The sequence below is a fragment of the Columba livia genome, chromosome 1, assembly GCF_036013475.1.
Source record: "Columba livia isolate bColLiv1 breed racing homer chromosome 1, bColLiv1.pat.W.v2, whole genome shotgun sequence".
In the NCBI taxonomy this organism is placed as follows: domain Eukaryota; kingdom Metazoa; phylum Chordata; class Aves; order Columbiformes; family Columbidae; genus Columba; species Columba livia.
The window spans coordinates 93,765,846-93,882,751 of record NC_088602.1 but is presented as its reverse complement, the minus strand read 5'-3'; the positions used below and the strand labels follow the sequence as shown (position 1 = coordinate 93,882,751).

Genomic DNA, 116,906 nt, shown 5'->3' with positions numbered 1-116,906 from the left:
GGCTGAAGGGCGGGCCCTGGTTGCCTGGGCAACCGCTGTTCCCTCCCCCGCCCTCCGGCGTGTGACGATATCCGTGCGGCCGCGCCGCTGCGGGCCGGGATGGCCCCGGCGTGGGGGAGGGGGAGGCGCTGGGGCGGTGCCGGTAACGGTGCTTGGGGCGGGGGGAGAGGAGAGGAGGGGAGCGGAGCGGCTGCTGGTGCTTCTGCCGCCCGGTGGGCTCCCGGGAGGGGCGGCGACGGTGCTTCCCCGGCCCGCAGGGGGCGCCGGCAGCGCGGCGGCCGGGCCGGGCGGTGCTGGAGGCGGGCAGGGGGAGCGGTGCCTTCCGGCCGCCGGAGGCGAGGCCGAGTAGGCTGGGCTTCCCGCGCCGCCCGCGGTGGGAGGAGGTGCCGGCGGACTGCGGGGTGGTGGAAGGCTGCGGCCGGGGACTCGGGCGGGCGGCGGTCCTCCTCATCCCCCTCTAAAAATAAACACATTCCCCCCCAAAAGAGAAAAAAGCCCCAAACACTAAGAGGTTGCCTCGTTTGGCAGGCGCGGTGTGGGGAGAGCTCTGTGAAGGGAACCTCGGGTCGCTGAGGGAAGGCTCCTTTCCACTCGTAGCTGTGGAGCCGAGGTGCAGTGTCTGTGCAGCCAGCCTAAATCTGTGACAGGGATTTTTGTTTGTTTTTTTTGGGGTTTTTTTGTTTTTTTGAATGCCCACAAAGATCAAAAAGTAGAGTATGGCCTTTATCTAATACTTAATTCTAATGTGATACTTTAGTCATTTTAGTTCACAGCCAGCCTCCTTGAAGAAATTAGGACATATTACTAACACTTGTTCCATTTGCTTTTCTTCCTATTTTAATATTTTTAATCTCAGCTTAAAAGGAGGAAAGAAGCAGCCAAGGATAGGGAGACAGGTGTGGCAATAGCCAAAGTCATAGTCATAATCGGTCCATAGCTTTATAAATGTGGTATCACACACTAATTCAACCAAGCTAAAATTTTGTTGCAGCTGAAAATAGTGTCTGGAGACCCTCCACCTTTAGCCACACGCTCCCTCTGCCTCTTTTTTTACTGCATAACAATGGTGGCACAATAAAACTAACCAGGACACCCTGCCAAAAGACAATGTTCTCTCTATGCTAGGGGAAATACTGATGCACCAGAGACAGCTGGAACACATGGTGGGGGAACTTATGGGACCACCCCATTGCGTAACAGCACGGCGTTAGGTTAGATTAAGTCATCCATGAAATCACACCTTAAACCCATGGTAGGTGTCCTAGAGGACCGCAGTTTGGGAATTCATTTCTCATTCCCCTCATCCCCAGAAAGACTAAGAGGTCGCTTTGAGCCGCTGTTGACACTTCTCTCTTTTCCTTCGAGTATGACCAGAATGCAGCTCTCATCCCAGGATGCGAAAAGCCAACACACATGTTCTGCCGCATAACAAATGCACAAAGAGTCACCCACTTCTAGCCAAGGACTCCTAAGGTAGTATACTATCATCATACTTAGGCTTTGTGCACCTGCACACACAGTGTATTGTGCATCCAGAACACACTGAAAAGCATTGGCTGTCTCGCATGTGCTCTGCCCAGTTCACTTGCAAAGAAGGGCAGCTCTTGGGGACAGTGGGGCCCATCCCCGTGAGGATCTTGTAAACCTTGCTAAAATCTCTTTGTCATTCTGTGTGAATGGTGATGTGCAGTGGCAGAATAATTTCTCTGTTTCAATGTAGGTAACAGGAAAGCTCATACAAGCTTGTCACACTTTTTACTGTATTAGAGTACGTTACAGCATGTAACTTGTTGGTTTGAGGTTTCTTTGACTTCTTTTTTTTTTTGCTAACACTTAAAAATATTGTAGTTTTCATCAGTTTGTGCACTTGCTCGGTAGTCTTCTACTTTTATTTTGCTGGCTATACCCAAGCTTGCAGAGATGGTTATGTGGCAACCTGGGCTGAGCGAAAATGTCCTTTAAAAGGTGATGGCTGTTTTTGTTTATTTGTTTGTTTTCCAGCACAGAAAAAACTAAGTATTTTGGGTTTGTTCGTACTATCTTGATCATGAATAACCTGTATAGTTCTGCTCTTGTACAGCAGTGTTCTCTTGAATGTCCATTTCATTAAAAGCATGTATACCCACTACAGACAGTCTGCAACATTTTCTGTTCAGGTTCTCAACAGCTAATGTGTTGAAGCTGGTAATCATTAACATTAAAGAACAAGGCTGTTGCAAACAGCAGTCCTACCAGAATCCTGCTCCAGCCACAGAATCTGGAATTAGAGCTGGTGTCAGGATAGACTTGGTTGTCTATGCATTGGGAGGAGGACTTCTGTCTTTCTGCTGCCAGTAGGTTTAGGCCTAGGTTTAGGGATCTGAGCGTCTTCCAGGCTGGGACTCTACCAGAATCCTGCCTCTCATGGAAACCTGGCACACAGGGTAGGAGCACGAGACAGCCTTATCTTAGCACTGGGGGCTAGGAGTCCTCTTCTGTGCTGCAGATACATCCAGGGTAAAGTTTTGAGTCTAGCGTTCTGGAAGTGAGCGTCTTCCAAGCTGGGACTCAGCCAGAATCTTGCTCCATCCAGGGAAGTTTTGTCTTGGTTTTAAAACCAGATCAGCTTCCTGATCGATTGTGTAACACACTCCACAAATGATTGTACTAGAATAAGCAAGAAGTTGGTATTGCATAGAAGTGGGGTGGGAGTAAAGAGCCGAAGATGAGGGTACATCTTGACTGGTTTTGCTGGTGAACTCCATACAACAGGCCAAAAGAAAATATGACAGCAAGAGACATTACTTTCTCAGAGGTCAGATTTGGGGAGAAGTAGCTGAGATGAAATAATAATATAGAGAGTGGAGATGGAGTACTGAGAAATAGTTCGTAATCTGTAAGAAGAGGATCCAATACTTGCCTGTGTTTTTTTTTAAACTCTTCATCAAAAAACATCTGGTATAGGTTAGACAGTATTTGAGTGTCACACTTGAAAAATGGAGTTTGCATACATCCTTTATGAATTAGTAGACAGGCTTCTATAAAATACTTGGTTTTCTCTTCATAAGAAAAGCTTCCTCACAAAGCTGATTATTTTGGACCAAAAAGAACAACAATAAGCCGAAAACTTGAGAAAAAAATAAGACAAAATACATAAGAACAAAGAATTAGAAGTAAAAAATACAGTATCGAGAAATAAGACCTAAGGGAGAAAATAATATACCGCAGACCAGAGAAATAGAACTTATGTAAAAGAAACAACAAAACAGTATAAAACTTTTCTTAGTTCAGTAGGTACAAGGTGACGTGATACACAACATTCAAAACATTAAATTACAGTCTCCTAATGAAACAGAAATTTACCTTACAGTCCAACTTGGCTGACTATTCTGCCTCTCTGCTCTGTCTTTCAGTATGATTATGTTGGGAAATATAATCCTTCCTGTTTTCCTTTATTTTTTAGTGTGCAATTACATCTATGCTGTCAACAAAGTAGACTTAAGACCAATGCAGAAATGGTTGTAATTGGAATTTAAAGAATCCAAGAGTTCCCAAAGGTGCAGGACCACCACAGAAAGTATGCTGTAGAAACAAAGGGTTTCCCAGACTGATGGTTATTAAGGGAAAAAGAGACACACTTTATCGTCTAAGTGAAGAATAACAATATGGCATGGCAGATGAATATAAAGTACTAAAAATACCATTTGTATGTTCCTATTTACTTTTCTGTTTTACCAAAGAAATAGATTAAAGTGCTCCATAATCAGAGGGAAAAGATGAAAATAACATAGCATTACTTTCACCCTTTGAGTCTTCTACCCAGTAAAGATTTAAAAGAAATTACTCATCAGGTCTGCTTGGTCTATAATTGTTTTCTTTAAAATTTCTGGTAGTGAAAGTTACTGTGCAAGAGACAGTACTGAAATGGATGGACTATTAGTGTGCTAAACACGGCGCTTCTAATATCCACAGTGGCCAGTTCTGCTCATTTATTTGTTACTTCATTTGTTTGCCTCTGATTATGGGCATAGTTTACAAGTCTGCATAGGATGCCAGATTTACTTATGTGGGTTTCCAGATGTTGTAAGCAACAGATAATTTCAGAACCTTCCTTGCTTCTTGTCAAAGATTACCAGGACTTCATAACTCTTGAGTTGGGAATGTTTACGCACATAACTAGTATTTTCAAATAGCTTTTTAGTTATTCAACCCAGCGTTCTGCCAGTCATATGCTTAAGGCAGTATAGTTGTGTCAATTGTCATTTTTGTTGCCTTCTGAGCACGCATTATATCAGTAACACTATCTCTGCCATTTGGAGGATAAAGATGTTTTCCTAATTAAGGAGCTAAATACTTCCCAAGTCTATGGAAGCTGCTAAGTATCTTGTCAGCTTAGTTCCATCTCCTCCTGCTGCAAACTACAGATACTCATGTTGTTGTTTCAGGCACACTGTTGCCTGACAGTGGAGTGTGACCGTGGGTAATACATACCAGTTTTTCCCTTTTCAACCTTGCTACATTGAGTAGGGGGGTCCATACATTCCAGAAGTCTTCAATCTGTGATTCAAACCCTAAAAAGCCCTTGTAGCCAAGCAGTTTTTCCCTTGCAGTGTGTGCATTTCTGTCTGAACTCCAGACTTCTTTTGCACCAGTCACGGGCACTCTGACCTTTCCAGGGCTTAATGTTTGTACTTTGAATAGATGTTTCAGTCTAGAAGATGTGTTGTGCCTGTAGCAATTCAAACAATCCTGCGCATCCTCTGCAAGAGTGGCCTTCTTAGGCTGGCAGACCCAGCTTAGAAGATCTTCAGAAAGGATTTCTTCATAATATAGAAAAAAGATTATGATATCAACTGTTCTGTTAGCTTGTATTTCTCAGGTAAAGCCACCAGGTAGCTCATTTTCTTTGGTGCTAGGCCACAATCTGAAGTTAAGTCCCAGAAGAAGTTCTTCTCTCTGGGTTACATCATTAACACTTCAGGGGATGCCATGGCAGCTCTCAGACAGACTTAATTCTAAATCAAACCATCATCTGGAATGAGCAGCTTGTGTTTCGCCTGTCAAAAAGGTGCTGCTAAGTAACTAATGTGGTCCATCTCTTTTTAGGCCAGAGAGGTTGCCATGGTAACCTATTTGAATGTAGATAGATATGCTTTTGAGTCATCATCAGAGCCCGGCTTTGATAGCACAGGGTTTGGACTGACAGCCAGTACTGCATATTGTGTAGGTTGGCAACGCCTCTGGACCAGAAGGTCCTGGAATTGCTGCTGTTGCTGCCGGATGAGGCTTCCTATGGAAAAAAATGTGCGTCTCCCTGAGTTTCCTCTGATATTCTCTTGAATGGCAGTCACGTATTCCTTGGTGTTGTCACTCTATAGAGGCAGGCTGAAGATCAAACTTAAATGCATAACGAGTTCCTCACTCTGATTTAAAAGTCCTTCCCTTCCTTTTTGGGTTAGAAGCCTCTGGGAAAGAGGCTGCGTTACTTATTTTAGGGAAAAAATCCTTGAAATTGGGTCCATCTTTTTGAAATACCCTGTACTTTACAGTTGTATCACAGAAGGCCTCCTGAAATCACTTGCCATGATAAATACATTTGCAGGAGCGCAGAACAGTTTTCTGTTAAAATCGGGCATCCTGGAGAATTGTGATTCTTTAAAACTTTTGCAAATCAAGTGCTACAATGTCAAGTATTTCCCATCTATGAACTTCTCTAATCCTCACTTTCCACCTTCTAGTGGGATGTGGTTTCCCTGTGTTTGTAAAGATGAAATAGACATTATGTTAATTTAATCATAAAATGTCAGTCGCATCCAAAGGGGCCAGTACAACACCTACAACAGCTACACCTGTTCAGGGTAAAGCTTTTGTTTCCCTGAAGGAATTGTTGGTGGAGTCAAAAACTAGCCTCAATCCTGTTAAAATCAGGTCCTTCATTGGCAGCTTCTTTTGAAGCTTATCCAGTGATACATAATGCAATTTCCTTACTGTGTAGTTGTGCAACAGAAGGTATGTCCTTGCTGGCTAAAATGAAATCTTTGTTCTTGGTGTCAGGAGAAAGTTTCTTGTGCTCCCTCTGGAGAGATACTGTCTATGAAGTTCCAACACATGATATCTGCAGTATCCTCGCTTCCCAAATTTATTCAAGAAAGTTCTTAGAAGTATGTTCTGTCAGGTGCCCACTTGCCCATAAAATGTCCTGCTAGCAAAGAAAAATAAAATGTGACAGGTTTTAAATCACATTTCTCTAAACTTGCTATTTACAGCAGTTCACCATACTAAGAAATCATTGTTTGAGCAGTAGAAGCAATAATGCATGGTTGTCTGTCCTTTTTTTCCTCCCAGATCCTCTATCCTCTCCCAGTCAAATATGTTATTTCAGGTTTTCAGATTCCTTTTGTACCTCAGACACTGAACTACCCCTAAGCTCCAGCACGTGACCATGCACTATCTGTTGAGCAAAGGGGACTGTGAACTGTGTCTTATTTTGGGTCACACGTGTGCAGCTTGGCCAGTTAACCAAACAGAAGCGTTGACAGTTCAGCTTACAGTTCAGCTTTTCCCAAAGTGAGGAACAGTTACCTAATTAACCAGGATCAATCCTTGACTCAGCCACCAGTTTTTACAGAACTTCTTTGGACCGCTTTTATTCAAGATCTCTGCCCAAGACAGGTCTGTCAAACCGTGAGGTGGCCAGTCATTACTAGGAGTTAAACAACTATTATGAGGTGGACTAAGGGTCTAATCAAGAGCCTTGTGAAAACAGAATAAAAAGAGTTTGTTTCTTTCCAATATGCACCTAAAACATATCAGCTGTGTGTACATTACCTTCCTATAATGTCTATTTCAGACTCAGTTCCCTGGCTATCCACACCATTCTGGCCCTTGAGCATATTCTGTGGCATCACTAATGTAGGCTAATTGCTATGTGGGCCAGCACTCCTTTTTTGTAGGGCATGCTTTTTAGGGGCTTGCAGTTTCACCTTCGTGAGCTATTCCAGGGAACTGGCAGGGCAGGCAAGGTTGGTGCTGACCTTATGCTGAGAACGTCCCTGCCCACCTCCTCCTGATCACTACTGCATGCCAGCGGCACAGCCAACCAGGCCTGCGGTGTCAAGTCCCACAGGGGCAGTCCTGCCAGAACAGAGCTACTAAAATAGCATGTCGGCTGCTGGGCAGGGTTTTTCTGCTAGTGCAAGGATATCCCAGATGTATTCCCACTGTAGGTTCCCCAGGCTGTCTGTAACAGCTTGGGGAGGGCAGAATGCCACAAGCACCTGTGGGGGAAGCACATGTTGTGGACGCAAATCTGGAACTGGCCTGGGAAGAATAATGTCATACAAACAATTTGGTGCCAGCATGTCAGCCAGCCTGCTCTTCCTGCGGTTAAGTCAGGTCCCAGTTCCCCTAACAGGTATAATCGGGGGGATGAGTCCAGAAGATCCCTAGATGGTTTGCAATGAGTCGGGCTGGCTTGACTCTGCTAGGGCATACAGTTCTCCCTTCCCTTTCTTTTCAAAGAGGCTACAGGGCATCTCTTTCGTACTATCACTGACTTCCACCCCAAAGTCCCTTGTGCTTGGACTCTAATATTAAACTACCTACCTGCTGAGCTGCCAGGATGAGTTAAAAAATAAATTAAAATAAATAAATAAATAAAGGAATAGGCTAGGCTAGACTAGACTAGAATAGAATAAATAATAAATAAATAAATATTCAAATAAATATTGAAGAAGTGCTGACTTCCAGGTCTCAGGAAATCAGAAAACCTTCCAAGGGATCCAGAGCCCAGAAAAAGAATCTGGGGAAATGCATCCTTTTTCTTCCTCACCTGCAGTCAGGAGGTCTGAATGATCATTTATTCAGCACAGATACGTTTGCTAAAAGACCTTAGCAAAAATGGCTTGAACCATCTTCAAATCTGTTCAGGAAACCCTGAGCTGGGTCAGATGCTTGTCTTTTGGCAACACTTGCTGGGCAGCAACTGGCTTATAAGCATTACAGAATAGATAGTTGGATAGTTGTTCTTTATTAGTGGTTTTCCCTCTTGCCAAAGTGTGTGTTGTCACGTGTTGTTTTACTAAGGTCAGTTCCAGCCTTTGCACATCGAGTACATCTATGGCAACACAAGAGCCACAGCCAGTACCCTGGTGTGCTACAGCTGTCTGAAACTCCTGCAGTCACTTTGATTTGTCTAGGATATGCTTACACAACAACGAAGTTGTACCTACAGACTGCCTAACCTTCTGGTCAGGTGTTATCAGTGTCAATATGTTTGGAGTGCATTTCTGAATGACGTCTTGGATCTGGTTTAAATATCAATGGCTAAATGTGCATCTTGGCTCTCAAATAGTGGTAGTTTGTCTTTCAAGATGGTAAAGCATGTTTAACTATGTTTGACTTTATCAGCCACTACTGGCAATCGCATTACTTCTGTTATGTGTGTGTAAATAGTACAGACCTCCTTCAGCTCATTTTTATCTGCACCAGTACTAATTGTGGAAGGTGGATAGAGTTATATGACGTATGGAAAAAGGTTTTATGTTGTGGATGATGGAATACAGGCAAGCATTTGTAACGTAATGGAAGATGAGGTGTGTTGTTTGTGTAAGTGCTAGGAAACTTGATTGTGAGTGGAGGAGGAAAAGGACTTGTGTTGCTGTTTCATTTGTTGCTGAGTTTTGTGCATTTGCATTGATGGTATTTCATATAGAGTACTCATAACTGTTTCACAATAAATCTGTCATTCACAAGAAATCTGTCATTTTTTAAACTGTAGAATGGACTGGGTGAAGGTGGCAAGTCTGTGTGAAAGATTTCATTCAGCAGCAGCTGCACGTTAAACTCACTGTGCTGGTGGCTGCAAAAAACCACTTCTCCGTTAAGTGCATTGCCCATAAATTCTTTCCCTTCTGGAGAACAAAATTAACATAACTCCAGATAGCTAATATTTTTATGGGTAGGGCCCATCAAGTTTATGAATGCACAGACTATCATGCTTATGAGTGCACACATCATCGAGTTTATAAGCAGAGCACATAACAGTTATGCTCACAGCACATAAAGTTTATCTCTTGGTATATAAAACTCAGTTATGAAAAACAAAAGCTGAAAAATTGCTTCAAACACTTTTTTTTCCACCCTTCCAACCTACATGTCATAGCAGGTCTTTTCACAATAAGCCTTAACTGAATTTTGTATGTATTGACAGAGGAATTTTTTAGAGGTATTACCTCTCGTATGTACAAATGGACTACTGTGGCCCAGTTTCACACAGAACATAATTTTGAAGACTACCAGTTAAAAAAATCTAAGAAAGCGAAATGAAAAGCATATAGAAAATTCAAAATGCCTAAAAACTTATGTCAAAATCTCACTAACTTCAGAGAAAATCTAATGTTAATTTTTACGCTGTTTTTTTAGCACAACCCTATCTTTGCTGTAGCCAAGATGCATCAGTAGTAGTATAAGTATATAAAAAACCTAAAGTAACCTACCTACTCTGACTTTTAAAGTTTATTCTAGGTGCACCAGTATCAAATATAAATCCCATATTTGACACCTAGAAGTTTGAATTAATACATTTTCTAAAGAACTAGATTATATTTGTGTCATAAAGTATTAATTACACAGTGCAAATTATATACATAGAAGACTAATGAAAAAACAGTGCTCAAATTTGCACAGGTACTTCATGTCTGGAACGGACAGAGTGTACGGTTTTCTTTCCTAGGCGAAACAGAGTACAGAACACTGTGTTACTTAGCACTTCTCTTTTATTATTACTAACTCTCCCTTCCTGGTACTTCACTACTCTAAATACTAGTTGTAATTGCTAAGTTAATGCCAGTGGCTGTTGAACCTCCCCAGTACATTGAAAAGCGAGCTACCCTGATCAAATGCTCAACTAGATGAAATAAGATGTCATATTTGAGCTGTGCTACAGGAACTCAGTAACTTCTTATTAAATTAGGCAGAGTCCTAATGCTACTAAACATAATTAATAGGATGTATCTAAGATGTAAAGCGAGGACTGCTAACCCAAGAAAACACAGCAAAAGCAAGAAGGCTGAGGTCCAAGGTCAGTCTTACAGACACTTCTTTCACTGAGGCTGAAACTCCTGTCAGTACCATCTCATGTCCTATACCCCAAAGATCTTTTTTTTCCCCCCATTTAAACCTATCCTCCCACCCACAGTAACCCTGCTCCTTGTCCTCTCACATTCCATGAGATCTCTGTCTCTCCTGGATCTCAGCAGCAGCAATACTGAAGAGACAGAAGAGACATTCTCCCTGCTGGAGGTGCAGGTGCCCAGAACTCAGCTGCCACCACTTGCTGGAGCAAGTAACTTCAGTTAGCCCGCTGCTGTATTAGTTGGAGAAGCAGAACCTTAGGGAAATTTAGCAAAGTTTCTACTGTTTATGGGAAACTGTGGTTCTTTAGACATCCATAATTTTGCTTGGGAAGGATAATAAGTATTGTCTTCTTAAGCCCTGCTGCAAGAACCAAGTCCCAGATCCCAAAGCCAGTGTTCAATAAGCCTGGCACTGAATATAATCAATTTATGTACATGGTATGTAGTCACTGAGACCAGACTCTCTTGTATGTGCGATGCAGACCCATATTCTACACATGTGGAATACATCGGGTGTCTTGGACACGCCGTACTTGCGTGCATGCTGGTCAGAGCCTCGAGCACTCATGAGATTTGGGGCAAACCTGAACAGAACAGAAAAGCTCTCTCTGATACCAGGGCAGCAGCTATATTGATTATTAAAAACTGGTTCCAGAGGACTGAGTTTTCAGTTAAAAGTCTAAGGGGTTTACAGAAATTTAAAAGTACCTATTTTCTCCGAACTTCATTCTGAGCAACAGCTGAAATCTTTCTGGCCTTGTTTTTTGGGGTTTTGGGGGTGGTTTGTTTTGTGTGTGTGTGTGTCCAGAACATTCAGGCTGAGGCAAACATCCAACTAATCCTTGTTTGTTTGTTTGTTTTCCATTGTTTATAGGCCTGCCAAGCTTCAACTTTTTGGAAGAAGTTTTCTGTCCTGGGTGTTGCTTCAGGCAGGGAGCGGGGGGAAGGAATAAGGAGAATTTGGGGTTTTTTTTGAAAGGGTAATATTTTGGTTTGAGAAATTTATAAGCAACTACAAATGAAATGCAAGTTTACAAGGCTGAAACATTCCTAGCTTAGATTTTCACAAGAAAGAGCTTTTCGTTGTCGTTTTCATGTTGCTTTTCGGGGCAGTGAAATCAGTGTATAATAAATTATGGTAAATATCCCAACTCAGTGTCATTAATATTTTACCCAAACCTCAGATAGCCCTAAGCATCATCTGCTTCTTAGCCAAAGAGACAACAATATACAATTTTTTTTACAGAGAACAGACAAGTGTCGCTGTATGTGTTCCACAGAAGAAAAAACAAAAAATTGCTTAAAAGTTACTTCTGAATTAGGGAAGTTTTCCAAACATTTGTTGTTCTTTTTCCCAAAAGGGTACATCAACTATGAAAGCAGGGATTTCTGTGACAGCTTCCAGTTTTATTGTGAAATTCGGTCAGTAACTTTGCTGCAGTCAGATCTGATCGAAAAGGTGTTAAGTCACTGCTGCTTCAAAGACAACAGAAATACCTTTGAGTTTTGATATGACTACCAAAGTGCATCTTCTTTTACATGTTTCATTTTATGGTTACTAGAAGAAAAAATATATTTATTTAAACAAAATTAATCTATTAATAAATTAATCGTATTCCTAGTCAAGTGTCAAGGTTTGTTGTCTGACAAAGATTTTACATACCTGTGGTACACAGATCACAACTAAGTTCTAGAGTTTACATATGACTGATGGAGCCATCAGTCCTTCCTAGCTGCCTAATCTTTTAAACACTGTCACCTTTCCAGTCCCCTGCTTGTGTAGGAGTGACATGGGGACATAGACCTACCACCTCCAAAATGGCACAGTGTTTGCAACAGAAATGCCAATGGCAGAAGACTGGGTTATTCATAGTTAGAAACAAATAATCCTTTAAGGCCATTTCTAAGGGTGTAAGGTAACTTTGTGATGAAAATAATCACTACTACAGCCGCTTGATATTCATATAGAACTATAAACAATTTTAGCTATGTATCACCTAGAATGTGTAGTGTTTTTTTCTGCATCAATGTAGATATTTCAGTTTTAAGTATCTGCAGCATCAAAATAATGATTTTATTTTCTTTAGACTCAGATTGTTTTCCTTTCATTAATGGCCCCACAAGCCAAATTTCATCTTTTGCATTATGATTGTGTGACATTTCAACTGGCGACTGATGGAAGATGTCTTTTCCTTCATGCTATGTAAGTAAAAAATCACTGATTTTGCTTAAGTTTCCCAATAACTCTTGAGTTGAAACAAAGCTCTGGTGCAAAGGGATTTTTTTTTTAGTATAAAAAAGGGAGATTAGAAAGGATACTCAAACACAAACTTAGCTAATACAGTTCAATGCAGCAAGCATTAGAATCTAGTGAAGACGCAAACAGCTGAGGTAAGATGAGCATCTTTGATACAGTCTGTTTTCAGGTTACGTTTAAGCAAATGAATATAAAGGTTTTAATTCAGGCTGCAGTTAAGTATTATGCCGTGTTCTATCATACATCTAAAAGGAGGGAAGTTCTGAGTGTAGGAACACACAGGGAGGAAATTACATTTTCTTCTTCTCATCTGACAGTCATGCTCCCTCTTGCATTACTACCTCCCACATTTGCACTCTTGTCTTTTCTGTTTCTCACAATGGCAGCAGCTACCTGGAAAAAAAAAAAAAAAAAAAAAGAAGTTTTGGACAATTCATGGAGATTTTCCTTTACTTTTTGGAGAAGGATTTTGAGGTGGCCTCTTCTCCTACAAGGAGGCAGCCTGTCTTCCACCATGTGCTCTTTTCTTTTCTTGCTTTCCAAGTTCATTCCGTCCCTCTGCTCAGTGATACGCTTTTGTAGCTAGCAGCTGTCCCAGTCATCACCAGCAGAACCCTCAGACACCAGCGTGCCTTCCCTGCAGAGGGCTGGTGTTAGGTATTTACACACGGGTGACCTACTTCATTGCCTAAGTGGTTTTGACACTATTTTCCAGCTATATGGATTAAGATTTTTTTTTCCTGAAGTCATCGGTCTTTCTCCTAACCTTTCATGACTCTGAATCATGTCCTAATGGTAAACGTCACGGCCTCTTAATCCTCTCTTTTCTATAGTGTTTGCATGAAGAACTGCAGCCAATAGGGGATGCCCAAGGAAGAGCCTATGAACAAGGTAAGCACCTTGTCCTCTGGTTCTCCCAGTGTCCTGTAATCTGTGGTTTGGAGGCTTCTGCAGTGTGGATGGTGGGTGATGTTTTCTTATTTAACAGACTTCATATTTAACAGACTTTTCTTCTGTTAATTTGTTTGCTTTGGTTTACCTTCCAAACTGTTAGCATCTTGCAGCATCTTACAGTACCTTGCAGCAAAGATTTCCACAGCTTAAAATCATGCAGAGAACCCACCATTTGTTTGGAACACGCTTCCTACCAGATCCATTAATATTCTTAGTACTCATATTGGAAAAAGACATAAACAGTGTCTCCATCCTCATCTTGTCTCTGCCACTGGTGATTTTGTAGACCTCTGTCGTATCTCCCCTTGGTCATCTGTTTTTCAAAGTTAAGAGCCCGTAGGCATACTTTATACAGAACCATTTTGTTTCTTTGGTGATCCTTGTCAAACGTTTTCTGAATCATTTCCAGTTCTATCATGCCCTTTCTGAGATATGAAGAAAAGAACTGTACCTACTACTCAATATGCAGAGAACTATGGATTGATACTGAGGCAGATGTGTTACAATGTTCTCTGTTCTGTGCTCCGTTCCATTCCTAATAATTCAATTTTTTATTTTTTTTCTGAATAAAAGGGAACATTGTGTTGCCATTTTCATAGACATATTCATCACGACCCAAAGATCTCATTTGTGAGTGGACACCCAGCTTACAGCCCATCCTTGCATATGTAATTTTTTCCCGTGTGCACTACTTTACACAACTACATCAAATGTTATCTGATGTTTTATTACCCAGTCACTCAGCCTTGTAAGGTCTTTTTTCAGTTCTTCACAGTGAGCCCTTTAACTGCATCACAATTTGTCCTCTAACTTTCCTTTACCTGAATAGCTTAATATCATTAGCAACCTGTGATATCTCACAGCTCACTCTCTTTTTCCAGATCATTTATGAATACATTAAGCAGCACAAGTCACAGCACAGGTCCCTGCAGACTCCTCTTGTGATCTCCTTCTTCTATGAAAACTGACCTTTTACTTCTGTTTTATTTCTGTTTCCTGTCATTTAGTCATTTTTTGATCCACTCCTCTTGATTCTTGTTGCATAAAGGTGCCTTTTTTACTTTTTTTTAATGAAGCTTTGTGCAGGAACCTCATTGCCCCTGGAAATCCCAGTAACCCTTAAACATGAGATCTCTCTTGTCCACATACAGGGTGACATCACCAAAGAATTATAGATTTGCAATACTTGATATAATGCAACAAAAGCTGTGTCATCTTCCTCAATATGCCATACTTATATATGTGTCCAGCGATTCTGCTCTGTAGGACTTCTTACAACTAGCAGAAAGAAACATCAGTGTATAAAAACTAATCCATAAATTTTAATTTTAGACTTAAAGTTTTAAAAGCTATTTATATTACATTAAAATGTAAATAGCTGAGGGTATTGATATCAGTTACTGATATCTTTTTTTCCAGTCCCAAATCAATATTTTTAACAGTTAAATTTAAAAAGTTCTGTTACATTCAAGTCTCCTTTGAGGACACTACAAAACTTATCTTTGCAAAGCTTGTTGATTATAAAAGCTGATGTAAAATATGAGGTTTATATTGCATTATCCATAAGCACATATGCTTGCTTCCTGGGAAAACATGGCCATTTCTCCTCCTTTAAGTGGCTGCTCTGGCCTAAGTAATGGGCTTAATGACCGAAGGAATGAAAAAAACATCAAGTGAGGTCAAATTAGTGAGTTGATTGATCCAAAATTTTGCTATCTACAAAAGACTTGTCATAAAAAACATCATGGAGAGGTACAGATTATCCAGCTCCTAGACAAATTTTGAGCAACAATTTTTTTTTGTTTAAAAAGACTGCGGATGTTTTCCATATCTGTATAAATATCAAATTATTTTTCAAGTGCTATCCACACTCGAAGAATTAGTCAATTTTACGCATAATTATGTATTATTTTAACATTCTTTAAAAAAAAACACTTTTTTTTTTTTAAAAAAACACTGCCTACTTCAATTTATTGCTGCTGGCAGAATATGCAAATTGCAGTAGGAGTGCGCAACTTACTTTCTACCAGTTTTATTCTACATATTTCTATTATGCCATAGGCTGTCTATCTGGCAACTTACAAACATTTCCTTTATATCAGTCTGCAAATGTTACTACTTTGTTAAGAATGTCTTTTTCCACCATGTATTTTAAGAAATCAACTTGCAAATCATCATACAGACTCTCACAAGACGTGGTGTCAAACTTTTGCAGTAGGAAAAAATACTGTTTATTTCTATAGTTGGGGTTTTTTTCTGATTTTAAAGTACATCTTATTCAGTATAATGCCTTGGCCTGTCACTATTTTCTTTTGCTGCCAGACTCTTTCAGTAATTTTTTTGAATGTCTAAATAACTTGTTTTGTTTTAACCACTGGTGATTGTCACCCTGTACATGTTTCATATTTTCCATATTTGCTAATTCTTTTGAGAAGGAAGTAAAATCTCAGTGCAATTTTCAGTCAGTTTGTGACCTTTTTCAGCTAATGACATATACTCTGAGGTAATTAAAATTGTGCACTTTTGCTGGAAAAATAGTTAGTTCATTCTTAAATACCTTCAAAATTCCTATTATCTAGTTTATGGGATTGTCTGTGTTTAGTTTCTTGCCTTCCTATCCCTGTTCCCTTCTTTTTCAACACCTCAGCACCCAGTACTGCTTTGTCATCTGGTACAAATAACATTAGGTACCTCTACATTTCCTGTGACGCATCAGTTTGCAGTGCTTTTACCCTCTTTAGAGAGGTTCTTATCATGCTGCCCCTGAAGTTAACACTAAAAGCTCTGTAGGATTCAACAGCACAGAATCTAGCTCTTTTTCTTTTTACTTTCTAGTGGCTGAATATGGTCTTCTAATTACAATGGACAAAGAATGTACATATGCTTTCTCCTACTCTATTTATATCCCATTTCCAAGTCTTTGAGCATTTACTTTTGTCGTACCTCTCTTAATTTTGACATGACATACTGTCTGGTTTTCTTTAGACCTTCCGTATGGGCTTTTCCTCAGCCTAGTTTCATCTTGACTAGCTTTTTCCACCTTGAGATTTGAACAAATACATCTTTTTCATCTTCTGTAGCCATTTCTTATTTATATATATGCGTAGTTCTTTTAAGTCAGATACACCTTAAAGGATTAGTTTTAATGAAAAAGAAATTCCTGTGCAATGGGAAATGCTTTAGAAAACATTTATAAGATTTAATGTGTATGTAGCCCCTGTATGTGGTACGCAGATTTTTTTTACTTTTTTTTTTTTTTTTTCATTTCTGATACGCTTATGTGTGACAGTGCTGGGATTTGGTACAATTTCTCCACCGAATATAATGAATTTCAATATGCTTCCTGTTGTTTAGTGTATTGGTTACAGTCACTTCATCAGCTAACTCTTTTGTGTTACTTAGGAGTAAAGAATAGCCTTTCCACTCAGGAGCTCTCAAAAGCAATTTTCAGTTTATCAAACATTTGCTTATATAAACCATGTAGTGCTCTAAAAATTGTCCAATAAATGAACAACATTTCAAATTACTGTTTTATCAGACTCAATAATCTCTTATCTCTTTCAGTAGTATGTGCTCCATATTCCTCTGATGGCAAGTGGTGAACCTGCAAGTACATTTCTTTTGTTGTGACTTTGTATTACCTGTACATCTTCTCCCATTGAATCCCTTAAGTGTACTGCTGTTCTCCAAGCAACATTTCAAAACTATTAAAAAGGCAGAAAAAAATTTGTTGCAGCTTTCCTAGGGATGTTTACCAAATTTGCATAGACTAAATTTTGCTTATGCCAAGTTATTAATGCTATAATTCTATAGCAGTTAATGCATACATTTAAGTTCTGGGTTGAGGCAAATACAGAAGTCTGATTATTCTAAACAATTTAAACATATTTGTTAAAATAATGTCCCAAAGGAGATAAGTTACATTCATAAACCAAATGTATGTATCATTCCACTGAAGTTAATATGATTTTCCATTTGGTTTCAGTTTAGGTTCATCTGTTACCAGAGTTCTTCAGTTCAGTTCTGGCTGAGACTCAGCAAAACCTGAAAACAAATGACTGCAGTTCAAAGTCAAGATTGGTTTGGCTAACTCCACAAGCAGAATCACATCCAAGGTGAATTCAAGCAAATATGTACCCTTTTAGTCTAGTTCTTTGTGATAAATTCAGGAGTAAAAAGAATATATTTATTTAATCTTATTCTTGCAGCTGACTGCAGCACTGCATGAACCAATGACAGTAACAATTATATAACTTAAGTAATAAAATCTGTTGTATCAATGTAGCTACTATGTTTCTAAGTGAATTCAGATTGTCTAAATAAAATTGTTAAAAAAAACCCAAACAAAAACAAACAACAAAAACAACAACAACAAAAGAGGGGGAGGGAGAATAAAAGAACTGCTTAAAGAGAGAAATAGTCAGTCTGATTTTGTCATTAAAATGTATATACAGCAAGAGCACCTGAGGACTGTAGAGTAACCCTGACACTATAATTACCTACCCTGTGATTCTTTAACTCTGGAACCTAACTAGCACCTCCAAATTCCTGGAAGCTGAATAAATAGAAATACTTCCCAAATTCTGCTATATGGCACAGTAGTGATTCACACACGTATCATCCGTAGGGAATATCTTAACACCCATCACAGACCACTGCTACATAAACTGTATCAGAGCGATACCTGCTGTCACCATGTGCCTGCACCTGCCCTGGAGGGAGCAAGCCCCGTGTTTTGCCCCACGCACTGCAGTGGTGGCTGTCTGCCCAGGTGTGGTGACAGGCGAGCTGCCTTCCCACCTCCTCTTGGTGAGCACCAGTATTCCCCTGAGAAGTCCCTTACCCGCTTTTCCCTGTTCATTTATTCTGCGCTTCCAGCCTGCAGTGCGGCTGGGGCAAAAAAAAACAGAGTAGTGATTTTCTGATGGATTTCCCGTTGGTCAAACAAAGCCTAAAATTTTCAGTCTCACTATTTGCCCAAATTTGGAGTGGATTTTTCAAGTGGACAGAAGCAGCTCCTGACAATGAAAGAACTTGGTGCCAAAATTCAAGCCTTTGCTCTGAAGCTTGAACTGTTTAACTGATTTTGCTCAAATCTTCCAAAATAGTTCTGTAAGAGGTGGGTACTCAGTAAATAAAATGTGTGACTTGGATTAATCAAAAGAAATAACTTCCTATTAATGGTTCTAGTTATGCTGGTAACCAGTAACATGACAGAAACAAATAATACAAGAGATGATCACTTGGTGACTCATGATCTTCCCCTCAGTGTTGAATTTGACTCTAATAAACCTTTACAGATATATCTTCAGAAAAAAGTGGTTAAAAGGAAGACAATCACAAGAAAGTAACAGTAAAAGTCAGTGTCAGATTTTGGCAAGCTGCACTGAATTGTTGGTATATGGCTGTAGCATCGCTAATCATTATATCTAGTACCAGCTCAGCCCAGACATTTAGAAACACTGATGGCCACAGCTGCGAATCTCTATTTTAGCCAACAGCCTCACTAGTCCACTAGAACATCCCTTGCATCAAAGTTCATGATAATGAACGAGACATCCAGTGCTGGCAAAAAGAACAGCACTAAGAGTGTTGAACTGTCAATACAGAGACCATATTTGGACACCGCAGTCATTGGGAGCCAGGGTGCTCCCGAGCCGTTTGTTTGTGATGATCAGTGTTGCTAGGCAGACGGGCAGCTACAGCCTGTACCAACGGGAGCTTTTTCTGGACATGAGACTTCAGTTCCTAGAAATGAGTAACTGAAGTACCTTTAAAAAAGTTTCCTAAGAGTGATAAACCCTTCATTTTAAGTGTGATGACATAAAAATCTACATACTCAGAAAGCAATTATACTGTCTGGGCTTTTTTTTTTTTTTTTTTGAGTTCTCTTTTGTTGGGGTAAAAAATAAAGATTAAAAAAATTACCTCTTTACCTGCCTTACAGTAGCTAATAACAGTAGCCAGCTACATGATGCATGGTACTAATATTCAGTAATCAAAGTTAAATTCTCCTTTAATTCTCTCTTCTCTGGAACACACACTCTGCGGAATGTGCAATGACCTAGACATCTTACTTCTTTTCCCAAAACAAAAGATGCTCCTAATTACAAGGGCGTGCACCCTTTTTTTCCAAACTTTCCACAAGCACTTGGGCAGGACAGGGGAACAGTGCTGAAGTGCCCTTCAGTACTGAAGTGTGTGTAGGGGTGAGGAGGAAGAGCACAGAACGATCTTCCAGGAAGACTGAATGCAGATTTGGAGCCTGGAGACTTCTTCACGTGAGCTGTGCCTGCTTCCTCCTGTCACTTCCAGAGCCCCTGTGTGCTCAGGAATGGTCTCTCTGCATGCTGTTGCTAGGGCATGGTACTCCCAACGCTGACAGGGGCTGTATTTTTTTTTAACCATGTGAAACTTAGAAAAAGATATCTTTAGATTGCTACTTTTAAATACTGATCTTTAAAAAACACAGTTATTTATACTAGGCAATAAAATTAAAATACAGAGAACACTAGCGTCCTTGAAAGGTGTATTCATCCTCTAAATTTATTTTAGACATATTTGCATTACCCGTTTTCACTGAGAACAGTAATAAACATGCTAGACTAGTCTTCAAGCTCTGGTCAAGAGAACCATCTCTAGCAATCAGGCTTCAAAAATTCATAATGCCACCAACAAATAGCTCCCTGTGTCTATCTTGGGCCATCTGAAGACTTGCTGGGAGACAACATTCCATGGACAAATATGTGTTTACTCTTCAGCTGTGCAATTTATACACATTTGTTACAGTAGAGCCAGCTTACAGTAGCTGCGTAGTCCACTTCCAGATGTTTCTGTTCAGGCTCTCCCTGTTTCTGTTACTTTGATTGCTAGTACTCAAACACCACAAATCTACCACAATCCCTTGCTCTGCCACCAACCTATAGTTTTAGAGTAAATTAAAGAACTTCCATCTTTTAAAATGAGGTAAGAATGGTGTTGCTAGACTAAGCTGGCTTGTGCTTTTAACATCTCAATGAAATGGCTGTCCTCACTTTTTAACACAGTTATGAATAATGACTTTAGGAAAGCATTAAAATTCATAACTGGACTCATGCTTTATAGATTTCCTTTAGGACTTAAGATACTGCTGATAAACAATTACTGGTCCCACTGAAATCACAGAACTATGTATCTGTGGTCCACATCTGTGACAAAGTGAAGTATTTCTCTCAGTACTAAAACACGACCATGTACATCAGCTGTTCACTGGCAACATTTTCCAGACCAGGTATTTGCTTCAGGTTTTTAAGACAGATTTTCTGTGTATTTTACAAGGCATTGTCTTCTTAAAACTATCAAACGAGTTGCAGAGAACTTTGAGAAGAGGCTGGAATGTATTCTGAAATACAATATGCTTGGTCATATGTGTAATTATAACAGAGACAAATGCAGCCCTCATATATTTAGGTTACTCTGACCGTAAGGCGTATGTAAGTCTAACCCCTTCAGTCTAGTCAGAAGTACAACTTTCAAGCCTGCGAAGCCTTTTCTTGTCTCCCATTGTCACGGCACTAGTTCGAACACGGTTCCCGGGCGCTACCACAGCAGAGGAGCGCAGAGGCCGCGCCCGCCCGCCCCGTCGCGACCACCGCTTGCAGGGCTCCCAGGCCAGGCGGGGCGGCCCGCAGCGAATACCAGGAGTATTAGACCAGGGAGTCTCCCCGACAGCGGCGACAGGCGACTGCCTACCCGCTGGTGGCGAGAGGCACCAGGGCGGCACCGCTAGGTTCAGCCGCCGCGCCCGCCAACGGACAGCGCGCGCCGCTCCGCGACAACGGCTGCGCACGCGCCAGACCCCGCCCGCCGAGCCCGGCCGTTACTGCTTGAGCCGCCCTGCGCATGCTCCACTTTCCGGCGACCGCCGCCTACATGTCCCGTCAGACCATGCGGCGCCCCCGCGCCCACAGGGGGCCCTGCCTGCGCTCCAAGCACGCCAGGAGCTGTAGTTCCACAGGGAGTGTCTCGTCACCAGCTCCTCGGCTTCCCCCTCCTCCGCCCCCGCGGCGGCGGAAAGGCGCCGACATGCCTGGGCAGGAAGCGCCCCCCAGCCCCCGCTCGTTGTTATGACTACCAGGAAGCAGGCGGAGCCGGCCGGGAAGCGGAGTCACCGGCTGAGAAATGACGCCAACTGGAGCCCCGGATGTCTATGGAACGGACTTCCCGCCCCACCGGCAGCGGAAGCGAGTAGCTGGAGAACGGCTCCCTCCCGGGCGCGGGCCGCGCCACGTGACAGCGCGCGGCGTCACGTGACCGCGCGCGGCGGCCGCGATGGGCACCGCACTGGACATCAAGATCAAGCGGGCCAACAAGGTGTACCGCTGCGGGGTGAGTGCCGCCCCGACCGACGCCCGGCCGCGGCCCCGCCGAGAAACCGGCGCCGTTGCCGCGGGTGCCCGCCCCGGCTTGATGCCGTCGCCGCAGGGCCGGTCTGCCAGCCCGGTGCCGTGTCCGGGCTCCTGGCTTTCCGCTGGGAGGTGCCGGCAGCGCGGAGGCAGCGGGGCTCTTCCTCGCAAAGTGGAACAGTTCGCCTCTTTTCCGTGTCTCCCCTTGCGGTGGCGTTCTTTGCCGCGGTGGTGGGGCTGCGGCTGCGGGAAGCTTCGCCTCCGCCCCTGCTCAGACCTTTCACTCTTCGCCGCCGCTCCCCTCCCCGTGGCAGCCCCGTAGTTCCCTACGGCGGACGCCGGGGTTTCCCGCTGGCCTGTAGCAGAGCGGTGCTCAGCTCCGGCACGTCTTTGGCATTAGGGGCTGCTTTTTGTCCCCCTTCCCCTCGGTACCGGAGCGATGCGGTAGGAGTACCGCTGACCTGTCTCTGGGGAAGGCGGCACGGCTTCAGAAGGGAAGGAAGGAGCGAGGCCTCTTGAGACATGACAGTTTGGAGTTCACCTACAGGACAGTGTCGCTTCCATTGTTTATGGTGGTGTATTAGAGCAGAACAGGTGCCTTGGTACGCCGCTATGCAGGTGCGGCCAGCTGCTGTTGCAGAGTCTTGTTCCGTTTCTGTGCTCTGCAAGGTACCTGAAGGTGTCTTAAGCTGCCGTTTGGTGCCGGTAGTAGATCTCCTCTTAGGTAAAGTACTCAGGCAAGAACGGATGAACAGATCCTTTTTTTTTTAATTCGTTTTTTCCTCTCCTATTGGGCAGGAGTCTGATTTCTTGACTCTTTTCACTGATGTAGTTGTTGAGAGTGATAAAGTGATTGTGTATACTTCAGCTTTTGCAGCTACTTGAAAAAATCCTGTGCCTTTTTTTCATTGCTGAAGACTTCAAGCTCAGTTTAGAAAAAAACAAAATACAAATCACCTGGCACATGTTTTTAAGATTTGTTTTTATCACTGTTTTTCTAGAAATATGGTATTGTTTAAGCAGAAGTTTTCAGTTTGGTTTATTTCTTTTTTTCTATCCAGACACATGCTTGTACTATTAATTCCTTTTCACACACAGCTTTCCTATACATTAGTAGTTTGGCTGTTACAGTGTATAAAGCGTGTTTCTATTTATTGCATGGTTTTAATCCTGGAAAACTGCTTTAAATGGATTTGAATGGAAGGATATGCAGCATCTCTTGTGCAGTTGTCAAATAATTTGGAGAATAGCTTTCATAAATCTAAATTATATTTTTGTGAACAACACATCCCTTTAAGTGTGGCACCATACTGGTAAAGACTACTTTCTGTATCTCACTTTCACACTGTTTTGCTGATGCACATTATTAGAAGGATCTTAGTTATTTCATTATCATAATGCTATGCCTATTTTCTCTTTCTTCACTTGGCTTGCTTTATATCAGTCAAAATGGGACTTGAAACAGGAAAGGGGTATTTCTTCTTTCTTTAAGCTGATATTAAATGATTATGGATAGTAAATCTGTCAGTATTGTTTGTTTGCTTCCACTTTAATTCCATGTGAAAAGGTTTATAACTTTAGTTCATTAACTAGGTCTGAAATTTGGAGGTCTGACTGATGGGAAAACACGATGATGAAAGAGCTGTACACTAGAAGTACAACATGAATTTTTAATAGAAGTTTCCTAGGCACAGAAAGGAATTACAAATCTCTCTTTAATTAGGTATGAAATATATGCAGGTTTGTGGTGGGCGTTTTTAGAAGTTTACTGGTTGTTATATACTTTAGTGACAGTAGCTGTGCTAATAATACCTGCGGTCTATGACAACTTTCATCCCAAAATATGCTTGCATCAATGCTACTTGAAAATGAAGGAGTTCCCTTAGTAAAGACACTACTTCATCCCAACGTGTATGTCTAGCTAGTCATTTGGAAGGCAACAGGTGTGCTTTGGCTTTTTTTTTTTCTTAACTTATTTAAAGCTGCATTTGGATATGGAAAAAGGTGATGTCTAAATTATGCACTGGCATAATGGTCTTTTTGTTATGCTAGTACATTACAATAGCACAAAAGATTGCCAAAACATTACTGAGTTTTTAAGTCATAATTTGCCCAAGACCATGAATGATCTGGCATAACTGCACAATGCCACTTACCTCTCTAGCCATTTAATTTCTGCCACCTTTCTTGTGCTGATAGTATTAGCTACGCAGTAAACCAGATCAGGGAAATGGGTAGTGTTTGATTGGCACGACACCCAGGAAAAATAAACAACTAAAAATAAAGTTGGTGAATCATGCACATCCTTTTTTTGTTTTTCTTACAAATGTCGTCTTGAGTAGAACACAGAATATTGAACAATCAGTGTCAGAATGGTCTTGTGCTGGATGGCCTATAGAAAAGAGATGAGGCATAGTGAAGTGGCTCCAATGGAACAGGAAAATTGACAAACATAATAAAATGGAATGGATAAAGAACAGTCTAAAGGATCTCAGCCTGTGATTTTAGGTGATAATAGAGAGAAGAACTGATAACGGCAACAGCTACTGATTCTTCCATTCAGGCTCTAGTTTTGTACCTCTTGGGAGTGCATAGACTGGGTGAAATATGCAGGGATTTTTAGCAATCAGTATCTCTGATCTGTTATGTGTATGTCAACCAGTGTCTTTACAGCTGTTGAGTGTATTTGCTATGGCATCTTTATTCCCTCTAAGAGGAGAGAGGGGAAACAGATATAGGGGAGACCCATATTTAACAAGGAACTGTGCCGAGGATCTCTTAATGGTAAATTCCATACTGAATAAGGCTCTGAAGGTGTGGGAGTTTTTAATATAAACTTATAGGGAAGAACTCTGAAAGTTAACAAACTTTAATTTTATTGCAGAACTGAATTTGAGTCTCATTAGGGGAAAATGTTGATGAAAGTACATATGGGAAGGCTGGTGAGGGGAGAAGATAAGGATGTGTCTAAAGTAAATAGCTGACCAGGAAAACTACTTCTTTTTTGCTTCTTGTAAGGTCAGAGTGATGCATAGGTTTCATTATAGGCATTCTCCGTCAGGGCAAGATGATTAAAATTTCTCTTTGGTGCTAGAATATCATACAGCAGAACCTTCAGATATTGTTCCTGGTTGTCTTGTGTTGGGTCAGACTATTTCTCATCCTGGTACGGTGATTGTGGTTATGCTAAATCCAGCTGAATACAAGCATTTTTCATTGTTACAAAGCAATCTCTTACACCAAGGGGAGGTCACTTCCTAAAACTTTCTTCAGTTCTAGGTAGTTGAATAGGCAATGTTTTTGTTCATTTTAGTTGTTCTTTGCTCCTGTGTGGACTGTTCATTTTTAATTGGGAGAAATTAGACACAAAATTTGTAAAATAGTCATGCAACATGCTAGCCTGAGATTGTGTTCCTGGTTTTAAAAAGGAAGTTGGTTAAAATAACATGCTGTAATAAACAGTAAGCATTTTCGGTAGTCATTAGTTACAATCATCAGAAGCTGGAGGAACCAAATAAAGACCTTTATTTTGTTCAGACTTCAATTTGAGAAAAACTGGCTTAAATAAAATACTTCAAATTGTGAGTAAAAGAACCCAAGTTTGCCACTTCTTGGACCAAAAGAGTAATAGCTTTTTTTTTTTTTTTTTCAAAAAAAAAAAAAAGGCAATAGAGGGTTTAAGAACAAAAAGTCGATAAAATGGATCCTAATAACACAGTCCTATAATAGCAAAATAAGGCTTATTGCAGCAAAACTGTGTTTAAGTTCCTTGAAACAGAAGATGTGTGTTTATGAGACGTATTATTTTCTTTAATTGAATGGAGAATTCTTGAGTCATTGAGGCTGATTTAATAAACTCTGGAATGATAGAAGAATGAGGGGACAGGTGCAACTAACGATGCATTTTATTTAGAAAACCTAAACAGATGACTGGAGTAACTGTGACAGTCTGAGATTGATAATTAAAAGAATTCCAGGCTGAAAGACCTGAAAAATGCATTGTACAAAGACAGGTGCCAGAGTTAATGTCAGCCAAGACTTTTAACGACAAGTGAGTCCAAGTCAGAATTTGCCCATAAGGAAGCCTTTTACTTTTTCTAAAAAAACAAACTAATTAGTAAATCTGAGCACTGAGGTTTTAAAGCTTCTAATGACTAGTTAGTTGGGTCTAGCAGACTTTTTCTATTGAACGTGGACATTTTCTTCCTAAATAGTCAGAAGACTATGCAGTTAAGATTTGCAGGTGGCTTGTGTAGAGGAATAGATGTGGAAGGGAATGATCAGGCATATTTAGTAAATGTGACTTACGTGAACTTAATGGGAATTTTTAAATTGCCAAGTGTTTGTCCTAAAAGTGAATGCCTGTGACATAGAAAGTGGAATCTAAAAGGAACCTAAGACATCTTGTTGGTAACCAACTGACCATGCACAGTGTAAACAGGTTGGAATTAGTATATATTTTAACACTAAAAGTAATTTTCCCAGTAATGCATGGGACAGTATAGTGTTTACTTTGATCCTTCTGGTCTTTACATAAAGTTTATAGATACTGAATAGCTGTCTAGTTCAGTCAGAAGTCTAGATGTGACTTGGCGCTCTCAAGCTGAGATTCTGTGATCCATCTTTTGCACCATTTAATGTAACTGATTGAAGAACATTCCAAATTGTCTTCAACCAGACCTGGGTAACTCTGCTCAACAACCAGAGAAACAAGAAGTTGTGCTGGGTCAGATGAAGCCGATGTTCATCTTAGTTGCGACCTTGAAAGTGACTGAAACTTTAAAAGTGTCGGTCTTCCTGGCAGTTTCATGTGCATATCCGAATGGTAAGGAACTGACCACAGAAAGCAAAAAAGCTTGTTTGGAATCATTAACCTGAGACAGTCTTCTCACAAAAGTGCTTTGTTTGCCGTAGCATATGTACCTGGCTTCTCTGTCTGCATCACATAATACACTGACCTCATGAGTGGATACTCTGTTTAGATGAATAATTTTGTGTACAACTCTGTTAGCTTTGTTCTGTCTTGCAAAGTTTTGCTATCACATGCTGAAGCCATGAGGAGTCCCTAGTAATGGAGAAGGTAATGAGTGAGTGAGAACAACTGGTTGTAAGTTACTACATTGTAGTAAGTGGGGATTAATTCCAGTGGTGACTTTCTCTATGCCTTTAGTTTTGTGGTGTTAAAGGTAAATTAACCCCTTTTGATATGGACTGAACACAGTACTTGTTTAGTATTACGTGATGCCACATAACTTTTACAATAACAAAATAATATTTTCTCACAAATTGTTTGCTAAGTGTAAGTATTTGAACATCTTGGTAAGCTTATATTCTTTGAGTTGTACTTCTCAGAAGAACACGCGTACTGACAGCTTTGTGTTTAGAGGGGACCCTGGTTTTACACAAAGAAGGATAAAATGGCTCTTCTCCAGAAAAGACATAGCTGACTTCCCCCTGTATAAAACAGAAACACAATCTAATTGCATATAAACTGTTTAAGTGAATATTATAGGTTTTTTTCATGATACTTCTCTCTCCCCCATACTAGTGACCTTTAAAAGATTTTGTTAGAAAGTGGTTTGGAGGTGGTTTTTGTTTTTATTTCTTAAGAAACATTGAATGTTATAAGAAAAATTCATATGTAACTTTAAGTCATTCTTCTCCTTTCTGCCCCAAATACATACACCCTTATCATCTGAAAGTATGCAGGCAATAGCTCTGGAATAGGTTGTTCCTGTGTGATGGGAGAATGTTCTCATTTATTAAAGCAGTTCATATGTTCAGGATTGTCCTTGCTTCTTATAGTTCATCTGTACTCATTTTTCAAAGCAATAACCTAATTGCTTGTACTAATTAAAGCCTGTTAGAAAAGCAGTACAGTATTTAGGTCAGCTTTTCTTTACTGTCCTTTTGTGCTTGTGCCTCCTGTTCCTGGCATTTCCCAGTTGCTGCAGGTTCTCTTCTCAGACTTGCAGCCCGTCAGTTTTTGTTGTGATGCTGGATGTTCTGCTGCTGTCCTGTTCTGCTTTAAACTGCCTGACCCATTTTCTGTACTGCCATCCTGTACCACTAGTAAAGACAAAAGGCTGGCAAAATTCAAGTAGTGCCTGTCAGAGATGAATGTAACTAGACTGGTTTTAACTGGTCGAGCGTAGAGTGGGCAGTCTGAATTATCCTTTGATTGGAGTGATCTGTAGTTTGGTGTCTAGTTTGCGAGCCTGGTGAAAGTGCGGAGAGCGTAACTGCGGAGCAGAAGAGAGGGTTGGCCCCAAGAAACTTTCTTCAGGTTCTCAGATCACTCGCTGCTATTTCCAGATGTATATGAATGTTTGGCGTGGAACTCTGGCTTGGAGTAGGTTCTCTTTTGTAGGAGAGGGGAAGGATAAACTATGGGGTATGTAAAATGAACTGTGTGTTGCTCTGCAGTTAATCTTTTTTTCAGTATTAGAACTTCTAAGTCGATATTTCCAAGATGCAGTGTTCTTGGGCAAATACAGTTTTGCAGAGAAAACATTCTTAATGGGATACGTGATGCATCTCCTGAGTCATACAACTTGTGCCTTCAATTCGGATATGCTTTTAAACTATTTACCACACAGCATGGAATTTGCTTGTGTTGGCAGAAAAACTGTTTATCTGCCTATTTATTTATATAAAATCTATTCCAATCCATTCTTGAGGTGAGTCTTTATCCTCAACTTGGCTATCATTTTTACAGTTATGCCTTCTCTTCCATCTCCCATGGCTGACTGTCCCATATGAAAATTCTTCCTGGGATTTCATTCTAACGTGTGAAATGGAATTTGTCTGTTACCAACTGACCCAATAGTTGCTTGTGAGGATATTGTTATCCTCCTGAAGAGGAAGATCTTGAAACTTTGGAAAGAAATTAAAGCTCAGATTAGTACTTCTGCCAGGAGGAGAAGAATATTTTTATCAAAAATAAACTAGAAGCACAGAGGTCTCTTCCTCACATTGCTTTCAGTATCTTTTCCGACAAGGTTAGACTGTTCTCTGTGACCAGTTTTCTTGAGTTTGAAAATCAGCATGCTGAGTAAAAACTATAGAAGAAATGTATTTAAACAAATGCTTTCATGTTATCTTTTCTCCTATTAGGAAGTTCTTTCTGGAGTTGTGGTCATAACAAGTAAGGACACAGTCCAGCACCAAGGAATCTCTTTAACAATGGAAGGATCGGTAAATCTGCAGCTTAGTTCCAAAAGTGTGGGTGTGTTCGAAGCTTTCTATAATTCTGTCAAGGTAAGACCTGTGCCGGTTAATATTTTCAGCACAAAACTCTTGCCATTTTCTCAAATTAAATCTTTTCATAATGCATCTCTGGTAGTTACAGGACTTCATGGTATGTAAATGATAGAAAGCATAGAAATACTTACCATTACCTAGTGATATATGATGACATTTTGGGGGTGGAACTTGCACTGATTGGAGAGTTTTCTTTAGGGCTGAAATTCAGTAACATAAATAGTATGGTTACTGGATGATGCATTGAAGGACCATGATTTAAAGAAAAATAATAAGTCGCATTTGGTGGTTTTGTTTGTTTAAAGTGACTGAGTCTAATTGGATTTTTGTGCCAGATCAGTCACTATCACAATAGTTTCTGCAGAGGTCGTTGAGGTTGTGTGTTACTAGGCATGACATGGGACCTGCGCAGATTGTTCTGTGGAGTACGAGGCTGTGCCCAGACTGCTTGACTGCAGAGCTCTTGGGAGGCCTCTGTACTGCTCTCCAGGTTTGGAAGTGTGGAATCTAGTGAGGCAAGTTGTCTCAGGCTTCGCACGAACATGGCTGTGCTGATTGAAGCTAGGCTGGCTCTGTCTAGAGGCTGTACAGCTACATTTGCAGAACAGTTTGCTTAAGTTAGAATAGCCTCAGTGCACAGCCTTTTAAGGTCTTCATTTGTATCATAGTTAATTTGTTTGCAGTATGAATAATCTGTCCATGAACGATTGAAAAACAGAACAAAACAGTAGAAGCAATGGATTTTCTTATACCTGTCTAGCAGAGAAAAAATAATAGGAAAACTGCAGAGAGACAAAAGTAGTGTAATCTTCAAGCAGACTTCCCCAGTTGAATCATAGTTAGCCATTGTTCCAGTGAGACTAGCCCTAAATATAGATCTTTAGGATGGCCAAAGGCCAGGGAGAAGGTAGGAAGGAATGGCTAGCCGATCGACAGACACACATACATGTTGATTCCAGCTGCTGCTATTGAGGGTTATAATTTAGGAAATGGAGCTCCACTTTCCAAAGCACTTGAGTCTCTTCTGTTTAGCTCTCTCTGTTTGGTTATTAGTATGATATAACCATAAAATAGGTCACAAATTATCTTCCTGAGGAAAACATTCTTAATATTTATTTTCATTGTAAGACTGGAGAGCTTTGTGTCGTGAAGAAATACCTGAGTTTTTGGAAATTCAGCAAGTCTATTAGAGTTTAGTGGATGTCGGTGATTCTTGAGACGACGGAGCTGTCACTGTGCTTCAAACTAAACCTCTTGATATTTGTCTTTGCAGCCTATTCAGATTATTAACAGCACTATTGAAATGGTAAAACCAGGGAAACTTCCCAGCGGAAAGACAGAAATTCCATTTGAATTTCCGTTGCAAATGAAGGGGAACAAAGTTTTGTATGAAACATATCATGGTGTCTTTGTTAATATTCAGGTAAGGCAGTCATATCTGTAAAAAGAATCTGAACTTTTGTTATCTGCAGAATGTATTCTAAAGCATCTCTTGTTCCATGGAAGCAGAGGATAAAGTTTTGTGATAGAGTTATCTTTTTGTAGTGCAACATATTTTCTTATTTGAAGAATGAGCAGAAAGTTAGAGATCCTTTGAAGTAAGTAGCTTTATTAATATAGCATTATTCTGATGTGCACTGTATTTTCTAGATATAACTTAGATTAAAAATAATAAATGTTAACCTTCAAGTACTAATTTATAGGTAGTTACTAGTTGCCTTTTTCAGTTCCACTTTCTAGAAGTCAACACTTACCAGAGGTGGTAACATTTCTTAAATGTGGCAAAGGAACCATCCTAAGAGCTCAGAATCCCATCAATATAATGCTGCTTTTAAAAAATTGTTGTGATGTCCATTTCCTTTCCCAGCAAGTTTAAGCTTTTCATTGGAAATAGTTGATGATAATGCAGCAATTCAGATGTAGCATGGATGTACAAGAGGGAATTAAAAGCACACTGGAAAGAGGGGCTTTGGGTTGAGAAAGGATAAAATATATTAGCCATGCTTGTTAAATCTCCTACAGTTCTCCTACAGGGTAATGTTTTCATCTAGTTTTGATTTTATTGTGAAAGAACTTGCATTTACCATTTTGTAGATAATCTATATAGTAGTATATACCCAGATACAAGTGTATATCAAATCAGCTTTATTTGGAAGCATCTAAAATCATTGTATGTCTCTTATCTCCTTCCCTTCTCTCTGTCACTGGTAGGTGCTTTCCTACTAATTTGTTGTAATGGTGCCTTAAATAGTAATGACTCTGCACATATGTGATGAAAAGTTAAGAGAGAGAGAGGAAATCTTAACTAAGGCTCTTTTCTTTTTCTCTACCATCCTGTTCTTGCCAGTATACACTACGGTGTGATATGCGACGTTCTCTGCTGGCAAAAGACCTAACTAAGACTTGTGAATTCATTGTCCACTCACTGGTAAGTGTTGTTTGTATTAACTATACAAAATGAGATTTATTTATGTTTTCTATTTTAAGTGAAGTTTAGCAGTAAGGTTAGAAAACCAAGTAACACCATGTAATCTGCAACACCACATGGGATATATATGGGTAAAAGAAACTGGCCTCAAAACAAAAACATCCAGAAGAGCTAGGGTGTCTGTTGCTTCTGACTAGAATAACATATCTCCCTTTTCATTAAAAGAAAATAGTACAAAAAGGATTTGGATTACAAGATGTTTTTTATACTGCACTGAGTTTATTCTTTTATTTGTCCTTTCAGTCCTGAAACAATGGCGCGGTTGGATAAATATTATGGCTTTAATCTAAACACAGTTTCAGAATATCTGAGCATTTCTTAGCCAAAGGTTCCAGGCACTTGGAATGCCTGTTATAGGAATGGGAGTTGATTGGTGAAGAGATAGGATTTCTGTTCTTCAGATGGCTAATTGTGGTTTAGAGCCCTGACTCAAAATATCAAAGCTGGGACTGTATTATGTTGGAAATAAGCTTGCCACCTTTGCTATTAAGTAAGCCCATGGTTGGCAATACACTAAGATAACTAGGTTAACAAATACCACATCCTGCAGTTAGCAACATGGAGACAGCCTTCCTCCTGTGGAGATGTCATTGTGGGATGAGATCTGACTGTGTCACAAGAAATGCTTTGCTGCTTGTTATTTGCACTTCCTGTATCAGATTGGTTTTTAGTTTACACTGACTTGTATGCATGTCCAGAGCGTCTGATGTCAGTACAGACTGTGCAGGCCTAATTAAGGACCTCTTTTTTCCACCCACAACTTGCTAGAACATGCTGTATCGTTCCTTTGAAATCTAGCAGGACGGTGAAGTCTTAGAATCTTTTGTCTTACTTCTGAATAATGGTGGAAATACATTATTCTAGTTCTATAGTACCTTTTTTAGTGATGTAGTATCTTTTTTTAAGATTTAGCACCTTTTAAAAAAATTTAGCTAGGTGCTATAAAGAAGTTTCCTGTTGGTAAGATTTCATTTTCTAAAGTATATTATGTTACATTTTATTGGTCCATTATTACATTCTAAGTAAGCCACACTTGTCAAAATAGTGAACAAATTACATATTATGCAGTTTCCTGCTTTTATTTCTTGTTGCCACTACAGCACTTCTTAGATCACAAGCCAGTAAATCATGGATCTCTTAGTCAGGGTGAATTAATGAGGTTTTACTCAACATATAATTCTCACTGTCAGTGCTCAGTGTACCATTTCCCTTAGCCTTATTCTTTGCCACCATTTGTCACTTATGGGAAAATGCAGTCAGTCTTTTGCTAATATCTTCCATCTGGCAGCTGGACAGCAGAAGCTCTTTTGAATTCTTAAGTAGTGAGGGTAGATCCTAAGAGTTAAGTTTAAGCCCAGTGGTGGTGGTGTGCTCTGCCAAATCCCAGTTACGTACAGTTGGGTCTCTCACAATTGATGCTGCGCTGGCCACTTCCTCTAAGTATGTTGGGAAAGATGGTGCACGTCACTGAGATAAGGACGGACAGAGGTTGGTGGATGGTAAGCAAAGCTTCCCTTCTTGATGCAGAGTACAGGCTGCCATCTCAGCAGAGCTCAGGGCCCAGAAAGACTTATTGGTTTTGTGACAAGTGGTTTAAATAGGTACTGAAAAACTGTAATAATGTGCCCCCAAAATTGCTTCTCCAGCGTGGAAGGCTAACCTGGACCAAGTTTTGTTTATTTTACAATTAAAGAAGCTGGAATGCTAAGCCAAATCAATGCTACACCTGATTCCATCAGCCGAGGATCTCCTAGTAATATGAGGATGGCTTCTTAAGAGGTCTGAGCTGTTAGAGAAAGGGCAGCAGAAAGAGTTCACAGTGCTCAAAGATAAGAAGAGGGAGGGAAATGTTATAAAACATATTTGAAGCAATGGAGCAAGTTCATTTGTAATCTCTCCCCTGCCTAAATTTATTAAGTATTAATAATGAAAGGAAACATTGCAAGTGACATATAAAATGTAATTATTTGTAAGCACAGAAATATGAAATTTAACTTTTTTCTATAGAATGTCATATGCTTCAGATAGGCAAGGTATTTTTTTCTTTTCCAAGTGGTTTACAGTAGTCAACTATGTTTGTTTTGTTTGAGTTTTTTTGTTTGTTTGTTTGTTTTTAATGTAGGTAGAGCTTATGCCAAAAATGTACCAACTGAGACCGTGTTGTGGTTTACTGAAATGGCAAATACAAAGTGACCAGAAATTGACACAGTTCTGTTTCTACAGTTCAGATTTGTGATGCGTTGTGACTTGTTTTTAGACAACATCATAATGTTATTTAATAGCTAAGACAGGAAATCTCTGGTTTTTTATTACAGAGATGCATATTTTCAGTATGAAAACAATCCTGAAAAGCAATACATTTCACAGTTCCTTGACTTTTTAAATATTGTTGTCTTTTTTAATATTGTTTAATATTGTTGTCTTTTTTAATATTGTCTGTGTGTGTTTTGTAAATCATAGTTTACAGTTTAGCTCTTTCATTACTTATAGGCACAGAAAGGGAAGCTGATGCCAAGCCCAGTAGACTTCACAATTACTCCTGAAACTCTGCAAAATGTTAAAGAGGTAAGAGTTTTCTTATTATTTTAAATGTAATGCTTGGGTGATTCTGAGTGAGAACAAGAGAGGAATGATTAAATACTACCCTGCAGATAATCAGCTCTTCTTTTTCTTTTTTCTCCTTTTTCATTTTTGTAAGCAATAAAGTGATTTTGCCTGATCTCTTGTGATAGTTGTGACTAACATAAGGTGGAACCTTATTCAATAATGGTTAAACACTTTGGTCATTTTTCTGAGTGAAAGATGCCAGTGAGGCAAGGGAAAATATTCTATACCATGTGTAGCCAACATCCTTTAAAAAAGTATACTTTGATTCTTGGTTATGCCTTTTTTACAGCCCTACGTGGCTTTTGGAGGCCTATATGAAGAGTAGTAGTTGTCTTGGTCATTTAGCTTTCTGAACACCCGTTTCTGTTTGTTTACTGAAACCCGTGTTCTGTTTTTCCAGATTTTTTGTTGTGCAGTTTTTGTTAATAATATTACTTCCCTGCTTTAGGTGTGTGTTTCTCGTACCAGGAAGTCCTGAACTGGACACACTGTCCCAAGTTTTGTCTCACCAGTGCTGAAAAGACAGGGAGAATCACCTCCCTCAGCCTGCCGGCAACACTTTCTAATGCAGCTCAGGATGCTGTAGGCCCATTTGTCCAGCCTGTTGAGGTCCCTGTGAAGGGCAGCACAACTATCTGGTTCACCAGTCACTCCCTCCAATATGGTATTATCTGCAGACTTGCTGAGGATGCACTCTCCTATCATCCCAGCCATCACTGGGGATGTGAAGTAATATTGGCTCCAGTAGTGACCACAGTCACTGCTAGTGACCGGCCTTCAGCTGGCCTTTGTGCTTCCGATCACAAACCTGTGAGTCTTGCAGTTCAGGCTGTTCTCAGTCTACCGTAGTGTCTGTGCATTTGGTCTGTACTCCCCATCAGTTTGTCAGTGAGGGTTGTTAGGAGAAATAGTATCAAAACCTGCCCTGAAGGCAACATAAACAGTATCCACTGCTCTCTGCTTGTCCACCAATCTAGTAATTTCATCATAGAAGGCCATCAGGTTGGTTAAGCATGATTTCATTTTCATAAATCCATGCTGAGTGCTTCCAGTCACTTTCTTGTCCTTTATATGTTTTAAAACTGCTTCCGCTGTTATTTGCTCCATCACTTTCCTAGGGATTGAAGCAAGGCTGATGAGCTTATAGTTCCTTGGATCTTTCCAACTGAAGACATTACTGCCTTCCATTGCTCAGGAACCTTCTTTGTTCATGACAGCCTTTCAAAGATAGTCAAGATTGGCCCCACAGTGACATGGGTCAGCTTCCTTCAGGTTCCATCTGGTTCCATGTACTGTGTACATCAGTCTGTTTAAATGTTCTCTAACCTGTTCTTCCTTTACCAAGGATAACTCTTCCTTGCTCCAGACTTTCTCTGTGGTTGCAGGAGCCCAGGATACCTGAAGGTAACTCTTACCAGTAAAGACCAAGGCAGAGAAGACATTAAACACCTCTGTCTTTTTCATGATTTCTGTCAGTAGCTCCCCTGCCACGTTCAGTAGCAAGCTGACATTTAAGCTCATCTTCCTTTTGCAGCTGGTACACTTGTAGATGTCCCTTTTTGTTGTCTGCCCTTCAAGTTTCTTGATTCAACTCCAGGTTGGCTTTGGCTTTTCCAAAACCATCCCTGCACATTCCTGTAGTGTTTCTTCCTGGGTCACCTGATCCTAATTCCATCTTTTATGTACTTCCTTTTATCAGTATTTTAGCAGTAGCTTCATGTTCATCCATGGAGGTCTCTTCCTACCTTTGCTTGACTTTCTGCATGTTGGAATGGATCATTCTTAAGCATGGAGGAGGTGACCCTAGAAAACCAACCAGCTGTCATGGCTGAACCGTTAAATCCTGCTAAGTTAGAGGATGAGCAGGTTGTGTCCCGCAGCCTCTCATGTCTCTAGAGACTGCTGCACACTTGAAAGCATGTGTTTTTCCAAATGTAAGGATATAATAACTATTCTTGGTGGTAAAATTACTTTTGAGACTGCTGCTAAATAGTAAGCTCTCAGCAGTCTGCTCTTCCTATGAACCTGTGTTTCGTCTTCTGTATCTTGGTACTCTACTTGTTGGTTTAGCAAAGACTCACGGGTAAAGGCCACTTTACCAGTGAAGATGAGAGAAGACCCAGGTAGGATTAAAGGATGAAGAGTACTGATAAGAGTAGTAAGGCTCTAGGGGAAATACACCTTTAAAAAAACAAGTCTGGTAGACTAGGATTGAGGAAAATGGCTTCAAGTTCTTGTTCTGCAAGTTCCTTTTGTCTCTGTCTCTTAGATTGGTGACCATGTACTTTGGTGAACAGCTGTGTGATGTCCCTGTGAAGCAGGGAAGTAACTCTGTGTTTACTAATAGTTGTAACGAGAGGAACCTGTGAGGGATCATAAAATAAAAAAGCATGTTACTAATACATTTTTAGGACTCAATATTTCATAGGGTGCATTTGTCATGGATGCAACTTCTGTTCTTTAATTTAGGAGAAAACACCCAGTGAGGTCACATTTACTAAGCACATTAAACTTCCTCTCTTTTCCTTTCCCCCAAAGATTTGCTTAGAGTGGAACAGCTACATTCTGCAGAGGTGTTGGGTATCTGAGTGAAACAGTCTAAACAATAGCTGAGGAGAACTTTTCTGCCATTGCTACTGGCAGCCAGGACTAAGAAGCAAACAAAAGAGATTGGGAGAAACAGTTTGCGAAAAGAGAGGTGGTTTGGAAGAAGGGAAAATCAGTTACATGAGCAAGGAAAATCCAGCACCACAAGTGTGAACAGATGTTTGGAAGGTAGGGGCTGACATCAAAGATGTCAATAACAAAAAAATGCAGGAGGGGGAGAAGAATAAGGCATGCAAAAGGAGGGGCAAGTTAGAGCAGGATGCTCAAAGAGTTTGAAGAAGGTTGGATGGTAAAGGTAAGAGCCGAAGATGTGGCTAAAAAGTCAACTGTTTCAGTATGGCTTCTGCCAGAACCTGACATGGAACTGGAGCTTCTGGCATATGAGTTTTTCTGCTGGCAGAGAGTATCTGTGGTGCCTGCTGGCCCGAGAAAGGGGAGGGCAGAGACAGCAAACCCCACCTCCCCCCTGCTTTGGTCTCTTAGGGAAATTGCTTTATAGACTGTCGTCCTTGATCAGCTGCTCCTACTGCTCCTTCCTTAAAAAGTAGGAAACACGCTGTTCAGAAAATTTTAAAGTTAAGTGTGATCCTGTATTTAAATTAAGCTCTGTGTTAATTGTCCTTAATTGGTGTCTTGGTACATCTTGCATTAAACGAAGATTTTTAAATGCCTGTCTTCCCTCCCAATAGCAGCCACGACAGAGAAGTTTTAAAAGGTGGGAAAAAATCACTGAAACTATAGACTATATAGTAATCCATAACAAAATGGGACCAGAATGCAGTTCTCTAGAGCACTGCAAGCTGATTTAACTTGACTGTCCTGTTAGGTCCTGCCAGCCTACCTCCTTCACCAGGCGGTTCCCGACTTCTGGGTTAATTGTAACGCCAAGTTTTGTCAGTCCATCCCAGGAAAAATGCTCCTGTGGATGGAGTGGGTAGGGGGGATGCATGTCAGTGCGGAGGGTGGTTAAGAGATATCAATGTATCTATGTAAGGATGCATATTTAAAGAGTTATATTATTTAAGTTACGTGAGGCATTTTTGAACTTTTGAGTTATTAACTTTGCAACTTTTTGGGATTTCCTACATGTTTTGACAACTGTCTTTCTGAAAGGTATTTTTTTTCTTAGTCTGCTCTTACAGTTGTGTCTTCTTTTTTTCCTCCTAATAACTTCAGAGAGCCTCGCTTCCAAAATTTCTCATCAGAGGTCATCTCAGTTCTACAAACTGTGTCATTACACAGCCACTAACGGGGGAGCTGGTAGTGGAGAATGCAGAGGCTGCAGTCAAAAGCATCGAGCTGCAGTTAGTACGTGTGGAAACCTGTGGTAAGTTTCTCTATACATGGAATGTGTATAGACTGGAGTAATTACCACTGGCACCCTTTCAGCTTAAACATGAAAGACTGTCAAAAAACACACAATTAAAAAGACTAGAAGAAATGGGTTTGCACTTCAGATGGAACAGTCCAAACATTAAATTAAGTAACCTCTATGACCCTTAACTCAGAGGGCTAATGTGAAAACTTGCAGGTCAAAGTGCAAAATGTTGTGCCTATGCGTACCTCTCCCCCAGCCCTGGTGTATTTTTGTTTTAAATTTTGTCCACTGCTTTCTTCTTTCCTTTCCACTACTGTCCCTCTGAATTTCCCACTTTCACCAGGCTGCGCAGAAGGGTATGCGAGAGATGCCACAGAGATACAGAATATTCAGATTGCTGATGGGGATGTCTGCAGGGGCCTACCAATTCCCATATACATGGTGTTTCCCAGGCTGTTCACCTGCCCCACCCTGGAAACAACAAACTTCAAAGTTGGTGAGTGTGTAGGACTCTGTGCTGTGTTGGCATCTTGGATCTGAGAGAAGTTTCTGGTTTCACTTTAGGTTCTGGCAGGTAACGGGATAAATCACTGTTGGCACTATAAGAACCAAGGACATCTACCTGTTTCCCTGCAGAGATTTCCTGAATGGGATTGCAGTATGCTGTATTTCATATGAGAAAACACAGCACAAATAATTGTAATGGAAAACAGTTGTGCAACTATTAAGCTACTTCTAATACAATTAAATGGTGAAGGGACAGGAGCAGCGGTGTAATGGCAGGTCATTTTTTCCTGCCAAAAAATGATGTGATTAAACACTTGAGTAATAGTCCATGGATAAAATGCCAAGATGACCCCTTCCTTCTTTTCATCACCAGTGAGAACCTCTCTTTCCATCTCTTCTCATTGTTGTTTCCCATTCTTTTGCTGCAGACTCAGAAAAAGTATGGTTACACTGTATGTGACCTTGCTTTTCTTGATCTACAGCTGCTTGTTCCTGGTTATTGCTGCCAAAATCCAACATTTTCATTAACCAACACCTGAAATTTAGGACTTTCCTCACTTGTTCAAATAATTACTGCAAAAATTCTTCGCTAGGTTGTTTATCTTCTCTTCATCCTGCTGGAATGTGTTGGTTCTTTTTTTGTTTGTTTTATTGTATCAGATTGAAGTTACAAGTCTGTCCCTTTAGGATCCTTCCCAATGGAAGCCTCTCCTACTTTTCTGCTGTTCATCTTGGACAGATGAGCACAACTGCTTTTTCAGCTTGACCTACGTGTTTATCTGTTCACCTGAGAGCATTTTTGTACCTGATAGGTACAGTTGTTTTCTCCAAAACAATATTCTTCTCTACCTTTTGCCCTTTCTAGCTATCGAATAGTAATTTACAGTGACAAATGCTTATTGTTTGTGTAGTATCTACTTCTAATTATAAGAACAGTCTTAACATAGTTATGAAGATTCTAAAGGACTATTCTTAGTTTTTGTTCTCTGGTTCCCTTCATTTATTAATTTTACCCGACTTTGTATTCTGTCTCCATTTAGGACTGATTATAGTTCTGATACCGATTTCGGTTTTGAACAACATCATATAATATCTAAACAGTAAATTTTATTTTGAATTTTTTTCATAGTTTGCAGGTATATTGTATTTTGGTGTTTAATTTTTTTAAGGCCATACATAATGTAGGGTTCTAAGGCCATGCTACTTGCTGACAGCAGGGGAGGAGTCTGTTCCCAAACTTTTCCACTTGCTTACTTCTGAACAGCACACACTGGTGTGAGGTGTCTTTCCCAAAACATTTTGACCTTGGACGTCTGAACCCTGCCTGTTGTCCGGAAGACCATATGTCATAGTTTTTTAGTGATATGGAAATGAATCCAGCGGAATCCTGAACGTCAGAATGAGCCAGGGCTCTCTAGGAATGGTCCAAGGTCTGGGATGTCTGTGTTCATCCCTGCCACAGGAAAATCTTGTGTGTTGGAAGAGATTGGAAGAGCCCTGTGGAGTGCTGTGTCTGACAGCAGGGGCTGCCTGCCTCTCCTCCCACTTCTACAATTCCAGTTAATATGGAACTCCTATTTTTTCCCCTTTCTTCCAGAGTTTGAAGTTAACATTGTTGTCCTTCTGCATGATGATCATCTCATCACAGAGAACTTCCCACTGAAGCTCTGCAGGATGTAAATAGCCAGAGAAGAATCACTTAAGGATAGACTGAAACAGGACAAAATTCTTCAGAGGCAAAGTGAAATTGAATACGTGTCTCATTTTGACTGAGAACACATCACTTCCTTTTTCCTGCTGGCAGTTCTCGTGCTTTCAGTTCTCAATAACTCCTGCTAACACTTTGCCTGCCTCAGGACAGCCAGCGCGGACACATCTATCCAGCCAGCCTCGTCAGGTATCTGACTTCAGCCACCATGGTTTCCCCAGTTTTCCTCAGACAAATTGTGAAGCGATGATTGTTTATTTCTACCAGCTGTAGAAATATGTAGTATTTGGTTTTGTAATACTTGTTCCAAAGTCCTTTGAAGACCTCTTAAACCTAGTAAGTCCTGTTAGACATTGTGTATATACTATGGGGACGGTGTATCATACTGAATAATGCCTTTGAAGGTATAAAAAATGGTGCTACAACAATGCAAGGTGGTGGTGTGGGAGAAATATCACAAAATGAATGCAAGATAAGTGAAGTGAAATGTATAATAACACCAAATATATGTTGGTCAAATTGGGAATATGAGTCTGTATTGGAGGAATGCTGAGAGTTGAAGTTGTTTTGTTTGTGGTTTTTTCGGATTAGAAAACAATGCCCTTACTTTATCTTTGCTATCTGTGTAAAATGGCACTGAAAAAGATGAGTTGAAAGTTTTTACCTTGAGTATGTATGTTTTCTTTGCATTATACCATCTTCCATTCCATAAGATGCCTACAGGTCAGTTTTCATGTGAGAAGAAAGTCTGCCACATGACAAGCATGCACTAAGAACTTCTGAGTTGTGGCACCTTGTGCCTTCAGGATGGGACTTGTCACTATATGAATAAACATTCCAAGGGGGACAGGCAAGTCACTGTTCTCAATGAGGTGGGTTAATATTGGCACTTGTTCAACTTAAAGGATAAATGTAAATGCCAGGAAAGGAATAAGTTAAGGTAAATACAGGGATGTTTGTGTGACTGTACATCTTAAAGGAACTATATGGGAAAACTATTTCAGCAAGAAACAGCCTTCCTAACACAAACAGGTTGGATTTTGATGTTTTAAGTTAATAGAACAGCCAGAATCTCATTCGAATTGTGAATTTTCCATATGATGTGTGGGATGAAGGCAGGCCCATTATATAAAGTAAAAGTGTAAAGATGACAACCAGAAAAGACAGAATTAAGAAAACTGCCAAAATGTAATTTCCTTTTGCTTTCTCCAGCAGCATTGCCAAGCGGGAAAATGTAATCCCAGGTTTGGCCCTCGTTCTGTATCATCTGTATTTCAGGAATAAACATTGTATTTCTTCTTTCAGTGTCTTAAACAGCCTTCTGTGGGGAAAATGCTCTTTACTGTAACTTAGCTGTTCTCTCAAGATCAGGAAATCGTCCAGGGTGCTTTTAGGCCGATGAAAGCTGCTTTCTCCCGAGCGCCACCTGCTGCTCGCCTCCCACCTTCCCGAGTTGCTGGGAACAATGGACAGGCGTCTGTCCTGCCACAGTGGGTCAGAACTACCCTCTCCCCAGCTGCCCCCCTCCCTGCTTCTATTTGAAGGGTGTGAGTGAACTGGGAATCAGAAAAATCTGTCTGTCTTACCAAAGAGAAAAAAGAACACGGATCAATAACCATGCTGCTTATTTAGGAACAAATGTGTGTATCCGTTCAGTGCTGAAACCCCACACTGCTTCTGCAGCCAGCTCACTCTTACTGGAGGACAGTCTCCTGTATGGCAGGTGTGGGACTGCTTTGCCAGTCAAGGATACGTCTGCTCAGGAAAAGTGTCCTGAGGACACTGAGGCTGCATCTGTGAAAAGCTAAGAAGATGACAGGGTATGTATCCCTTGCCCCAAGAAATTATGGGAAGCTGAAAAGGAGGCAGGTGCCATAAAGCTGAGCAGCAGCAGCATACCTCGTTCTTCAAGCACAAGGTGCCATAGCTCTCTAGCATACACAATAAACTACTTAGCAATAACACAGACTAAGCAAAAATATTACATAAAAAACCCCACATCAGCTGCAGTAGTAATTTTATTTTTTTTCTTAGTATACTGGTTAATCATAAAACAGACTAAAACTTAATCTGCAGGATACATATTTCTTGCAGGAACAAATGATCCCTAGAATTAGCTAATTTGATCTCATGTAATCAATTCAATACGGCTTGTATCCAAACAGTCAGTCACGCTCTCTTTTCAGAGTGGTTAAGCTGTACCCTCTCTAGTCCTGGTCTTTTGGCTATTTGAGGCAAACTTTATAGTGACAAAGGTTTTCTGACAAGCTCAGACTTTTAACGCAGCAGGACAACCCTTCCCCTTCAGCTGTTTGTATTCCTTACCTCGTGCTGTTGATGAACATTCATGCACAGAATACAGATGCAGAGTTGCTTTGTCAGAAATAAAGATCCTGTAATTCTGATTTAAACAAATCAGCGCTTCATCAATGAGGGAAATTCAAACTATATTTCAAGATTAAAGAATTAAGCCATACGATTCCAACTTGATACATAAACAGAAACAAACACCCGAATATTTAAAAATTCTTGCTTCAAGATATGATTAAAAGTCATTATTTAAATGATTTGAATTGTTAGCTATGGATTTATGCAGAGAAAGGAGCTGCAGTTTTATGAACTGCAGTAATATGATCACAAGCCTGATTTGGGTCCTGCAGTTAAATTGTAATTATGTCAGAGGAAGGTAATATTGTGGCTGTTCCTAGTCCTGCCAGTCTGATGCTCAGGTCACCTATTTGTTTGATATTAGAATTTCTTTTCATTATGGTGTAAGCTCTGCAAGAAAAAAAAAAAAACTCTCTACAGGAATTATGCAGCTTCCTTGGAGAAAAGTAGATACAACAAATTAAATAAATTAAATATCCCTTGGTAAAAAAAAAGACCAGTTTTGTGTGCCGCTGACCTTTGAATTGTACCAGCTTCACACCTTTCAGCAGTGACAAGGAAAGCACTGCATCTTGAAATATGCCAACTGGATTCTGCAGGTGCTGTGGTAGCACCAGCATCTTACAGCTTAATGCGAAGTGTTAAATACTGAATCCATCTGAGTTCTACCACAATTTTCCATAAAACCAGGGTTCTGTCTCTTTCTAGGCATCACATTTCTGGTTCCTTATTGCAGTGGTTATTCTGCAGCCACTTTGCATCTTCTTATAAGACATTCAAATAAAACAAGATCTAGGCATATTTGTTCCGTGCAGGAAGCTCAGGAAAGTCTTCGGGTAAGAGAGCGTGAACGCGGCAGATAGGGCAGGTACTTGAATGTTGCTTCAGCCATGTTCTAATGCACTGCAAGAACAGGAAGGTGATGTTGAAGAAACAAAGTCTGACGTTAAATGGTTCAGCTTAAGTATGTTAATAACTGTCACTCGTCAGTAAGTGATTTTCCCAACGTGTTTTATGTTGCTAAAATTGGCGGTTAGAAAACTGGTCTCCAATTCTGACGCTGGACTGATCAATTTAAATTTGCACCTATTCTGCAATAACGAATCAGCAGTAGACAAATATGGGGAAAAGGTCACGGACAGAAGTACCAAATTATTCTAACATAATTCTGACTTTCTTGCTACACGAAGTTACACATGCAACTGCTATCAGGTGGCTAAATGCAGAGTTTATAGTGAATTAATATTTTAGCTAAAAATCTAAGACTGGAAACTTTCTGACACAGTGAGACCATATATATAGCAAGTCTCAGTGTATGAAGTATGTAAAAGAAGACTGTGCATTGTTCTTTAAGTACTGAAGAGCAAGGGGGGACAATTATTTTTAGAAAGGGGAACAAGGGCATAGATGCAAATGTTTATGAACTCTATTCAGTTAAGTGCTAAGATCAAAAATTCTTACTTCTCTGTGAAAACGATGCCCGCATTCTAGTTCACACATGTCTCTGCTTAGGTCATCGTGACATATTGTGCAAGGATCATCTCTGGAGGCCTATACATAAAATACTAAGTTATTTGAGAACTAGCAGCAATTAATCAGCAAATTCTAGTAAGTTAATCATGTTACTAATTTTAACCAAGTATATTGAAGCTTTTGTACACAAAATGAACAAGCCAATTATTTTGTCCAGCAATACTTTGATTATTTCATGTCTTATAAGAAGTACGTGGCAACTTTTCATTGAAACACTGGAGAACTTACTGTATAGTCCAGTTTTTTCCATTTAGATTTAGGTGTTGCTCCAACATTTCCCCAGGGCTGGAGATTGGGCTGAGATGGATTTTTACTGGAGGCATTTTTATGCACCAGTCTTGCCTTGGGTGGGCTGGGCACGTTCTCCTCTGCAGGTACCTCCCGACTCCGAGCTCCAGTCTGCACTGGTGAAGCAGGGGACACAGATGTCACAGGTTTCCCTGCTGAAGTCGGTGCCTAGGGAGGTTTTGGAAAAGAATTCTGAGCAAGTTTGTATTTCAGAGCTTGACAGCAAAGGGAAGTTTGCATTATTTTCTGGACGGTGCTGCGCTCTTTGCTCTGTCAGAGATGCGCAGCAGAAAAGGCTGCAACTGCGTACAGCACCGTACCTTACTCTGCTGGTCCAGAATGAGTTCTGTCACTCTGCTTAGAACTTCATCCAAGCTCAAACCTGACAATGTATTCCCATTTCTTCTTTGTATGTCTTTTATGAAGCTGATCAAGTCTGAACTGAAGGGACAAAAATGACATAATTGCTGACTGGCAATAACACGGCTGTTATCAGCATTAGAGAACGCTGTAGCTTCCCTGTTTGATTCATTTGATTCACAACAGCAGAGCCTTTAAAAGACACTGCTCAAATGAACTATAGCAGGTACCTGCTTTCCCATACCTCTGAATAAGCTAAGATCTAGCTACCTTAATCATTAAAAACCAAAAAACAACAACAAAAAAAACAACCCACCAAACAGCAAAAAAAACCCACATCAAAACCAACCAAACACACACCACAATAAAACAACACTACTACTTCTATTTGCTGGTGGCTCCAATTAGGAAAAAAACAACACACGTAACACCGTAGGTCTGTTCCCTTAAGGAACGTCCCACTGAATGGGAGGGGAGGAAGAGAAACAATGGGTATTACTGTTCTTATCAAACAGGAACCATATACTAAGAAATCAGCTCTTTCTGTACTCTATCATTGGATGTTCAGAGCTTCTGCTAGCCAATGTAACATTATACACATTAAAAAACACACCTGCTATAGTTGGGGAATATACTCTGTAGACGCACAATAATATTTTCAAATGCTTTTGGAATCATTTTGTTGTTTTGAAGTCCAGAAGGCCTTGGCTGTACAGCTGTGTCACCTTGGTGGCTCTGGTTTGGCTGGGCATTCTGAGTTTTATTTCCTGAAATCCCTGACGGGCAAGCTGCTGAAACTTTATCAGAGTATGATCCCTCCAGAGATGTGGAGCACGTTTTCACTGATCCACCACTTGCAGAACAAGACTTAGAACTTCCGTGCGCTGGCCGAACTCCGGCCTGTGTATTACATGAAGCGTGTGTCAGACTTGGATCTTCAGAATTTGAAAATGCAGGAAGTAAATTAGGATGAGCAGATGCAGAGGAATATGTGACGATGGCTGGATCACTGGCTGGAGCTCCGCCTTTTCTTGCCTAGGAAATAAACACGTTTCACAGGAAAAATAGTGATCAAAATAAATTGAGCAGAACTCTCAAGCATCCGCAGCATGAACTATGCTCCATGTGGTCATGCTAAGGAACTGGAAGGTCACATCAATTTAACTTGCATTACCTAGGTAAAAATATTGCACAAAGATGCTCTTTAATTGGTACTATGTATAAATAACCTGTCTGAAATGGGATTAAATAGGACATCAGATATGCAAACTGTTCCTTCAGCTTTTTCTTGCTTTGCTACAGAATGCCTGGCTGTTAGACAGATGTAAATTGTACAGAAGTATAGCTTGAGGTTGGGGGTAGAAACATAACTGCTTCAAATAAATGCCATCAGTTTGAAAAGACAAAATTCACTGCTTTTAATGGATTACCTAATCTATATATAATCCAGTGTAATTTTTTTTAAACAGAAACACATGTCAGCTATAGTCATCATCTTGAAAAACTTGGAGCTGACATGATCCAGGAAGGCTTCTTTTTGCACTAACGCCTCTCTTCCATAAATGGAAAGAACTGCTTCAAATAAGTTCAGTTGTTTGACCCCATGACTGCAGTTTGGTTCAGAACGTGCCTGCTCTAGGCAGGTTGCTTCCTAACAGAGCTAAAATTCTACATTTCTTCATAGAAAAACCTCCTGGTTCTTGTTCTGCGTTCTTTAGTTTAACATCCTCTTGAATCAATGTTTTTACCTTCTCTGTGAAGGTGTTTAATTAATTAACAGAATTAATTAAACATGGAGAAGAAGGGTTTTCATCAAATCTTTTTCGTTTAGACTCAGTATTTGCCTATTGAAGTCTTCTCAAAGCTGAAAGAATTGCAGATCTCTCTTCTAAAAGGTTACTCCTGTATTACTGCAGTAAAAATAGATAGCAAATGCAGAACAAGGGGCTCAAAAGTCACTCTTGCCCAGCCTGTAAATTGATGATAACCTAAGGATAGTGACAAAGTTATCTATATGTTCTTAAGAGTTCTGTGCCAATAAGTAGAAAGGAGATACCTAGAAATCAGTGGGGAAGAAAAGGCAGACAAGTAACAGTTATCTTCTCCTGCATAAGCCCAGAAATACTGTAGTAACAATCACAAATCTGCAGTATTAGAACAGAGCCTGAAATCTAAATTATACTGAAAAGAAACAAAAAAAGAAAACATGACTTTCTGTAGAGAATATACGCTAAAAAGTTGTGTGTCATCTTCAGTGAATTCAGGGATTTAATTTGTGTGTGTACTATAAATGTGTTTTACTTACTGAGTCCATAATCTCCCCTATTCTGAGAGATGACCGAACCCTTTTTTCCTGACTCCAAACTGTCCCAGGTGCAGTGGTTTCTGGCCGCTCTTTGTCTGCAGGACTGGGTGCCAGCTCTGTGCCCTGCTTTCACTGTCACCCTCACCAAATGGCAGCACGCAGCTGGGTTGCGCCGCCACTGCGGCGGCTACCTTGGCCGTCAGTGTTTTATCACTGTCACACGCCTCCCCACCAGCAGGCTGATGGGCAGTTCAGGGAGTACTGACTTGCGCTGACTTGGTCCTTGCAGCAGGAACAACTGCAGGGTCTGGAAGTAACTGACATGATTTGAGCAAAGCATTTGTGGAACTGTTGGCCCATGAGAAAATGGTTTTATATAGTATTTATCTGGGATGTTGTCATTACAGATGCATTTCCATAAATGGCCATACTCCATCTAGTTCCTAACAGATACGACTGGAAGTTGATTTTGGTATTCGTAATCAATTACACATGTTGGTGCAATGGGCTCTGCAGAGTTTGGTGCTACAGGGAAGTCACGATATACAGAAACATTAATCCCAATTCAGACAGAACATGAAGCATTTTGAAGCTAAACAGCTTAAGCCTATCAACAGACTTCAGAATGTGATTTTCACTGGGCCTCGTCATGTTTATCTGCAGTCCCTTTCTCCTTCTGAACATTATCTGGACCTATGGAGAGCCAGATCACTTTGTATTCAAGGCTATACATTCAAGTTCTTCACATATGTGCCCTACAACAGACAGCTGTGCCAATCCAAACTTAAAGAACTTATTAACAAACTGCTATCAGACGCAAGGTACTTACTAGGACACAGGGAGGAGAAGGGAGCTCCACAGTTTCCATTTTAGTGAGGCAGTTCTGTACACCATTTTTCACCATCTGAATTTTTTCTTCATACTCAGCCTGCAGCAAGAAAACAAATTATCCTCCACATCATGAACTAAAGCTCCTTCTTTATTGAAAATGGCATTAACACAAGAACTTTTTTGCAAAATGCCAAAGACACCAGGTGTTTCAAATGGAGACCTAAGGTTGCCATTTGCTATAGAAACATAGATCTGTATTTTAAAAGTACTTGCTTTGTGCTTGAAAGGGTTTGGGAAACCCTTTCTAGTTCTTAAAACTCAGCCTAGACATTTTACATCTTTTCAGAGAGTTTTCAAAGAAGTTGCGTGGATTTCTAAAGCTAAAAAATACAGAAGAACCAACAGACTGGACTTGTTAACGTGGGATACAGTTCTAAAGGAAGAGTGTAAAGGACAGATTTTTGCCTTTATAAAACTGAAGATATTCATTGTATCTTAATTATACTTAAGTAACCTGGACTTGAAATTGTCTTTCTTTGTATTTAAAATAAATGCAGCACAGAGTTTGGAGGACAAGCCACTGGTGTTTTAAAAAAAAGAAATGCAGAATTATTAATGTATTTATTTTGGTTTAATTTCCAAAGTTTAGTTTAAAGGCTGTTAAGAGAAATTAAGGCTTACCTCTACTTTCTCCAGTTGTTTCTTCACATTTGAGATAAATATTTCCCAAGAATCAATCTGTGACTTCAACTTAGGTGCTGCTGAAGGCAAGCTGCTGAAGTATTCAAGATTTTCAGTTAAACTGCAACATTCCCATTATTTTTGTTTAAGACCAATGGTTTTAGTACAACAGTTCCTTCCCCTACCAACTCAATCGCAGTTAAAAACTTCCAGCACTTTTGAGCTGAAATCAGTTAAATTACTGGTACTTAGATCCTATCCAATCTTACAAGTGGACTCCTCAAGCATTTTGCAGCAACATGAAGACAGGGAAAGAAAACATGGTGGAAGTTTTCAAAAAGGTAACACTAGGGGCTAAATTAGTTCCTTGGAAGGAAGAAAACAACGTTGTTGCACACACCCAGCAGTTTTGTTTGCACTCCTCTATGTACATCACAGCCTTTTTTCCCAGTGATACTGTGCAAGAGCAACTAGAATGTTCCCAGTAGCCAGATCTTCCCTGGCTAAGAAAGAATAAGACAAGCAGCTTGCTCCTGCTGAACTATCACACCTTGGTAATTTCAGACTAAGAAGAAATTCAGCTGCAGGAAAGCTGCATTTAACTATCCTATTTCTACATAAGGGGCTCCTTATGAGCAAAACTCACTTGTCTACTTAAATGACCGTGATTAAACATTCAGTAGTTGTGTTTAGCAACCAGTAGTACCGAAATCTCTGGTGTAAACTCTCCATACCTGCTCAATGATTTCAGCATCTTGAGATTTGCTTCTGCATTGGCAGCTTTGCCATTTAGCTTGTATACTTCAGTTTCCTTCCAGTTTTTGAGTACTGATATCTGCAACACAACATAACTGTTTAAGGAAAAAGAAAAGTGCAATAACAGCACTGCTGTAGCACAAGGAATAAAACTTCAAAATATATTTTAACAAGCATCTGAAACAACAGTTTGATGACACAGAGTGCAACTACAACACACAACACAGAGTTCTCATGGTGAGGAATTTCAGGTGGAATTAACAGCTCTGGCAGGCCTTCGGGAGGATAAAAAGGCTGCATTCACTTCAACCAACAGTAGAAAGTTTCCATACATGTTTCATTTGCAACTAATCCTATAAGTGTGTGTGTGTATATATACATATATATACATACACACACACACACTCAAAGTGATTAAGGCAGCTTTTTAAATACTGCGTGGTTGAAGAGTAACGTGGACCAATAATCTAATCTTTTTACAAAATCCTCCTGCAGGTAAGACAGCCTTCAAGCCCTTCTAAAGAAGGGAGAATTGTTAATGACATCCCAAGTATTTCCAGTATAAAACACACCGGTTTAGGAAAAAATCTTGGTATTTATCAGTAGTGTCCTCCTTTCAGTGAAACACACAAGTCAGTTGTCGCATTCTGATTCCGCCTGATTAAGAAGTAGCTATATATTCACTAACCATAACTTACTTTTAGCAAGGCACTTTTAATGTTCCTATGGTTAATTCTTACTAATGAAATCCATTAATTTCAAGGATAAGTACGAAATGAGTTACTAATTTTATTTTGTTTGGGGCAAGACTACATGCCCCAAATTCTGTGCGCTTTTAATCCTGGGCTATAACAATAACAATAACAACAACGTGCCTTGATGATCTGCAAAGTTTTGGAGGATGACATCACAACAGCACTTGTCAGTATCTGAATAACACTTTGGATATACACTTATGAAAAGTTTTAGATGCTATTTAAAAAGCACATTGTTAGACAAGACTTTACCAGCTATCTTCCCCACCTATTATCAGCACAAATGATCCAAGCTCTAGCAAAAGTGTTGTAAGGTTTTTATAGTCTGTACCTCTGCTTTAACAGCTCTTTTCACACACTCCTGGCAGTCATCTTGACTCTTTTTTATAAGCTCTTCCAATTTTACTTTATCATTAGCAAATTTATTACTGTGAAATAAAAAGAAGTTAAATATTTGAGTAACGTTTACAACAGAGCAGTAGTTAAAATTTAGGGCATTTCAGAGGTTTTCTACAGCTATAACTTCTCTCTACTTTGGAACAATTTCCACGTACAGCCTGTGCCTTCAGGTACAGTATCGTGCTGGCGCAGCCAGGCTGCTGGCTCCACGGACACAACCTTGGGACTTCTTAAGCACATCTCACTGCACAACCTAAAAAGCTGACAGGCGTTTAACTACTGCAGTCATGCAAGTGTAATTGTTCTGAGCCTGATCACATATGTGAAGAATGCATCTCTAAATGAAGCCCTGACTTTATACCACGTGCAGATGAGTAACTTTTAGAAAAAGTTTAGATAGCCTTATATGTATTTAGGACTATAAGTGTTTGAAGATCTAAAGCTACGTGCAATGGTTCAGTATGTCTGTACCCCACCCAACCTCTACTCTGTGCTGTAGGACACAGCAGCATACAATCAAGGGAAATGTGTGAGAGTATTTTGAAAACCCAGACTTTTATTGCTCTGAATATCTAAGAGAAAATAATATTTACTTATGATAGGTAAAAGTAATCTAACTGAGAATAAGAGATATAGGATAACGTGCTTCTTTCTTCTAATCCTTCACCCAGAGCGAAGCAGACAACTCCAGTTAATGACGAGTAGAAAAATGTTGCTGAAGGGTACAAGAGTTTTACCTGGTTTCCAGATATGTATTTAAATATCCATTATACTTCTTCTCCTTCTCATCTATGGTCCTTGAATACCTACAAAAATCAAACATTCAAGCTTGTTCTGAAAAATGTTCAGAAGCAAATATGTGACACATTCCTCTACTACCATAGTGACCATTATGTAGCAGTGACAGTCTATATGTTTTATATGCTGTTTAATACTAGAAGTGCATTTAAATGTATTCCTCATTAAGCAGTAATTAACATAAAAGCATGCCAATGATTTTTCAAGAGAGATTTGGCCCAAACTACTCAGACTGAAGATAAGAGAACAGCATTCAAGGACAGAAGTCTTCCCAGGTCTGTAAACTGAGAGAACACTAAAAATATAGTAGGAATTATCAAATCTGATTAGAAAAATTATTGCTAAGTCAGACAGTTTCATCAGTTATCTAGAAGCTATTTTAAATGTTTACACGTAACTTGCCAAAACATCAAAATATAAAAGCAGACATAAATATTTCGGCCTATTACAGTGATAAAACATATAGCTGGTTACACAGTTACTTAAAGATTTCTGAAGTCTTTAGAATGTTTAGGGAAAAGCTACTGATAATATTTCCTCAAATGACACGTGATTTATTTTTCAGTACATCAGTGATGTGATCTCATGGATGCTTGTTGACTATGGTGGAAGTTGACTGAGGTTGATTGTTGCTACTCCAGAGCCAGGAGAACAGCTGAGTTTGCTGCACACAGGGTCATGATCGGACTCACACATTGATATTTTCAATTTAAGTTCCATGGGAAGTGCTGCAGACTGCTGGATGGGTAAAAAACCCCACAAAATACACACAGCTATGTGGTTCTTGCAGTTTTACTTGAATCTGAGAAATGAATGACGAGACTAGAAAAGAAGGAAACACACATCCTTGGATGACCCTCAGCCAGTTCTGCGGCAGGACAGACAGAAAGCGTGTAAGAAAAACAGATGCAGACCAGAGTTTGGTTGGGTTGATTTCTCAATAGAAAAAGGAAGAATGAAAATGGAAATGAAAATTTAAACCTAATTCTAATGCAGTAGAAGAGCACGCTGAGGAAGCAATAAGCAATGGGAAGTCATGCAGGAGAACAGGAAAAAGCCATGCAGATCTGAAGGACTCTGGAAAACGTGGGAAGATCTTAAATAGTGAAGGAATAGTAGTTGTTAATTAGGTTAAATAAAGTTTTTTGTAGAACCTACTAACAGTAGCTCTAATCCAAGAATTGCAGAATGACACAATCAGGGCAACAAGTTTGCGTTTTCACTTTGCATACATCTTAGAATCAATACATACTGAAACTTCTCATAGTCTATCAGAAATAACTGTATTTAATGCTGCTTAAAAAAAAAGTCAAACGAAGGGAAAGTAATGTAAATCTGTATATAAAATTAGTACCTATCATTGGTATCTGTATGCTTTTTAGCTGTGCTCCTTAGTGCTTTTAAGTTCTCCTTATTTTCTTTTTTCTCCTGTTGCCATTTTTTCACTTTTATTTCTAAGTCCTGATGAAGCCAGTCCAGTTCATTCTTTGATACCTAAAAGCAGAAAATAAGAAAACATTATTTCTAAAAATATTATTGTATTCAAATGCAAGTTAGAGCAGATTGCTGACACTTATGATCAAAAACTAAGCCAGTAAAAATTACAGTTTTACTAGTGCTTGATTTACTGTTCTAGTTCAGGTGTCTAGTGTGGGCAACATACTCATAAATGCTTTCCTGCCATGACCTGCACACCTGATTTACATAGTTGGCTTCAGAACACTTGCAATCCTGTTTTGCAGTCAGCTAAAAGAAGAAAAACAGTTCCATGGTGTCACAAACACATACTGAAATCCAACTCAAAATCCAGCTCAAAATAAGAGCTGACACTGTTGTTTCAGTATTAACAACTGGGAAGTTACAATTCATAACAGAGCAAGACAGAAGTGAATCTTATGGCTGCCATAACTGCTTAAAAAACAAAGTAGCATCAATACATCACTGGGAAATATTTATATATATATTTTTTAAAGTGCCTACAATGCTCCTGGACAAGTTCATCCGCCTGGCATAGTGCCATGCTTTCAGTTCAAAACCTTTCGACCAAACACCCAAACAGAAAAACAGATGTGAGACTCCATCATCCCTCATATTAAAGGCTGTCAGGCTACTCGCAGTTGATGCCAAAGCTGAAATACAGCAGCTCCCAAGCTGCAGTACATGAGTTTACTCCACCACATAATTGAAAACAAAATACATCAAACTGAGATTGAATGACAGTCCCCATCTTACTAAAGATTAAAGACAGAGCATGGGGAGAGATGGATTTGGTCTCACTTGAATTACTTCTTTTTAAATGAAAAAATCCCTTCTCATGTAGACAAATGGGTAGCCTGCAGCTTCTACAGCTTTAACTATAAGATTAATCAAGTCAAAGTGATAACAGGCTGATAGCATTGTCTGGGGACTACTGCTCTTGCTCCCAGATATTTTCAAGGAAAAAAAGCCTGTTAAGAAACCCAACAAACCAAGAAGGAGCGCCAGCAGTGCAGTGCTTTTTTTGTTCTCAGATTGAACCTAAAACAACACCTATCCACTAGATGGAGGCAACCAACATCCAGTGTGTTTGAGTGTGTGGGAAGGAAGATGACACACCAAGGTTGTGAGGTTTGCTGGGTCAGACCTCGCAGCACTAAGGACCACCAGTCGAGCTTCACAAATACTCTTGATCGATTACAACCGATCTCGTGAGCCACGGCAGTCTGTCCCACCACGTCATGGGTGAACACTTTACCTCAGTCTCTTCAACACTCTTTTTTAGGAGCTCCTTTACAGCACCGATTTCCTCCGAGCTTCGGCTTTGTAACTGTTCGTATTTTTCCTGTGCTTCTTTAAGTTGCTCTTTTAACACCTGATGTTCTTTTTCCATACGTAAAATATCTCCCTAAAAAGAAAAAAGTTACAAAAACCAATCTGCTATCTCTTACTATAAGGCAGCAAACATTCATGACATCTAAAAGGAACAGTCTGCTGTCAGCTGAGATTCAAAATCTTGCATGTGGTTGGGGTGGGGTTTTGATTGTTGGTTGGTTCAGGGTGTGGGTGGATGTTTAAGAGGAAGTTGTGTAACAGTTTCAATCCAGCTCGGAAACGAACCTTCCTGTCTGACCATGAACGGAATACAACAAGTTCGAAGGCCACATTTTCTCAATTGTATCTCCTGGTACAGACTTAAGATTACCCTTAACCTCAGCCTAAGCTGTCTGTACGCCCAAATAGAGTATTTAAATCAAACCTCGAGATTTTTGGAGCGGAAATACTATATTTCCATAAAGCATACTCCAGCATCTGAACAGCTACAGAGCAAAGCCCCAAAGCCTCCTCATTTTGGGCCTATGTGAAGTTTCCAAGAATAACATCATAGTATAGAGTCCAAAGTGAAGCGGGGAAGAAGAACCCAAAACAACCCCCAAAACCAACCACACACACACACACCACCAAACAAACCAAAATAAAAAAATCTGTTAAAACATGTCATTTTCAGGGAATCTTTGTCTTTTCACTATTAAATTTTGGAGTATTCCTTAACCTTCTTCATGAGAAATAGAAACAAATACATAGGTAACTTACTTGTTGCATTTCAAATGGGTGAAAAGGCAAGGTATTAGTTTCCCTATCAGCTACTTCATGATTTACCTAGAATAGAAAGAATCATTAGTTGATTAAAAAGCTTTCCAGTTTATACACGCAACTGCTAGGTCAGCTCTGTTTTGGATCTTTTGCACCTAAACCTATATTTTACAAATCCAACTTCATGATGAAGTAGGTTTGCCTACAATATACGAAGACACTATGCAAGTGTTTCTGAAAAGGACTTCAATCTATACTGAAAAGCCTTTTTTTTGGTCATGATCTCTCCCTAGTTTAATTGACCATGAAGTATTTATACTGAGAACAGTTCTCTGAGTCTTTAAAACACACAGCTGTGCTCTCAATGTCTGAGAACTTAAGACTTGCAAAACCAGCATCTGGCAGCTCACTGAGGAGCTGTGTTGTCTCCTCCTAAACCCAGGATCTGCTACCCAAGTGCCTGTACTTAGAAGGAGCTGGACTCAGCGACCTTCAGACTCCCTGCCTGTTCTTCCTCCAGTGCCACCCATCAAGGACCTGCTGAAAGAACTGAAGTTTAAAATCTAATCACGCAACATATTCAAGATCCAGTTTATCATGTTGCCATTCTAATAGGCTACTAAAAATCATAGCTAGGTAATGTTAAATGCCTTGCTCTACCCTGCTTTAGCAAACAGAAATGTATTTGTTCCTTAGAGATCTTTTGATCTCTGCTAACCAGAATTCACTAAATTGAAAACTGTTGCCTCTCCTGTTATCTCTTTGTTGAACATGTTACAGAAATCTCATTTTAAAAGCCCAGTCAGCCTAGTAACAAAATTCATCTGCCAAGACTGATGGGAAACTAACTCTCAGCAACTGCCCAGGAAAGATTTAAAGCAAAGTTTTGTATACAAAACAAGTTTGAAAAAAAAAATTAAAAGTTAACATTTTCTTAATTTAGAAAGCAATAATAGAGACACCTATTTATCTTACAGCTATAAGCAGCTATTCCTCCCTTAATGACAAGAAACAAGTTAAGATGAGGAACTCTTCCCTCTAGCATGTTCGATAACTCTCATAAACGCATGTGTGAAACTGCCGTACCTGTAACCCCTAGAAGCCACCATCCTAACCCAAAACTGTTTCTGTAACAAATGTGGATGTGACCCTTGTCTTCCTCTGTCACTTGAAGTGTGTCTTCACAAGTGGTACGTGCTGATCTAACTCTGGGGTACCGTTACAGAGTGAAGGCTCCAGCCCCTCGCTGATCAGCTGCGTGCCCTGCGCCTTGCAGGGTGTTCAGCAACACCCCTCTGCCTGCAGCACTAAACTATGAGGTTGGTTTTTTACTTCAGGAGGGAAATGTGAGGGAGTGTCTCCCTGAACACACCCTACAGCTCAGTTACCACTTTAAGACCACAAGAGAAGCATCAGCCAGCAATTGTTGGAGTGTGCAAACTATCTAAAGGCTAAAATATACTGAAAGTTAAAAAAAAAATAATTCAACTAATTAAAAAAGAAAAAAAGATGGCACAGAAAGACTTTCCTCGGCATCTAAAGTGAAGTTTAAAATGATGCGCACCATTTCCCTCTGCTGATCCTGGGTCAAAAGATCTGTGAAAACTTCAGGCAGAACAAAATTCAGTGATCATCTCTTAAAAAATTACAAATGAAAAACAAGAGTTGTTGTAGAAAGTTTCAGCAACTTAAACTGAAAGTTCTAAGGAAGTTCCCAGTCTAACAAACACCTGAGTATCTATCTTCCAACTTGTGGCCTTTTCTTTGGAAGATAAGTCCTAGAGAATGCTAAATACTACTTTTAAGCTTCCTTACATTTAGGTGGCTGGAAGTATTACTTGAATATTTGCTCTTGAATCTCAACACAACATTTGACCCTTTGGGAAGTCACAAAGAAATCATTCAAAAAGGAATTGCACTTTCCAGTACTCAACACTCTCATTTGTCACCTAAGAGCACTCAAATAACGGTTCCACCTGAATTTCTTACCTGAACAGCTACCATTCTTGTATGAGGATTGTTCTTCATTAGATGTATGTCTCTGCTTTCTTTTTCCACCTTAATAACCTGTATACCACATTCAGCTTCATTTGTACTATTTGCAACACCAAATTTGTCTTCATAAAATGCATTATCTGAGTTCTCCGGCTGGCACGGAGGGTGTTCATACATTGGTGTTTCAGTTGGTATAAGGCTGCTGAAGTTGTATTTTCTGTCTGAAGCTGCAGATTCATCATTATCCTGATGAGCTTTACGATCAGCATAAACACAAGTAGGTTGCTTGGCAACATTTGACATGTGAGGCATTTGAGAATGCACTGGCAATATTCTTTCATACTGACAACCCCAGGAAGTCCGAGGCAAAAATATACCAGGATTTTCAGAATCAAAGCACGTTAGTACAAGGTCTGAAAACAATGACTCATTTTCTGTGGCATTAATACCCTGACTATGCAAGGAATGCACCAATTTACATGAAGTAGGAAGAGACCAGGGCAAATATTGTGGAGTCTCATAACCTGTTACTGTTAAGTCGTTAGGTGTTGATATAGGGGGTTGCTGAGGATAAGACAGTGGTTTGAATTCCTTAGCAGCTGGATTTAACTGTAGCTTTTTCTGGGAAGAATCTTCTTGCACATTACAGGCTAGACTGTTTTCTTCTTTGTTATATCCAGGCTCATTTCTGTTTGTATTTTCTTTAAGAAGAATTGCATGCTTTTTTAATCCAACAAGATTATCCACCATAATGAAACGAAGGGATTTCAGAAGAAAAGATTTCAGACCGCCTTCATCTTCTACAATCTTTCGAGTTTCTTCAGGGAAATGTTCATATTCCCCAATTAGTAATTTATTATCGATTTCCATAGGGCCATGTTCTTCCAAGATTTGAGAAAAATATCTTTAAACAAAAAAAAAAAAAGAGTTGTCATTATTCATCAAAGGTTTTTCATGTAATTCTAAAATTGTACTTCACATGTTATATTTTCACAATAATACTTAAAAGCAAACAGCTTCTACAACTACTGAAGAACAATCATTTGGAAGATGGTGTTCTAACTAAGCATAAAAATCTTCTGTAATACTCTTGCTTGTCCACACCTTACTAAAAACATGCAACTATTTCAAAGCTTTTCAAAAGCTTTTCAAAACTATTTCATAGCTTTATGTACATAGCTACATGTACCAGACCACCAGGACTCAAATTCTGGCCTTATTACATTATAAAAACTATGAAGTAATATTAAACCTTTTAAAGTGCTAAGCGCAGAAATGTATACATACTCATATAAGCTCTCACAGGTTTGAGCTGGGTTATTATCCAAAAGTCTTTGATAACTATTTGATATGTCACAGAGAGCTTCAAATTCCTCTAGTTGACTCTGAAGATATTCTGGGATTACAAATGGTTCATAAGGATTTGTAAAATCTCTGTAGCATTAAAAAAAAAAAAGAGAGAGGAAAGAAATAAATATTGCATATCAACAACAATTCTTGTCACTGAAAATAATTGCATTTTTCACATATACTAAAAACATTATACTGTATGGTAACCACATAGTGCTAAAAGTATACCTCAATAGCAAACTTTTTTTTGATGAGCAGAATAAACAGTATCCCCAAAATACTTAACAGTTAAACTTATTAGTTGACCTGCCACTAGCTAATAATAATCATAATCGTAGTAAGGCCAAGCTCTTGCCTAGTAGCTTTCACATCTATAAGCAAGAGCAAAATTTACAAATTCTTGTAAGAGCTTGACTCTTGATTAACACAAATTCTGAGCAATACACTACAGATTGACTCAACATCACAACCTTCTTGATACGGCACAGATGACAAAGTTCAGCTGTGACCAATGGAGTATGTAGAAACTTATCAAGTAATTTCTTGCTACATTAAAATGGAACACAGAGCAAGATCGATCTCACTTGAAAGAATAGCTTTTGGCCTAGAAGATGTACTGGGCTGCAGCCTGACACCTGTTTGGTTACCTGCTACATTGGTAAGAGCTTCAAAATTCTAATACCTCTTACGCCTGTCCCGGAAGCAGAGAAGTAATGGCTCTACACAAGCGTATAGCAGAAACACTTAATGTTAAGCCAGACTTGGTGTTTCTAAGACTCCTGTCCTCTCCAGTATCTGCAAAGCACTTCGGAGTTTGGCCAATAAAAGCAAAGATGCGTGATGGTACTTACAAAGTATTTTCTTCTATACGTATCTCATCTTCTTCCCATGCTGCTGTACTTACTCCACTAGATAATACTAAAACAGACTAATTAAAAACAGATTATTATTTTTCAATCTCACAAAAGTATATGCAAAATGTAAAGACTACGAGCAACTTATTTACACTGAACCTTCATATAACTTTATCTTGTTCAGATGCCATATTATGAACTGCAACACTTTTAAGTACTGTTATCAGTACTAAGTCACATCAAGAAACTTCCTAATTTAAAAATATTAATTCCTTCTTCGGAACTTATTCTGGAAAAAGAAACTGGGATGTTCAGCGCAGCCTCCCTCTTTTTTTACCAATCTCATCAAAATCCTAGACATGCCTGATTTTTCATGGAGTTTGAATTAATAAACAAACATTACAGCTTCATTTTGTTCACATTTTGTATCACTTCCTTCCATGGACTTTCTAGGAATCTCTTCCTATATGTTTGAGAGCCTTCAAGCTTTAATAATTCCATTACAAATAAGTCTGAGCCATCCCTGGTTCCACATGGTTTTAATATTATGTTCACTATTACTAATGTTTTAGTTGTCTTTTAATTTTTATTGTCTAATAATTTTAGAAACAGACAGACTTGTATAAATGTATCCAAGCTAGAAAAAGAAAAACCTGGCTCATAAGAACAGGAAAAATCCTAAATTTACTCTTGAAATTCTAGTAAAACTACAAAAAGTTGGGGGCACAGAAGAAATAAAGAAGATTTTATCTGGAGATTTCAATAAAGCAAAATCCTACAAAAGCAGGACAAAAGACAGTATAAGTTTCAGGTAGTACATTATTCCTAGCAAAATCTATAAAATACTGGACAACTAATAACATGGCAACAAATGGCTTGCATCTTCCATCACTGATACACCCATAAAATTATCAGAAAAGGCAGTTAAAGACGCCATTTCAGATCTATTTCATGAGGTGTAAGGACACATTTTTCTTTCTCAAAATGACTGATAAAGTGTCCTTCTCCAAATTTGCTATTTGTCAGTGCAAAAGGAAATGGAGCATAATGTATTAATTACTTAGCGCAGTTAGTGTGCTGTATTCACAGGTGGTTTTTTTCGTTCTTCCATATGGGAAATTAAGATCAAAACAGTTATTCAGGATGAAGATAGTGAATAGATTGAACATATTGTTATCCAGTCAGAGCCAAACTCTTTTTTCCAAGTATAGAAATACATTTTATACTGACAAATCCATATTTTAACCAAACAAAACTGTATTAATTGCATCTTAACAGTAGTATTTTACTTCAGGAAAAACTACTTCAAGAATGAGTCTCCATAAGGAATTTAAGAAAACAGCCTCTATACATCTGAATGCCAGCAGTTCTAAAAAACCTGTTTGTAGTAAGGAGCTAAAAAGTTACCAACCCTCGAGTCTTTTGAGTTTTTCTTCCTGTTTTTGTTTTTGACTTTGATACCATTAGTCTGAAACAGAAAAAATAAAGTCACTGTGGGGTTTTTTATTATTAGAATAAAATTATGATGCATTTCCAAAACCAGTGTATAAAAGTTTCATATTAAAATTCACATTCTGTTTTGGCCAGCAAGAATTACAAGGTTAAGCACACAATCTTTGCACTCTTCACTCACGCTGGAAAACACAAAAAGCAGCAGAGCTTTGCAAGACTTTATCCATTTTGTTCCTTTTCACCATTTACCTCTTTAAATGCATAGAACACTGATTTTTAAAAACAGTATGTTCTGTCATTTTAGTATTTCAGATGCTTACTCCTTAGTAACAGCTGAAATTGCATATTTAAGCATCTGTGAAACCCCCCACACCAGTTTCATTTGGGGAATAAGAAGCAAACAGAACTGTCAGAAAACTGAAGGGACCAAAACATTTACTATATGCAATGACGAAGGAACTAACATGCATCTTTGCTTTTTAATAGGACTGTGATTATAGATTGACATAACACTACTAACAGTAACTTAACAGTGTATTTTAGGATAGAACTAACACTGAAATAGAAGTAGTTTTATTGTAATGGCTTTCATGTCATTCTTGGATTTCCACTTCATGAAATGAAAAAGCAAAGGATTTCACGTCTTATTAAGATGTGTATTAATTAGTTAACAGTAAAGATTTATTTTGTATCAAAAGTAAATCTTGGCTTTGACCAGATAAATTTAACTGCAGGCTAGAATAATTTTAAATGAGAGTGCTTCAAACACATAATTAACTGAAATACATAATATACTTCTACCAATTAGAATGGATTTTAATTAAGATACTAATCAAAAAGTGATTCAGAATGATGTACAGTTTAAGACTTATGGGTTGAATCTTAGAAGCATCTATTTATTTTAATGAATAAATGCAAAATACGCCTAACCCATTTTACTTTCCTTGCTGGGGGAACAAATGTCATAATCCTAGCCTTACAATGTAGGTAAAGCTGGGTTACGCTACCTTCCCATTCATTGCTTTGGACGGTAAAACACACAGTACAATTAGTGTCCAAAATTATGCAGGTTCAAGTCAAGCACACTCAAGGAAGAATCACAGCTCAAGTTCAGTTGTCATAGTAAATACACAGATACAGCAGTTAGTAAGAGTCTCTCTGTAAATCGGGCACTTTTTTTTTCCTTTTAATTCCCCGATGATACTTTTAGAAACACATTTTTAAGGTTAACACCAAACTGCTGTTATCAAGTAATATGTAAATGCTATTTCCACACACCTTTTTTGCCTTATTTTCCCTATCCAAAAGAGGCAATATCGCACATGTGTGTACCCTTCTCATCTGCATCCTTGAAATTCTCATAACCTAAAAGGTATCTTCGTGTTTTAACCGAAAGAAAACCCTAAACAAGTATTTTACTGATGGGAGTTTAGGAACAATGGTATGCAGTCTCCAAATGCTTTAAGAAAAGGGAGGGGTAGGGGGAGAAGACAGAACAAAAGAGTAGATTGCTAATCAGGTCTGAAGGATGATGATGTAAAATAAATGAAGAGACACAGCTCTCTACTCACTTTTGCACATTTTTAAAACACCACACCCACATTTGTTTCTGAGCTTATACCAAAGAGCCATTCAGTTCACTTACCGATATATTTTCATTTCCCTGCTTCTTTAATATAATAGTAGGGTCATCTATTGAAAAGATAATAAAGTTGCATCCATAAACAGAAACAGTAATATTTTATGTAACTTATAATTGTGAGCTACGAAATTATAGTAATAGTTATTATAATCCTTTATCAAACACCACCAAAGCATCTCAGAGACTGTGGCTGCAGAATCTTTGTGCTTAAACTGAAAGTTAAATACTTATTTTGTTTGTTAAATACTGATTTTGCTCGTTGCAGCACGTGAAACAAAACAGCAGAACGTAACCTAAAAAAGGGTGGCCTGACTTTTGAGGCCATCTTGCCTTTTAAGCACTGGTCACAGAAGATCCCATGTAATGAGGCGGTTCGTAGTTTGCTGAGGTTTCAGCCTTTTACAGAACTCATCACATGTGTCAAACAGACAACATGCAATACTTCTAAGAATGATGAGCTTTGCATACTTACCCATTTTATCAAAGAATTCATCTAAAGCTTGATGAAGAAATGGAAAACCTTCTCTGTTGTCTTCTAACAGCCATATAAAACAACGGGTTTTCTCTAGGGGTGGTTTTAAGAAATAATCACGAATTTCTTCATCTTCACAACTAGTAGTCACATAGTCAAATTTACTACCATACTTCTCATTCCAAAGTCTGATGAAAATAGAAAGGTCAAGCTCTTTTAAAAATTGTCCATATTGAAGAATAAAGTTCTTTGTAGCTGTCAGACCTAAACGAGATGAAAAAAAAAGCAACATTCCATTCCAGCTTCAGAGTTTTAGTGCTTACAGTGTGATATTCCTCTCCAAAGAGGAACAGTTTGTTCTAGAAATTAAATATACAGTAACTGAAATAGATCACATAAAACCTTTCGTATCTTGAAAATGGAAACAAAAATTATAACTGGGGTTGATATAAATTTTACTCTTAGTCAACATCAAATTATTATTTGTATAATAAATCTACATAAATTCCCTAAAGGATGCAGATGCAACAGAATAGAATTAAGAACCCAAATCTTGTCCAAGGTTTTAGTACCTTATTATTTATACAAATATAATCATTTAAGCTTATTCTGGAATTTAAAGACATTAAAATAAATCTGTTCAATTATCTCTCTCCTACACCCACAAAGCCCTGCCCACATTAGAATGCTTTACTTGCAGAGACAAGAGAGGTTGTTCCTGTGTTACCAATGGTCATACTTTCTTCTCTAGAAATCCTGGCTAAGGATCAAGTAAATGAAAAAGAGGAAAGTTTTACTTTACCATTTAAAATTAAGAAAGCAAGACTGGAAAAATAGAGAGGTTATCTTTTCATCTATAAACTGAAAAGTTACAACAGGCTAAGGTCTTCTGCTATTACGTAAAACACATAGCCTACCCAAGTTGTTAAGATGTTTCAGCCACTTGTGTAATTTGGGATCCACTTCTTCCAGCTCACTCAGCACGTGGATAAAACTTCGTGTTTTTACTCTGTTTTTTTCTTGAATTAAGTAACTGATGAGCTGCTCCATCACTTCATGTGACATGCTGCAAGTTTTGGAATATGACATGTAATCCTCCTCACTGATTACAAACCACGAAAGTAATTCTTTTAATAGTCTGGAAGCATCATGAACAGCTGTTTTTATTCGCTCAGCATTTCGACTGATATGCTGCAGGACCCGGTCACCAGCATACAAATCCTGAATATAACCTATAAAAAGATCAAAAAAACCCAAACAAAACAAGATTTCATGTCTGTTTACCACAATGAAAGACATCAACTTCAAAGCACAGATAATTTAGACTAAGCGGTATTTTAATTATTTGCTTTATCATGACACTGAATATTACAAAACATATAACTTTCCATATAAACTAGCCTTAGCGTTATGAATTTGACACAACTTTTTTTTTTTTTTAATTTGGTTTACACAAAGAAACAATCCGTGGCAACTTAACTAGATTTCAGAAAGAAAAAAAAATACCTGTCAGTAGTAGTAGTAGCTTCAAACAATTGTCTGTACAGATTGACCTGTGTGGGCTGCACACGAGCCCTGATGTGGAGACAGAACTCCCCCGAGCACCAGCTCCCAGAGCAAAGGCTTCTGAATGCTCGAGCACACACCTAACAGCAAATCTTTGCCCTGACCCTGCTCTGGTTCTTTGTAGAAGAGTGAAAAAGATTACTGGCTCATATCAGCCCTCAGCTGTCATGCTTCAACACCACGTATGTACAGAATGCCACTTCCAGAGCTTAACTGACAGTAACTACAGTCAAACGATGTAGATCTGAAAAGAATTTTTCAAAAATAAATCACAACTTATTACGCCTAGAATAACTAAGCATTGTAATGCAAACAGTTGCCAGCATACTAACAGACTCAATGAACTGTACAGGTATAAGCTGTGCTTGTGTTTATCCTGCAGGAGCCTGCCTTAAAAACCTCCGTATCTTACAAATGTGCAAACAAGTGCTCCTGTCACTTGCACCCCTCTCCAATTTAGAAGCAGATTTGTTCTTATTTAAAGGTAGTTATGGCTGCTAAGAACAAAACCAAACCTCTTTGTGATCTAGCGGTGTCCTGAAATTGGCCTCTCAACCTCTCTGACAGCTTGGGAGATTAAATTAGATATTTATTTTTTTAACACTTCATAATGAAATTTCCCCAAGTGAAAAAATGGGGTAACAGCTTGTCTTCAAAGATATGCAAGGTTTCAATTTTATTACAGAATTAACTCAGGACAAATAAAAAAGGTTGGCTGACACCAACACACAGATTTTTTGCAGAACTGTGTTAAGTTGCTTGGCACTGACATACTCCTGCGTCAGTGTCCCAGCTTCTACCCACAATACTTCGGAGTGTACGACAGGCATTTTTTGTTCTTAGAAGTTTTAGGGGCATTTAGGACAGTCAGGTCACAGGCATGTAACTGAGTGACCTGCACTGGATGCAAGGACCAGAACTAAAGATAAGCCATAGGAAAATAAAGCAAACAACGTCAACTGAAAGTGATTTTAGAAAACCACTGGGAAGCAAAAGTAGTAATCTACGGTGTTAATGGACGGGACTGCTCTCAAACAAAATGGTTAAGAAAAAGAATTAAAAAGATGAGCACCCAAGAGCTTTTTAAAGAGGAAGTGCCAGGATATGCCACCAAACAGGCAACGGGGCTCTTCAAGAATTCCAAGTGCGGCATGTATGGGATGAAAAAGTGCCCTCAAAGTATTTAATATGCAATTCTACAAGGAAATTAATGTGAGTGCTACTTTAAAGTTAATAATACAGAGAATTCTTTTTTTTTTTTTTTTTAAATCACCCGTTTTTCTTTGCCCTGTAGCTTGCCCTAATACAAAATGCAGTGGTAGTTCACACCTCTGAAATACAGAATGCTGCAGACCAGCATAAATGGAACAAAAAAGCTGAAGCATTAACGGGCTACATACTTGCAGGGTGATGTATTTTATTTCCCCCCAATCCTCTGAAATATACATTTCAACTCACTGCAGTTTCTGCAGTAAGGATATTGTTATTTTTTTACCTGAGATGCAGTACTTTCCCCCACCCCCCTACAGCAGTGTCCTAACTTGTTGGGCATAGCATTTTTTCTGAAACCACGTTTAAATAGATTAACTTGAAATTTCAGCCTGTGCCCTCTTCAGGCTGCTTCTTCATGAGCCAATGAAGCAAGAATAAAGGTTTTCTACAAGGAACTTAACCATACACTAACATCTTACATTTAGAAATTAAAACCAGAACTGAAATAAAAGTAACTTTATGTAAAAATGCAAATCTTTAATGGGGGCATTATATTCAATATCAGTAGTCTGCTATAATTTGACTTAGGACATTTAGAAAGCTAATTATGCTACCTTGTGATAATTTAGAACAGCAATCTGTACTTCCACATACCACTGTGATCACTGTATTGAGACGGTTCATTTCCCATATGGTTTTCTTCTATTTTCTTTTTAGCAGAATTCCGTGCCTCTTCTCGTGCACCTTTTCTTCGTAGTTTTTTTTCTTCTTTCATTTTTAACTTCCTAAGACTGAAAAAGCAATTAAGCAGTAAGCCTAAGATTAGCTGAGAGAAATTGCCAAAGGTGTTAGGCACATCTCAGTTATTTTTCGCATCTTACATTAGCTATAAGCTCCATTCTACTATAAAGTATTATGCTGAAAAGTACAAACACAATAAAGCTACTTTTCCTTTAGAAGTTAAGAGACCACAAAACATCATAGAAGTTTTATAAAGATCAAGCATGTAAGTGTAAGAATATCCTCAGGATGCAATCATTTTTATTCCCATTAATGATGTCTGAATTGGGATTAATTTAAATACTATCAGTTTTTTTTCTTAATTTATAACTTTTAAAAATGAATTTTGTTCATCCCCTTAGCATGATTCCTAATTATTTATAGCCTTACTTGACCAAAAAGTATAAACTCCGTTACGTCAAATGTACGTGCATCAACAGCAGAAGTAACTTCATTACGTATAGTTTTTACTTACACTTTTTAAACATTCACAAAAAGTTAGTTAGATAGTAAAAGCTGTGGTGTTTAGCTTATGCCACACAGCGATACCTCTCCCATACCTCTCCCATCCAGCTAAAAATCTTGCCAAGTTTCTTCCCTCCAGCAAGGGGAAGGAATAGAACGATGCTTGCAGTCTCAAGACTGAAAACAGAGGTGGTACTCCATTCTAGATACGCATGCAGTGGAAGTTGAGTGTAATTAACACACTCAACCCATTAAGAATAGTAACAGACACCCATTCTTTCAGCATTCCAATTGCTTAGTATCCTAGCAAAAATGAAAGATGTGTATGGAAAGCAAAAGAAAGGAAACAGTCCTCAAGTTCTGCACGCAGCCTTCAAATCTCACTTTCCCTAAACAACATGTTACTTCCCTGTCCACAGATTTCACAGTGAAATCAGGTTTCAGGAATGAAGACTTAAAGATGACTGCAGCAATTTATATTCAAAAATTATTGGTCCAAATTGCTGAGAAGTCAATGGTGCAATGGACAATTTACCCCTCAATACAAAGGTGGGGGGAATCAGATTTGTCCCAACTCATATCCTGTGTATCTGAAAACAGATTCCTGTGGCCAAACTGAAGATGTTGTTTTTAAAGAACTGTATGAGCACTAGAGAGCTACCAATAATTTATTCAGCAATATGCCCTCAGCATATTGCTGAATATTCAGCAATTTATTCAGCAATTAATGCCCTCCTGTGCTCATTATAAATCTGTAGCTCTGTATCTTCTTTAACAAATAAATTTAAATATTATACTTTTATAATTGGATCATTACATATTTTATCAGACTTCTTTGTTTATCTGCAGCAAAGGGCAAAAATAGCTTTCCAAATAATTTGTAGTATTTCAGAAATTCTTAAAAAGGTATGAAAAGCAATCTTGGAGAAAACTGTTTTGTCCTCAACTTGATTCAACTTAGTTTTAAACAGTAGAGAGCTTACCTTGAACATTTCTGTTTAATACTGGCTCTTGGTGGTTCCTTGGCTTTTGTGATTTTTTGTTCAAACTACCAAAATAAGTGACATCATATTAATTACACTGGGGTTACAATGGAACATTGCTGTACTCAAAACCCAGGAATATTTGATGCTTTGGAAAGTAATACTATGAAAGAGATAATGTAGCCTACATAAGCCTCATGAAGGTCTACCTAAAATTACCTTTTACTGCTACAGCTTGGTATATAGCAATACTTCTCTATTGGCAGAAAAGACGGGTTGAGAGGTAGCACAAAGTGAGGAAGAACTGGAGGCTGTTTTGTTTTACCAGTGAGCAGAAAGCAAACTTTAATCCTTTTTCAGTGTTTCTCACAGATCAATACTGCTTGGGGAAGAAGTATCCATCTTCCTGTGCCTCTGTAGAGGGTAAGAGCACCCTTCCAATACAATTACTTCATTTAGCTAGATTAGCTCTGAATTAAACTAACAGTTCCTCTCATGATGCACAAGCTAAATATAAAACAAAGCTCCAGTTCCCATCCATGACATCTCTAACCTGCATCACCAGAAGAACAACAAAGAAGAGAGCAGGTAATTAATATTCCTAAATAATGCACAGATTCTGTACTTAAGATGGCATATTACTTATGCATTTGCAGTTACGTTCTCATCTTCACTTTACCTCCTTTACCAGAGTAAATATTTTAAAGATTATTTTCATATTTTGTATGAACATTTACTTACTTCACATTTTACCAGACCAGAAGAACTGAAAATAACTATTTTTGAAATAAGGCCTGTACAATCAGGAGTAAAACACAATTCTTGAAGAAAATCCTGTAAGAGAAGATAATACAGACAACAAAGACATTTACATTCATATCAAATCTCTGTTCTTATACAGACTACAGATTCTTAAATTGAAGGTGACCAAGATAACTAAAGCTAGCACTCATACTGGAGGAGGAAAGCAAGTGACAGATGACTTGGCAAGGACTGCAAATCGAAAGGATCCTCCATCTGTGGCATATACCTGTTATTCCCAAAGCTGTAGCAAAGCCCCTTCTCTTCCAACTTCACGTTCAAGGGTTAACTTTAAGAATACTCTTTTATGAGTTCACATTCTGCCCGGATTTCACTTCATTTTATACTGTCTGCCAACATTGTATTTTGTGAAGTTCCTTTAGACACGTTTAACATCAAAATGTTGGTTCAACAATAAGGCTGTAGAAGGAATAAAACTTCCATATGGGAAGACATAAATGATGTAAGACAAACAGGCTAACCATATTAAGCCTTCATACAGACAGACCCTTCTTCTGTAGATAACAGCAAGCTTTGCCCAAACTCACATGTGTAGACAATTTAGCACAAGACTCCTCTTCCCTGTCTCTCCTCCTGCTGTTGTTATGCCGGTGGAACATCAGGCTCTAGCACTACACTTATCAGAAACTAAAGGAATGATAAAATCTTGACTAAAATAAGGAAAAATAAAATGCTTATTGTCTGACACAGCTCTTACCTTGTCATTTTTATCACTGTAGTTTGTTGTTTTCAACTTTTTCCAACAGCTGATATGAAACTCCACTCTACATTGCTGACAGCAAGTAATACGTATAAAACCCTAATGTTGAGAAATAATATTAATTTAACATCTTAAAAAAAAATAAAAAATAAAACAAACAACTAGAAAACACTGCACAACTTAACAGTAGACAGGATAAGATGGTGTGTTCCAGATAGCCCTTTAATCTGAAAGTGGGAGAAAACATGTAAACATGAAATTTTATTTCCCAAACCCTTTTAAACCAAAAATTTACCTTAAAGTCTGGGTCTGTAAAATATATTTGGATTTTGGAGTGGCCATGGCATTGCTGATATCGACAAATTGCATCTGGTTCTGGAGGGAACTTGCATTCCTCAATACAATTCCTTAAAGTCAACTGAGAAACATAAAATGATATCATAAATTGCACAGAAACCACAAAAAGATTCAATATCTGCTTACAAAATTCTAGGGAACTGCAATGAAACACACATCTCTTTCTGAACAGCAGAGGACCAATACCAAAAGAACAACTCTTTTCTAGTGAAAGCTACAGAAGACTGTCCTTTTACGGCAAAATATTCAAAAGCTCATTTGAACTGCTGTCAGCTAAGTACTTATAGCTTCACTGCATGCAGGTTTATCTTGAACCAATGTTTTACCTGCTGACCAATTCCAAATACATAAGAATATAGTACGTTTTCCACTGTCAAAATGATGAGCCAGATTACTCAGACATGACAAAAATGGAGTGCCCGCTCATTTTCATCATCTCCCAGCATTTCAGGGGTGCCTCACCTGGGATCTGCATACAGGATCAAGTACATTCCCAGGGACAGCTCAGACCCGGCCCTGCACTGGATCTAGTGAGATCTCCCAGAAGAGCATCTGAGGTAAAAATATTTCAGTGGCTTTCTGGAAAGTCAGTTCAAGTCCCACAGTGTTGGCATTTAGCCCAGATTAATAAAAACTACCAGTTACAGCTTTTCAGATATTTGCAGTATGCTCTCCAGGAGTCCCGAACCACCGATGTATTGCTGTGGCCAGTGTGGCGGTACAGACCACAGGGGCCACCTGGAGATCTCAAGAATAAGCCAACATCCTGTTACGAGTGTTCTTGCTGTGATCATAAGCACAGGAAGTAGAAACGAACAGGGATTCCTCATCTCCTGATCATTAGCCAGGCCACCATTATGTGCCTGCTGAGGGGATAAATGGGCTTGTCTTGATCGAAGGGCACAGTGAGTTGGGACAATTAATCACTCCGCACCTGGTCATCACAGGGCAGGCCAACATTGTTCATGTCTTGACCAGAGAGTGAGTTGGGACAATTAGGTGCCCCCTGATTGCACCTGAAACCTCTACAAACTGGGTCATTGCCCAGGGCTGCCTGGTGAAGTTGTGGCCAGAATGGAAAAATACTGACCAAAGTCAATCACCTTGTAACTCTATAAATAGCGATCCTAAAGTGAGGCCCTTGGAGCTCTCCTGGATCGCAGCAGGCTCCGAGTCCATAACTCCCCCTGACCGGGACACCTCTTCAGGGCCAATTTCGTGAAGATTCAATGATCATCTACTGACAATTTCACAAGGAACCAAAGACCTAATTTTACACAGTTTGACGATCATCTGTCGATGAATGTTGACCCATAAAAGTGGGTAATTTATAAAACTCATGAAAGGGAAACTTTAATCACAGGTTACCCTTTGTGAGTGTGTGTGATCTAATTTTAAAACTGTTTTGCCTGTTTGTCTGTGTATGCTTTAATTTAGCCCTTTATGTGTGTTTTCAGTTATGAAAACCCAGCTGTAAGTTTAGTGTGAACCTTGCCATTTATGAATCTTTAACTAAGTCGCTGTTTTGATTGATTCTAACAAATTTCATTAATCATCAGCCAGTTTAACAGAGTGATTCGAGTGCAATTAGTAATTTTAGAGCCTAACCTTGTAATCTACCTTGAAGTATTAACAAATCCTAAATTGCTGGTGAATCAAAGCTGTGTAAAAAAATTCCATTTGCAACACCAGGCTATAGTGGCGTCAGCTGGGGATCTATGAGAAATCTTTAGGTCAGCTTTGGTTTAAGAAACAACAGCACAGCTGCTTCTACCAGAAACAGAACAGGTCAGCATAGTATAGCCAAGTTCCCACACCGAATAACCTAGCATATTCTACTGTGTCAAACTGCTTCCATGCAGAGCAGCTCATACACCATACCTCTCACAGCATGGTTTAACCAAAAACCCTTCACAAATAACAGTGAGTCAATTATCGTTTAAAAACAATAGCAATAATAATAATTTTAAGAAAGCTGTTCAGTGTGAGAAAGCAATCTGTAGTGTCAGAATCAAAAGTCAGAGTTTTCAAGTCAAACAAGGAATTTTACCATACAACTCCCACCACATCTACCAATAACTACAAGGTCAAGCTCTCCTATTCATTTTTAATACAGCATCACTGCTGAAATTTTCAACTTCACAGTTTTGCTAATTCAAATTTTTAAACAGTTCTCTCTAGCATTACGTTGTGTATAGTATTCACATCTACTTAAAGTTTGGTAATGTGCAACTAAGAATTTAACCCATTATGAAACAACAGATTGGAACCATATTATTACATAGAAATACCCATGCATAGAGCCTGACACAGAGCTTCCACCTTTGTGCTATAAACAGGATGCTTCCCAGGTGTTCGAATTTATCATCGCAAGTTGAGTCCTCCTCTACAAAATCCATGCCTTGGGCCTGACAACACTAGAGATTAAGCAGCAGCGCTTGCACTGGCTGCTTCAGGCTGACACCTCCCTTTAGCCCCTAATCCTTCTTTGGCCTTGACAATGAGGAGGCAGGGAGGAGGATGACAAATTTTTTTTTTTTTTAAAGGCCAGTTGACAAAACAAGGTTTTTATGCCTTTTTTTTTTTTTTTTAACATACCTGTAATTTCTCTGTTCGTGTTTCTTCAATAACCTGAGATGTTGTGGGCCAAGTTAATACTCCAGGTACAATCCTGTGATTAATCATTGTTTGTGATTTCATGAACTGGTCAAGCGCATCTGAAAATCTGAAGTTTGAAAGGGATACAACATGTTGAGATCACAGAATTATTTTGGTTGGAAGAGACCCTCAGGATCATCAAGTCCAACCATAACCTAACTCTGGTACTAAACCATGTCCCTGAGAACCTCATCTACGTGTCTTTTAAATACCCCCAGGGATGGTGACTCCACCACTTCCCTGGACAGCTTGTTCCAATGCTTGACAACCATACACAAATAACTTCTACATGGCCTGAAATAGTTACATGATTCATTTTATGAACCAAGGAAAACAAAATTGTAAGTGTAGAGAATGTGGAATGAAAGAGCAGCTGGTTCACTAGGTTATCTGTTTAAGGACTCCTCAGTATATGGCCAGTAAGACAACCTGGTTGAGGGGCCCAGAGTCCAGGCACAGACATGAGGCAGACTGAGGGCTTCCACTTATATTCGAGGCAGCCAGGAACATGTGTGGGCCTGTCAATCTAGAAAGTGACAGCGCATGTATGTTCACTAGTGACCTTCAACCCTGACCAGCCAGCGAGTAGGTACAGCACACTGCTACCTGTACTTGTATTTTACGAGTTCAGGTAGTGTTATACATGGGAGCTGCTCTGCCTGGGGTGGCCATGCTGCAGCAGTGGGTAGGAAGAATCTCCTCTCAGCGTCCAACAGTCTCTGACCAGGTGCTTTTAGATATTAAACATCAGGCCCTTGTCATGTGTAATATCAAACTTATTTATTTGGCATTGTATTGGGTTTATGTGGCAAAGTTGGGTGGGGGCCAGTGCTGTAGTGGCAGCCTCTCTGAATCTGGGGCTGCCCTGTGCCTCACACAACCTGTTCCAGTTGCTCCAGCAAACGCACCACAGAGGACAGCTAAGCCCCTCAGGCAAGGTGATGGCACCTCAGAGAAAATATGGGTAAGAAAGGACAAGAAGCAAGGAAAAATAGGTGAGAGACAGTCCTTCAAACACCAAGGTAAGAAAAGGAGGAGGTGCTCCAGGCACGGAGCAAAGATTTCCCTGCAGGCCCTGGGGAGGACCCACTGGAGCAGGTATCCACACTCCAGCCATGCAGGAGCCCTTCCGAGCAGGTGGATGTGCCCCAAAAGAGCTGCAGCTGGTGGAGAGGCCCCACAACACAGCAGGAGCAGCGTGTGGAGGAAAGAGCGGCAGAAGGAAGCTGTTAGGGACTAACCACAACCCCATTCCCCATCCTCCTGGGCCATTTGGGAGAGAAGGAGGTAGAGGAGACAGGAATGAGGGAGGAAAGTCGAGCCTGGGATAAACCGGGGGTAGGAGGAAAATAATTTTATTTTCTTACTTTGCTTCCAATTATCCAACTCTATTTTAACAGACAATAAATTATTTTCCCTCAAGATGAGTCTGTTCTGCCTATGACTGTAATTAGCCAGTGACCCTGACTTTATCTCAATCCCTGGGCTTTTTCATCTGATTTTCTCCCCTCTCCCATTGACAAGGGGGAGTGGGAGCACAGCTGGGTGAGGGTCTGGCAGCCAGCCAGGGTCAACCCACCACAGGCTTTATGGGGGATTTTGATTAGGCAGAGCAATACAGTGATATACTGAAATTGTAACACAAGCACAATATAGCAATTGCAATACCCAGTCGAATAGATGCAAATGTGATTCCCATTACCAGTCACTATATGCTTACCATCAGGATACTGGGAAGAAATCCCAGTAGGAATACATGGGTTGAGGCCAGCTCAAGCCCTTTGCTCTCAGGTCCAGCTTCTGCACTGAACATTCAGCTGAGCCACATATACACTCCCCCTGTCCCATGCTGGTCCAGCCAGCTCAGGAAGACATTATTCTTTATCTGTCTCAGGGAACCCAATGACTCACTGGTGCAGCTGCCTTATCTAAAACCAAGGTTACCCTCCAGCATCCCTGGTGTTGAGATAAGTTGTTTTTTTACAGTGCATTTTCCCCTGAGATTATTAGTTTTTTGCCCTTCTCCTATCAGCTCTCCTCCACTACAGGCAGGTATTGGTCAGTCATATCCCTGTGCCCTGGAGTGCGCTCAATTCAGTGGTTTCCATTACATCTTTAGCAGTAACAAAGTCGTAATAGTAATAAATCAGTCACTGTATGAATTTAGTGATTAACAAAAAATTATTTAAAAATAAATGAAAAACACAAAATACCACAGTTTCACAAATTATTTTTTTTTTCATATCAATTCTTTAAGCTTTATATTATACCAACCTGTTTTGTCTGAGGTATACTTTTCCAACTCCATAGTATGCTAAACAACCAAATCTTTCTTCCTGGTACTGTTCAATTATTTTCTTAAACTGGTCTTCAGCCTTAGTCAATGCCTTCAAAATAAAGTTCAGACAAACACATGTGATACTTTGCCAGAAGCTTTTCATTTTTCCTCTCCTTTTTTCGCTCCAGTAGAGTGGGTCAGTATGCCCTATTCTTTGATCAGTCGTATGAACAGTAAAGGGAATTAAGCAACCTTATGATCACAGAGAAAGTCCTCCCTTTTTTTTAAAAAAAGAAACTTATTCTGTAAACATGGGCTCCCTCTGAAGTAATGAAATTAAACGATTGTGCTCACTGAGCTACAAACCCCCAGACATTTTAAAATCCATTGTAAGACACGGAATATTTTCAAACACTGCAAGAAAAAAAAAAATAAAAAAAGAAATCAAAAAGATCCCAAACAACCCACATGTCTGGTTTAGTGTTTTCTAAAACTAAAAGCGTTCCCTTTCTCTCGTTTTAGAAGCAGAATGTTTGTGTTAGAAAGACTAGTGCATAACCACATTACAACAAACTAGAGGAAAAATAGTTTACTATACTTCATTAATACTTAAGAATCTCATTTGAAAGCTTAAAAGGAAATTTTATTTGGTAGCTTAATTTATCCAAAACCAGTAGAGATCAAGTCTCAGATATTAAACAGTATGATTTTCTGAAATGTAACAAAAGCTTTCCTTACCCACTCATTTTATGTCTGTTAAGAACAGAAAAAAATGGATGACCAATGACCTCATCAAAAATTTTGACCAAAAGCAATATAGTGGCTTAGTATCATACCTCAGGCTGTCCTATTCCAAGAAGAGCAGTGGCATGTCCATAGATGATTACAACATAATTAATAATACGAAGATTCAGTTGCTGCAAATAGAGTCAAATTATTGTAGTAGAATGCACAAAAACACTTTGCTGGTAACTAGATTACTGTCTACTGTGAATTGAAGATCTTCACTCCAACAGAGATAAGGAACTCTTTTCTTATCCTTCTTATCATAGCCTCTACCCAGATTTATGTTAGAATTATCATAAAAAGTGAAGGTTAACTACACTTTTCCTGCTGGTCATTTGGCACCTCTGTATATTTCTAAGTGATACAGCCTGAAACGCCTGCGTTTAGAAATGCTACAGCTACAAGCCTTACTATGTTGATTTAACATGGTGTAGTGTGGTTTTACTATATTTTATGTTCAAAATCGAGCAGATTTTTTTAAATAAATACATGAAATTTCTTCCTAACAAACTAGGTCACAATTCCAGATGGATTGGTACGTTACTTGCTTGGACAGCCTTGTTGGCACTGCAGCAGCCCTTACTAAAATGGGAGCTTGAAACATGGCAATGCATGTGCACACACTGTCACACAAAACTTAATACTACAGTACAATAATTAAAGAAATCAACGATGACAAATGGGTCAATGGCTGGTTGGCTAGATACATACACACAAAATTTCACAGTATTTGCCATCAAAGAATTATGTGACCTGAAGAATATAAATTCTTTTTGCTATACATTATTATGAAAAAAGGTTAAACAGACAATGGCTAGTAGTTTCTTGTCAAATACGATATTTATTATTTTGGTAAATATTTTTTAGATTGCATCTAGAAATGCACGTGTATGCTGAACATCACAAAATTACATCCTGTGCTACTATCGTGTTCTCATTTGTAAACTCCTTGGCACACATTATCAGTGAAACAGTTGGCACTGTAGTCAACTGTAGGCAACAATTCAATAATAATGTCTACTTTGGTGGAAGAAAAGAATAAAGCTTGCTAATGAAAGCATAAACTTCAATTACTCTAATAAACCAAGTTATTCCTCTCAGTTTACCTTTAATTCTGAAGGATTCAGAATGCTCAGCAATTGTGAAAAGGCTTGTTCAGCACTGTGACACCGCTGGTCTGTCAAGGCTGTATAACCATCATGAACAAGGGATTTAACTGCTTCCAGCAACATAGTCAAATCAACCTAAAATATTTAGGAAAACAGTAAGTCCAAAAGAAAACCATCTTTTCCTTTTTCAGTTTTATCACAAATCCACTTTAGAAGCAGCAAATCAGGTACATTTTTATAAAACTTCCTTTTAAATTCAACTTCTAAAAATGTAAGATTTTCATGGATCTACTGCTGCTAATCTCTTAAAAAATCTAGTTTTTGTTTTAAGCTTAGATACTTTTCCCTCCAGAAACTTTCAAGTTTAGTTCAAGCATCATTTTAGTCCTTCTTACACATTAAAAAACCCCACACCAGACTTATGCCCTTCCCCACTTGTACACTCCATTTTGTGTACAAACATTTTTGAAAAACCTCAGAACTATTTCACTCTGTCTACACTTTGTCTCCATCCAGGATAACAGTTAATGCTAGAAGGTTTCAGAATGCATTATGTGATCAACCTTTCACTATAGATACTTCCTGAAGTCGGTGGGAATTCCGAGCAGTGAGACTGTAAATTAAGATCGGCAGTGGCAGAATTAGGAACTTGTACTCTCTTCATCTTTTGAAACACTAAAATAAAACTAGCTTTGGGAAGCAGATCATTGTGCTAGGGTAAAAGGAATTCAAGTATTTTAAAAGCTCCTCCAACACCTACTTCTGCAATCACAAGTGAAAGAACAAAGAACAAGGAGACTCACCTGTGTATTGTAGGCCACTTCATCATTTCAGTATGAATTAATCTTCAGTATGAAGTAAGCCTGCTTTACAAGCTTCTAATTAAAGTGCCCCACTCCCCCTTCCCCCCACTCCCCAATATGTTAAATTTTCAGCCTGGAATTCTGTAGTCAGGGTCATGGGCAGAGAGAAATTGAAAGAACAGGAAGATTCTGGAACATAATAACTTTTGAGTTCCCATATTGTGGGGTTTTTTTTGGTTTTGGTTTGGTTTGGTTTGGCTTGGGGTTTTTTTATTCATTTAGTTGGTTTTTGTTTGGTTGTTTTTGTTGTTGTTTCGGTTTATGGGTTTTGTTTGGTTCTGTTGTAGTTTTGAGGAAGTTGGATTTTTTTTTGTGGGTGTTTTCTGTTGTTTTTTTGTGGGTTTTTTTAACATTCCTCTAATGGTGTGCTTAATTGTATTAATTTGAACTGCATTAAGCTTTTGACATACTAAATTTAATGCAAGTCCTGAATGTATTTTCCTGACCATCTATGAATTTCAATCTTACTTTGCTTTCATCCCATTTCAACTGACCCAAAAGGACAAACAGAAGAAAATACCCATGAACTAATGACAGTTATAAACAAGTGTCAGAGACAGTGAAAACTACAAATAGATACCAAAAAGACCAAAACACAGAATTTAGTCCATGAAAAAAAGCTTAACACTTATTAATATTTTAATTTCCTAGAAGTACCAATACAAGGTAATTCTGTCAGAGCATATAGTCATAGAACAGAACAATGTATATTAACTTAATGTTAAGCTACATGACACGTGAAGCTGATTAAGCCAACTAAAAAATGTTACTTCTGATACTAGTAATGTATCAGCCTCACAAACCTAGCTATTTTAAAGGAATTAAAGGGTCTTAGTGCAGGCAGAACCTGCAACTTCTGAATTCAGTTTTCTCTTATAAACTAATTATTTTGAATACAGATTTCTGGTATCTAATTCCCCAAATTAACAGAGAAGAAATAACTAATTATGTATGTCCCCATGATTTCATTAAAGAGCTTTGGGATGCTCATCATCCATTACTACTAAGACCTGAGAAGGAAAATTCTCAATTTATGAATTGTACAGCATTTTAAGCAGCAATTCAATATAATGTTCTACAATTATTTCCAAATGTGTGTATAAAACCCAGGAAAACATGTTTAGTCAGAACTTTGGGAATGATCCCCAGTTATTTTCGTAGTTCTTCTTACAAATGAACATACAAGTGAGCTATGTTTTTAATTAATGTTTTTTAGCTGAGTTATGCTGTGACTACACTGAGTTTTGTTATGCTAATATCCAGTGCAAGGTCTTACAGGAGGAGAAGCAAAAAGAAGACTACGAGCAACAAGGCAGTATAAATCAGTGTAATCATATAATCTTTGTCTCCTGATAAAAGTCAGGCTAAGTGTGAAGTATAAAATTTTTGAATGAACCGAGATTCTGGACAGCGTTGCTAAAAGGTGACAAATCATTTATGCTTAAGGTTGTATGCTAATAAATTCCCAGTTACCTGTTGCGCAGGACAGAAGAGTTTATCTTGGATGGCTTTAGAGTCTGTCTTCAATTCAAGGTGATCTCTACAAATAACAGGACAACGGCATGAGTTTGTACATGTACTTTATACGGAATCTTACTTTCAAGGAACAAATTTCTGCATTTTTATCAACCACATCACACTCACCTACATGCTAGATTATTACGGCACACTTTCACTCACATTAACAAGTAATGTGATGCTGTATTATAATGCTACTCGTATAGTTCGTATATTCTGGCTCGGGAATCACGAGGGCTTCCAGGGAAGCAGGAGTCTTCTCCATCTTTTAATTTGTTTTCTTTTATCCTTTCTAACTTATTCTGAGATTAGTCGAGCTTATGAAGGGGTAGCATAGGTGACTAGAGAACTTTCCCTACACCAAATGCAGCTGTATAAGATGGGTGCTAAGGCTTCTTTCCCCCCCTCTACTCTTCCCAAGTACAAGATCCTTTATCCTAGCACAACCACCACTTAAAATCAAATACATGTAGCAGTTATACATGGTGGAGGCAGGGAGAGCAGAGAAAAGAGGAACAGAGTTGTTCTTGCCAGCTCTTTCTTTCCACTACACCTCAGCAGAAACACTGTGCACAACTAGAAAATGGAGAAAGAATAATGAAAAGTATTGCTTGATACTCTAAACTAAATCCTCAATGCTAAGTTTGCTATTCAAGGCTAACATCCATTCAGTTCAGGCCCACATTTGAAAGCAAACACTCATCTGCTGAGATAAAATTATTTTACCATGTCAAAGGATTCCTTAGATTTTTGGAAGCTGAGCAACTTGCTAATTAAAGAAATAGAGATAAGATTGTAACTGACCATGCACCTCATTTGTTGAGAAATATTGGGTTTTTTTTTAATGGGTCTAATAAACACCCATATAAGAGAAGCGATTTTGCGGATAGTTGAGTTACTTTAAAGAGGATTTGTTCCCACAGTGAATTCTAATGTTTTTCTCTCTAATGCTTCGCCCCCTGCTCCACTTAAAATGAAAGGAGAAAGTGGCAAGAAAGTGGCAAGCCAGATAAATAACATAAATGACCTCTCTTGTGACAAAGTTTCAGTTTTCTCAGCTACAGTAGTATTCAAAAAGAGTTATGGAAAAACAAAAGGATTGTACCGTAATAAATATAGATTAAAAGATAGTAGGGCTTTGTGTCACACTTTGACTAATCAGGTGCAGCTCCCAGGTTTCCTAAAGGCTTGGACCCTTCTACATGAAAAATCTGCCTTTAAAAATTATCACTTAATCGAAACTTTTCTATTTCAATATAAACAGCTTATTTTCTTGTACCCCTCATCTGTTTTTAATCATCCTAAACACAACTGAAAAACACTAGCCAAAGAAGTATAAAAGCAAAAGAGTACAGTCAGAGCTTAATTTGTCTGATTTCACAGTTCCGGTTAAAACACTGAAAGCTTCAATGCTTAAGGCCACACAGAATGAAGTCATGATTTGCCTCAGTCGCCTCAGAAATAAGTCAGCAGTAGCAGCTCTTCACTCCTTAACTATCTACTAGATGAGGAAATACACTGGCAAATGGAATCACCTATAAATGCAGCAATTTCCCTAAACCTGTTTGGAGCAGGTTGGCCCCAGCATGGCTGGAAATAATTATTTCTTATGTTAAACCTTGTTTTAAACGTTGTAATAGATGGAAGCATCCATTTTGTCCATAAAATCTATTGTGCTTTTTATCTCAACTAATTTAATTTTGGTCCCAAACCATCAAAAAATTCATTGACATTCAGCATGTTCTACTCAGAGTATTTATGTACTTAAAACTAGACACTGATTTGCTTTAAGTGAAGATTCAAGTCTACAAACAACTAAAGGACTCTTTAAGTAAAAGTCCTTTTCTAGTATTCAATTCTGAGACTGATTTACAATGCTTTCCTCACAGGCGAATCTCTTTTTCTCACAAAGAACATGAAAGGCAGAGAAGTTTTAAAAATTATTTGGTACACACAGAAGAATTAGTACAAAGAGGCCTTGAAAATAAGATAGAGTTTCAGTTATGTTGTGGTGTAAGTTTGAATGTAACAATTGGAACAAGATTCCTATTATCTTTTGCTGTAAGGGTAGCATGTTTTTTATTATGGGTATAGTGTGTGACTTGCTTTTGGGCAACAGTTTTTAAACAGCAGTTATTAAAATTATGCCTTCATTTACTAAAATTCAACTGAGCTTTGGAAAACACCCAGCTTTCAAGTAATAACTCAGGCTCTTCATGAAAACTAGGATTTTGAGAACGTCAGTTGGCTATCTTAACATGAACTAACTCCCAAAGAATATGTGAACAATGTAAACAAAGCAAAGAGCAAGCAGCAAGTCAAAGTTGCATTAACTCACTTTCAAGTGGTACATTAAATAATGCAAAATAGTAATAAATTTAAAAATAAACACAATTTCTTACTTTGTCTTTTCAGAGACAGCAGGTTTGTTTTTTGGCCTGCCTTTGTTGTGATGACTTTGGCCTGTAATGAGAAAAAGTATTTCAAACAAAATGACCATCACCTAAAACAAAGGAAAAAAATGCTCTCGGAACTCACATTTTGCTTTGTAATTAATAGATCTTAAACACTGACAATATGGAAACCAAACACAACCAAGAAGTTTCTCAACAAACCAGCTCTGAGCATTACAGTAGGAATTTGATTTTATTAAGTAACGTAAGTTTTTATTAATCCTATACAGGGGAAAACATACTTCAAACAGAGGAATCTTAAATTCTGTGGATATGATCTGACTTTACAATATTGTAACAACTAATAAAGTAGACGTCAAGCTGAATAAATCAGTATGTTTTAAAAAACAGCAGTTGATAATATCCACTATTACTTGATAACTAGATTTTTTTTAAAGGGAATAATAGATCACTATGGATATTCCAGTGTGACTACAAAAGATTTACAGGAGTCTGCTACTTCAAAAATACATTGCTAAAGGAGTTAAGTTCAAGCCACATTAATCTTAGAAATGTAGACATATGAGTCAGATCAAGATAAATATCCCCAATTACAAAACAAAAATGTTTGAGGATGTGGAAATACTGCATCACAATGACAAGAAAGAATCTATCATGTGACACTGATTCATTTCTAACTCCGAAACTTAATGTCAAAGACATAACACAAAACTTCACTAATACACTTTAACAGCTTCACAGATCTAACACTGTTACAGGGTCTACAAACTGAGTAAACAATTAATCAGTAACAAGGAAGAAGGAAGCAGGTTGTAATACTTTATTGTAATTGGTCAAAACCAGGAAGCCATGCCATTAACTGCAAAATAATCTCTCAACCGTTTTCTGTGGAATTAAACCATAACATTAGGTATCTGAATATCATTAGGCACATTCACGACTAAGGCAGTAAGTTTTTAATTTTCAAGACTCTTAAGTTAGAACTTTACAAGGTGTTAATGACTCAACAGCAATGGTGACAAAACCCACTTATGGAAGAGCTGCCTTCTAGTAACCAGACAATTAGACAAGCAAGGCAAAAAAATAGCATTTCTGGACTAGTAAGGAACCAACAAGCAGCTGACGAATTCAGTTGCAGAACTGCTGAACATCACACGTTGCAGATATTTCTTAATACACATGGTATGTTAAAAGGGTGTGGAGCAGCAGATTTTTTTGCTAGTTGAACCCAAGGCATTTAACAAGGCATACAGGAACGCTGCCTTCTGCCTCAGCTACCTGTTCCAAGAGGAGACAGTCCCAGCTCTGATTTTTCAGAAACAGTTTAGGAGGCAACTGTGGCTTCCTAATACTGGACACAATCACATAGACAACTTACAGTCCAGCACCTGAATTCAAGCTATTCGAGCACTGGAACACAAACATAAGTTACAGCTACCTAAATCATTACATATTGCTCAATTACTATGCTTATGCTGAACTACCATAAAATGGAATTTGGCAAAAGGAGTTATTAATTTTATATATAACATTTCAGTAACTATGTTAAAAAATATTAACTTCATGATTAGATACAAAATACTGAAAGACACTGATTGTGGAAAAAATACAAATCTGTCCATTTGAGTCATCTCACTCAAGCTAGTGGGATGTCTCATGTACTCATTTCTCAAGTTAAATCGTTTGCATACACACTTCATGCCTTGTGCCACAAGTAATTTCTCATTAAAAACTATTTAGTGACATAAAATTTAAATTAATCAGAACAAAAATCAAGCATCATGAAGACTGAACGTGCTCAGGATTATTTCATGAATTAGTTCTTGAAATTTTCTCACAGGGGTCTGAACAGGTGTCTATCGAAACAGTTCATTAGCATTAAAAACTCCAAAACTCCAAAGCTGCACCATCACAAATTCCTCATAACAGATCAACGTTTAGATGATGGAAAGCAATAAGCTTTTTGAAAGCCAGAAAAGACTTCAAGCATATCATCATTTAACCATTTAGAGATAGAGATATATTACACCTTTTCTTCATTATAAAGCTTCCTTTACCCTAAGGAACTGCTCTATCATTCAAAACAAAATCTTTAAGAGATCAAGAAATACAAGCTCCCCCCATCATCATCAAAAGAAATAATTAATCACCACTATTTTTTCATTGAATGATCTAATTTTCAAAGCCATTCAACAAAAATTATTTCAGAAGAATTTCCTACAGAAACTACTACTCCCATGTACCACCCAACTTAAAAATACACTACTTTCAGATTTAAAAAAAATACTTTTAAATAAGAGTAACAAGCAAATCCTTTGGAATTATTGTTAATAGACCAGAGAAGATAGATTAATTGAACAGGAAACATGATTCACTTACCCCACAAACATTTTAAAATATTAGTAAAAGTAGTATTGCTTTTGCTGGACATTCCCATTAGAAGCAAACAAAGATATTTAACAGAAACATACACATACTCAAAAAAATAGTACATGCAGACAAAAACTGAAAGTAAAAAGGACAACAACTTTAAGATAAGATACACTGGCATAAAGTTCCTTTATGTTAAATCAACTGCAAGTCTTGAGCCTTTAAGCGGACAAAGGCAGCTTTCTTCCCCACCCACAGCAAACTGGTATCAGCTAAGTCACTCAGCAAGTAACTCCTCCTTTCAAATCAAAGCCAAGCCAAATATTTTCTTCTACATCGGTACTGACATAGTAAGTACGAGGGGGAGAGGAGTAGGAGGAAGGAAGAACAGGAAAAAAAAGAAAAAAGAAAACAACATGGAATCAGCACGGGTATCTTTGAAATTACTACGTTTAACGCAATGCTTCATAGTCCTATGATCTCTAGAAGTATTTTCAGTTCTCTCTCAACATTGCGCCTTTCATTATCTCTCTTCCCTCCTCAACCTCTTTTAAAAAAATCAGCTATCCTTCCAACACCCTGCTCCTTCACCAGTATCAGCAGCACAGGCACTGCAGACACCCTCTCCTTGACCAGTATCAGCAGCAGACAGGCTGCCGACACCCTGGCCCCTCCACCACAGGCAGCAGGTGCTGCCCACGATGTTCATGTCTAGTACCACCCTCTCAAGTCCCAAGGCAATGTCAGGAAGATGTGCCAGGGGAGGTTTAGGTTGGACATGAGGAAAAGGTTCTTCCCCCAGAGGGTGGTGGAGCACTGGAACAGGCTCCCCAGGGAGGTGTCACAGCCCCAAGCCTGACAGTGTTCAAGAAGAGACTGGACAAGCCCCCAGACACATGGTGTGAACTGTGGGGCTGTCACATGCAGGAACAGGAGTTGGACCTGATGACCCTTGTGGGTCAGTCCTTGGAGGTCACAGTTTCAGAATACAGCATAAGCATGCAGCTCGTCCAGATCCAGTAGGAGTATTCCATACAAACATTACAAATAAGAACAATTTCTGAAGGTCACGGAAATATCTTATGCTTTCTTGGTTGCAGAACATTTAGCAGGCGATAAAAAACCCAAGCAAATTCAGGGAAAGATTTCACTTTGAAGATCAAAACTCCTTGCACTTCACTTTCACCACAGAAAAGTAACTCTGGCACTGTGGGATTTTTAGGGGTGAGAGTTCTCTCAATGAAAGAGTTAGGTTGGGTTTTTTAATCACTTTAAAACAAACAAACAAAACAACCAAAATGAAACACACAAACAATAAATCACATCAACTTACACCTTTTAAAGTTTGTAGCTAAAGATCCATTCTAACAAATATTTTGTGGCCTCCTTCCTCTCTAACTGCAGGATTATTTTCTTAAGGGTGTATATGGGGTTTTTAGTAATCACAAATGAATTATGAATACTGAAATTATCCACACACTTCTCTCAAATTTAGATCCTTTTAGATCCCATACCTGTCTCAGAAAGAGGGAAAGCATTTCTAGCCTGTGACACAGCATTCTACTTTTTAGTTTTAGTTTCAATTCTGAGTTCATCCATGTAAAGTAGATTCAAAATACAAAAGCATAATTGAAGTAAAACAGAAATACAGGAGAGAAGTATCTAAGTAACTGCATGCTAATAGTAAAGGAAGTGAAACATGATAGCTTACTGTTCTGAAAACAACACCAGATACACTTTTTCTTATAACAAAAACAGCAAGGGAGGAAGCAACTTGGACTTGATAAATAGCAAAAAAAAAACAACTCACTTGTTGGAAACTCCAGAGGCCAACTTTTGCTTTCTGTTCTTTGGATGTCAGTCACCTAATGAAAAATACGTTTGGTTTAACACAGATAATAGAAAACAAGCAGATATCACTCTCTAAAATTAAATGAAGAAAATAACTAAAACACTGACTTAAACAAAGAAATCACAATCATAATATAGTATATTCTGTCCTAAATTAAGAGGTAAGTAAAGAAAAAAACATTTCATTAATCAAAGTGTATTTGTATATGTAAACCTTTTTCCATCAAATTCATATCAATTTATATATCTACCAGTCTGACAAATACTAGCCTTTTTCGCAGTAATATTTATCCTAAGGGAAGATAAATTTACACAGACCTACATTATGAAGATTTTCATCGCATCATAAAAGCAGACAAAAGTTTTCATGAGACTGTCAAACATCTTTAAGCACTTCTTGTGCACTCAACAAATGAGTGCCTTTTCAACAAATGAGAACTTTCGTTTCCTTTCCTTTGCCCTTGTATGTTGGTTTCATCTGCCCCACGAATGAGTCACCTTTTTTCTTGATACACCCTCCCGTGAAACCTGAAAGAGTTTCTTCACATGTGCATGCTAAATCACTTTGACCTTGCTATTAGATTCGCATTACTTATCATCTTGGTTTTTGTATTATTTAGCTTATTAGCACACTTCATATGCTAAATGATATCAATTTAGCAATAACCTTACAATATTGATGGTAAAGACGATCAGAAAGAGGTACAAATGTTTCTTTAAATTAATAATTTGTGTGAAAGAGAGGAACTGTCTGTAAGCAAACTGGAAGTTGATTACTAAATTTGTAATTCCATGCTGTTACAGCAGGATTATCAGAGTCTGCATGCATCCAGCAAAACAAACCACTCAGGAAAATTTATGCACAGGAATAGTTTACAGGATCCCCTTGACACTGGACATGAGATAGGAACTAAGACAGCAACAGCTCGGAAATTCTACTGACATCCGCTAGCAAAAACCACCTAAAACAACATGAGCACCAACAAAATCCCCCAACTTTCCACTTTTTTGGGAGTACATGTTTGTTTTTTTACGGAAAAAACATATGTATTGGTTTCAGCTAGGATAAAGTTAATTTTCCTCATAGCAGCTCATATCGTTCTGTGTTCTAGATTTACAATTAAAACAGTGTTGATAACACAGGGATGCTGTAGCTGCTGCTGAGCAGGGCTTGCACGTCAAGGAGTTTTCTGTTTCACACACGGCTCTGCCAGCGAGTGGGCTGGGGGTGCATGAGGATTTGGGAGGGGACACAGCTGGAACAGGTGACCCCAACTGACCAAAGGGATATTCCACATGATATAATGTCATGCTCAGCAATAAAAGCTGGGGGAAGAAGGAGAAAGCGGAGAAGTTCTGAGTTACGGTATCTGTCTTCCCAAGTAATCACTATGCGCGATGAAGCTCTGCTTTCCTGGAAATGGCTACACATCTGCCTGGAAGCACTGAATTAATTCCTTATTTTGCTATGCTGGTTTGTGCAGCTTTCACTTTGCCTGTTAAACTGTCTTTATTTCAATCCATGAATTTTATCTTTTATCCTTAGGATTTTCTGCCCCATCCTGCTGAGAGGAGGGAGCAAGAAGCTGTGTGGGGCTGAACTGCCTACCAGGGTTAAAGTATGCCAACACAGCATGCTATTGCACTTTCAACAGTAAAATTACCTTCTAAAAGGCAGAATTAGAAGCTTTTGTTAGTGGATTTCTTCAGAATCCTTCACTAGCATGTACCCTTAGTTTAAGTATTTTTCAGGAACAAAACTCAACCACTAGTAGAGAACAAAGATTGTTCTATCAAGCTTCTGTGATAGATGCACTCAACTCTGACCAAACTAGTAGCAGTTTTGTTCAGGCTCCAAAGAAGGTAGAGGCCTAGGCCATGACCAAGCCATGAACTCCTCTAGTTCCAACCTATATGGTGACAGGGTGACACAGTGAGCTTTGACATACATGAGCTTAGAAACCAGAACATCAATCATGGGATTAACACTTAAATAGCAGTTGATTCTTCCAAAACTAATTTGGTCAAGGTACAAAGGAAGCCACAGGTACGAGGGGTCTCATGCCTATCTTCTGCATCGCATGTAGTTTGACTATGGGCCAATGACTTTATTCCATGAATATGACAGCCTAGGTGAGCTTTTTTTAAGCTCTCCCTCCTATGTAGCTAGCAGTATGGCAAACATCTCCCCTTGAGCTGGGACACCTCGAGGCTGAGAGACCCCTTACCAACTTGAGATCTTTGGCAAGTGACTGATATTGCACATAACCTTGTACCACACAGCATTAAGATCTTGTATTGGTAATTCCAGTGTGCCATGATCTAGTAAATGGATTGAAGTTGGACCAAGGGTTGGACTTGATGATCTCTGAGGTCTTTTCCAACCCCGTCGATTCTGTGTGATTCTGTGTGTGATTCATTATTATATCCTCTGTGCAGCAGAGTAATAGACAGAACTTTGCCATCAGACTTCATTAAGCCTCACTTTTACAACATCTCACTTCAATAAAACCACTTTTGCTGGTATCTTTGGCAGTGGTTCTTTAAGCAGTCTAAATCTCCCTCACAACAGCTTCACTTTCTCTTTTAAGCCTTTCTCACCAAAAAAGTTAATGAAAGTGTAATAATCTAGTAGAATATTTGTGCTTGTAAACTGTCTTTTAAATTGGACGAATTCATCTAAAGAATTACAAAGGGCTACTGAAATAATACAAGCCCATCTTTCATTTTATCACTATATTACACTTGATTTAAACACACCGGCCAAACATATATTTGAGAACCACAAAACCCCTAGTTCTAAATACAATCCAGTTAGACACACTATTTAATTAGCATTTTTCCCATACAAATGAAATCTGTTTACACAGCACGAAAATAGTGGTCTATAACCACACAAATACCTTAATGTCACAGTATCAATGCAAAATGATGCTCCGGTATAGCAAAAGCTCTGCATGTGAATTAACTTTGGCTAAAGCATCTTCCTGCACTGAACTCCATTACATCAGTACACATTAACTGAATCCTCTCCTAAAGCCCAAGGGAAGCCAACTTTTGAATGCACATTGGAATGGGCAGTCAATCAAATCAGACAGGACTTCAATCTCACTGTCAGTAACCCCAAACAGACCCCTCTCCTCCTCATAACATCCAGTCTCCTCCTTATTCAAGCAACCAGCTCCCACCTGTTTTCAAATCCAAAGTTCCAAACATAGACTTGGTAGTTAAATGTTACATAAAAAGTGCTTGGCTGAGAAAGTACACAAGTATTATAACACAGTGGCTGCAAAATTTCACCCACACCATTAAACAGCACATTTCAGGGCAAAGAAAATCAAGACACTGTTAGTCTTGTAATTCCGGCTGTAGCACAACTTACCATGGTATCCTGGTTTTGAGGACAATGATGATCTTTGGGATCAGACTGTGTTCTCTTTCTGCCTTTTTCTATTTCTTTTTGTTCTTGAGAGATTATTAAATGAGATTTTGAAGAACTGTCGTCTCTGATGTGTAAAAAGAGAAAACCCTAGTTCTTGCAATGTTCATGTCTTTTCCCCATATTTAAAACACATACTGTAGATGTATCACAAAAAAGCCAAAGATGAATACAAGAAGTTCACCCCTCATATAAGTGTAATGGCATAAGCATATTTAAAGGATTTGATCAAACAGCCATGTTTTATACCTTCAAATTGCACAGTCCAAGGCTATGCAAAAATCTAACAACAAAAAAAAGCACACCATTTTCTATAAAAGGCACAGGAACTGAAGTACTGCACGTTTATTTAAAAATAAATATAGGTAATCAATTTTTTTAAAAAGCAGTCTTGCCCAAGGCCACATTCTATTTGTGTAATATAGAAGGAGAAACAAAACTTTAAGTTCTTCCAGAATTTTCAGGCTTACATAAAGCTGTTTAGTAGTTTACTTACTTGACTGTTTTTAAATGACAGGTAGCACAGGTAACAAACAGACCAATAGAAATCAAATATATCTTTCAGAAAAATGCTTAATACAAGAGTTATGGCATACATTGTAAATTAGCTGAATCTGGGAATATGGATTCGCTTTTACTCTCTCTCTGTGCAATGCAAAAGCACAGAATGGATGTGGCAATACCAAGTTTCTACAAATTTGCATGCACATTCATTTTTACCATTCCCAGAATGCATTTGCTAGCATTCAGATCCTCAGATCAGCTTAATCTCCTAGTGAACTTCATATAGCAACGTTCATGCCCATTTTTTTCTGTTATTGCACTGACATTTTCAGACACTAAATTTCCTCAACAGTGAAGTACTTCAAGATGGACAGACAAAAAACATGAAAATGCACCTGTTTCCTGTTATTTCCAACACGGGTAAAACTTCAGGCTGAAGGAAACTACTTGGAAATAGAACACATCTCAAGATAGCTTATCTAGTTCCTAAAAGTTCTCTTTACTCCTAGCCTGCCCTCTGGTTGCAGTTCTGATATGTTTTTTTTTTCCTTCCACTTTATTTACTGATAGATAAAATTAAGCAGTATCTATGCTATGCATTACTTAAACCTTATACTAAGCATCGCTCACAAAAAAAGAAAAGCAAATTGGACAGTTGCTTACTTTTTTTCAGGAAGTGACTTCTTCGGTTTCTGTTTATCTTGTTTAACACCTATAAAAATTACATAGGAAGGGAAGAAAAAATACAAGGAATTAGCTACTTTCCAAGGAAGGTTACCAATGAAGGAATTTTACTATGTTCAAGGTAATCTTGAAATCAGAAAAGGTTACCATTGATTTCTTCTAATGTCTTCTTTAACTTGTAATTTTGTTGAATAAGATCCTTAAGTCCATCAATAATGTTCCTGCATAGTTCCTGAGCTCTCTCATTAGCTTTCAAAGCCAGTTCATGTTCCCCCAGTAATGACAGCGCCTTACAGAAGTGGTAGTGACCCTATATGGACACAAGTTTGAATTTCAAGCATTCACACAGAGAGGAAAACAACTTATGTAAAAAACAGCTGCAGTAGACAATACAAAGTAAAATTTATCATACTCAAAAGTTATCTCCTCCACTTGTTTCAGGTCAAATGACAAATCAGAGTTTTCAACAACTCAGCACACTGAAACAGAAGGATAATTCACTGGGAGTAGCAGCTAGCCTCTAGCTTTGCAACATTGCAAGTTCACTTTTTTCCCTAATCCCAACTACTACTTTGCAATTTTGTAACTATCCCTTATTTACTTTTCTTTAGACCAACAATACTGGGAAATACACGTTGATCATCAATCAGGATTTTTTTTACCGTAAGGACAACATACATTCTTTTTAAAGCATTGTGATAACACAGATATGTGCAACAATGTAATAAATGTTTTCTTCTGTCTACACATGCAGAGAACATTGTGTAACAATGTGTGAAAATAACATTTTAAATATGAGAACACAAGCAAACTATGGTACTTGGCTGAAGAAGCAGAATTGTTAGGCCACAAAGTACTGTGTTCATTCTACTCTCATTAGTGCTAAATGCAGATGAGAACACCTCACATCCACCTGGGTCAAACCTGTAATTCAGACTTTCAGTTCTTACCTTTGTTTACAGTGCAAACAAAAGATAATTTTGAAATGTAAATGAAACAAACCTTTGGCCAATTAGGCTTCAAAATAGTTGCTCTTTTTCCATCAGCAAGGGCTCTCCTTATTAAAGGGAGGAAAAATAAGGGGTTTTATTATTTATACTTCAGAAAAATCTGCAGATCAGATATACAAAGTGCTATGCAAATACAAAGTGAATAAAAGAACAGTTAATTCACCTGTGTAAAGGCATGGTCAGACAATACTACTCAGCTGACACTCACCTGGGTTAAAATGTTACAGTCTCAACTATTTCACCCATCAGGTATTTATTCCCTTCCCTTACCTACTAGGTTTTCCAGCATTTCTGCATACGTACCTATCTCTTAACTGGGTTCCATCAAAATGCTCCTTTAAAAAGCAAAGCCTTACTACAAATGCTTGAATACTAAGCCAAAATATTTTTACAGAAATCCTATTAGAGTAGTTACATTATCATAGCTAGAGATTTGAGGGTGCAAGTATGAACTGCTGAGCACTGAAAGACAGTAACCTCCAAAATGCCCAAGAACTGAAGCCCAAAGAATACGGTCAACTGACTTTTCATACACAAGGTGTCATGGAATAACCAGAATTACAATTTTGGTCAGGTCAGAAGAGAAGCAAACTATCCTTACAGCTCCAGGACAGAACAGAGCAGCAGTGATGGCCTCTATCGATAACCAATGCTGGCCAAAAGTGGGCAGTTACGGAGTTCACATAACTCTGGGATACACCACTCATTCTCCATGGAACTACAGCTATGTGTCACATAAACAGAATGTAGTAAACTACAATAAAGAGTGGTCACGCATGGATTACTTCAGATTTGGAAGCTTACAAATACCTCACTCCTTCAATAGCTGCATCACGCTGCCTCAGTGGGGTCCTTAGAAAATGTCTGCAGTGAGACCTAACTCGAGAGGCCTGAGAACGCCTATCAGGCATTCACTGTTTTACCTCCATAAAGGGAAGGAACGTGAAAAAAAAAATCTTGTTTGACATGAAAGTGTTCATAAATTGCCTAGTCACTATCACTGTTTGTTGTAATAGTTACAGCAGAGGAGCTTGTACAGAGGGATCTGAAGGAGGAGAATGAGATGCTCTGTGGTAACAAAAGCTGGACACTAAAGAAAAGCCTGAAAGAGACAATTTCAGGACAGCAAGCATGTTTCACACAGCAAAATTATTCAGAGATTTCAGGAAGAATTCAGTTAAATGAAAGCAAGTTAGAACAAAAAAAAAAAAATCCCCTCCCCAACTTGGAGAAACACCAAGTAGTAATGGCAGAAGCTAGAGATGTGGCAACACATTTTAAAAAATTAGTAATTAAAAAAAAACCAACACAGCAGAACTAGTGATTAGAATGGTAGAAATTGCACCATATTCATATTGCAAAAGAAGCAAACGCAAGAAAGAATTGCTTGAGTAAAAGATAGATAGCGAGGTACAGAAGCTCAAGACAGTAAGAGATTATAAAGGGAGTCAAAAGATCAGAAAAAATTGAAGCACTTGTTTTGTTCTCTATAGCATATGCTGTTACACTTTGTTTTCATCCACCTAGTCCTTCCTGCAGTGCTGCCTTTCAAGAGCCTGGTGCAGTGCTCAGCAAGTTGCCCCCGAGCCCTGTCGGAAAATCAAAACACGAGGCTGAGCTACCCTGAGCGGTCCTGTCCCACACCAAAGGCTGGGAGGGAACATGACCACTGCCTCTCCTCACAGGCTCTGAAAATGGGAGGACTACACACAGCCTGCATAAAGCCACAAACTCTCCAGCAGCTGGAGAACACCATACAACTGTGTAGTCCCATAATGCAGTATTGCCACTGGCAATAGCATCCATGAGCTCTGTACTGAGTTTGCAGAGTCTCAGGACCGAGGCTTCTTGGAGTTGCTCAGGCTGAACTGCAGCATGACCTGCCAGTGGCTTTCATCTACTTGGCTGAACTGTGACAGCAATTTGTCCAATTGACCAAGTGTCTATGGGTGACTTGTTCTATTGTTTATCTTTGTGTGGTACAACCATAGATTTAGATAGAAACACAAGATGCAACACAAATCTGTACATGGACGAGATGACAAGAGATGGGGCACAGGCCTGGCACAGACCCCATGGCTGTAAACAACTAACCACTGGTCAGTTAAAGACATGCTAGACCTGGACAAACATAACTTTAAGAGTAACAAATAAAAAGTAACACGCATTAAAAGTGCCAAACTTCAATTATACTAACAATAAATTCTTGGGTTGGCTTTACGTAGAAGTTATAGGTATCCACAAGATTTTTAGCTTAACAACTGGCTTAAGGAAAATAACCCCCACATACACACTGATGTCTTCTTCAAAAGGTTTAATAAAAACAATTATACTCACTAGTACACAGATTTTTTTTCCTATTTTATACCCACATACACAAATTGCAAATGGTATTACAGACTGCCAATAGATACAGCTAATTATTTGTTTTTCTAAATATTAGTTTTATAAGGTAATCACCATTACTATATATTTAAGTTTTAAAAATACTATTTTCCTAAGTATATTGCAAATTTTTAACTGCCCATCACCACAATATTTTAGATTATAAACAAGGGGTTACTTACTTGTACTGCCTTGTAAGAATTAAACAAAGAGCTCGGTTTCCATACAGAAGATGGTTTGCAGGACTTAAAAAAAAAAAAATGAAAGTTAATAATGTGTAATACTTTTTAAAATCTTCAGGAAAAAAAGAAAAGTGAGTTTTCACAATAATTGTCTGCAAGCACTCTAGCATCAGCAATTACATACAAGCTTCCTTGAACAGTCCCATTGCTGTACAAGTTAAGTCACTAAGAATATTAGTTTTAATCATGTAATGATTTGTAAGATTTGGGCCAACCAATTCAAACCAATTCAAATCACCCTCAGCCTCCTTTAAAAAAAAAAAAAAAGAGGACAAAAAAAGGACAGAGATTTAAACTTCTTCTACCAAATAGCTATAACAACAGCTCAGCTCTACAGCCACCTGGAAACCATGAGGCTCCCTTTGCTCTTTCCAAGCAATAGAATTTCCTTTGCTCTTTCACTGAATTCTGATCCTTCCTCCCCCTCATCAGCTGCCCTGAGCAAAGCCTTCTCAGCCTGCTCCCTCATCACAGGTCCAGCCACTTCAAAGTCAGCCTACCCAACTTTTCAAGGAGGCTAAAATCAGCTTGAATTTGGAATTTAAATGTATCCTACTCTGTGACATAAAATCTGAAGCAAGACATCAGCAAAATGCTAATCCTTTCAATTGCACAATCATAAAGCTACAGACTTCAAAATGAAAAAGTAACAGTTTGCACAATGAGTATTTTATGAAAGGTGGGACTTAGTGAACTTCACCGTATTTCACACACACCAGAACTTGTAAAAGCAGCATCTATATGACTACAGCACAAGTAGTGACTACCCCGAACCCGCATTCTGTGGCTAATTCATATTATAATACATGTAGACCACAATAGGGGGATAAATGTTTTATATGCATAGGGCAGAAATTCTCATTTAATCTCTGTCTTCTTGCCCCTTTAGACAGCCCAGGAAAGTCCCCAACGCCTTTCAGCAAATGACTTTTGGGAAGAAATTAAACAAGACTTCCAAAAGAAAATTAAGCCTGTTGCCTACAAAGTTGTCAAGAGCAGATACTTAAAAATTTGTTCTTGTTCACTAGTTCTGCATCATACATGAGATGATAAATACTTCCAACAGTTGGCCATACTGTTCTGCTGGAAGAATATTTAGCAGGGATGATACCAAAAGTGGCTGTTCACACCCAATAACCTGTTTCCTATCAGATTTACCACACTTACTGTTAGTAATTTTAGATCAGTTTTAAACCCTAACAGGATTTTTGGGGCAGTAAAAGCATAAACAAATACTAGCAACAAGAAATAAAATAAAATAGAACAAAAATTTATTACGTAGCTTTTTTTTTTTTTTTAATTAGGAATCATTTGGCCTATAAGTAGATTGGCTCATGCATCAGGGTAAATCTGAATAAGCTGAATATATACAACACACACTCGTAAACCATTTTAATTCTTACCAAAATTCTATGGCTTTAGTGTATGACATTATAGCACGATCAAAGTTTCCTTGGGAAAATTCCTCATTTCCTTTCTGTTTCATAGATTCACTGTTCTGTGAAATCAAGAAAAAAAAAAAAACAAACGCATTTGGCAGACACTGTAATTAAACTCAGTTGCAATGAGAAGTAAAGAAAACATTTAGCAAAGGGCAGCTAAGTTTTTACACTTGCAAAAACAGAACGTTACATATGCACTATTAGTTGTAATTTAATGCTTTTAATTCATTCCAATTAATAAGCTTAAAAATGTACAAATGGAAATGTTACGCAGACAAGAATACAATGACCAATAACAAAAGAGCAGGACTAACCCAGAAGCTCTCCTGGCTTCCATAATATAGTCAGGATCAAAAGCGAGCACGTGTCAAATAGCAAAGCAGGCTGAGTACAGCACAGCTCAACCAGTTCCCTACTCAGCGCCTTTCAGCATAGCTCCTGAACTACAGAACTGTAGCAAAGACACAGGAATTAACTAAACTCCCACTGAAAAAAACAAACAACAACAAACATCTACACTAAAGAAACATAAGGCAAAGAATTTGAGAGCAACTTACTTCTGTGTTAAAAAGATCAAGTTGACCAATCATCTATCAGTAGTAACTGCATTACCTTGAGGTTTTTTTGGGGTAAGGAGGGAAACACTCTCCAATATACACTAGACACGTAAACAACTAATGTTCAGTTTATTAGACCAGGATCTCTCAAAATCACTTTTTATGTCAGGACGATTACTCACTCAAGCTTTTGAAACCTTTATCTTTAATCATTTGGTCATTTTTATAATCCTTGATAGTGAAAAAAAAAAAAACAAAACCAAAACAAAACCAAAACAAAACCAAAACAAAACCAAAACAAAACCAAAACAAAACCGCCACACAAACACATTCTGATGTTTTCTCTCACCTTCCTACAGTTTTCACAGGTCACAGCTTTAAATTCTTCAACTAAATTACAATCTTCCAAAGCAACTTTGGTAATATAACGTTTGCCTGTAGACAAAATTCAGAAAAATACAGTGCCTGAAGAAAGCTACCAAAGATGAAAAGTAGGGTTTATCTTCTGCCACTAAGAATCATGCTCTGTTTTCTGACAGGAAGTGAAATTTGACATACCAACTAACAGAAACAAATTCAGCAAAAGAAACATTCAGAACAAAAGGATTTATTTATTATTGGGTAAGCCCAAAATAATTGGCTGCAGACTGTAAAACATTTAAGCACTTCCTTAATTTCAAGCAAACAATTGAACTCAGTTGTTTTTTTAAAGAATTTCCACTTTGAAGATTTGTAGAGATTTGTATTTTAAAGATTTTGTATTTGAGTATTTAACTATAAAAAGATTCTTCTTACATGCAAGGTCAACTTCTACCACCCTATTACTTACCGCAACAGCTGAGTTAGAATGCATATATGCAAAAAGTAAGATCACAATACAAGCCACCTCACACACGTCAAAACCAGCAGATCTAGGAGCTTTCTGTCACTTCAGCAGAAGTTCTCTGCTAGTGTTAATGCTTTACAGTAACTCCCACGAGCTAATTTTTGAAATACGACTAATGTGTCAGTATTTTGACAAAATCCTCTACCAAATGTTTAACAGAAAGACTCAAATAATATTTCAGGCAACTTTCAACTAAGTTAAAGGACTACAGGGTGCACATACAGGTCATAATGGACACCAAAGTGAAAAAATGTTCTGAACTCCTGTTCAGAAAGAATACAAGCATAGTAAATACAACCCTCATATAGAGGTTCAAGGAAGAATCGGCTCGTTCAAATAAGAAAAAAACAAGAAAAAACCTCCACACCACCACCACTATTTTTCCAGTCACTTCCAGACTAATGAAATGCATACAAACATTAACTGTGTCATAACTATTACACAGCTGACTTTTCTCAGCATTGTTTCTTCAAAAGTTCATACTTACATTCAGCAAAGAAAATTTCAAGATGCAACCAACCAAAATCACCAAGCTTCTCCAGCCTTTCCAGAATACTGACATCACCCGTGCATCTGAACCAATCAAGTGCATCCCCTATATCAAAGAAACCCTATTTCAGTTGAAGAAAAGGGAAATAAAGAAAAAATGGTAACTAATACTATACAAAACCAAGTCTTAAAATAAAAAGAACAAACACCGCACAAACCAACAGCCCATTGACAATATAGTGGAAGCATTCCATGTAAATATAAAAGACAATACTACTGTAGCACTTACACTATGCACATGTCCCCTATTTGTTAGCCTTTGAAATAGACAAACGTTTAGAAATATAAATATCTGAATAATTCAAGCACAGCATAACACAGCATATTCACAAAATGAAAACAGTCATCCTTTCATCAGGAGACAGGGCTGCCAATCAAATTATACAATTTTATTTAGAAACTTCTTTTTAATGACTGTGCACAAAACTGCTTCAGTGTGAAGTGACAAGCCTGATTTTAAAAGAAGCCACCAAGTTCTCCAGGCTGTTACACACGCAAGCCAGGGCTAAGACTTAATTCTGCAAATCATTACTTCAATTCAAACTAAATTTAAATTGTTTGAGCTACAGAGCTTTATTTCAAAGAGAGGGATTGAGTGAAGAATGCCCATTGCCTGGGATACTCCCACATTATCTGGTCCTGCAGATTTTCAAAAATAATTTAAGAATCCACGTGACTAAGACAAACCTCACTAAAAATACAGGAACTGGGATATCCAGCAGTAACATACAGTTGTACCTATTCTGCTTCTCCTATTGCTACTCTCGGCTATGATACTGTCTTCTAACTTCAATGTTTTTATTTTAGCTTTTGCAGTTAACCTACAGAAGGTAGCAGAAACTAGAAAGCAGAAAAAAGTGACAATCAGAGGAAAACAAAGAATGTTCACAGTCCAAAGTTTACAAGCTGAAAAATGTAATTAGTATAGTTCTACTGTATACTGAATTTGATATTGAAGATGGATTAGCAAGTTTCCAAACCACACCCTTACTCAGCCATTCACAGTCCTTCAGAACCAATCAGCAGCACTATTTGGGAACCTCATAAAAGATTTCCAACCTGTCTCCGAGGAGGAGTACGTTTGCATCATTTCAGCGATCAAGCTTAGCCAACTTACGGTCCTGAGGCCCATCATACAGCATTGCCATTGCTACTAATAGGCCACAGACTTTGTACAGAGTTTGCAAGACCACAGGGCTGCAAATCATGGGGCTTGCTCCGAGCTTGTCCTGACCTGCTTAAAGCTCAGTTTTAACTGTAACAGCAGTTTTATTCTGACCAGGTCACTATGACTAATTTGCATTACATTTGTATGGTAAACCAAAGCTTTCCCATAGACAGCAGTAAAAAGTAGTTATTTTTGCTATGACTAACATCATGTAAGCAGAAATGCAAACCAAATATGATAGAGCACAGACCATGAAAATCTTAGACACACACAATGCAGTTTAGAAGAGTACAGGCATGGAATAGTAAAAGATGTGGCACAAGCTGACACCGGAAAAACAATGGATATAAACAAGTGGCCAAATAAAAAAAACAAGGGCTGTACAAAATTGGGCAAAAGAAGTTTCTAACATACATAAAACATACTATATATAGTAAAATCATATGTAAGTTAAACCTGCAGACCAAAGAAAATAAAAAGCAGGGTATAAGAGTGCATTACCAAATACAAAAAATGAACTTAAATAGATCCTAGAATGAGGAAGAAGAAAACATCAACGGTAGTCCTTGCAACAAAACACTCCAGGTACTGATGACTATACACCCAACCCACACACACAAACACCAGGCAGAAGACGTTCACTTTAGGATCCCATGGAGCAGTACAAGAGTGAACACAACCCCTTGAAAAGGGTCAGATACAAGGAGAGCGTATATTACAATTTTAACTGTATCATCATAAAAGAGTTATCCTTTTCAGTTGTATTAGGTTCTTCATTTTCTTTCCTCTTCTGCAATAATTAATTGGGGAAGATGCCAGTTATACTAACAGTAACTTTTTGTCTTTATATATAAAGCATGTTTGCCTTTAGCCTGTAGCTAGACTTCTGGCATAACACACCAGCACAGAAAGAAAGGACAAAGCAAAACACACCACAGAAACAGAACTGTGTGCTTATGGGATGGAATCTAGGAGTCCTCAAGACAGAAAGCAGAGAGAGCACTGAGACATCTCAAAGGAAAAGAACCTTCAACAAAAAGCATCAAATCTGTGAGAAAGCAACAAGGAAAGCCACCAGCAGGTACCACCACAGCTGATACTCGAGGGCTGACCTGGGCTTCAGCTACACAACTGAAACCCACCCACCACGCTGCGGTAGTAACTTCCAAGAGAAACCATTTATTTTCAGCATGTGAACTACCCCTAGAGTTCTCACTCATTTTGGTCTTCTTAAACAGCCAACATTTATTTCACAGTTCCTATCACACACAGATTTAATTTTGTGGATCAGAGTTGCAACAACTGGCAGCCCCAGCCCTATATACTACATATTCCCAAAACTACTGACTCTATTTATGCAAGCATCTTAAAATTTTGGATATTTGTACAAATGTTTTGTAAAGAAGCCTTCCTATTAAAAAACAGTTTAAGAAACTTACATTGTGTATTCTGTTGCCAATTCTCAGTATGCCACTGATAATAGGTGGAACGTTCTGGAAGAGACATCGAAAACAAATAAAAATCAAGTTACAAAACTCTCATAACTTTAGTTTCTATCTGCTCAGATTCAACTCAATAGCATTTTCTGTTTAGCTTGAATGTAGTATCATTTGGACAGTTGCTCTGGTCCATTTCAAAGTTTCAGGATATAGTTTTGTAATCAGTAGCAAATGCCCTACCATTTTTGTTGGGAAAAAAAAAAAAAAAAGTTGACATGGAAATAGAGAATGGATGGATACTATGACATCTGGTTAGTAAAGTCAGCCACTTTAAACACCTCTGCAGTTATCAACATATTAATACCAAAGAACCAGTTGATACATCCAATGAAAACAATCCAAAACAACAGTATATCAAATGGGAGACTACCAGGAAAGGAAACAGTACAAAGAACCCATCACAAAGTGGGAGAACTGCAGGGACATCCTGAAGTACAAGGAACTGAAAACAGAGAACTCGGATGGCCTGAAGGAAGAAGCAGCAAAAAGGGCACATGGAAGTATGAATCCACAAGATTAATAAAGTACATGAATCATAGAAAATCATATAACAGTAAGATGGACTGGAAAAGTGTAGCTTGGGGTTGAACACAGAATTTCAAACAACAAATTTATTTAAAAGCATGTCATATCTAAATTAAAAAAAAAAAAAAAAGAAAAAAACTCTTCCATTCAGTTGCCAAGAACGTTTCTTACATCATTCCTCTGCACTGTTAGTCTTCTGTTTCAAGTCAGCAACAATAGCATATTTAAACATGATTTGTTGAATGAGGAAAAAAAAAGTATCGAACATCAGGGAATGGTGCATTTTTTCTCACTGATATGACTCTCTTTCTTTGCAATTTACAAGGGGTCCAGTCAACTGTATTATTGACTCTGCAAATATTTATAAGTTATCCCAACTGCAATAAAGCCTATGACACACTTTCTTTAAAGAAAGCTGCAACTCAACTATCAGATGATTTATTCATTCCAGCAAAAGGAAATGCCTAATTTAAGATACAATCCGAAGCTGCAGAACATACAGAATTAATTTATCTATTATATGTGAAAACTTACACTAAGTTAAAATACAGTACTTACCACAAGTTTTTTCATTAAATCCACAAGGTCTTCCAAAACCTGTAAATCACAGAGTCTCTTCCACTTTTCCTCTAAAATCTGTGAACTGCTTAAAAACAGAACAAGTTATTATTTAGAAAAATAAAATGGTGTTACATAGTCTTAATTACTAAATTTATGGTAATCTGATCTAAACAAAAGCAGAGTTACAAACTCAAATAAAGGCCTTCGGAGACGGGGGAAAAAAGCTGCAAATCTTTGGTAACTTTTAAGTGCTTAAATATACTCTTAGATTCCAAACTTCAGAAACTCATTGTTAGTATTTTCTTCTGTACATTCACGACCTATGTCTTCTGACCTTAACCAACCTAGCCCACTGGTAAAAACAACATTCCTGCAGACAATTTAATCACTACAGAAAGTATACAATGATCTTTCACAGGTAACAAAAAGAAATGTAAAGGCTGATGAAACAACTCTGAGAACGATTACTTACCTCCAACCAGCTACCAAAGAATCACTTTCACAATTGAAGAGAAGAGGCCAAAAGATACGTATTTTAATAATGTTGCAGTATTCTCTTAATATGTCAACTGGCTGATTGCACCACACTTCACAGGGATCAACACCTTCAAGAAAACAGTTAAGAATTTGACTACACAATTCAGGCATTAAAAGAAATCAAAGTCCAAATAAACATTCAAAAACATCAGTTATTTCCATACTATTTTCCTAAGTACTATCTAATCAAAACAAGAAAACTTGAACACTCTAAATACATCTGTCAACTTGAGGTTTTTCATAAATTGAAGGAGAAGAGAGAATTTATATGGAGGTAAGAACAGAGACCTGCTGGTAGGCTTTACATTCCTTGCTCAAGGAATTGCCTGTGTTCTGAATTGTATTGATTATAAATGAATAAAGGCAGCCTGGTTCTAATGAGGAGCCAAATAAGGGCTGTGATCTGTTTAATGGCTATAAGAGATACTATTTTCAAGACAAAACACGACCCTCTTCTAGCTCTACCCATTGAATTATTTTCTACAATAAATCCAGAGTAGTGTGGCACATAGCAACATGGTACTAAAAGATCAGCAAAATTATTCTTCTTTCTCCAGAGGCCATTATGTGTATGATACATGGCTCATTCAAAAATACAATCCATTTTCTTCAGTGACTGTCTTTAAAAGGTAAAGATCCTTATTAGACTACTGAAGTGGCATCAAGTACTTTCAGAGCAGAAGCAGTATTATCTGAGAGTCTATATATGCAAAAATTCATTTTACACAGCTGGTTGCATTCATCTGAGTTTCCTATGTATCTCAGGTTACCATTTGTACAGTAAATACAGTTTTGAAGAACTTGACAAACTGTTGAGCCACAGTGAGCTCTTCTACAACTATTAAAAAAAATAAACATATAACTGCAAAACTTTACCTATAGAGATCAACTTAAAGGTGTCTTTACACATATATAGCTAAAACATAGCTACAACTAAAACACAGGTAATGAACACAAGCGTTAAATCTCCATCCTCATAACATTAATTTACTGCATGTATGTGCATATTATTGACTATTTACACTGCTCTTACAAATGTAAAGCAGTGCTCTGAATATTACATTAGGACAAAAAGATGAGAATTCTTCCAGTGTAAAAGAACAAAATAATGCTTTTGCTCAGAAATAATAATTTTATACTTATTCAGACAACAACAACAACAAAAGAAAAGAGTGAAATAGCAATCAGAAGGTCCAAGCAGGGCACAAGAAGTGCATTAGAAAGTTAGGTAATATTGGTTTAGTTTACATACCTGTTTTAGGCTTCTGCTGTGATCGCTGTACAAACACTCCATGACTCTAAAGATAAATAATTTTTTTAACATCGCATATCTTGCACAATATTATTTCACAATAACTAAAGCAACAATTACTCAATTGTTTCTAAATATTAAACCAATATAAACTGTTTACATCAGGGGAAGGGAGGAACTGAAATGATTTTTACGTTCCATCACTAATTCCTTTCCTCAAGAACAAGTAATCATTGCACATATTTAGACCAGTATAAAAGATGGTACATGGTTCTATCCTCATAATCAAACAGCATGACCAAATAGGAAACAAATCTATAAGGCAAAGTATTTGGTACTGAGCAGTCTGCTTTCACAAGACATTCTCTTCAGGAGGTTTTAGTTTGCAGTGGCTCAAATCTAGTCCCATAGGCAGAACACTCATTCATGGTTAATGCACATTACCTATATTCTTAAAAGCACTTTCTAGATTAGTTTCATCCCCAATGAATCCCACAGCTCACTCCGAGACCTCCTCACAACATAAGCCAAAACGTGAAAGACAGGTACAATTGGGATAGTTGCTTCAAAAGCATTTTCCTGATTCAAACTAAAATATTAATTCAGAGACACTAGTCAATAAGATTAATAATAACTAAAAATATTTAATTAAATATTATTGGCTACAGTTATTTAGTAATTAATTAAAGATACTCATGCATACACCATGGACCTAGACAGCAATATTATCTCTATGTACCTACTAATTCTGAACAAAACGTTTTTATAAAATGTTAATAATGTTCATTCAATGCCCACCAGCATCTCGTTGTCTGTTAAGACCAATGTGAGATGGGTGAATTCCCCAAGCTTTTTCTCCCCAATCCCATTTCCCCAAGAATAAATACTATTGGCATTCCCCCTTCTCTCACATGTTTCTGCAGTTCTGCCGGCGGTGTTCTGAGGAAAACAAGGAAACCTGAAGTCTGCAATATTTTGCATTACCAAGCAACAAACCCCTTTGGATCCAATCTTTATAATTCACATTAAGCACAGCCAAAAAGCAAGCAAACAAAATGAAAACAAATGGGGAAAAAAAGCATGTTTACTAGACCTATCTAACACAACAGTTTAGTTGCTGTTTTATACAAAAATGTTTACCTGCATATCCATTAAAAAATATTCATACATTAATAGTTATGAATGGATGGGAAAACTTTTAACAGTTTAAACACTGTATTAAATCACAGTAGAATAGTATTCTAAAAATTAATAATTCAAAATTAGGTACTGGGCAGCAATATAATGCTTAAGAATACCTAGGGAAATATGCTTAAGATGATAACACAGGTTTTCAAAAATTAATAATTAAGTTTTGACAGTTAGTGCATGAATATTTAAATAAATAATAAATAGATAAATATATATATAAAATAAGTGGAATGAGTGCTTAATTTACTATTTCATGGCAGCACACTGTATCAATATTTTAAAGGGTTTAAAACATATTACTCCATATGAGCTTCTCAAGCTGCAGAATAAATCACTCTGCTCTCTTTTACAGATCTCTACAAAGTCTATTATTTTAACAAACATTATATATGTGTCATTTAATAAATATCACATATCATGTGTATGGATTGCTGCATTATCATTTCAAATAAATGCAAAGCTATTTCTGAATATGACTGGAGAAAATAAAAAAATATATTAAAAAAAAAAACTAATTATCAAACACATCTTTTATAATGTTTCTTTAACAGGCCTTTATTCTTTCAGGGGTTGACTTTCTGGAAATGCTAGCATGCTATGCAGTGACAACTTACTAACTTGACCTAAGGTGATGACAAGAAATCACATGATTTCACCCGACGTAGCATTTTTGAACTATCACAACATTACATGTAAATCAAGGCTTACTCTCAAAAATAAGTTATTATAACATTGACATATTTAACAGATCAGGACATTCGATCAGAGGAAAAGGATTAACTATTATTACAAAATCAGCTAATCTTGAAAGATGACTGAATGTCTCCTTCACTCCACAGTGTAGTTTTTGCTACGATATTTAAAACCAAAACAAACCACACACACACCCCCCTCTATACACCAAGCCCCAGGTGGAATTCCCACTAAAGCAAACCTGAAAACCAAGACTGAGCACTTGGACAGAATCAAGGGTTTTCTTTCCATAGCACAGCACACACATCACCTTAAGAAATGAAATGTCTAGTAACTTAACTGTTAAAAGTACTTTATTTTGTCCATGGCACCAAAAAAAAATCTTTATTGATATAAACCATTTCTGATGAAACCCACTACTCTACTGGTAATAGTCTCTTGTAAAGACACAGCTTTACAAATTAGAAATTCAGTTTACCTGTATTTTTAATTCCTGCAAAGGAAGAAGAAGAGTAGGCCAGATAGTTTATACTTGGCATCAGCAATACTTAGGATAAGTAACTCATAACTGAACTCTCCAAGCAGTAGAAAGGTTAACTACCACCGAGTTTTATAATACTCCTTAAGAATATCAAGAAGGAAGGGAAAAAAAAAAAGTCAAGGAAAGCATTCTTTGAAATATTAATACAAAAGAGTACTTGTTAGAGACTGAAAAGGACAATGGCTTAAACATTGTGGCAAAACCATTTCATCCAGCTGCAGGAGCTGGGACATTCACGTTTATTTGCGATTTACAGATCAACCACAAGCTAAGCAGCCACAGGCAAAGGCTGGCTGATACAGGAGGTGAGGGATGCGTTGAAGAGCATGGCACAAATGGAAAGACCCTTCAGGACTTTTCCATCTTTTGCAGTCACCCCCCAGTGATGCCTGCACAAGAGACCAAAGATGAGGCAAGTAGGCAATCCAGAGGACCATGAAAAGCCCACCTGTGCAAGCAGTGAGGTGGCACCCACTCACCATCCTGAGGACCACCCTGCCCACCAGTCTCACCACAGGAACTGAACAAGACACGGGAAAACGCCGCACATCACTCGATCTGAGACTACAAACCCCATCATACACAGAGTGGAGTCATAAGGGTGGTGAGATCTCTCTCTCTTTCTTTCCTATACCTCTATTCTTTTGCTTTCCCTATTATAGCTAATATAGTAACATATACATATATAGATTTACAGCCCCACATGTGCCACACACTTTTTTGATGTTTACCAATCGAACCTAAAATAACGTAAATGCTTCTGCCACCAAATCATTTGGCAATTAGGCCAAACTGCAAAATGAAAGTCTTTTGTTTATGGACCTTAAGTATTGTGTGTACTGTTTTCCAACCAAGGGCACCCACAAACCTGAGTCACCTCTCCACCCATACTTCAGGCTGGGACATGACAGTGCTACAGTTTATTTGATAGAAGCAACAACTAAATAAGCTGAGGCATTATTGGGCACAAAGGGCAGAAGAAAAAATGTAAGCAAAGACAAAAAAAAAAAAGAATGGGTGAACTCTCTGCACTTAATTTGTAGACCTGAGCTTCCACGAACTCAGTTGTGTTTGCTGTTCAATTAAAGGAATTGAATCTCTCACTCTGAGGTATATCATCCCAAGCATGGCTCAGATATACAGCCAACAAGTTAGTCAAGTTCTGTTAACAGGACCTATGCACCACCGTCTAATTTTACATAGTTGAATATGCATTCAGTAAAACTTGCCTGATAAAAGGATACACAGCCTCTATGCTCCACCTCAGTTTAGTACTTTTGCAAGTGAATAACATACAGTGGTATAAAGCATCTTTGCATCAGTTTGAATTAATCAACACTAGCACTTACTCTGTGGATCAGATCTAGGTATAAATCCCATCGGAACATCTTGCAAGTTTTTCATCTATTTTCAAACCTACTTACCAATTCACAGCAAGATTTTTCAGCAAAATAAAAAGCTGCGGCTCCAAACTTAGATTCAGACATAGGTTCACCCATGGTACGTGACCCTGAAAGAAAAGGATTATGAGAAATACATGAGGGGGAGGCAAGAGGCAAATAGCATATGCATTGTAGGGCTTAAAATAATCACATCAAATTACACTTTGCGAGACTTTCATATTTTTACGCAGCATAGATTAATCTTGGAAGACAGCAACCTAAAGCATAAGTTAAAAGGCAGTCAAATCGATTAACAACATTCTAAGTCCCTGATGCCTGCCAGTACTCCAGTACGTTACCTCACACCTGACAGGCAGAGGAGGGAGCCGCGCAGTTTCCACTGGCCGGGTTTGGTGGCAGCATCTCAGAGCTATTGCCACATCCCGAGACAGCGGAGTTACACATCCCAACCCCTCCGACGGGCAGCCCCGCCTGACAGACCCAGCGGCGCAGCCCCCGCCCAGGCCGCGCGTCCTTCTCCCGACCGGCTGCGCTCGTCCCACCCCGGCAGCTCCGCCAGAGGCTAGGGGGACCGGCTGTGCTCACGGCAGCTCCCTTGCCTCCGTTAGACCCCGGAAGCCCCGAGGCTTGTCACTGACGTGTCGCAGCCCGGCGCTTCCCGCTGGGACAGCCCAGCCCGCGCCCAATCCTCCCCGCAGCAAAGAGCTCCAACAGCGCCAAGGGGGCTCCGCCGCGGCTCCTGGGACCGACAGCACCGGTTCCCGCCTCAAAGGGGACCGGACCGGGCCGGGTGTCACCCTGTCAGGGGCTCCGGAGAGACAGGCGTCACCCTCCCGGACCCAGCCTCGCTGGCGATGAGGAGGTCAGGAGCACGGTGAGGCACGGCAGGGGAGCGCCCGCCATCCCCCCGCTATTCCCCGCACCTGCCTGCCTCACTCACCCGCCTCCGCCTCAGCTTCCCGCCGGCTCCGCAGGGCCGAGGCTGCTCCCACCTCCCCCCGACAGCCCCTCCTACCGCGCGCGCCAGCAGCCACACCCAGCCGGGCCCTGGCTACTGGCCAGTTACTGCCTGACGTCACGGGAACGAGCCAACGCGCCGCAAGAGCTCGGGGGACCCCGCCCACCGCGGGCTCAGAGGTTCCGCGCCCGCTGACGGGGAGGTTGGCGGGGTATTTCTGTGGCTGCGCATGTGCGAGGGGCGGCCTGGCGCGGGGGGGCGGGGGGCAGACGGACGGACGAGCGCGACTTGGAGGGGGAGGGAGCACGGTTGGGCGTCTTCGCCTTCTCCTTGTTGGGGGGCTATCCTGGGTGTGGTTTCCCCTACCCCGGCCGTGAGCTCTAAAGGGAGGAGGCAGAGCAAAGCGGCTGCAGCGGGGCGGGCGTCGGTAGCACCGCGGCTCATTGCGTGTCCGTTGGGGAGCGAGCTAAACGGCTGTTGCGCGCGCCCATCCGCCCTGCGCTGGATGGGCGCGTGCGCGTTTTTGCCGCGCCACTCCCCAAGGCTGAGGGCCTGAGGATGGGGGGCGAGTGCGTGGGCTCGGCCGGTGTTGGGGGGAGTCTCGCTTGCTGCGGGTGCCGGGGTGTCCCGAGGGGAACGTGCCGAGAAACTTCTAACAGCCTCTCACTGTGTCTTCCTCCTCCGCCATGCTCCCTCTGTTCCCTGTCGCCACCCCCCGCCCCGAAGTTAAAGAGAAGAGACCAGTATGGTTGAAAACTCTCCAGCCCCATTGCCAGAAAGGGCAATATATGGATTTGCTCTTTTCTTAGGATCGTGGTTTGGCTTTAGTAAGTATGCTGGGTACTGAGTACTTCGCCGAAGTGTTGCTTTGCCTACGACGCAAATATAATTCCAATAGGACCATCTGAAAGGGGTCAAAATTCTGTTGCACCACCTGTTGTAAAGGTGTATAATGCAGACCTAAGGGAGAGTTACTTGCCAGATGTATCAGTTGTTACAAAGATCTGTTATTGCCTTTTGTGATTTCCTCGTGTTTTGTCTGCCTTTAACCTTGTTATGTGGCCTCCAATAGTATTGCAGAGTCAAATTATTTAAAAAATTCTCTGCATTCTCATTTTAGGAACTTTTTTATTTGCATACGTTGTCACTATTCAGTAACCGTTGTAGATAGTAGTGCAACCTTCCTTTCCCAAATACTGAAAATAAATAAGTAAATAAATACATCTAGTCAACAGCAATTGAGAATTATTGGGGATATGTCAGCATTTCTTTGCTGGTGTGACAGGTGTGTTAGCATTTCACTAGGGATATCCTGCCTGCGCACACAGGGTCAAGGCTCGAGAGCGTGAGAGCACTTTTTAAACACAAGAAAAGTGCTGCAAATACGACGTAGTTTAATAATTAAACAGAGTACTACTGTAAGTCTGTCTTAACCTTAGGAGGTAAGTAGAAATGAAAGTAATTTGGTTTCTATTCCTCTCTCAGGAAGCCACTGCAGTTCCATATCTTGTGTCACTGTTTGGCTGCTAACCCCTTCCCCTCAAATTTTGTTAAACCTTACTCTGGATTTATTGTTAGAGAGCAATATTTCTCAGTATTGGGTTGTTGACATGAAAATTATTAACAAGAATCACAAAGTATTTCCAGTAACTTTTTCTGAACAGTTCCATACAAGGACTGCAATTCTACCAACTTTTATTTCAGACAAGTGACCCACTCTGTGATCATTTTCTGCTTTAATATTTTCTACATTCAGAGTCATTTGGCAACTTTTTACTGAGGGGTTCTTGTTCTGCAGTTCAATGTGGAATAAATTGTTGTATGTCTACATAGGAAATTAGAAACTCAAAGTAAATATAAAAGTTGTAGAATCAGCTAGATGTTTACCCCCGTATTAAGCAGGTTTTGTGTCTGAGACTTACACTCTACAATGTTTTGGCAGACCTATTTTGGTTTAAATAGTGTAAAAGCAAAACATAGCACATATCAGTAGGGAAGTATTGCTCTAAAACTTAGGAAGTCCAAAACAGTATCAGTCATACTATTATAACTTTTTAATTCTTCTGTGCAGTCTTGTATATTATCTGGGCATATGTTCCTGAGACTTGGCTGTTCTCGTTGGGACTAACATACTGGCCACAAAAGTAAGTTCAAACCATTAAACTCTTTAGCCTGAATATGTCTAAGTATAGGACACTCTTAATTATTTTCAAATAGCAAAATTTTCTTTTTAAATAGTGGCCTTGTATTTAATCCAGTTTTCCTGATGATAAAGGACTGTAATTTTTGTGAAGTATTATTTTATATAGATAAGTAACTATGATGATTTTTTTTCATTGTGTAACGGAATAGTATTTGAATGTTTTATGATAAATTTGACACTTTGTTTTTAGGAACTTTGCTGATAGTAGACAGTAAACTTTGAACTATACTTAAAAAAATAAAAACCTTCTGTAAGGAATCTATTTGATGGTTCATGCCAAACTAGCTACAGTGACTGCAGGCAGTAATCTTGGGAGACACCAGGGTCTGTATTAAGAGGTGTTGTTTCCTTTCCTCATGGCTACAGTTGTGCTAGACACATTAACAACCACTACATTAAAACTGTTATGTTATTAGATGTTTGTTATTATGATATGTAAACTTTTAAAATCTTTTTCCTCAGGTACTGGGCAGTTGCTTTGCCAGTGTACCTACTAGTTGCTGTAGGAATTGGTTATATATTACTTTTTGGTATTAACATGATGAGTACAGCTCCACTTAACTCCACAGATACCATTACAGGTAATTTTACTGGTGTTTGTTTTAAGATTTTGATCCTCAACTGGTAATTTCTGTAATTACATATATGTAGCCATATATGATTTAATTTTTAATATTTTCAAGCCCTTAAATATTTTGATCTAGAAAAGGAGTTCTTGGAAGTACTGAAGTACTAGATTGAAAAGATAGCCACAAGCCCAGATGCTTTGATCCTGAACTTGCTAGAAGCAGTCCCTAAATGCTAACCAGCTATCTTGGGCCCCTTTAACTACAAATACCCTTGCCCATGGGATTTTTCCTAGCAATTGCTTGAAAAGGCCGAAGTTGGCTCTATTGAAGTCCAGGGTTGCGATTCTGCTTGGTATTCTGTTCCTGCCACATGGAATCTTGAACTCTGCCATCTCATGATTGCTGCAGCCAAGGCAGCTCTCTGCTTCTTTCAAACTCAAGATCAGAGCATCCCGACATGTAGGAAGTCAAGGAAGGGACCCAGGAGACCTGCTTGGTTAAACAAGAAACTGCTGGGCAAACTCAAGTGGAAGAGGAGAGTTTACGGATCATGGAAGGAGGGGCTGGCCACTTGGGAAGAATATAAGGCTGTTATCAGAGGATGTAGGGAGGCAACTAGGAAAGCTAACACCTCCTTAGAATTAAACCTTGCAAGAGGGGTCAAGGACAACAGAAAGAGCTACTTCAAATACATGGCAGATAAAACTAACACCAGAGGCAATGTAGGCCAACTGATGAATGGGGCGGGTGCCCTGGTGACAGAAGATACGGAGAAGACAGAGATACTGAATGCCTTCTTTGTCTCTCTCTACTCTGCTGGAGGCTGTCCTGAGGAGCCCTGTACCCCTGAGGCCCCAGAAGAAGTCAGGACAATGGAGGAGTTTGCCTTGGTTGATGAGGACTGGGTTAGGGACCAGGGAAGCAATCCGGACATCCGTAAATCCATGGGTCTAGATGGGATGCACCCACGGGTGCTGAGGGCGCTGGCCGAGGTCGTTGCTGGACCACTCTCCATCGTCTTTGCCAAGTCGTGGGAAATGGGAGAGGTGCCTGAGGACTGGAGGAAAGCAAATGTCACTCCAGTCTTCACAAAGGGCAAGAAGGAGGACCCAGGTAACTGTAGACTGGTCAGCCTCACCTCCATCCCTAGAAAGGTGATGGAATGACTTATACTTGGTGCCATCTCAAGGCATATCAAGGATAAGAGGGTCATTAGGGGCAGTCAACATGGCTTCACCAAGGGGAAGTCATGCTTGACCAACCTCATAGCCTTTTATGAGGACATAACCAGGTGGATAGGTGGTGACAAAGCAGTGGATGTGGTCTGTCTTGACTTCAGTAAAGCATTTGACACAGTGTCCCATAGCATCCTCGCTGCTAAACTGAAGAAGTGTGGACTAGATGATTGGGTAATGAGGTGAACTGGCTGAAAGAAAGAAGCCAGAGAGTTGTGGTCAGTGGGGCAGAGTCCAGTTGGAGGCCCTCAACATCTACTGGAGTCCCTCAAGGGTCGGTACTGGGACCAGTACTATTCAATATATTCACCAATGACTTGGATGAGTGACTAGAGTGCACTGTCAGCAAGTTTGCTGATGACACCAGCTGGGAGGAGTGGCTGACACGCCAGAAGGCTGTGCTGGCATCCAGTGAGACTTGGACAGTCTGGAGAGTTGGGCAGGGAAAAATTTAATGCAATATAACAAGGATAAGTGTAGAGTCTTGCAGCTGGGCAGGAACAACCCCAGGTTCCAGTATAAATTGGGGAATGACCAGTTGGAAAGTAGTGTAGGGGAAAGGGACCTGCAGGTCCTGGTGGACAGCAGGATGACCATGAGCCAGCACTGTGCCCTTGTGGCCAGGAAGGCCAATGGCATCCTGGGGTGTGGTTAGTAGGTCGAGAGAGGTTCTCCTTCCCCTCTCCTTCCCCTGGTGAAACTGCACCTGGAATATTGTGTCCAGTTCTGGGCCCTTCAGTTCAAGAGAGAGTCCAGCGTAGGGCAATGAAGATGATTAAGGGAGTGGAGCATCTCCCTTATGAGGAAAAGCTGAGGGAGCTGGGTCTCTTTAGCTTGGAGAAGAGGAGACTGAGGGGTGACCTCCTTAATGTTTATAAATATATAAAGGGTGAGTGTCACAAGGAAGAGGGCTTGAGCATACAAAGCTCTCCCAGGTGTGTACCGTGCATAACAAACCAGTGAAGAGTGTTGTGGGAAGAAGAGCCTGAGTACCTACCTGGCAGTGGCAAGAGTGGAAAGGCATGCTGGAGTCTAGGAGGTGTGAAGGAGCATGCTGCATTATTGTTAGTGATTACCTGTCTGAAAAAGCTGTTCATCAGTTTTCTCATCTTCCACATTATCTTTATTCCTGCCAAGGAGACCTGTTCTAGCCATTCACAGTATTCTCCAGGCAGCTGCATCTTCCTCCACACCGCGTTCTTATTCACAGGTGGCCAGTTTTTTTAGAAACAAAGTAGAATGTAAAACTTGGCAAGGAGGTTACCTGTTGCTGAGACTGCTGAAGTTGCAGCATTTTAACCAACTATGTACAGGGAAAAAAAAAAATCAGTTGAGGCTATAGTTTGAATGCATTACTCTGATGAGTCAAGAACTGCCATTTAGTCATTCCTGTGTTCCTGGCTACTCATTCACACTCTTATATTGCACTCTCATTTGGTGTCAACCCAAGAGTTTTTATGGCTCTATGGCAGGTGGGATGGGGGACCTACTCTTTTCGAAAGACAACTATATTTGAAAATTTTCAGACAGAACAGTTCCACATTTTTTTCCCCAAGATAAAGGGAAGGTGGACAGTGTCTCTCAGCAGAAATCCTAGTATAAAGTGTTCAGACTACAGACTGAGCTATTCACTGTGGGGTTTTTTGTTTGTTTGTTCTTTTGATTTTTGGGTCGTTACGGTTTAATGTCACACAGCATCTTAAACCAAGCAAAGTCCCAGACAGTGATTTCAGCAGGAGGATAGGGTCAGTTTCTTCAAGGGCTTTGCTAATATGTGTTGATGTGAAGCATTTCTGGTGACCATCTCATTACTCCTCAACAAAACAAGGTTTTCAGCATTGCTTAGAGTAGCTAAATTTATACAGTGTTGTGTTACATAACGTTTCTTGAAATAAAAAAATCTTTAATGTGTGGAATGTTCTCATTGTCTCCTGTAGATAACTATGCAAAAAGGCAGCAGCAGAAGAAATTTCAAGAAGAAGCAATTCCAGCCCTGAGGGATATTTCCATCAGTGAAGTAAACAGAATGTTTTTCCTTCCTGAAAAAGGAATCTGCAATAGCAGATAGTCATTATTGTGATCTATTTGAATAACAGATTCGTAGAAGTGTTACATAAGGAAAATTAAACTTCTCCAAGTTATAAACCACAGTTTTTTTCTGCTTGTAAAACAAAGCTTTTTTTTTTCCCCTCTAAATTTATGGCAACACACTTCATTGAGATTATTTTATTTTATTATTATACATGCACCTTAATAACCTGCATTGGTATGAGAATTATGCCACGTTAATTTATCTAACCATTCTTGTGAGTTTAAAATAGTATTCTGTTGCTTATAGATTACTGCTTGTAATTTCCCTCTGAGAGTGAAAGAAATAGCTTTGGAGGTAGCTTGATTCTGTTTCCCTTTTAATTCAGGGAGATAAAATGTTTTTCAGTAGTCAAGTGTTTGAAAATATTTGGGTTTTACAATGTACATTAAATTGAAGTGTTTACATTGTAAATATACAGTTCTCATTTGTAAATATCAATAAAATGTAACTAATTTTTATTTGTTCAAAGTTAGCCATTTTTCTGTGGTGCTATATTTGTCCTGGGTAAAGGTGCAGCGATTAGAGACGATGCATACCGGGATGCAGACAGAAATTCGCGCAGAGGCAGAGGTCTTGTTCATGAAGGAGCGCAGAGCCTGGCCTAGCAGAGAGCTGACTTAGGCCTAGGCTAGCTTCTTTACTCACCATTTACCATTTTATAGGATTTACAGATACAAGCATGGACTAAGATGTTTACACAAGGTGTTTTTCCACTAATTGTTATTAAAAACACAATAAACTCATGTGATGTTTGTCTCACTTGTTTTTCCACTCATTCACAGACCAGGCCCAAGGACATTCAGACATCCCAGACACTTGGGGGCGGTTATCCGGCCCAAGATACCATTCTCACGACTCTGGGCTATAACTTTTTACAATTATGAGAAAGATACTTCAAAGTAATCTGTCCAAGGCCTTTTATATATTATTATGTTAGCATTATGTCTTTGACCGTCCAAATGGTCATGTTAGTATTGATCTTCCTTTATCATCCAGGTGGCTGGAACCGTACATCTTGCTTTCCCACATTTTACTTTCCAACATAAAGGTGTATAGTGTTCCATTTTTATTCACACAATAGCTTATTCTGCAAAATTTGATTTTTTTTTTTTTTTATTCAAATTGGTGGTCTTATTGAAATACCAAGATTCCTAGAAATAAGGAAGGAAATATCGAGATTACCAGAAATAAGGAAGGTGGGTTGTGAACACTTTCTGAAACATGTTTTGAAATGACTTTTTTTTTTAATTATTCTTAAAAATAACGAAAACTGCTTTCAAGGATGTTTCTGGAAATACAGGAACCATTAGGTCCTTCTTATTATTATAGTTGAGGTTATAGCTGAAAGCACAGTAACTTATTATGGCAGCGGTTCAGATGTTTCTTCGATGGTGAATTGTCTTTCATGTATGCATTACTGAGCAGAGAGACAATTTTTATCTCCTTTCTTCCAAGAGTCATAAATCCAGTTATCTTCAGTGCTCAAGGTTATTTAGTTTGGTTACGAAGACCAGTGAATAGAGCCTCATTATTTTTTATAAGGTCTATAAGCCAACTTCTGACCAGTGGAGAATTTAGTTAAAAAATCACTATTTCTTTAAAATATAATAGCACATTTTTGAAAATTTGTGTGAGGAAGCTTACCCCAGTTCTCTAGGAATCAGTTGAAACATCATCAGTTGCTGTGGGAAGTCCGAAGATCTGGTAACAATTGATCCGGTATGAATATGAAACTTGTAGTTCTTGGTCGTCTAGTAGTTTGACATTTTTCTCACCCACATTTGAAGAAAAAAAGCATGCTAGGTATTTTGGGTAGGAGAAAAAATACCTTCTTAATTAAGGAAAAAATGCTTTTTAACATTTCACTCTGAAATAGTGGATTTTAGATATATATTTTTGTTTGGGGCATCTCATAAGAAGGAGTATTTGTACCTAAACCTAATGACTGTTACCAGTACAATGTCTGTTTGATAGTATAGACTTGTTTGTGAAGTTTATTTTTTTTAGCTATTATTTGCCTCCATGATCTTGCCTTTCTATTTTAATTTATGTGTTCAAACACCCATACATAGAGTGAATTCAAGATTTTACGATCAACAGGCACAAAAATGTATTTACTCTGTCAGTTCTCTATTCACATTGTAGACACTGATGTAATCTTTTTTTTTTCTGTGTAATTTCTACCTGTGTTCTACATTCCTTTTGCTTTATCACAAAGCAATTTCATTTTAAATTCTAAATTGACAAGTGAAGGCCACATTTCTGCTATCATTTGATGTAAGGATTAGTTTAGTCCCCTGTTAAGGATACCCAAATCCCTTCAGGATAAAGAAAAGCTACTGGAAAATGCCCTGAAGCCCTGAAAGCACACAAATTAAAGGACTGTAAACCTTGGACAAAGATTGTATCAGTGATGAATCTGCCATTTCATTTAACTGCAGACCTCACAATTATGGGAAAACTGACAGAGGCACCTAAGTGAGTGGGCAAACTGGGGCCATTTGTTTAAGTAAAACTTGCAGGCATGAAACTCAATCTTTGCTTTTCTGTCATTAGTGTGTAGCGGTGCTTCAAAGACACTGTAGTGACCTTTCCTTCAACTTAGGAGTAATGTTTGTCATTAAAGTTTGAAATTGCATTGGTGATCAAAATAAAACCGGGCAACAGTGTATACTGGCCAATAAACGTATTGTAGGGAATTGTAGGTGTTCAGGATCCATCTGCTCTTGCCTATGACTGTGATTAAGGAAAAGAAATGCAACAATCAGCAAAGCGAAGAAATATTCTGCCTTTTGTAAATGTACAGCCACTTATAGCTATAGGTATTTAGTGGGATTTATATAGATTTTGCCTTAGATATTATCAGGAAAAAAACAGAAGTGATTGAACTGTGTTGCTAGTAGTGCTTTTCTTTACAAAACATACACCTTCAAAGACGGGGTATCAGGTATCCATACCTCTCTGAGACTGAGGAAAAATAAATAAATAAAGGTAGAAACCTAAATTTGCCCCTATTTTCACCTTTCCGACTTACTGATGGTGTATTGTTATAGCTCAACCTGTAGAGTTAGACTGACTGTGTTGTCCCTGCTGAAATAACCAAATGATGAAACTTCAGCCATGCTTTTTAATGCACCTTCTAGGATTCTTTTACAGTTGTATCATGTTAGAGACTGATGGTATTTTACACATGTTGCTATAAACTTAATCTGGTAAAACAGATTCCCCCTTCAAGTGGTGAATATGAATGCAGATGTAAACATGCCATAAAAAAAAAGAAAAGAAAAAAAACCCAAGGTTGCACTGTTTTGAGTGAAAAGATTGTATACCAAAGAAACAACAGAGCTGTGGTTGCCAAATCTGTGTAAAGATGGTAGGTACATCTCTCTCCATCTTGGGTGTAGAGGGGTAA

The 116,906-nt window shown here is 38.8% G+C and overlaps 3 protein-coding genes across 14 annotated transcripts; 2 read left to right on the top strand and 1 right to left on the bottom strand.

Moving 5' to 3' along the window:
* Nucleotides 1–21,286: 21,286 nt before the first annotated feature.
* Nucleotides 21,287–41,507, top strand: VPS26C (VPS26 endosomal protein sorting factor C). Of its 3 annotated transcripts, none has more exons than XM_065067831.1 (8): nucleotides 21,287–21,693; nucleotides 28,827–28,970; nucleotides 30,247–30,396; nucleotides 31,321–31,401; nucleotides 33,952–34,026; nucleotides 37,852–38,002; nucleotides 38,337–38,489; nucleotides 40,098–41,507. In XM_065067831.1, the coding sequence occupies exons 1-8, from the start codon at nucleotides 21,637–21,639 to the stop codon at nucleotides 40,178–40,180; spliced, it is 894 nt and encodes a 297-aa protein (XP_064923903.1). In that variant the 5' UTR covers nucleotides 21,287–21,636; the 3' UTR covers nucleotides 40,181–41,507. The 3 variants fall into 3 exon arrangements, with proteins under 3 accessions (XP_064923903.1, XP_021155478.1, XP_064923914.1); XM_021299803.2 differs by lacking the exon at nucleotides 21,287–21,693 and adding an exon at nucleotides 27,561–28,104; XM_065067842.1 differs by lacking the exon at nucleotides 21,287–21,693 and adding an exon at nucleotides 28,021–28,062.
* A 701-nt stretch (nucleotides 41,508–42,208) lies between these two features.
* On the bottom strand, nucleotides 42,209–107,483 carry TTC3 (tetratricopeptide repeat domain 3). Of its 6 annotated transcripts, none has more exons than XM_065067687.1 (46): nucleotides 107,378–107,483; nucleotides 106,459–106,544; nucleotides 102,610–102,655; nucleotides 101,293–101,425; nucleotides 100,818–100,905; nucleotides 99,675–99,728; nucleotides 97,006–97,129; nucleotides 95,982–96,067; nucleotides 95,037–95,131; nucleotides 93,574–93,636; nucleotides 90,999–91,053; nucleotides 90,144–90,306; nucleotides 89,976–90,024; nucleotides 88,752–88,875; nucleotides 85,329–85,383; nucleotides 81,137–81,197; nucleotides 78,690–78,756; nucleotides 76,351–76,488; nucleotides 75,295–75,375; nucleotides 74,455–74,567; nucleotides 72,121–72,247; nucleotides 69,461–69,583; nucleotides 69,163–69,264; nucleotides 68,385–68,477; nucleotides 67,644–67,708; nucleotides 66,070–66,206; nucleotides 63,555–63,869; nucleotides 62,638–62,901; nucleotides 62,169–62,215; nucleotides 60,483–60,539; nucleotides 59,069–59,145; nucleotides 58,155–58,301; nucleotides 56,862–57,771; nucleotides 54,873–54,938; nucleotides 54,037–54,186; nucleotides 52,657–52,796; nucleotides 51,242–51,310; nucleotides 50,437–50,533; nucleotides 49,329–49,429; nucleotides 48,595–48,715; nucleotides 47,912–48,010; nucleotides 45,391–45,812; nucleotides 44,738–44,858; nucleotides 44,358–44,585; nucleotides 44,058–44,147; nucleotides 42,209–43,499 (listed from the first exon to the last, which is right to left on the bottom strand). In XM_065067687.1, the coding sequence occupies exons 2-46, from the start codon at nucleotides 106,531–106,533 to the stop codon at nucleotides 43,389–43,391; spliced, it is 5,949 nt and encodes a 1,982-aa protein (XP_064923759.1). In that variant the 5' UTR covers nucleotides 106,534–106,544; nucleotides 107,378–107,483; the 3' UTR covers nucleotides 42,209–43,388. The 6 variants fall into 6 exon arrangements, with proteins under 6 accessions (XP_064923759.1, XP_064923789.1, XP_064923799.1 ...); XM_065067717.1 differs by having other exon boundaries at nucleotides 48,595–48,688; XM_065067727.1 differs by having other exon boundaries at nucleotides 48,595–48,685.
* A 40-nt stretch (nucleotides 107,484–107,523) lies between these two features.
* PIGP (phosphatidylinositol glycan anchor biosynthesis class P) lies at nucleotides 107,524–114,253 on the top strand. 5 transcript variants are annotated; one of them, XM_065067877.1, is made up of 5 exons: nucleotides 107,524–107,606; nucleotides 108,122–108,222; nucleotides 109,467–109,539; nucleotides 110,061–110,179; nucleotides 113,340–114,253. In XM_065067877.1, the coding sequence occupies exons 2-5, from the start codon at nucleotides 108,141–108,143 to the stop codon at nucleotides 113,468–113,470; spliced, it is 405 nt and encodes a 134-aa protein (XP_064923949.1). In that variant the 5' UTR covers nucleotides 107,524–107,606; nucleotides 108,122–108,140; the 3' UTR covers nucleotides 113,471–114,253. The 5 variants fall into 5 exon arrangements, with proteins under 5 accessions (XP_064923949.1, XP_064923958.1, XP_064923971.1 ...); XM_065067886.1 differs by having other exon boundaries at nucleotides 107,546–107,597; XM_065067899.1 differs by lacking the exon at nucleotides 107,524–107,606 and adding an exon at nucleotides 107,633–107,745.
* The last annotated feature ends 2,653 nt before the right edge of the window (nucleotides 114,254–116,906 follow it).

Bases quoted from the DNA above. Each gene is read 5' to 3' on its own strand.
- VPS26C (XM_065067831.1), top strand. From the start codon at position 21,637: ATGGGCACCGCACTGGACATCAAGATCAAGCGGGCCAACAAGGTGTAC. The intron at 21,694-28,826 runs GTGAGTGCCGCC...TTCTCCTATTAG, and splicing joins ACAAGGTGTACCGCTGCGGG to GAAGTTCTTTCTGGAGTTGT. The intron at 28,971-30,246 runs GTAAGACCTGTG...TTGTCTTTGCAG, and splicing joins CTTTCTATAATTCTGTCAAG to CCTATTCAGATTATTAACAG.
- TTC3 (XM_065067687.1), bottom strand. From the start codon at position 106,533: ATGGGTGAACCTATGTCTGAATCTAAGTTTGGAGCCGCAGCTTTTTAT. The intron at 90,025-90,143 runs GTAACCTTTTCT...TAATTTTTATAG, and splicing joins GACATTAGAAGAAATCAATG to GTGTTAAACAAGATAAACAG. The intron at 60,540-62,168 runs GTAAGTGAACTG...TTTCTGTTTCAG, and splicing joins AGGGAAATGAAAATATATCG to ACTAATGGTATCAAAGTCAA.
- PIGP (XM_065067877.1), top strand. From the start codon at position 108,141: ATGGTTGAAAACTCTCCAGCCCCATTGCCAGAAAGGGCAATATATGGA. The intron at 109,540-110,060 runs GTAAGTTCAAAC...CTTTTTCCTCAG, and splicing joins CTAACATACTGGCCACAAAA to GTACTGGGCAGTTGCTTTGC. The intron at 110,180-113,339 runs GTAATTTTACTG...TGTCTCCTGTAG, and splicing joins CTCCACAGATACCATTACAG to ATAACTATGCAAAAAGGCAG.